We start from the raw sequence: 113,568 nt of genomic DNA, 5'->3' as shown, positions 1-113,568 counted from the left end.
TTAAATCATTTCTTAATATTTCAATCATACCCTTTTTGGTCTACCCCTGCACTTCAAGCCTCATTGGATTACACAAAAAAGCATTGTATCCCAGTCTTATTAATATAATTGATCCATGGGAAAAATATATAAAATAAATTATTTAATGAAATAAAATGAGAATTTATATTTTAAGTAAGATAATGATAAGATATTGAATGAGGTGAAAAGTATTAGTTCAAATACATATTTTTATGTCTCAAAATTAGAGAGGGAGCAAATTCAAAAATAGGGATATCTTAATTAAAGAATAAAAGTTTCACAAATAAGGGGCATTCTACACCATGACTGCTTTTCTTTTCATTTATTTTTGGAATTGCCACGTCAACAAAGAAAACTAAAAAACGTGGTATTGAACCTTTTTTTTTTTGTTTTGAACAGTAAAAAAATAAGTCTGTTCTATTTATGTTGTTTTCAAACCATCAAAAATAATGGTTTTTAAAACAAAAAAAAAACATTACTTAGAAAATATATAATTTTATGGAACAAGATATTAAATTAAATAATCAATTGAAAACATGTATTTTAATATACAACAATAAGATGTTTTATGTGATTTATTTTAGTAACCAATTTATTTTAAAACAAAATAGTTTTGATTTGTTTTTAAAACTGACAAGAGAAAACAATTAAAATGGAAGAACACCCATATGAAATATTTAGACAATTGCCTTTTATAAACGTTAACCTTAATGTTACATTCTATTAAAAAATACTTCACAAAAATCAAGGTAATATTTTTTATTTTGGTAATGGAAAATAAAGGCAAGAATTCACAAGAACATCTCCCGATGGAAGACATAGATGTCCATGATAGGCCGTTGCAAGGGCTATGATGTCCAATTCAATGAGGAAATCCAAACTCGGGCCATACTCCCCATTCATCTCAAATTGAATCATTGAAAAGTGGGGGAGACAGAAGCTTTTCTTTTGAAGGAAATTGAGAGCAGTCTTCTGATTTCCAATGCAAGGCTATAAACATTCTCCCAAATTATTTTTGCTTGATTAGTTAGCAAAGTTAGTTACAGAATCTTGTCATGTCACAATATCCATTCATGAGCCTAAGCCCTTGCCCTTTAATATTGATGCAAGTGTGGGCTAACATTTATCCAATGTTTAAAAACCGACCTAGAAGCCAAACCATTTTCGCCTCTAGGTCACGAGTCATCAATTCGATCGGTCGAGTCGATCAGTTCAGATCATTTTACATCATCATATATATGTATTAAGTTTATTTATTTATATGCATATGTATAATATTTTATCAATAAATAATGTATAAATATGTTTTAGATATGTTATATGTATTTTTATATTTAATCTATATTTTTTAACTTAGTTTTTAATTTTGTATTTATAAAAATATTAAAAATTGTAATTTGAGGCAAAAAAATTGTTTTTTTTTCTTTTGCGAAAATAGCGGGGTAAGGTGCCTACAACACATTGGGACGCATAAATCTTGAAAAGTTACCCAAAATAAAAGATTAACAATAAAAACCACCCCAATCGGACATCAAAGTGCAAAGTTATGGCCTCTGAAAGTTTGCATACATTGAATATGCAACCCACAAACTAGTGATCGGTTGAACGACTAAATGGTTGAACTAGCCAAGTTGAATGGTTATTGACCAATTGAACGGTTTTTGACCGTCTAATGGGTCTTGACTGAACTAGACTCGAAATCTTGTCTAGGTGACAGTTCGACCGACCGGGTCAACGGTGGGTTGAAAACACTGCACTTATAAATATTTTGTTTGAAATCATCCACCTTGTCATCATCATCATCATCCATGCTTTATCCTAATTATATGGGGTCAATTACATAAAGCCCATTTTGTCAATTTGTTACATTTAAAGCCATAGTCATTATCAAATTATTGGTGCTTAAATCATTTTTTACTAATTATATCCATGTCCTTTTTCATATACCCCTATCTTTTCTAGTAGCTCCTTCTACTTACAACAAATCACTTTTAATTAGAGTTGTTGGTGGTTGTCTCTAACACACACACACACACACACACACACACTTTTATCACTTATTAGAGTTATTCCTATATTTTTACTGATGGCTTCATTCTTGAACATATATTTTCTAGTTTTTCTATGGATCCATCTCAGCATTCACATTTCTGCCACACTCACTTCTTGAACAAGTTCAAATCAGCCCCCCACAACGTCCCACAACACATCTTCACCGTATATTGGGAACATCTCCCGATGATAATATCCAAAATGATGATGTCATCATTAGGAGATGTTCCCAATACATGGCGGAGATGTGTTGTGGGTGGCTGATTTGGTCTCTTGAACATATTGTTTATTGATTTCCCACCATTTTGCTCTATACAAAATAGCTCGCCTTACAACTATTTTATAGAATTTTCATTCTTTAACTTAAATGGTATTCGCCTATCATGCAAAAGTTAAAATTAACCCCTTCATTTTGCCTAACTTGCTCTAATTCTTTTAGTGGCATCCTATTCAATCTCTCTCTTACTATAAACTATTAAACCAAGATACCAAAATTGGTCACATTGAATTGTTTTCGGGATATTAAATGTATCTTCGTTACATTCCTATTATTACTAGATTTACATGTCATATACTCTATTTTAATCATACTCATTTTAAAACCTCTTAGGGCATTTGTCCATTAACTTAAATTTGCATTTAACCCTCCAATAGTTTAATCAATTAAGACTATTGTCCACAACAATATTTTGTTGAAAATGATTTTTGAAAATAAACATTGATACATTATAAGAATTACATGCTTATAATTTCAACAAATTATTTTACACTAACGAGGAGCAGCATCGGGATGCATTGATTTGGGCCAAACCCCGATAAACCAATGTCCATCATAAGCGTGGAAATATTGGGGATTGAATGGGCTAAGGCCCCACAATGCTGAATTTAAATACATTATTAACAAACTAATAGGTAGACCTGTTCATGGGCCGGGCCGGGCTTGGGCCAGACTTTTAGTGTTCATTAACAGAAAAATAATAGGCCCGAGCTCGAGCCCGAGCCCGGCCCGACCAACGGGCGTAGAACTTGGGCCCGAGTCCAGCCCTGATAAAAAGCCTGAAGCCCGAGCCCAAACCCGAAGCCCGACCTAATAAAAGAAAATCAAAATTTTCCCTATTTAAATAGACATTATCTATTTTAATTCAGATGTTTTTCCCTTATTTAAATGAATAATGGGCTTACAAGTGAATCAACAATCTTCTTAAATAAAAAAATTTATTCAAATGGACATCACATAGGGTTTTTACTTAGGTTTAACTATAGGTTGGGCCGGGTTTACTTAGGTTTAACTATAGGTCGGGCCGGGCTATTTTGGCAAAGCCCGAGCCCGACTCGAATTTTATGCAGGCCGGGCTTTTTGGCCCGAGGTTAAGCCCGCAGGCCAAAAAGCCTGTTCAAGCCCGTCCGAGGGTCGGGTCAGGCCAGGCCGACCCGTCCGGCCACCCGGCCCATGAATAGGTCTACTAATGGGTAGCTCAGTGCGATCATTGGCACATTGTACCAAATATATGTCATTTGCTGGGACCTTAGACTATTTGATCGAAATATTTTACATAGATCTCACAAAAGAACATAAAAGCTAAAAGACTGTTCAGTAATGTGAACGTCTTGTTTGTAGGCCAACAAACCTTTCATTTAACACGTGGGACCCACATACCATTAGTGGACATGTATGTGGAGTCCACGTACATTTAACAAGATGGGCCCGACATACCATTGGTGGCCATGCATGTGGGGCCCATATACATTTTACTAGGTAGGCCCCACATGCCATTGGCGGGCATGCATGTGAGTCCATACGTGGACATGTATGTGGGTCCCACATATATATTTTAAAGGTGGGCCCCACATACAATTGGCGGACATGTATGTAGGGTCCATGTGTGGACATGTATGTAGGGTCCATGTGTGGACATGTATGTGGGGCTCACATTCATTTTGCAAGGTGGGCCCCACATACCATTGGTGGACATGCATGTAGGGTCTATGTGTGGACATGTATGTGGGCCCCACATACATTTTATAAGGTGGGCACCACATGCCATTGGTTCACATGCATGTGAGTCCATGTGTGGACATGTTGTGGAGCCTACATACATTTATCAAGGTGGCCCCACATACAATTAGTGGGCATGTATATAGGGTCCATGTGTGGACATGTATGTGGGACCCACATTCATTTTGTAGGGTGGATCCAATATACCACTAGTGGACATGCATATAGGGTCTGATGAAGGAAGATTTGGCCCGATCGCACAGTTATGCGACACGTGGCAAAGGCAACAGCTCGGCACAAAAGCAAGCCTAAGGCACAAGCACCAAGGGGAGAAACCAGCGGTCAGAACTCCCTACTGGGGGCCCGAACTCACCCTTGGCCCCAAACCAGAAAAGTAATCCGAACTGGCCTGCATATAACAGTTCAGGACATACTTCGCCGAACTGTCCTGCCTTGTAATAGTTCGAGACATATTTCGCCGAACTGGCCTGCCTTGTAACAGTTCGGGATACCCCTCGCCGAGCTGACCTGCCCTATACATACCTCCGAACTCAAGACTTCGCCTCGCTCACCACTCCACATCGCCCTCAGGGCACCAAAACCAAGTAAACTGCACTATGCCTGACACCGAGGAAGTCCATACCCGAGGGCGCCGCACCTGACTGACTTGGGATCTGACGCTTGACGACCGCACTCTAAACGGCCACCTGCCACCGCCATCTCCAGAGAGACGATTAGGCAGTGACGGTTCTGTCCCAGCAGAAAGGACGACGCTCGAGTTGACAGACGCAAGGGTAATCATACCCGACCTGACAAAGGCCTCGGAGCGAGTGTGCGAAGTGATTATAAAAGCCCCTTGCCCTCAACAAACAAGGTATGTGAACTTTGCGCTATCTGGTCTACACTTTGCCTTTGAGAGATTACTGACTTGAGCTTCAGAGTTATCACACCGAGTTCCCCCCGGAGTTCTCTCATCTTTCCCGTTTCAGGCTCCCCGACGCTCCAGCTCAGAGGCGAATCCGCTGATAACTAAGATCGGTCGGATTGCGCTCCATCAATTGGCGCCGTCTGTGGGAAAGTTTCTAAAAGCCTCCCTCTAAATCTCTTTTACCTACCCTTCTTTCAAAAACTCCAACACCCCTCCAACACCAAAATGACCTCCTCCAACAGTGCTGGACGTGGAACCGAAACAACCACTACCGGAGAACAACACCATGTTCCGGCGGTATGCATTGGGCAGTTCACCATCCCCCTTTCAGTGGATGGGATTCCAAGTCTGAATGTGCCACAGGCGGTGGCACCTTTGAACACTCCCTCGTTGAACATTCCTCTTCCACTCCCCATCGAAACGAACTTCACAGAACCAACTGCTGTCCCACTAGCAGCCCACCAAAATCAGCTAGATGATCTCACACAATGCATGCGGGCAATGCAGGCCCAAATGCAGCAATTCCAACAGCACCAACTCCAGCAACACCAGGTGTTGCACCACCTCTCCCAACAACAGTTCCCTCAGCTACCATTGAACCAACCACTGCTTCCCCCCCGACACCCTGTTTCAAAGTCGGTCAAGGCCTCCCCTCAAGATGGACGACCTCACCAAGGAGAGGCTTCCCAACCACAGAACCCCCTAATAGTCAGGCCTCATCCCCGGGCCGTAAGCAAAGAAAGATCACCCCCGCCTCGCAGCTCGCGGGTGGGTCAGGAACCTCACCCACAAAGTCACCCCGGCGCTCCAAGCCCGAGTTCCCACTCACGGAGAACCGCTTCAGTGCCTTAGCAGCAGGCCAACAATCCGGGCCCATCAAGCTCGGCAACACGGAGGCTAGCAGTGCCAACACCAGGCCCACTCAAAGAAGGCACCGGCGAAGTTGCCGAACTGCTACTCGTGTGCTACCCGAGCTCAGAGGCAAGGAAGAAATGAGCTCGGGCGAGGTAAAAATCGTCCCCATTCTCTCAGTTCCTTCCCCCCTTCAGCAAAACTTTTGGCAGTCCCCTTGCCTAGAGATTTCAAACTCCCTTCTCTGGACAAGTATGATGGGTCCTTTGATCCCAACGACCACATCGACGCGTTCCAATCGCAAATGCACCTCGCTAGGGCAAGCGAGTCATGCATGTGCGTGGCCTTCACCACCACCTTCAGAGGGGTGGTCCGCACCTGGTACCAAAACCTAGCTTCCGGGTCAATAAGAAGCTGGCCCTAGTTCGTGCAGATCTTCACTTCGCACTTTGTTACCAGCAAAAGGTGTCCCAAAACCGAGGAAAGTATCTTCGGGGTAATCCAAAGAGAGGGGGAAACCATCAGGAGCTACATCAACGGTTCAATGAAGCATGTTTGCAGATCCCTCGGTTAGACCCCGCGGTACAGCTCGTTGCGGCCAAAAGAGGGGTGACGCACAAAGAGTTCAAATGGCACATGGTGGCCAGCCAACCAGCAACCGTGGACGACTTCCTCAAGCTCGCGGACAAGTTTATGAGAATAGAGGAAGAGATCAACCAGAGAAACGAAGGCAGGGTTGAAAAAAGAAAAAGAGAAGATGAGCCCTCCAACCCTGGTGACAGAAGAAGCCAGAATCGAGAGGCGAAGCCAATCCAACCGTCCCAAGCTCCCTTAGCAGTTCGGACGCATTACACGCCATTGAACACAAGGCGGACCAAGATCTTGATGACGATTAAGGACGCCCCCTACATAAAGTGGCCACCTCGCCTGAAGAGCAACCCAAACAAGAGAAACAAAGATTTATATTGTAATTTTTATAAAGATCACAGTCATAGCACCGAGCAATGTAATAATCTCCGCGACAAGATATGACTCATCCGTCGCAGGTACTTATGAAATTTTGTACATTATGACAATAGTAATAAAGCAGGTCGGCAAGGGGAACACGGGAAGGATGTCCCCGAGCCGAGCAACAGACCGACTGAAGCCTTGCAACGACCTCCCCCAGAAGAAAGGCCAATCCGGGGAACCATCCACGTGATTGTGGGCGGTTCGATGGTGGCAGGAAGCACTTCGGCGGCAGCAAGGACATCAGTTCGCGAAGCAGCCCGAGAGGAGCAGAACCCTCCCAAGAGGCCAAAGAAGGAAGAACCAATCTTTTTTACAGAAGACGACGCACTGGTAGACACAGGTAGTTCGGCGGACATCCTATTCAAATCGGCATTCGACCAATTGCCGTTGTAGAAAAGCGAATGGAAACCCGCGCACACTCCTGGGACCTTATTAGGAAGATCGTGCAGAAGCTTAAAGCCCGGGCGAGGAGAAAGGTAATACGCCCGTCTTCCCCCAGGAAGAGAACCTGCTTGTCTCTTGAGCATCAAGATGGAGGAGAATATCTCCAAGTCTAAAGGGAAATTCTGCTCGCAAAAAAGGGAGACAGTCCCCACTAGGTTCCGAATAGAGTTCGGATGAAGCTGGCCAATGGTAACATCAAAGTGGTTTATAACTTCGACGAGAAGAGGGTGGAAAGGTAGTCGCAACCCTGCAGCGAGCTGCTCTCGAAAAATCACGATCTCATCAGGACCATGTTCCCAAGGAAAGCTACTCAAAGGAATGAAATATGTATACCCCCCAGGCAGATTGTAAGACATAAGTATAGATTGGAGCCCCTTGGGCGTCATGGTTGAGGGACCAAACCTGTCTAGCATCCGACCTCGGCGAGAGGTAGACGCTAAACTGCCCGAAGCGGCTTGGCCTACGGGTTCATAGTCATCAAATTCCACCTCAGGATCACTAAGTCAGTCGGGGGATACGACACGGTTTGTAGAACCTACATCAGTCCTATCTGAAGAGTCGTCTGAGCTATCGAAGCTAGACATCGAGGAAAAGAGGTGGATTCAAGAAGGTACTCACCAGATAGTTTTGAAGGCTCCAGAGACGGGAACAAGCCAAAAACCCTGAAGGCTAAGTAACCAGCCTAGACGCGAGCTGAAAAACCTGGACGCGAGCTGAAAAGTTGGACGCGAGCTCAAGAGGCAAACCGCATAAGTGACAAATCGACTGGGGTCCCCCACTATTTATAGCTATGGTAACCAAGAACCGATAGTGTAGATCAAAGACAATCCGACGGCCCGCATTCGCGCTGACCGCATGTCCCTTGAGATCGAGATGTGATTGGCTCACTTCTTTCCAAAAAGAGCGAAACTTCAGCGCACGTCTTTTTGAAACCGATGTCGCACCGGCGCACGTCTTTCTGAAACTGACAACACGTCGCACGTCTCCCTGCAACTGACAACCGCTAGTGCACGTCCCTCCAGAACTGTAGTGGCGCCCTTTTTTCAAATTTAAATGACCCGCTGTCACATCCCAGCGGCACAAATTTTTGAAGTTTAAAATAAACGTGCGCTGCCATGTTCGTCAACATTTATGAGCAGTAGGCACGTCTCCCGCCTTCTCGGACCCTCCAGAAAATCGAAGAACCCTGGCAAAAGCAACTCGCACAGTAAAGATTCGAAGAATGGGACAAATCCACCTACCACCTCGCAAAACTCCCCGCACCAGGGCAAGACCCTTGGCGCGGGGAGTAGGGGGCAATTGATGAAGGAAGATTTGGCCCGACCTCACAGTTATGTGACACGTGGCAAAGGCAACAACTTGACACAAAAGCAAGCCTAAGGCGTGAGCACCAAGGGGAGAAACCACCCTTGGCCCCAAACCAGAAAAGTAATCTGAACTGGCGTGCATATAACAGTTCGGGACATACTTCGCCGAACTGGCCTGCCTTGGAACAGTTCGGGACATACTTCGCCGAACTGGCCTGCCATGGAAAAGTTCGGGACATACTTCGCCGAACTGGCCTGCCTTGTAACAGTTCGGGATACCCTCGCCGAGCTGACCTGCCCTATACATACCTCCGAACTCAAGACTTCGCCTCACTCACCACTCCACATTGCCCTCAGGGCACCAAAACCAAGTAAACCGCACTATGCCCGACACCGAGGAAGTCCGTACCCGATTGCGCCGCACCTGACTGACTTGGGATCTGACGCTTGACAACCGCACTCTAATCGGCCACCTGTCACCGCCTCCTGACACCGCAGAAAGGACGACGCCCGAGTTGACAGACGCAAGGATAATCATACCCGACCTGACAAAGGCCTCGGAGAGAGTGCGCGAAGTGATTATAAAAGCCCCCTGCCCCCAACAAACAAGGTATATGAACTTTGCGCTATCTGGTCTACACTTTGCCTTTGAGAGATTACTGACTTGAGCTTCGGAGTTATCACACCGGGTTCCCCCCGGAGTTCTCTCATCTTTCCCGTTTCAGGCTCCCCGATGCTCCAGCTCAGAGTTGAATCCGCTGACAGCTAAGACCGATCGGATTGCACTCCATTAGGATCCATGTGTAAACATGTATGTAGGGCCCATATACATTTTACAAGGTCGAACCCACATGTCATTGGTAGATATGCATATGGGTCCATCTCATATATTAAAAGATGTTCCCGAAAAGAACTACCAAATGGCACCATAATCTAAGTAGGGTAGTTCATTACTTGATCTAATTAGACAATTTTGTTCTTGTTATAATACATAAGTTGTGAATGACCAAACTTCACCTTGCCCACTAATAACTTAATCCAAAAGTAAAGTATACCAATAGCCTTCCGGAATCCTAAACACCTTGAAACCTACGCGAAATGACTTGCTAAACGCGGCTTCTTTATTTGTATATATATATATATATATATATATATATATATATATATATATAAAGCCTAGTATCAAATTCCATTGCCACCAAAGATTGGGGTTATGGGTAGATCTGTTCACGGGCCGGGTAGCCCGATGGCCCAGCCTGACCTGGCCCAAATTTTATTAAATACATAATATGTATTTTATATAGTATATAAAATATATAATATAATATAATATTTATTGATATATATATATATATATATTTAAAATTTAATATATACATTTTTTATTTTTTCTTTATAATTTCTCTCTCTCTCTCTCTCTCTCTCTCTCTCTCTCTCTCCCAGGCCCAGGCTTTGGGCTTTTTATGAGGGTCGGGCTCGGGCCCAAGTTGTAGGCCAGATGGTCAGGCCTTAGAAAAATCTATTAATACAGAGTGAAAGCCCGGCCTGGCCCGGCCATGAACAGGTCTAGTTATGGGTATTGGGGATGGGATACCCCCACCCTAAGAAACTAAAGAAATAAAACACACACACACACACAAAAAAAAAAAAAGAATTTATATATATTAGGCCTTGGGCTAATATTCACCTTTGGCATCTAATGTATATGTAATAGAAAGAGGAGTCTGTGGGGGGCTAAGGGTCTTTCACCACAAACCTCACACTGTGGTCCTCTCTCCACTAACTTCACATGTGTGTGTGCTTATTTTTAAGGGTTAAATACTTAAGGCTGCGTTTGGAAAAGATGCAAATAGAGTGTAAATCCCGGTTCAAGGTAAATTTGTATTATGGTTTACTTTTGTTTGTGTTTGGCAACATTATATTTTTGCATTGAGAAATAACAAACCAATGAATATTTACATTGATAATAAGATGTAAAAGTACATCAATAAAAAAGAAGTAAATTTGCAATCAAGTGGGCTTTAAAAAAAAAAGCATAGCTTTATTGGAATTTGTGTTTGCATACATTACAACTAAATATCTGTTTGGTAAGAAGGTAAATTTGTCAATGCAAAATTAACTCAACTTTGCAATTTATATGAACTATTTTACACTCTACGTATTTGCATTCACACATATTTGTATCGTTTAAAAATGCAGTCTATGGGTTAGTAAATGGACTAAAACTCATTCCTATTATTTGAAAAATAACTCCAAGATCCCTAAATTTTCTAACAATAAAATCATCCCATAATGTTAGTGTGTCTATTACAATCCTTGGCATGTGGTGGCATATGATATATAACTCTTCTTAATTCTAAAATTACCCTTTTACGGTTAATTTGGACCTTCAATGTTCTTTAAATTATCAAAATAAAACCAACAAAATAATTTGCTATCTTGGTGGTCTCCATTGGGTTCTCGTCCAATGGATGATGGCTGCAACTAATGCCATTGCTGGGTAGGTTTCGTCCAGCGGTGGCGCCGGAATCATTCTGCAGTACCATCTTTATGAATAACCATTTCATCACATGATTCCATTTTAAGCAAAGTCATTCAACCAAGGAATTGGCTAACCTATTTCCTCTCTTGATTTTTCCAATATGCTTTTAACAAATGTATATTTGAAAACAAACTCAAATATATAAGTATTATTGTTGATAGTTTAGAGTTCACTTGTTCTATCAACCATTTCAGTTCACTCATAGGATGTCAATTGGGCTGGATTTGGTCCAATCCGATCCAGTCCAATATGAGTCCATTATAAATGAAGAAAATGGAATGCCAAAATTAAAATCAACATAAAAATGAATGATCTCATAGTCAAATAATAATTTTTTTTAAAATAGAAAATACAAAGAATCACAAAAATAAATATTATGCGTAAGATATAATGTTATATATTTATAAAAAACAAAATATTGGATACATATATAATATTATACATTCATTATATTGAACAAAAATAAATATTATACATAAGATATAATTTTATCAATAATGGAAATGTAATACAAAATTTAATGTCAACCTAGAAATCAAACTATTTTTCATTTTGGGCCGTGGGTTAGTGATTTGACTCAAATGGATTAATCGATGATATAATAATTAAATAATAAATATTTAAAAATTAATAAAAAAGTACAAGTAATCACAAGAATATATAAAAAAAGATACGTTAATTATATCAAACAAAATATAAGCGTGATAAGTAAAAATTATGTATATAATTTTTATGTAATTTATAATTTAAGATTGATCCGAAAACAAAGCTATTTTATGATTTAAATGGTGGGTCAATGATCCAACTTTTCAAAAAATTCACGATATCATAATTGAATAATAAATATTTAAAAATAAAGATAGAACACAAAAGACAAAAAAGTATATAGTTTTGTCAAAAACATTTTAGAACATTTCTAATGTTATATAATTATTGATGAATGAAGATTTGGCCCGACCTCGTAATCACTCAACACGTGGCAAAGGCAACAGTTCGACACAACAGCGCGCCCAAGGCGCAAGCACCGAAGGGAGGAACCAGCAGTCCGAATTCCCTACCAGCAGTCCAAACTCCCTACTAGGAGCCCAAACTCCCTACAAGTTGCCCGAACTCTCCCTTAGGCCCCGAGCCTCACACAAGGCAACAATCTGAACTGGCCCGCCCCATGACAGTTCGAGACACTCCCTTATCCAAACTCAAGACTTCACCTCACTCACCACTCCAGCACTTCGCCTCTAGGACACCAAACTGAACAACCGTACCTCGCCTGACACCGAGGAAGTCCGTACCCAGGGGCGGCGCACTTGACTGACTTGGGATTTGACGCTTGACGGTCGCACTCCAACAACCACCTGCCACCGCCACATGCTACCGCCATCTCTAGTTGTAGAGACAGCTCCGACAAAGAGAGCAGTGGCGGTTCTGTCCAAGCAGGGGTGATGACACCCGAACTGGCAGGAGCGCAGAGATAATCATACCCGACCTGATAGAAGCTTAGGAGTGAGTGCGCGAGGTGGTTATAAAAGACTCCCTGCCCCCCAAGAACAAGGTATGTGAACTTTGTGCCATCTGGTTTTATCTTGCCTTCAAGAGAATACTAACTTGAGCTTCAGAGCAATCTCACCGGGTTCCTCCTCAGAGATTCCTCATCTTCTCCATTTTAGGCTCCCTGTTGCTCCAGTCGGAGGCAAGGTCGTTGACAGCTAAGACCAGCTGGATTGCGCACCATCAATTGGTGTCGCTCCCATCCTTGAAGCAGAGCCGAGCTGGATTGACCCACTCGCGAGCTTCTTGCTAGATGGAATCCTCCCTACGGACCGCAATGCATCCAAGAGGGTGTAGCACCAGGCAGCCAAATACGTCATAATAGACGAACGGTTGTACCGACGGTCCTACACGCTCCCCTACATGCGTTGCTTGTGACCTGCTGAAGCCGAACTCGTACTCCGCGGCACTCATGAAGGTCTGTGCGACGGACACCTAGGGGGCAGAGCCCTCGCCCAAAAGGCAATTTGACAAGGATACTATTGGCCATCGATGAATGCAGAAGCTGTCGAGCTCGTCAGAAAATGTGACAAGTGTCAGAAGCATGCCAATATCCATCATCAGCCTGCTGTCGACCTCAAGTACCTCACCAGTCCATGGCTCTTTGCACAATGGGGCATCGACCACCTGGGGCCATTCCCGCTAGCAATAGGTGGGACTAAGTTCCTAGTGGTGGTAGTAGATTACTTCACAAAGTGGATAGAAGTTGAACCTTTGGCAACAGTTACAGCCCGAAACATACAGAACTTCTTTTGGAAGAACATAGTATGTCGCTTCGGGCTACCTCGGGTATGGATTTCCAACAACGGCAAGCAGCTCGAGGATATCAAGTTCCATGAATGGTGCCAAAATATGGGAATTCGTCAGAACTTCACATCGGTCACACACCTGCAGGCAAACAGTCAGACAGAAGTAATGAATAGAGTCATCCTCCGCGGACTGAAAGCACGACTAGACCGAGCTAAAGGGTTGTGGGCGGACGAGCTACCAAGTGTTTTATGAGCTCACCGAACTACGGAAAAAACCGCCACGGGAGAGACCCTCTTTAACCTCACCTACGGCACTGAAGCGGTAATCCCAACAGAAATCGAAATACCTACACTACGACTAGAAGCATCTGACGATCAGACAAATGGAGATGAGTTACGTACCAACCTCGACCTACTAGATGATGTAAGAGACCTCGCGCACATCCGGACAGCGGCCTACCAGCAAAAAATAGCTCGATACTACAATGCCAAAGTAAAGAAGCGGAGCTTCTGCGTCGACGACCTAGTTCTCCGTAAGATCATGGTACCCAAACCTGGCGTGGGCAAACTTGGACCAAATTGGGAAAGGCCCTATAGGGTAAAGAGAGTGCTCAGGGGGGAGGGGGGGGGCATACGAGCTCGAAACCTTAGAGGGCAAACAAGTACCCCGAGTATGGAATATCATCAATTTAAGGCGATACTACCTATAGACCACCAAGCGAAGTGGACAAAATCGCTACCAGAGACTAAGTATTAACAGGGACATCGACATCTCAGAGACTAAGTATTAACACCAAAACAGGTCGTGCGAGTGCAGTAACCTGGGCAAGAAACAAATCGGGCATATGGTCAGTTCGGCAAATACGATCAGTTCGGGAGAAAGAACAACCAACACTTAACCAAAAGAAAAGTCATTCCATTTCAAAATAAGGTAGTGTACATTTCGAACAAAAAAAATTTACATTTCACAGGCCCAGAGCTACTTCTTCATTATCAGAAGACACTTCAACGATACCCGAAAGTCCTGCCTCGCCCTTGGAATCTGGCTCACCATCAGCAGCATTGGCCATCTCCTGAGTTATGTGCGAAGTGGATACGACACTGATATCGAGCTTGGGGTATGTGTTCCGGATCATCCACCGGATCAGTTTAAAACCCCTTCTGTATGAGTCCACCATCAGGTCATCAAAGCGCGACGAGGTGATGTACTCATCGACGACCTTCTTCTTGGCATCTTCAATGCCTTGAGAAAAGATCTTCATCCTCTCCCTAATATCCTCATGAAGGTATTTAACCTAATGCTGTAGATCCAGCCTCAGGTCCGCCATGTGCTTCACTACTACTCCCATGGCCTCGGCATCTCTCTGAGACCTCGCCTGCCTGGTCTGTGCAACGCAAGCAGCCGCCTCAGCAGCGCGAGCAGCCGCCTCAGCAGCTCGGGATGTCATCTCGGCAGCTCACGCCTGCCTTGAGCTCCTTTCCACCTGGGCCGCCAAGGCATGGATAGAAGAGTTCACCTACCAAAAGGAAAGAACAAGTGATTAGAAGAACGACAACAAGAGGGATAAAAGCAAAAGAGCTCGACAAAAAATTTGAATTACCACCATGGCATGAGTGACAACACGACAGGCCACCTGGTTCAAAGGGAGATCGGTCCACACCACAACCTCCTCGGGGTAAATGGCCTCCCTACTCTTCTGAAGAGCGTGGTTTGGTGATAACACACTCCTGAATTCCCCTTGGGCTCCCGAGCCTGAGGGCCCAGTTCGCGTATAAGCAGACCCAGAGTAAGTAGGAGCCCCCGTGTAAGTAGTCTCAGCATAAGGGGCCCCTGCCGCTTCTTGCATTGGAGGAGCCATCTTGGGCTCCCTGGACGGATCCTCTGATGGGTAGTCTAGTACCTCGGGCTCCACGTCCCAAAGCAACTCGGCACGAGTTCATTTGGCGACTCACTTCCTCCTCTTCATACCTTGAAACAAGTGCCCACAACGAGTCCTTTCTGAGTCCATCACACCTACAAAAAGAGTTCAGCATCAGAAAAAACAAAAGAACAGCAAAAACAAAAAACCTCCAAGTAAGGAACCTACCCGAACTCAGGCCAGCTGCAATAAGCTTGGCCTCCGTCAGATATTGATGGCATTTTAGCCCAAGTCGCGCCCATTGCCAGAGGCCCTTCACCGTCTCTTTATCAAGCATAACACGGAGTCAGGGGCGGCCATTCCCCACCCGGTCTGAAACGGCCACCCCAATACACTTTGCACCCCGAAGTAGTCCTGCTTCCACGTCGAGACCTTGTTGGGAAGTTCATGTAAAAGCTTAAAACTCAGGCGAGGAGACAGGTGATACTCCCGCCTACGCCTGGGAAGGGGACCCGCTTGTTTCTTAAGCATCAAAATGGAAGAGAAGATCTCCAAGTTTAAAGGAAAATCCCTATTCACAAAATAGGGAGATTGTCCCCACCAAGTTACGAATGGAGTTCGGGTGAAGCTGGCCGACAGTAATGCCGAAGTGGTTCATGACCTTGACAAGGAGAGGGTGGAAAGGCAGGCGCAACCCCACAGCAAGCTGATCCCGGAATATCATGATCTCATTAGGACCGTGCTCCCAAGGGAAACTGCCCGAAGGTATAGAGTAGGCGTACTCCCCAGGCAGGTTAAACTGGGTAATAAGGGATTGAAGCCCCTCGGGCGTCATGGTCGAGGGCCAAACTTGTCTAACATCCGACCTCAACGAGAGGTGGACGCCAAACTGCCCGAGGTGACTCGGCCTATGGGCTCGAACTCTTCCTCAAGTTCTACCTCAGGTTCGCTAGGACCGTCGGGGGATGCAACTCGGTTCGTAGAACCTGCACCAGACCCCCTTGAAGAATTGTCTGAGCTATCCAAGCTAGACATCGGGAGGATAAGGGTTCCAGGAAAGTACTCACTCGGAAAAAGGCTTGAATGGACTATGAAAACTTGAAACACGTGAGTGCGAACTAAAAGCTCGGACGCGAGTTGAAACTTGGACGCGAGCTCAAGAAGCAAAGCGTAGAAGTGACAAAGCGACTAGGGTCCCCCACTATTTATACCCACAGTAACCAAGAATCAACGGCTCATATCAAAACCAATCCGACGGCCCGCAATCGCGCTGACCGCACGTCTCCTGAGACCGAGACGTGACTGGCCACACGTCTCTCAAAACTGAAGTGCACGTCTCCTCACATTAAAGGCGATAGCAGCATGTTTTCAAATTTGAAAAGACGCCTGTTGTCACATCCCCCAGTGGTGCGCTTTTTGAAATAAAGTGCGCGCTGTCACGTCTCCCAGCGGCACGCTTTTTGAATTTTTGAAATAAGGCGCGCGCTGTCACGTCTGCCAGCATTTGTAGGTAGGTCGACGCGTTTCCCGTCTTTTGGGCGCTCGAGAAACCCAAAGAACCCTGACAACGCACCTCACGCTATCGGTCAACCGAAATTCGAAGTACGAGACAAATCCACCTACTACCTCGCGAACTCCCCGCTCCAGGGCAAGACCCTTAGCACGAGGAGTGGGGGGCAATTGATAAAGGAAGATTGGGCCCGACCTCGTAATCACTCAACATGTGGCAAAGGCAACAGCTCGGCATAACAGCGCGCCCAAGGCACGAGCACCGAAGGGAGGAACCAGCAGTCCGAACTCCCAACCAGCAGTCTGAACTCCCTATAAGGAGCCCGAACTCTCCCTTAGGCTTTGAGCCTCACACAAGGCAACGACCCGAATTGGCCCGCCCCATGACAGTTCGGGACACTCCCCTATCCGAACTCGATACTTCACCTCGCTCACCACTCCAACACTTGCCTCTAGGACACCAAATTGAACAATCGTACCTCGTCTGACACCGAGGAAGTCCGTACCCAGGGGTGACGCACCTGACTGACTTGGGATTTGATGCTTGACAGCCGCACTCCAATGGCCACCTACCACTGCCACCTTCTACCGCCATCTCCAGTTGTAGAGATGGCTCCGACAAAGAGAAAAGTGGCGGTTCTGTCCCAACAGAGGTGATGACACCCGAACTGGTAGGAGTGCAGAGATAATCATACCCGACTTGACATAAACTTAGGAGTGAGTGTGCAAGGTGGTTATAAAAGGCTCCCTGCCCCGCAAGAACAAGGTATGTGAACTTTGCGCCATATGGTTTTATCTTGCCTTCAAGAGAATACTAACTTGAGCTTCGGAGCAATCTCACCAGGTTCCTCCCCGGAGATTCCTCATCTTCTTCGTTTTAGGCTCCCTGTTGCTCCAGTCAGAGGCAAGGTCATTGACAGTTAAGACCAACTGGATTGCGTACCATCAATTGGCACTGTCTGTGAGAAACCACACCATATTCCTTTTAAGTGGTTATGTTTTAAGCATTTTATGTAAATGCTTTGTAACTCTTTATAACTGTTACTTGTTTTATTTAAATAATTCACCCTGTTTAAACATTGTATCATCTTCTTCCTTGTGTCTCTTTGAATTGGTGGTACACATGATTATTGTATAGGTGTTATTTGTCTTTCTATTTTGAACGTTATTTTAAAATGGTTCAACGAGTATGGTAAACTAGTGCATGTCTATCAGAAGATTGTTGGTATATCATCTTGATAACAGATTTGCAAAGATCCTATTATACTATAGGAGTGAATGTGATTTTAAGGAGAAGAATCAAGTGGCAAGATTCATCATTTTACAATACTGTCGCACTTTAGCTTACTAGTTTTGCACCTCAGATGTCAACATTTGCAATGTTTCGCAACTAGAGCTAGATTCGAGTCAAGGTTTACAACTTGTTTACAAAAAAAAACCAGGTCCAAGCATAAGAACCTAGGCCCACGAATAAAGCCTATCTTTGTTATGCAATATCTTACTTCTATATTTTATTTTGTGATATTCCCAATGCACGGAGGGGATGGGCGGTGGGGAGCCTGTGGGCTACGCGCTATGTGGGAAATCAATTCCGTCTCCACTTGTTCCTATCCTTTCACACGCTTTGCACACAAAAAATTATTGCTGCGAACAATACAATTATACACGTAAGTTAAAACAAATAATAATAATAATAATCACCTAATACCTAATACAATATATTAATCTTAATATTGTCAGGCCGTGCTCGAGCATAAACTGGGCTTATTTAAAAAGTCCAAAACTGAAAAATAATATTTGGACTGAAAACGGGTCAGACCGAGCGTGCGCATAAAGCTACCTACCCCATGAAAAAGTATATTTCCAGTTGGTGTGAACTTGTGATTTTTTTAGTATACACCATTAATAATTTTCCCATATAACCCTTTTTTTTTCCCAAAGTACTAGTTGCGGGATTTGATTGGACATCAAAGTGGAATAAATCAATTAACACACGAACGAGTCAGCCATCGGTTGATTGTGTGAATTTGTGATCAATTATCTTTTTCTCCCCCTCCGGTCCTCCACCCACCCAATAAATTAATTGCCCTTAAAATCTCTCCCCCTTTCCTCATGAAATCTCTCTATACTATAGTACCGAATAAATTTATAACCTAGCAACTGCTATTATAAAGGTGGTAATGAATCAGGTCATTTTCATCAAAACTTTGGAGGCATTATGAATAGTTAATGCACTTCTGAATTATACTCTTTTGACTAGGGTCCAACTTGGAAGGGCTTGGTTTGACTTTTGTCAAAATTTAAATGGTCCTCCCTAAGTGTAAAATGTAAATTGGGGCCAACTCAAGTTGGAAAGGTAGGGAAAGAAAGGGAAACAAGGTTTTCCTACATTTCCCTTCCTTTTCCTATTTTTTCCTTCAAACCAAACATAGCCTTATTTCCAACATCATCCCTTAACCCAAAATTAAAACTTTCTTTCTATTAAATATGTTCATCAACATAGCCAACTTCCGACGTCTAGGTTAATTAAATAAAAACATTATTTAAAATTAATGAAATAGTGATTCAAATTTTTAAAATTAAGAGAATTTCAAAATAATAAAATAAGCTATCATATTTAGTTTGCAAAGAAAAGGATTTCTATTTGATCATTTTGGGAAGTAGAAAAATATATTTTCTAATAAATTTCCTCTTGACTCTTTCTTATATATTTGGGGGTTGCAACCTGGGTGGAATTAGAGCAAACGCATGCTCATTATTAAAAATTTAAATTATATTACTCAATATAAAATAAAATTAATAAATTATTTTTAAAATCACATTGTTTTAAAGTTAATTAAATTATTAAAGTAATCAATAATTAATTAATAAAATTGAAAAATATAAATTAATTACTATGAATAAAAACTATAATTAATTGTTATTGATAAAGCTATATTTGATTAAATTAAATTATTAATTTTATATTTTAAAATTAATAAAGATACAATCTAAATTTTGAAAATTGCAATAGTATTTTTAAAACTTAAAAGAAATAAAACTTCAATTTCAATTATAATTTTGAATCGAGTAATAATATTTAAAATTTTAAATAATAAAAATCATCATAGACAAGTATTTGTCCCAAAAATAAAGCATCAATTAGATTTGGCTCATTGTCGTAGGGCTCATAGATAAGCAAAGGGAAAATTAAAGGGAATTACCCTGTACTTTGGGGATAATGACAAACCTAAACTTTCACTTCTAACAATAAGGTACCCTATACTTTCCATTTGACTCAGTTTGGATGGAATGCAAATACAAATATGCAAAGTGCAAAACCTTGCATTTTGTTTTATTTTGTATGTATTTCTACTGTACATATTAGTATTTGCAATCTTTCAAGACTAAGCCTTAGGTTCTAAAGTTAAGTGGCAATAAGATTCATTTAGCTCTATTCCAACAACTAAGATAGGCAGAGAGCAAAAATCCGAACAAACAACCCTTTTTTAACAAATGGAAGAATTTCTCGGATAGCAGTCGAGCAGATAAGTTTGGTGGTGATCTTCTTATATCCTTAATACATATATTTTCAAAATTACTCAGTAGGTTTACACTCAACTCCTTTAAATGTTTACTATTCTAGTCCACCTCTTTTATATCTTATGTATAATATTTATTTTTGTGACTCTTTGTATTTTCTATTTTAGAAATTTTATCATTTGACTATGACATCATTTCATTTTTAGGTTGATTTTAGTTTTGGCATTCCAATTTCATCATTTACAAAAATACTTCTTACATTTCATACTTATCTTTGTTCAATATAATGAATATACAGTATTAATGACATGCCCGATTCATTTTTTTTGTATTATATATTTTATTTTATTTTTATTATTTAATTATGACATTATTTATTAATGGATTTGACCCCAAATGGTTGAATTGCTTACCCACCATCGAGAGGGAAGAAAATAGTTTTGTTTTCAAAATATTTGTTTTTATATTATTAAAATTAATGTTGTGGATTTAATTAGTACAATTTAATGATAAGAAAATTATATCTTAAATATATGATTTACTAAGAGAATATACCTTAGATATGAGATTTAATGAGAGATAATATGATAATAGTTTTATTTCTAGTTGGTTTTAAGTTATACATTTCGTTTCCATCATTAATAAAAATATTTCTTAGTTATCATCAATGTTTTCAACTTCTTGTTGACCTGGTAGATTGATCCGTTCAAATTGTTACTCAACCTTGATTCTAAGTTTAATTCTGTTGAAACTCTCCCTTTTGGTTAAAAATTGTCCAACTTGGGCAATTCAACCATTCCCGTTCGACCCAGTAACCACGTTGCAAGTTCTGTACTTAATTATGTGCAAACTTGTGGAAGCCATAACTTTGAACTCCGATGTCCCGACCAGGGTTATCGATTTATACATCCCAAGGGCATTATGCGCCTTGTCTTTCTATTTTCATAAAAAAAAACCCTATTTTGGCCCTAAATTACAAGTTTCAATATTTTTTATAAATAAAAAATTTAAAACAGAATTGAAAAACTTAAATAAATGTAACATAATATAAATATTATATGAAATATATGTAAAATATAACTATGATATATGTAAAACATAATTATACTATTTATTGATAAAATATGTATTTTTACACATGCACACACACATAGTGTTGACATTGGGCAATTTGACTCGTTTGACATTGACAGTTGAACTGGTGACTTGTTATTTGAAGGCAAAAACGGGTCAGCCTCTAGGTCGGTTTTTTAAAACATTGTTTATCATACTTACTATTGTTTAATATGTCAAATATATGACGTTAAAAACATTCTAATTATTTTTTTAATTCTATATTTTTGCATTTTATATATTTTTGAATTCTATTATTTAATTGTGGCAACATGGATTGGCCTATTTGACCCAAATGGTTTAATTTCTTACTACCCACCTAAATGAAAACACTATTTTTTAGGTAGATTTATTATATATGTATTTAGATTATTAATTATTATTAATCTATTATATTATTGAAATTATTAATTTAATATGTATGTATTTAATTATAGAGTTTAATGATGAGAAGAAACAAAGAATCCTTAAATATATGGTTCAATGAAGATGAATGCAAGTTAAGACCTTAAATATACGATAGGGAGTGGCTCTTTGTCGCCACCCTGTCCCATTGCCATTCCTACTCATTCAACAATCAACATTGAAGAAACCCAAGACTAAGCCAATAGGGATATCTGCACTCTCCAAACAAGAGTGGGGGATTGTTGTTTCAAGTAAAAGTTTGGGCCATTATGTTATCACACATCGGGAATATTTCTCTACTTATATGTTATCATTCATGTGGAGATGTTCCCAATGTGCAGTTTGTGATAAAGTGTTCGTAGGCATGGGCAGGGTTTTTGTGAATAGGAGATTGGGACTGCTTAAATATCACAAGGTTTTTGTGGATAGGAGATTGGGACTGCTTTAATTTCACTGCCTGGAAGTACAAGTTAGAACTTAGAAGGGCAAGTTATGTAAGAGTTAGTCCAAAATTCATTTGAAGCAACCTCTTCTATTTAATGCATCCACATCTTTTTTTAAATATTTTTTCAAATTTGCATCTTCAAACCTTATTCTGAGGATTTCACCGGTTCCTTGCTAATTAAATAAATAAAGTTGTTCATTTAAATCCTTTGGGATTAGGGAGAATGACTGTTCAGGCCTAAAATATTCAAAACCAAGCATTTTGGTTTCATTTGAAGGTGGGTGGTTGAATATTGTGATTTCGTTTTCAAACCCAAGCCTGACTAAGGTTCAATTTGGGATGAGAAACACACCTACCTGTGCACATGAGCTGTTCCGTACCTTTTCTTTTGCCCAGTTTAAGACACCTCACCAGTTTAAGACTCCACCCCCTAAACCAGTCAAAACCACGATACAACCACTGTAGGGGCATATCAGGATGCTCCCAAAACATTAAGTATCGACAATGCACATCAATACTTTGAATCTTGGGTGTGGGACTCCGGACCCGGGGCATTAAGCCCAATATCTAGGCATAGGACCAGGTTAGACCTGCCATTTCCACTTTGCCAGCTGAGCACCAAGTTGAGACTAGCAATGCTTGCAAAGTTCACACGTAACGAATGTGAAGGCTGACGGGATACCATCTAGGAATGGAGGGGAAAACACTGCAAACTCTGAAGGCGGCGGAATCCCGTGGTACGTTGGGAATAATATATCCAAATAACATTCATGGTCTGGGTTCTGTTTCCCGTTATTTGCCTTAGAATCCCAAATCCCAAATCGATATACTACTACGATCAATCTTACAGTCTAACCTCAGTTATGAATAACTGAACAAGTGTATGAGCAGCCCAAGAGTTTATATGAATTACCTGAATTAGTTGCGAAACCGGCCCAGCTTGGCAGGAATGGCTCATGATTTTTTTTTCTATTAAAAAAAATAATGTCTTAATTCCAGAGGCACTAGAATCCTGGTGGCAGAGAGTTTAACTCAAATCTGGCTCCCAACAGTACATCCCAATCGTGTATTGGAAACATCTCCCGGGACAAGTACGGGAGAAGTCCTCAATACACGGTGAGATGTGCATGTAGGTCGGGGGCGGGGCAGAACCCGAGAAAAAGTATGACTTCAAATTTCAATTGATAAAACTCACTGTACCATATCGTCGAGAATAATTAATTATGTATGCAAATTACATCGTTGCAACACTACAGTTATAGAAAAGCACACGTATCCCCTCGCCACCAGCAACAAGCAAACCAGTAATACAGTAAAATTTCACTCGGTACATTAACAATGTTCGATTAACAACTAGTGCATGATTTGTGCGCACGACCGATATCCGAGGCTTTCGGAAAATTCACCACTCAAACTAACTAGGGCCTCAAACTTGAAGAAAAAGAGGAAGTTGATAAACAATAATCAAAGAATATCAATTAAAGCAGAACACTGAAAAGGCATAAGAGAGACCTAATATTCAAGAGATTCTGGTCTCCAACATAAATAACAAATCATGTTTTCATTCTACAAAGTATCCCCTCACCATATTAAAAAGAAAACCAAGCAGAATGGGAGAAAGAACCAATCCAAACTACCTCATTTGGGTTAAATAAGGACACATAAGATACAAAAACCCTACCTGCAACAAAATTTGCAATAACAAATGCCCACCCACACCTATAATGGGCAATATTAATAAAATTCCCCATTGCAAATGTGCAGGACCCATTTAATTCGATAGTCAGATAAGTTCAAAGACACTAAATTAATAAACTAAACCTATAAAAGAGACACATTAAATAGTACTTAGCAAATAGGAAGATCTTACCTTCGATGTAAACCACGGACAAAATCTCATCACAGGAGATCAGCAACATTTGATGGCAGCTCCTCAATAACTACATTATAAAACTTCTGTATGTCAAACAGCATCCTCTCATCATCACGCGTCACAAAGTTAATGGCAACTCCTTTCCTTCCAAACCGTCCACTACGACCAATACGGTGAAGGTAATTCTCAGGCTGTGTAGGAAGGTCATAGTTTATGACAAGGGAAACTTGCTGCACATCAATACCACGAGCAAGCAGATCTGTGGTAATGAGTACACGGGAGGAACCCGACCGGAATTCTCGCATGATGATATCCCTGGTATTCTGGTCCATGTCCCCATGGGTGGCAGAGACTGTGTGGTCACGGTTCCGCATCTTGTCAGTCAGCCAATCAACCTTGCGTCGGGTGTTCACAAAGATGACACTCTGAGTGATGGCAAGGGTCTCGTACAAATCACAAAGTGTCTCAAGTTTCCAATCTTCCTTTTCAACATTGACATAGAACTGCTTGATACCCTCAAGTGTGAGCTCATCACGCTTCACTAAAATCCTCACAGGCCTGTTCATGAACTTCCTTGTAATCTCAAGAGCCTCGGGAGGCATTGTGGCAGAAAAGACTCCAACCTGGACTTTTGATGGCAGGAGCTGGAAAATATCATAAATCTGATGAAAAAGATTATGTCAGAATGTAGACGATGGGACTCTCCCAAAACTCAAAACATCAGATCATCTTAAAAAGGCAACACAGTTATTCAACTAAATAACTAGCATATATTCTAAAATGCAGAACCATGAAACAATAACTTGGCAAGATATACAAGTCGAAATAGCAACATCCAAGAAACTCTTAACGGATTATTTGTCAATTAAAGCAGAAATATCATGAATGCCAAGGGGGATTATACAGTAAGGTGCAATAAAAAATGCATTGCCTCGTTAGTTGGTTGTTATTTCCCAATAATACAACTTGATCAGAGTAGATTCTCAACAATTTCCTTACAATCCATAGATATACAGGGTTAACAAACTATGATGCCATGTAAGGTTCAAAGTATCGATATGATATGCCCCACATGTATCTTTTGGTCTCAATACATCTATTAAGAGGTGTTTCACGACCCCATTTATTTCAATAAAAAAACACTTAAAAATCATCTCCAGAAATAAAATTTTGAAAAAACACTAAAAAAAAGCATTGAGCGGTGAGTTTTTAGTACCGATAAGCCCCTGCCAATACACAGGGGTACATCGATACTTTGAACCTTGATGCCATGTGCCTTGGTCAACAAAATTTACCTATGCCCAAATTAACTCTTTTTCCTTTTTCACAAAGTAAATATCGTTAAAATTAACCATGACTATATTAAAATTCTTTCAACTTTTGCTACCAATCAAATTGCCTTGGATTCAAAACGGAAAAACAAACAATGAGAAAACTAAAAAGGAGCTGCATATGATAATGGTTCACAAAAAGCTAACCTTTAGATTTTGAAATGAAACAATTTTATGGCAGAGCAGCCAAAGTTTCTTTTCCTCCCATGAAAATGACATATAAAACTTTTGCTCTGATAATAGGACTTTTTAATGTATATTGAATTCGCATAAAGACATACCATACAGGACAAGGATAGCACGTAATTGCATGCTTACAACATTGGCTACAAGCATATCACAGAATTAGCATTATAAACTAACAAAGACAGAAGGAATTATTACCTGATCTTTGAAACCTCGTGAAAGCATTTCATCAGCTTCATCCAATACAAACATCTTAATGTAATCAGGGCGAAGTGACTGTCTCCGCAACATGTCAAATACACGACCAGGAGTACCGACAACAACATGAACTCCATTTGAGAGAATACGTTGATCCTCACGGACACTGGTTCCTCCTACACAGGCATGCACTTTAACACCAAGATAGTCACCCAAAGCCCTCATCACCTTCTCAATTTGTTGTGCAAGTTCTCGAGTGGGTGCAAGAACCAAGGCCTGGCATTCAACTAGACTATAATCAAGCTGCTGCAGAATTCCAGAGCAGAAAGTTGCTGTTTTTCCCGTTCCAGATTGCGCCTGCTGAATTACATCAAGCCCTTTGCAGAAGGGCACAATACCCCTTTGCTGTATTGCAGAGGGCTTCTCAAACCCTTAAACAAATGAAGTAGAAGACTTTCAATATTACTACCTATCCTTGGAAAAAGAGTGCCAAACCAACAATGCATCATGTAAAATAAACTTCAGGTGAATAGCTCAGAAAAAAAAGTTCCATAGCATAAATGAAAAACAAACTTTGTGGAGCATTGCAGCACAAAATTTCATGATAGCACCACCAAGGACAACCAAGTAAGAATGTTTAGGTGGGAGTCCAGACCATGTCAGGTTTCACATAAATACACCTCCTAGAAATACAAATCTTCTATTTTTTGAACTGTAGGTCAGATTTATAAGGTTCCACCAATCAGACCTAGTCTGATGCAAGATCTCATAAACTGGCATGTCAAATGCTTCATGGTAAACGTGATATGTGAATACTCAACATGCTGTTTAATTAAAAATTAGCAGAACAGTAAGGACCAACCATATGCATAGATGCCCCTCAGAAGATTCTCTTGCAAGCCCATGGCATCAAAACTTTCATAAACTTCATCATATGATGTAAAAAAATCCTGTCCATCTGATGTGAGTCTGCTCATTAAATCAAAATCATCATTAGGAAGGCTTTAAAATCCTATGTAAATTAATTTACAGATTAAAATTAATTCACAAAAGTAGAGTGGACAAACACAACAACACACAGAGGAGATTCATGCAAAGCCAAATCACCAGAATTTCTCCATATTTTTTCTTGTTCTTTTCCTTTTATTTTTATTTTTCACATTTTATTTTCTCGTTTTTGATGGTGGAGGAGACTTACAGCTCATTCATTTTGGCATCATATTGACGTGCATCAAATTGTGAACCTTCTGGTGCCAATCCCGCCATGATTGCAAATATTAAATCTACATGCACAAATTTCAAACAAATAAGAACCTGAGTAACTTTTTAGATACAATAATGGAAACTTCTATGTCATACAGCTCTTTCCATTTCATTGGCTGTAATGGATAATAAAAACAGTGCTACTAAAACCACAATTGATATATTACGGCCACAGAATGCACCAACAGCTTGTTTAAAATTTCTATAGAAAATAAAAAATTTGAATGGGTAGTTATAAATTAGAATTAAAAAGATAAAGCATGTAGAAATGAGTTGAGGATGGTTAAATAATGCATCCCAGCATTCACCCACAGACAAATCACAAGGTAAATATGAAAATCTATACAATGTCAGGGAAGCAGAAAATTGTATTTTCATAGAAGATGAATGCACCCACAAAAAGCAATGAAAATATTGCAAAATCATGCTTTTTTGGGACGGAAGGGGGGAAGCAGGGATGAAATAATAGCAGAGGAGCACCTTCCTGATACCTGGTGGCACTGTTTCATCTTTTCAACTACCTACACATGTTAGGCTTATTTAGAAGAAGGGAAAAAACTTATGCTGTGGTACAATGTCAGCACAGGGAAAATTTCGACTCGACAAGAATAAATGTTCCATTCAGAAATCATGATCGATATCATCCTGTAATTTATCTCCAGCTCAAAGACGGCATAAAAGTACACGGCTCCAATCATCAGGTAGTGCATCCAATAAGACAAATTTGAAAGAAATAAATACTCAAATTCAAACAGCTGTTCTAATTGCTGAAAATTTTATTACCTTAAACACGCCAATGAAATCCTGAAAAAAAAGAACTTCAACAAAAATCAATAACTGCGTGAGAGATGATGGAAAAAAATAGCATCTCTTTTCACTGGTTCACTTCTACCAATCCAAACAAAGTTTAGCTTCAATACACTTTCCATAAGAAGCAAAATATGTTTCGCTAAATTTGCAAATGTTGCAAGATCGACTACAATAGTAAAAGCTTAAGCTTCCTTGGACCAACTTCCTACACTTAACCCTTAAAAAATGTCCAATAAAACGATCAAACCCTAAATCGAACTAAAATAATACAATTTTGAGAAAAAAAAAAGAGGAATCTATAATCAGGTAGATCCTATCCACGACAGTGAAAAATAAAAAATATATAATCGATAAGCAGGTGGATCGATCTATCTCAAGAACATAAATCTGCACCGAAAGGGGGTGACATAATTCTAATGATGTTTGGACATGGTTAACAGCTTTAGCACTAAACTCAGCACAAAAACTATCCAGAAAACCTTCAAACAATGAGATTTAGATACTAAACACATAGTCGAACAAATATTGAGTGCAGATGAAACATAGAACAAACACAAGCGGATTAGAAGAGGCCACCTGCTAGTGAAGAAGATCGCTGGTGATCACTGGTGATGAAAGATAGACGATGAGAGGCGAGGGCGATAGCGTTAGAGCCTTTTTAGGGTTAGGGTTTCCCAACTCCTCGGATCTCCGCCGTGGAGTTAAGGAACGCTAGTAGAGTTGAAGAGGGATTGCGAAAGGAAAGTGAGTTTTCGATATATAATGCTGTGGTTGGAGCGGGAACATGATTCGGGTAGATCCGAGTCCGAATCAGAGGCAGTTTCCGTTTTGTAGCAGGATCTATTTCAGTACGATGGCTATTATGCTGCTTAAAATGAGTGTAGCCGTCAATCTTGCTTCGAGATTTGGATGGGTCTCATCTACGAAATCGCCTACAATAAAGTTCGCATCTCTTGTTCGCTTTGTATTCGGATTGTTCATGAATCTTACAGAATTCTAAAGTGTAAATCGGGCTGTGCCGTCCGCGACCCGATACGAATTTGGACCGGCCCAGTAGGATGGTCGGGCTATGCCAGGCCCAGTATGATCATGTGAGCTGGTGGGCCTGGGGTTTTAGGTCTACAGGTCGGCACAACATGGCATGATCAAACGGGCCTGCGGGTTGGTATTGCCCATATATATTATTTATATATATAATATTATATAAATTATACTTATATAATAATATTAAGTATACAATATATTAATAAAATATATTTTTTTATTTTATTTTATTATTGTATATATAAGTAATTTTATACACAAATTCATATAAAATTAAAATTTTAACTTTTTTATCATTTTTATAAATAAATAGCTTTGGCCTGATGCATGGCCTGACCTGGCCCAATACAGGCTCACACAGGCCTAGACCGTGGGCCATGCTGGGCCAACCCCCAAAATTTTCACTGAAGAAGATGGCACGGCCCACTTTATACCTCTAAGAAGTCCAGAGTCCATACATAATTCAAAAGTTCGCATCTCCTTTTTTTTTTAATTCTGCAACATATGTCTGTCCCTTTTTTGCTCCTCCAAATTTGTTCCGATGCAAATTATAATAAAAATATTAAAATGAGCTCAAATAATTTAAAGCAAAAGGTTTTAACTATAAATGTATAAATGCAGTGATCAATCTCACACATACATTTTTTCTAGTTGAATTTACACTCATAAGTGGTGTTGTATAATCAATAATGATACCAATACATATTTTTTCAAATAAAACCAATATTTTTCTTAGGGTTCTATATAAGTCATAAGACTCGTAAAAGTTAAATTCAAATATTATATATCATATATAATTAATATTCTTATACATTTTATATATCACATGTTATTATACTTTTATAATTAAAAAATAAAAATAAAATAAAAACTGGTTAATGTTTATATGGTCAAAATCCTTGTCACCATATTATGTGTTTTATGAAACATAACATCATTAACACCTAAGGAAAAATATTTTTGAAAGAATAAATCTAATCATGTCATATTTACTTCAATTTCAATCTAAACAAGTACACAACCAGAACATAAGCATAATACTTTCTGCAGGAACTGGATGGTTGGTAAGGTTGTAGTGAAGACTTATGTTCGAGTCCTCTTGTTGGGGGTTGGGTTACCCTTATTTGTTTAGTTCATGAAGCAAAAATAAATAAATACTTTCAGCATTTTTGTAAATGCTTAATAAAAAAAAAAGATAAATTATTTATACCACCAATGAGATCTCAAAACTTGTTTGTCTTCTTGTTTGCCTTTTTGTTCATTGTATGGACAAACGTGGTTATGCTTATTGATAAATAAGTTTTTTTCACTAATAAAAAGTAAAGCAGACTTAAGGTGGTTGATTGAGATCTAAAAATGATGTGCAACTAATATTAAGGAATACATTATAGTTGAACTCTTGAAATATGCATTGTAAGATGCTTCCATAGAGGGCACAAGTAATTATCAGCCTGTTTTGAGAGAAACACACAATAGTTGGTTAACAAAAATATATATATATATATATATATATATATATATATATATATATATATCAAAATGGCAATATGATATAGAAAAATACATATGGGCAAGGTTCAAAAAATTGTTGTTTATCGGCAGATAAGATACGAATGGTATTGGTGGGTCATTCATATAAGAGTGTTTTGGGGGTTTGACCTATTTCAAGGGATAGGCAGGCCCAAGACATGTCTTAATCTATTTTTGAAAAAGAAAGGTGGGTGCAACTCACAAGGTTCAAGCTTCAAAGTACTAATACACCCCTTGCGTCTTAGCGGGGTATATCAATACTTATAACCTTGCATGTGGGTAGTTTGGGGTTTAAAAATGTATAAACTTAAAATAACTAGGGGTGCAATTTTTGGAGGTTAGGATTGGGGTTTTGTCAAAGGGCTTAACCCAAAGCCTGTGTAAATTGTTAGTTCGGGGCCAACCCAACTTGCACCTTTAATAATAACCTCATGGGGACAGGTTTTTTTTTTTTTTGGTGGGTGGGGTTGTGGAGGGGGCAAAACGCAATTCTTCATTGAAAATGCTCAAACAACAACCTAGGTTGAGCATTAGGAGCAATCGACGTTAACAAGGAAATCGCCAATAAAACAAGTCATTATCCTTCGATAGAAACAACAAAGCCCTTGAAGACTCTCATAACAATGAAGACATAATATAGACACTTGATGAAGGAAGATTTGGCCCGACCTCACAGTTATGTGACACATGGCAAAGGCAACATCTCGGCACAATATAGACGACGCTCTCGTCATAAAGCTAAGGATCAGCGATTTCGAAGTCCGGCGTGTACTGGTAGACTCAGGCAGTTCGGCGGACATCCTATTCAAATTGGCATTCGACCAATTGCAGTTGTAGAAAAGTGAATTGAAACCCGCGCACACCCCTCTGGTGGGCTTCAGTGAGAGGAAGTCAGGCCCCTGGGGAAGATAACAGTACCTGTGGAAGTCGGCACATGGCCATGCGCAGTAAGACTCAACCACGATTTTCTGGTGGTCGCGACCCTCTCCCCATACAACGTCATAATAGGACGACCAATTAGCATATTTTGCGTGTTGTAGTGTCCACCTATTATCTGGCAATGAAGTTCCCAACGGACTTCGGTGTGGGGGTAGCGCGGGGTGACCAACTTGAGTCCCGCAAATGCTATGTTGCCGCCCTAAAGGGAAAAACCAAGGCAGCCGACGACTTCAAACTGGAGCGGCCTGCGGAGCAGGGCGAGGAACGAGCTTCGCCCACTGAGGAAACAGTCGCAGTCCCGACCTCGGCTACAGATCCGGCACGAACACTCCAGATCGGTGCCTCCATCAAGGACCCTTTGCGAACTGAACTGTCAGACCCATTAGACAGAAGAAACGCAACTTAGCCTCGGAGCACCGAGGGCGGTCGATGAAGAAGTCGAAAAGCTCCTCGCAGCGGACTTCATAAGGGAAGTTCATTACCCAAGCTGGGTAGCCAACCCAGTGCTGGTGAAAAAAGCCAACGGCAAGTGGCGCATGTGCGTTGACTACACCGACCTGAACCGAGCTTGCCCAAAAGACTACTTCCCCCTGCCCCGAATTGACTGCCTAGTGGACGCGACCTCGGGACATGAGCTGCTAAGCTTCCTGGACGCCTACTCAGGATACAACCAGATCAAGATGGATCAGTCCAACCAAGAAAAATCCAGCTTCATTACCGAGTTCGGCCTGTACTGTTACAAGGTCATGCCCTTCGGGCTAAAGAATGCTGGTGTGACCTTTCAAAGACTTGTAAATAAACTTTTTCGGCCTTTAATTGACACAAAAATCGAATGTTATGTAGATGACATGGTCGTCAAAACACAGTTTTCGCGAGACTAAACCCGAACAAGTGTGTCTTCGGTGTCACCTCGGGTAAGTTTCTAGGGTACATTGTCAACCGGTGCGGTATTGAGGCCAACCCGGACAAAATAAATGTCATCCTTGATATGAGACCACCTTGGAAAGTAAAAGAAGTTCAAAGGCTAAACGGCCGCATAGCCGCTTCAGGTCCAAGTCGGCAGACCGTTGCCTACCTTTCTTTAAGGCAATCAAAGGCAAAGGGTTCGAATGGACCCGAGATTGCCAGCTCGCGTTCGACGAGCTAAAGACTTACCTCGCCACCGTACCAACCTTAGCCAGACTCGATGAGGGCGAGATCTTAGAACTCTACCTCTCGGTGAGCGACGAGGTGGTCAGTTCGGCATTAGTAAAACAAGAAGACCGGGTCCTGCGTCCCGTCTATTATGTTAGTAAAATTCTGCAGGGAACAGAGACGTGGTACCCACAGATAGAGAAAATAGCCTACGCACTGGTGATATCAGCTCGGAAACTCCGCCCATACTTTCAAGCTCACATAGTCGTCGTCTTAATCGACAAACCCCTAAGGCAAGTCTTGCTGAAGCCTGAGGTCTTCGGTAGGCTGACGAAGTGGGCCATCGAACTCAGCGAGTACGATCTCCAGTACAAACCACGGACCGCAATTAAAGCCCAAGCTTTGGCAGATTTTATCACCGAGTGCACTTTCAGCCACGAAGCCCAACAGGTTGAGTCCGAGGTCCCCAATTTGGGCAAACCCGGAACTCCCGAGCCAATAGAGTCTGAACCCCGTGAAGTAGCAGCCAGTGTGGCATCTCTCCTAGTCAGGCAAAACGCGAACTGGGATGAGGAGCCTTGGATCCTTCACGTAGATGGTTCCTCGAACCAGCAAGGCAGCGGGGCTGGATTAGTCTTATGCGGCCCGGACGGCACAAAATTGGAAAACGCACTACGCTTTGAGTTCACGACATCTAACAACGAGGCAGAATACGAAGCACTAATAGCCGGGCTGAACTTAGCGCAAATGGTAAGAGCAAAACACTTGGTCATCTGCAGCGATTCCCAGCTCGTGGTCAACCAAGTCACGGGCGAGTATGAAGCACGCGAGCTCTCTATGATCGCATACTTGGCGAAAGTAAAAGAGGCCTTGCTCGACTTCCAGTCACACTTTATCAGGCAAATCCCGAGGTCAGAGAACACTGAGGTCGACACTATCCCGGCCAGCACAAGTCACAACAACATGAGAACTGTGTACATAGAGAATTTACCTCGGCCTAGTATTCTCGGGGGGGGGGGGGCAGAGGAGGTCGCTCCCATCCTCGAAACAGAGCCGAGCTGGATCGACCCACTCGCGATCTTCTTGATAGACGGAACCCTCCCTGCAGAATGCAATGCGGCCAAGAGGGTGCAGCTCCAGGCAGCCAAATACGTCATAATTGATGAACGGTTGTATCGACGGTCCTACACGCTCCCCTACTGGCGTTGCCTACGACCTGCCAAAGCCGAGTTCGTACTCCGCGACACTCATGAAGGCCTATGTGGCGGACACCTGGGTGGCAGAGCCTAAAAAGCACTTTGACAAGGATACTACTGGCCAACGATGAAGGCAGAAGCAATAGAGCTCGTCAAAAAATATGACAAATGCCAAAAGCACGCCAATATCCACCATCAGCCTGCTTCCGACCTCAAATACCTCGCCAGCCAGTGTTCTTTTGCACAATGGGGCATCGACCTCCTGGGGCCATTCCCGCCAGCAATAGGAGGGAGAAAATTCCTAGTTGTGGCAGTGGATTACTTCATGAAGTGGATAGAAGCCGAACCTCTAGCAACAGTTACGGCCCGAAACATATAGAACTTCTTTTGGAAGAACATAGTATGTCGTTCTCGGGTTACCTCGGGTACTAATTTCCGACAACGGCAAGCAGTTCGAGGATATCAAGTTCCAAGAGTGGTGCTAGAACATGGGGATTCGACAGAACTTCACATCAGTTGCGCACCCGCAGGCATACGGTCAGACGGAAGTTATGAATAGAGCCATCCTGTGCGGACCGAAAGCACATCTAGATCGAGCTAAGGGATTGTGGGCCGAAGAGCTACCAAGCGTTTTATGGGCCCACCAAACTACGAAAAAAACTGCCACGGGAGAAACCCCCTTCAACCTCACCTACGGCACTGAAGCAATGATCCCGGCGGAAATCGAAGTACCAACATTGCGACTACAAACATACGACGAACGGACAAACGAAGATGAGTTACGGACCAACCTTGACTTACTGGACGAGGTAAGGGACCTCGCGCACATCCGGACAGCGGCCTATTAGCATCAGGTAGCTCGCTACTTCAATGCTAGAGTAAAGCAATGAAGCTTCTGGGTCGGCGACCTGGTCCTTCATAAGATTATGGTGCCCGAACCCGGCGTGGGCAAGCTTGGACCAAATTGGGAAGGGCCCTATAAAGTAAAGAGAGCGCTTGGGGGGGCATACGAGCTCGAAACCTTAGAAGGCAAACAATTACCTCGAGCATGGAACATTGTGAACTTAAGGCGATACTACCTATAAACCGCCAAGCGAAGTGGACGAAATCGCTTCAAAGGCCTAAGGGCCATGATGCAGAGCCAAGAGGAACATCAATGTAAGCAAGCAAAGAAAAGTCGGGCATATTATCAGCTCGGCAAAAAATCAGTTCGCTACAAAATCCTTAGCACCGAAACAGGTCACATAAGCACAATAACCCGGACAAGAAACAATGGCATATTATCAGTTTGACAATGAATCAGTTTGGGAAAAGAAACAGTGTCTTTACATGCCCGGAGCTACTTCTTCGCCATCAGAAGGCACTTCAACAACACCCGAAGTCCCTGCCTCTCCTTTAGAATCCGGCTCGCCATCGGCAGCATTGGCCATCTCCTGAGTTATACTTGAAGTGGAGATGGCACTAACATCGAGGTCGGGGTATGTGTTCCGGATCATCCATCGACTTAGCTTGAACCCCATTCAGTAAGAATCCACCATTAGATCGTCAAAACGCGGAGAGGCAATATAGTCTTCAACGGCCTTCTTCTTGGCGTCTTCAATGCATTGGGAAAAATCTGCGTTTTCTCCCTGATGTCCTCTTGAAGATATTCGACTTGGTGCTACAAATCCAACTTTTTCAAGTCCGCCATGTGCTTGACGACTACCCCCATGGCCTCGACATCACGCCGAGACATCGCCTGCTTGGCCATGGCGGCACGGAAAGCCTCTTCAGCAGCATGGGCGGCAGCCTCAGTAGCTCGCGCCTGTCGCGAACTCCTCTCCACTTGGGCTGCTAAGGCATGAATAGAAGAATTCACCAACCAAAAGAAACAAGTGAGCAACAACAGCAAAAGTGATAGAAAATGAAGGCAGACAAAATCTGACTTACCACCATAGCATGTGTTACAGCGCAGCATGCGACCTAATTCAAAGGAAGATCAGTCCACACTGTGATCTCCTCGGGGAAAGTAGCCTCCCTATTCTTCTGAAGAGCGTAGTTCGGGATCAACATGCTCCTGAACTCCCCTTGAGCTCCCGAGCCCGAGGGCCCAGCTCGCGTATGAGCAGACCCAAAGTGGGCAGGAGCACTGGAGTAAGCAGGAGCACCCGTGTGAGTAGTCTCAGCGTAAGGCACCCCGGCCGCTTCATGCATTGGTGGAGTCACCTCGGGCTCCCTGGGCAGATCCTTCGGCGTGTGGCCTGGAACTTGAGGCTCCTCATCTGGGGGCAGTTCGGTACGAGTTCGCTTGGCGACCTGCTTCCTCCTCTTCATCCCTTGGAACAGGCGCCCACGAGTTCTCTCCGCATCTATCACACCTGCAGAAACAAGTTCGACATCAAAAAAAAATGAAGAAACAAAGCAAACAAGAAACCGCAGAACTAGAAACCTACCCGAACTCAGGTCGGCTGCAATAAGCTTGGCCTCCGTCAAGTACTGATGGCACTTTAAACCTTGTCGTGCCCATTGTCGGAGGCCCTTCACCGTCTCTTTGTCGAGAGTGACACCATAATCAGGAGCGGCCTCATCCCACCCGGTCTGAAAGGGCCATCCTTGTGCACTTCGCACACCAAAGTAGTCCCGCTTCCACGCTGGGACCTTATTAGGAAGATCGTGCAGAAGCTTAAAGCCCGGGCGAGGAGAAAGGTAATACGCCCGTATTCCCCCAGGAAGAGAACCCGCTTGTCTCTTGAGCATCAAGATGGAGGAGAATATCTCTAAGTCTAAAGGGAAATTCTGCTCACAAAAAAGGGAGACAGTCCCCACTAGGTTCCGAATAGAGTTTGGATGAAACTGGCAAATGGTAACACTGAAGTGGTTTATAACTTCGACGAGAAGAGGGTGGAAAGGCAGTCGCAACCCCGCAGTGAGCTGCTCTCGAAAAATCACGATCTCATTAGGACCGTTTTCCCAAGGAAAGCTACCCGAAGGAATGAAATATGTATACCCCCCAGGCAGATTGTAAGACATAAGTATAGATTGGATCCCCTCGGGCGTCATGGTTGAGGGACCAAACTTGTCTAGCATCCGACCTCGGCGAGAGGTAGACACCAAACTGCCCGAAGCGGCTTGGCCTATGGGTTCATAGTCATCAAGTTCCACCTCAAGATCACTAAGGCAATCGGGGGATACGTCACGGTTTGTAGAACCTACATCAGTCCTATATGAAGAGTCGTCTGAGCTATCGAAGCTAGACATCGAGGAAAAGAGGTGGATTCAGGAAGGTACTCACCGGAAAGTTTTGAAGGCTCCGGAGACGGGAACAAGCCAAGAAAACTTGAAGGCCAAGTAACCAGCCTAGACGCGAGCTGAGAAACTTGGATGCGAACTGAAAAGTTGGACGCGGGCTCAAGAAACAAACCGCAGAAGTGACAAATCGATCTGGAAACTTGGATGCGAACTAGAAAGTTGGACCGGCAGTGCAGATCAAAGATGATCCAATGGTCCGCATTCGCGCTGACCGCACGTCCCTTGAGATCGAGACGTGATTGGCGCACGTCTTTCTGAAAAGAGCAAAACGTCAACGCATGTCTTTTTGAAACTGACATCGTGTCGGCGCACGTCTTTCTGAAAAGAGCAAAACGTCAACGCATGTCTTTTTGAAACTGACATCGCGTCGGCGCACGTCTTTCTGAAACTGACAACATGCTGCATGTCTCCCTGCAACTGACAACCGCCAGCACACGTCCCTCCAGAACGGCAGTGGCGCGCTTTTTTCAAATTTAAATGACCCGCTGTCACGTCCCAGCGGTGCGAATTTTTGAAGTTTAAAATAAACGCGCGATGCCATGTCCGTCAACATTTATGAGCAGTAGGCACGTCTCCCGCATTCTCGGGCACTCCAGAAAACTGAAGAACCCTAGCAAAAGCAACTCGCGCAGTAAAGAACGGGACAAATCCACCTACCACCTCGCAAAACTCCCCGCACCAGGGCAAGACCCTTGGCGCGAGGAGTGAGGGGCAATTGATGAAGGAAAATTTGGCCCGACCTCACAGTTATGTGACACGTGGCAAAGGCAATAGTTCGACACAAAAGCAAGCCTAAGGTGCGAGCACCAATGGGAGAAACCAGCGGTCAGAACTCCCTATTGGGGGCCCGAACTCACCCTTGGCCCCAAACCAGCAAAGTAATCCGAACTGGCCTGCATATAACAGTTCGGGACATAATTCGCCGAACTGGCCTGCCTTGTAACAGTTCGGGATACCCCTCGCCGAGTTGACCTGCCCTATACATACCTCCGAACTCAAGACTTCGCCTCGCTCACCACTCCACATTGCCCTCAGGGCACCAAAACCAAGTAAACCGCACTATGCCTGACACCGAGGAAGTCCGTACCCGAGGGCGCCGCACTTGACTGACTTGGGATCTGACGCTTGATGGCCGCACTCTAAACGGCCACCTGCCACCGCCTCCTGACACCGCCATCTCCAGAGAGACGGTTAGGCAGTGACGGTTCTGTCCCAACAGAAAGGACAACGTCCGAATTGACAGACGCAAGGGTAATCATACCCGACCTGACAAAGGCTTCGGAGCGAGTGCACGAAGTGATTATAAAAGCCCCCTGCCCTCAACAAACAAGGTATGTGAACTTTGCGCTATCTGGTCTACACTTTGCCTTTGAGAGATTACTGACTTGAGTTTCGGAGTTATCACACCGAGTTCCCCCCGGAGTTCTCTCATCTTTCCCGTTTCAGGCTCCCCAATGCTCCAGCTCAGAGGCGAATCCGCTGACAGCTAAGACCGGCCGGATTGTGCTCCATCAACACTTAAACACCTACCAACAAACACAAAAGAGAAACGCACACACACACACAAAGACCTAAACACCTAAAAACCTTGAAAAAAACGGTAACATCATGGAATGGGCTTGAGCCCACACCCCGTCCGTTGTAGAGGAACGACTAAGAGTAGGGAATGACCCATCTTTGGATTATAAGAATTGCTTGAAGAGAATGGTCGGAGTAGGCCCATCTTTTCAAGATTTGGCTTAAATGAAGGAGAATGGTCGGAGGGTCCAACATCCCACTCCTTAGCCTTATGTTGCTGTTGCTGAGTTAACCTGACCAATGGGCCCAAAAGAATCTCCAAAAGTGAGAATTTATCCAATGATTGAAGATAATAGATATATTTTGACATTTTCATTGAAAAAAATCCACATTCTCCATTGCACAAATGCCTCGTTTGCTTTTCGGTAAGTCATTTACGTGGGTAAATGCACTTATGCAGGAAATATTTATTTGAATAAGTGCACTTAACCATGTTTTTTTATTTCCCATGTAAATAAGGCAATGCCAATCTTAGCCATCAAAATTCCATTATTAAATGGGGTACTTTTGTTCCATCAAAGTATTGACAAATTTCACGTGATCTCACATAAATATGAAAAATGAACATGAGTTTCTTGACCAATGGGAATCAAAATCCTATTGACCAAATTTTCCCTCTCAAAATCCAAAAAATAGACCCCCTAATAATCTTTTATTGATGCCGATAACACCAATGACAACCCCCTTGTCCTTTTGATCCATAAGTAAAGATAATGAAAAACTTTTCAATTGTTTCAAAATAAGGAAGATTACCGCCAACTCATCGAGATCTACATGCTCCCACAAAAAATCGAAGTCACGAGTGTTAAGGTGTGAAAATAGACTACTAACCTGTCAATCGTAACTACCATAGAAATGGAAGAGCAACGCATTGTTTCACCGGGAAGAGCAAATCCGATGGCTCTGGCAGCGTTCTCAACTTATGCTATATCATCCAACACCGGTGGAAAGAAACAAAAGCCATCTTCAAGGAAACTGTTGAACAAAATTGCACCTTTACTGCTCACCATAAGCCCAAAATACAATCTCAAAGAAGCTCCACCTGGACATCCATCTGAAGAACTGACATCAACATTGATCATCGGTATTTTCGATAGCCAATCTCCTACAACAAACAAAGTTGCACTTGCCATGGATGAGAAGTTGGGACAAATCTGCAACTTAGTGAGTTTGTAGACATAGATAACGACTATCATCCATGGCCGTGTAAAAGCTTCACACCCAAGAGTCAGAACCGATTCATCGTTGTCGCCATAGGAGAGAAAAAGGACCATAATGCTGGAGAGAAGAGAAAAAACAGAAAAAAGAGGGGAAGAATTAGAAGACTCGCACAGAGGTAAGAAGATAACTCACCCATCACAGAGTGGGAGAGAGAGAGTAATATTGCTAGATAGGAGTAGAGGAGAAGGATATCAATCTAACCTTATTTGAGAGAAAGAGAGTAAGATCTGGTATAGTATCTTAGGGTTGTCGATACAGGAAATAATACAAAGTTGGGAGATTTGAATTGTTTTAAATGTTAGTATTCAATGTAATAAGTGGTCTGTCATATATCAAATAAAAAAAAAAACAATTGTTTTGATAAACTAAAATTCTCAATATGTAAAATTTGCATATGAATAGAATCAGCTTTTAAGTTTGAACCATGATGAATGAATGGTAACAACAAGCGGCAACTTGTTGCAAAACAAGTTTAGAAGAGATAAGTGTCATGATCCCCTACTTTGTGTGTATTTAGCACCATTGTTGTTTCTACTTTCTAGTTTCTACCTGAATAATCTTCCTGATATATTTTATGTAGAAAAAAATCTATAGGAAAGACGTGAAACTAGATTGAATCTTGACCAATCAACCTCCCTCGCCATTGGTTAAACCTGTTCATGGGTTAATCTCGAGTTTAGCTTTTGCCAAAATTTGAATGGCCCAAAACTTATGAAATTGTATTGGTAATTTATTTATTTTTTCTATTTTTTAGAAGCAAAATTTCACAAAAAATGTTGTACCAACATTTAAAATCATGTGTTCTATAGAGAATCCAAGAGTTGGATAAAATCTTACAAGCATCTTTAAGAAAAAGATCATTCTTTTAGGGTGTGAAAATTCCTCATGGAAACACAAAAGGTGCACCTATTTATCAGAAAAAAAAAGTTAATGTACAAAGTATTACTTTTCCTTGATCTTTGTTAGGTTTTGATAGAAACTAGGTGGGAAACATAAAAAATGGTAAATATCAGTTATTAATATAGCAAGATTGCAACCTCTTCATCCCTTTTTTAAGGCACGATTATAAACACAAAAAAGGCTTAATTTACAAATTGCAACAAATAAAAGTCTTTCGGACTGTTGGAAAGCATCAAACCAATCTTACTTTTATTTATTTATTTGTATTACAAATTATACATTAAGGGGAATTAAGGAGTGGGGAGAAAACAGAGTGCAAATCCAATGTCCCCACCATGGAGAGCCTATAGTTAGGCGAATTTGATCTTGCGCCTCCACATACATGTAGAGGGACATTGATGTGGGTCATAGACCCATTTGAAGAGCGAACAAGCTCCCAACAAAGCGTACCTCACATCACAATCCATCTGTGCATTGAAAACATCTCTCGTATTGTGCCGTGGGATGCATATGGCGCGCATTTTTTGTGGAGCCACTCCAAACTTAATTGTTTGCTAATTGGCGAACTTCCAAAATGATCAAGAATATTCTATGTCGTAACCTTGTTTTGAGCTCCAAAGTATAAGTAAACTTTCACTCCTTTTGGGCTTTATCTTTAAAAGTGAGTGGAAAAGAAAGCCAATTAATGTCACCTATTATGTATCACAAAAGAGTTTAAGTTACATGGTTGATGTGGCATTTTTCATCGACTATTAAAAGAAGCATTCTCTCATTCTTAAAAGAAGATGAAGTTTGCCCCTCCCCCAAAATAAAACACTCCTCGTCCTTTACCATAAATAAAATTGTAAAATATTTGGTTTACATGATTGGAGGACATACATCTAGGGTGAACGTTTAAAGTTTAGGGTTTAAATGTGAAAATAAAAAGGTGGTTAGGCGATTTGCTCTGACCATGGTAGGAGTAAAGCAATACCCAAGAAAGTTTGGCCCCAAATAAGGGTGTAAACAGATTGAATTTGAATCAGATCAGGCAAATCCGAATTCGAATTCGATTAGAAAATCTGATATCTGAATTCAAATCGATATCCGACGGATATTAAAAATTAATATCCGAATTCAAATATGATTAAATATTCGAATATTCAATTCAATTCAAATTCAATTAATTAGTTATTTTAGATAATTAATAAATATATAAAATAAATATTTTATTGATATAAAGTATATAAATATATAAATTATTTATATGACTTAATTATTGTATATAAAATATATACAAATATTTTATATATTATATATAAGAATTAAATAATTGATCGAATTCGAATATTTAACGAATTGAACCAGGTCATATCCGAATTTAAATCCGATTAACCATTCGGTAAGAATAGGATATCCGAATTCGACCAATTATATATTCAAATTATCCAAATTCGATTTAATTATGTCAAATATCAAATTTGAAATTGGATTTTCGAATACCGTTGACACCCCTTGCCCCAAAGACCTTGCTTTGCATTTAAAAACGAACCATTTTTATAACGACTTTTATCCATACTATGTACAATAGTATGCACACTTTGTTTCCCTCTAGACCATATCCTCTCTTCACTCCTCACACCAACCTTACAACACTTGTGCATATTGGGAACATCTCCCATATTTGTATGTTGTCATTCATGGGGAGATATTCCTAATGCACGGCTCCAACATGTTTTGAGGATGGTGTGAGGAGCAAACCTGAATTCTTTTTTCCTCCATTTTTTCTGTGCACTTGCATTCAATCCATAATAGGCATCCCCTTGCTTGTGTGGGATATCCCTCAATTGAGGATGTCTTCCAACAGCCCCAACAAAGTTGATTACTTAGAGGTGTTCCGCAAGCCTTTTTTTTGTGTGGTCTTTTGGGATTTTCAAAATTTGGAAGACCAAAATTTATTCTTTCTTTGTTTGGCAATAAATGACATGAAGCTAGAAAGGCATGCCCTAAAAAGCTCATGAAAGCCCAAAATGACAAAAAATCTGGATGCTTCTCATCGTTCAAACCTAAAATTTTTTATTCTTAACAACTCCGTAGATCATGATAGAGCAAGATACTTACCAAGCGATCTAGATATTTAGAGATAAGACCCCAAAAACTCATTATATCTTTCGGCCATCTAATATATTAAAAGATCTTGCCGAAAAAGATTACCAAATGGCACCATAATCTAAATAGGGAAGCTCATGACTTGATCTGATTAGACAATTTTGTTCTTGTTATAATACATAAATTGTGGACCAAACTTCACCTTGCCCACGAATAACTTAATCCAAAAGTAAAGTATACGAATACAACTCTATTCCCAGTGGCTTACACAACACGGGGAGCCTGCTTTCTCCTCAGCGGAAGAATTGCCAATTGACCATTTCTCTCTTCGTAATATTTACAACAAGATTATAAAATCACTCTCACCTATAGGTTACCCACTTACCCTCATGAATGACACTTTCTTTCCTTTCCCTTTATTTTATTTTATTTCGGTGATAATAGAATTTAAAGCCTACATAATGTATGTGACCTTCCACCCCATTGAAATATACAATAACTAAAAGCAAAAGCCTGCCTATTTCCTAGCTATCACGCAATTTATTTTTTGACAGAAACAATTAGTGCATTGGAGGACATAGATTTTGTACCCAAACCCATTGAAAAAGAAAAACACAAAAGCAGAACAATGTATGATGTTTAATATACGTATTATACAATAACCTATTCTTGCTTGTGGACAAGAAAAATGAATCATTATCTAAACCGAGAGTAGTCATCTCCATTCATATCTTGTATCGCCCACACTTTTTTTTTCCACCATTCAGGTTCATTTGAAATATCAGAAATTATGAATATGATTCTTCAAAAAAAAAATTTTTCCTTCATTTTACATACAACCAAAAGCAACTGTAAGCCATGTAGTTTTCATGACCATTAGTGGATATTATTTTACAATCAATTACAATTTGGGCACTTTGAGAAACATGCAATTTCAAACTAAGATCAATGGTTTAGAACTGTGGTTTTCCATGTTTTTTTTTTGGGAGTGCAGCGGCACTGGGGTTATACAACCGTGGTAGCCCATTCCTAGACCTATTCATGGGTCGGGCTTGGGTTTGGATTTTGCCAAATTTTAAATGAGGCCCAGCCCAAAACCCAAGCTTAAATAATGTAAGTCAGGCCCAAAGCCTGACCCGTGAACAGGTCTATCCATCCCCTCCCTTGACCCCCCAATCCTAGTGGCAATGAGATTTGATTCTGAGTCTCTATTCCATCAAGTCAGAGATCCTATCAATTGAGCCACCACCAGTTGGTGGGGTAACACAAGTTGAAAAACCTAGAATGCCAAGAAGCCATATTTGATAAAAACCTAGAAATTTGAAAGTAGGCCTAGTATGTGTTTGGTAGAACTTCCATTTATTAATTAAACATTTGTATTTGATTTGTCTTTAAAATCAAGACAATTAATAATATCAACCATTTATGACAAATAGGCGCCACTAGGTGCCATTAGGCACCACATCAGTATAACGGTGAATAACCGCCTAACCTTTGGGAGAAGCACTCAAAATGAAGCTTCCCCAACAGTAAGTGCACACATAAATAAATGCCAACTCTTTTATAAGTATTTATGCACACATATCACTATAATATGCTAAATTTTGATTTGACGATGATATACTGACATTTTAATAACACCTATCACAAAACTCCCACAGAACAAAACACGCCTAATGAGCCAGAAAATCTATTTTTTGATGAAATCATCTCAAAAATCTTTTTCACCGTTTCCCAAATGGCTCAATCAACACATAAACCCTCATATGCAGGCTTTATGTACCGGATACCAGTTGTTGCCTTGTTGGGTGTCGGAGAAAAGAGGAATAGTTTAGCCACTTGCATATTTCACCATCATTATTGAGCTATTGGTTTTAGTGTAGGTAGGATGAACTTGGCACAACAATCGTGAGGCATGTTTTGCAGTTTTGGATAGTTATATGGACCGACTCAAAATGATGGTCCTCAGCAATGTTATAACACACCACTACACCAGTTAGATTGTTCAGCCCATAAGAACAGTCAGAAGAAGGACCCAAAAAGTTTACCCGGTCAGATCAACTATTTAGTTCTATTTGGGTCAATGTCTTCAAATAGTTGATTGGTCTTGGATCGCTCCCCACAAAACTCTTCACACATATTGAAATATTCACATCCATCCATATATTGAGAATATCTATCAAATTCATTAGAGATGTTTTCAATGTGAAGGTGGATGCCATGCTTGCAGAGTTCTGTCAGTGGAGTCTCTTACACTCGAGTTCAAACCAGACCCCCCCTCAAAAAAAAAAAATGATAAATTGACTGCACTGCAGAACTATAACAAATTTGAATAAACACCTCCACCTGTAACATCCATACTCACCCGTAAATTACCATCAATTCTGAACTGTCACCTACCCCAACTGTAACAGTGGAGGTAAGATTTCTGGGAGTAGACTGAACAGTAACCCCACCCCCAACCACAGAAAAAAAAAAAGAGTTGTGCGAATGGACGCCCATACTTTCAGGGGTGCATGTCGAGTTTTTGTAAGAAAGAGAAGATCCCGTATCGGTCAGTTGAACTGAACGGGTAGCCTGGAAAGCTAGTTAATAATAGTCTGATAGTATCACCGGACAAACTTTTAGGTGAACCGTTTAACCAGTGACGGAACAGCTTTCAGTTCAGCATTGGCTCGGTTTTTGAAACAGTGTTAATTTTACTTCTAATGAGATTTTAAGCCAAGCTTTTGGAAACACATTTATCATGGTTTGCCAATGACTATTACAAAACGGCGAAACAAAAATAGCCATGTTTAACACACCCATCATCCCAATTGATCAATCACTTCCTTCCGTAATAACTTTTTCCCCAAGGCTGTGTTTGGTTTGAAGGAAAAGGTAGAGAAACCTATGCTGCTATATAAATCTTGCTCCTGTATGGGTTTCCCCATGGTTTTTAAAAGCGAACTGATGACTGAACCAGTCAGGGGTTTGGTTACCGGTTCAAATGGTTCAGCCATTCAATCCGAATGATTGGCCTGTTCTGACAAAAAATAAAAAAATTAAAAAAATTAGAAAATGGTCAAAACCGTTCGAACGGTTCGAAGGATTAATTGGCTAATTCAACGGTTTACTGATCAAAATCAACAGTTTTAAAGAAAAAAACAATTTTGGAGAAAAACGAAACTGGTCAGATAACTGATTCCTATTTTTTTTGGTCCGACCGTCTGGTCCAGTCCGATTTTGAAAACCATGGATTTCCCTACCTTTTCCTTACTTACATGTAATCACCATATACGTGCTTTGACTTTCTAGTATAAAAAATCATGTTTGATTGGGCAGATATAATTTCAAATATATGCACCACTCTTTACATGAGTGGGGGTGGGAGAAACGTCTTTTGCATTTCAACTTCAGATGTCTTATTTGATGGTTGATGGCAGGTTGGATTTCCTCTTCACAATATTGATTGTCACAGCACTAGCAGTTGTACACCGAGAATATCTCCGCAAGGTTCAAAAAATTATTACATATGGGCCCATATTAGCTGATATGTATCAGGAGCATTACGATACCCCCTACAGAGGGTGTATCGAGGTTTGGCCGGTTCACGGGGTAGAGGAATCTTAAACTGCTCCCCCTGAACCTGATTTGAAAAAAAGTAAAAAAAATAAAAAAACAATACCCATACTGTCCAATACAACTCTACCTCGTATCGGGCATATTAATATTTAGAACCTTACACATCTCAGGTCTCAGCGTGTATTGGGAACATCTCCAAAAGTTGTTAGTGGGAGATATTCACAATACACGATTGGGATATGTTGTGGGGCACAGATATGGATTTCCATAGTGTATGTTTTTACTCATGGGGAGATGTTCTCAATGCATTGCTGCAAGGGCTGTGAAGTGGGTGACTGGGTGTAAGGACCAATTTCGTAATGAGGAAATCCGATTTCACTTGATGGCACCTAAGTGTTTTAAAGTGTTGTATTATGTAAAGCACGTAACTTTCTTGAGGCTTAGTTTGGATGGAATACAAATGCAAATATGTACAGTGCAAATACATACAAAATAATATAAAATATAAAGTTTTATACTCTACATGTTTACATTTGTACTCTTTCCAAAACTAAGCCATTTCCAATGATATAATTCAAATTTCTTGATTTCCAACAATATGATTCAAATACAAATGCTAGGACTTAAACCCTACAAAAAGATTTGAATAGAAAAAGAGTTCGACTAGATATTAGAAAAAAAAATGATCTGGTTACAACACTTCCTGTATCATAGCTTTCCAGCATAATAGATTTACCCATAAGGAAAATTTATTCAGCAAAGGCAACGGAATAAGTCATTCAATTCAACCATTTCAGCTGTGAAATGTATTGTTAGAGTAAAAATCTCAAATGTTTTGCTAAAACCTTGATCTAAGAAATTCATGTTTTAATTCTTTTAATATAAACACATACAAAAGATTCATGTATTTAGCATTCTTTCTTAAAAAAATCTTATAAAAATGAGGTCAAATGCATAAATTTAATATATAAAAAGTTGTTATTCTTTTAAGGGATAAGGCTTTTCATATGATAAACAATTTTTTTAGCCTCTTCTGATGTAAATGACGGGGATGCATTCATCAATGAAGTTGTAGACAATGCAACCATTCGAATTTCATTTCATGTATTCACTTTTTTTTCCCTCTAATGAGGTTTTCTTTCTTTTATAAGAAGTCTTCTAATAAGGAAATGGCTGCATGTTCCGTCAACCACATTCATGATAATGACGGGTCCCATGAAATCTGAAATCTGTTGTGAGTATTGTCTCTTATTATTTCTTATTATGGAGCTCCACCTTGTCTTTTGTGCATTCACGTGTAGCTCAGTGGCCGGCTGGTACTGTAATTTCTAAAATTTTTCAGTTGTAAATATACACTTGACCGTGATTCTAAGCTCATCCAAAAATTTGCACTCATCCAGATCCAACTGAATAAGCTTACCAATTAATATATAGCTTTCTAGCTGTAGCCAAGCAACGATCGGAGGACAGGAGTTGTCAACTTGATTCTGAGTCTTCGACGTCTTCATTCATGGACTGAATCAGACGGATCAGAAATGAGACAGGCAAAAAGACCTTAGAAAAAAAAAAAAAGCATATCATTACACAAAGGACCTTATGAAAACAGAAAAAGTGAATATATCTTCAGGGTTATTCAATTAGGCCTTGTTACCATAAAAAAGGCCTTGACAAAATATTGGACAAGGCACATTGGAATTCCCTCAATTCAGACATCAGACTAAAGATGAAACCTAATAGAAGCAACAAAGTTATTGAGATGAAGAAGCCAGCCAGGAAACGTGATGAAGATCAGTTTTGACACATCTGTCAGCAATTGAGAGAAATAAGCACATCAGTGAAGGTAGCTGAAGCCTAGCTCGCAACAGGATCCATCCAAACGGTGAACTCATAGTTGACTGCATTAACAGAAACGTTGAAGGTTGCCATTCCATGGAACATAAGCTTGATCACCCAAGAATCTGGACATTTGTTTAAGCCCACAACATGTAGGTTAGAGAAGAGGAAACCAAGTAGCTGATTCTAGAGGATTTGTTGGGTTGCACTGTAGAGACAGTGAAATCTAGCCATAGGGTTATTTTTGTATTTTTACTTTTCTTTTCTATATATATATCTCTTTGTATTATATCTCAAATGTATATTAAGGGCAGATCTGCCCTTTTACAACTTAATATAAATATTTCTTTCAGGGTGTCGACTAACACAAGTTGTCACACCCACCATTCGCCTATGTTGTCTCTCTCTTTCTCAGTTTTTCGATCTGACTCTGACATGGTATCAAAGTAGGTCACGATCTGATCTACAAGTGACTACTTCCTCATCTCTTTCTTATCTGTTATCTAGAGTACTTCCTAACAGTATTTGGGAGGCTCTTGAGTGTTCTTAAACCCGATTTCTGAAGTTGCTTTTAATCAGAACTCGACAGACTTTATTCCTGGACTGCTACGCCACCAAATTTCTCTTTCAGATTGGATCTCCCTCTAGAAGCATCGGGTCGGGCTAAAACTTTAGATCTAGTGTCACCCAGGGCAGATCTACTGTTTCCAATTGGTTTGGTTTGAATCGGATTTGATCTAGAAGGGTTTTGAGCCACTTCAGAGTTCAGCAAACCCTTACAGTTTCCTTTTTTGGACATTAACTGAAAGGTACTTCATTATTCTACTGTTTTGAACACTTCTCTCTGTGGTTTTTCTTGCTCTTGTGATTCAATGGTATCAGAAATAATGGAAGTTCTCTCCATCTAGTTTAACGGTACGAACTATGCACTTTGGAAATTCAATTTCCAGTTTCATGTGGAGGCGAAAGGTCTGTAGAGATATTTGGATGGATTAGTAGTTAAACCTGATGATTCGGACATCAAAGGTCTTAATTAGTGAAGAATTGATAATGCAAAAATTGCATCTTGGATCTTAGGATCCATTGAAACTGACATTGCAATTCCTATGAGAGGATACAAGACTGCTTGTGAGATGTATGAGTATTTCGAAAGTATATCAGCAATCAAACACCTCAAGAAAATACCAAATAGAGGTCGACATCTTCTCCTATTATCAAGGAGAAAGAAAGGTCCAATGGTACTATGCCAGGTTTATTAACCTTTGGACTGAATATGAGCTTGTTCACATGGGGAACGATCCTTCAGAATGTTGTATAAAGTATATGAAAGAACATTTCAATAGAAGAAAGATTATGCATTTCCTAATGCATCTCATACCTGAATTCGAAGTTGTTAGATATAATATCCTGAGTCGATGAACACTTCTTGACTTGGATACTATTCTCGGTAAAATTCTGAGGGCTGAACCCATATTTACCACACAGACTACTCTGGATGGAAGGAAGGAGTCTAACATTGATACAGTCTTTCTAGTAATAAAACCGAAAGGGAAGAATGACTTCTCTAAAATACAGTGCTATGAATGTAAGGAGTTCGGACATGTTGTTTCTCACTGTAAGAAAAAGAATACATGCACCTACTGTAAGCAGGTTGGCTATATTATCACTGAATGCCCCACTTGGCCTCAAAAAAGCAGTGGATAAAATTAGAAGATAGGAAGCTATAAGGCTTACTAGACAGGTGTAAATGGATCAGATGCAACATCCTTCATTACTTCTGTGACTGGGCAGAATGACACCTCAGGTAGCATGTCTGAAGAACGAATTCAATAGCCCATGTCCTTTGTTATCTCTTCAGCCTTCTCTACTATGGGCCTGTCTGGTAAATCTCCTACCTACTATCCTTCATCGAACCATCTATGGTACATTGACTCAGGAGCCTCTAACCATATGACAAGGGCCACTCTTGGTCAGTGTCCTAAATCCCATCTTCCCAATAAACACATTGTTACTGCTAATGGTGAGAAATTAGATATACTTGGATGTGATGATTTATATTTATTTACTTCTAAATCATCTCCATTTCATTTGTCCAAAACCCTATTTGTACCTAAGCTTACCACCAATTTAATTTTTGTTGGCCAACTTGTAAAGGAAGGTAACAATGTTTCATTCACTTCTGATGGTTGTTTGATACAGGACCGAAAAATTGGGGAGGTGAAGGGGAAGGGGCGTAGATTGGGAAGACTCTTTGTTCTAGAATTTGAGAAGAATAAAATTGTGTCTGCTTCTACCTCATGTTTAATTTCTACTATTTCTAGTTTTGAATCTGTTAATTGTAATAAAGATTGGTAGTTGTGGCATAAACGACTAGGCCATCCTTTTTCTAAGAAACTTGATCATTTGTTTTCCTCTAGCAGTTTACCTGTTTCTAATGTTTTTCTTAAAAATGTGAATAAAGACTACATTACTTGTAGCTTATGTAAGAGTCATATTTTGCCTTTTCCTTCTCATTCTGAACATGCAACAGTCCCTTTTTATTTAATAATACATAGTGATGTTTGGTCGTCTCTAGTTGTCTCACGGATGGGTTTTAAATATTTTGTAACATTTATTAATGATTGCACTCGTTTCACTTGGGCCTATTTTCTTCGAAAGAAATCTGAAGTGTACTCCGTATTTCAACACTTTCACACCTATGTTGCCACTTAGTTTGATGCCCGAATTTGTATGCTATGATCGGATTCAGGGGGAGAGTATATTGATGGAGATTTCCAAAACTACTTAAAACAACATGGAATTCAAACCCAAAAGTCTTGTCTAGGCACCCCACAATAAAACAGGGTTGCAAAAAGGAAAAATGGGCATATCTTGAGTGTAGTCAGAACCCTTTTACAGGATTCCCACGTACCCTCTTAGTTTTGGGTGGAGGTGGCCAGCACTGTTTTGTATCTCATAAATCATCTTCCGTCATCAGTTTTGAACAACTCCTCTCCTTTTCAATCCCTCTTCCACAAATCCCCAGACCTATCCATGCTCAGAGTATTTGGATGTGCTTGTTTTGTCCACCTTCCACCCCATGAAGGCACAAGGTTAACTACACAAGCAGCTTTGTGCGCCTTTATGGGGTATAGCTCTAAACATAAAGGGTATCTTTGCTATGAACCTTTGGTTTGTCGTCTTTGAATTTCTCGTAATATAGTTTTTCTTGAAAGTGTGTCATTTTTTGAACATATTGTGAAGTTCCCAACTCCTATTTCCTTGCTACATAGTTTTGATTCTACAGGTATATCGGATACTCCATTGTCACCTCCACAACAACTTCAGACCTACTTCAGGAAGCAACGACCTTCTTCAGTCTCCATCCCCCCTCTACTCCGCCTCCAGTTGTTGATCCGGTCACTCCAACTGCCTCAGTAAGTGTTCAAGACCTTCCCTCTGAACCTATTGCTCCTACTTTACGCCATTCCTCTAGAATTTCTCGTCCACCTAACCGTTATGGTTATTCACCAGACCATAGCTCATTTTTTGCCATTTTATCTACCACAGACATTCCCTGATCTTATCAGCAGGCTGTAGCAGAACCACACTGGAAAGATACAATGGATTTTGAGATTCAAGCTCTTCTGGAGAATGATACCTGAGACCTAATCAAAGCACCACCTGAGACAATTCTCATAGGAAGCCGATGGGTCTATTCTATGAAACTAAAATCTAATAGAAGCCTAGGTAGATGCAAAGATAGGCTTGTTGCATAGGGTTGCAAACAGGAATATGGGATAGACTATGATGGGACTTTTGCTCTTGTAGCTAAAATGACCACTGTACAACTTTTAATGGCTGTGCCTGTAGTCAAACAATGGACAATTCATCAAATGGATGTCAAGAATGCTTTTCTCCATGGGGAATTGAAAGAGACAGTTTACATGAAGCCTCCTCCGGGATATTGTGCAGATCCGCAACTTGTTTGTCATCTGAATAAGTCACTTTATGGCCTGAAGCAAGCTCCTAGGGCTTTTGAGAAGTCCAAATCTGTCATCACTGATGCTGGCTTTATTCAGAGTTCTTTTTATTACTCCTTGTTCACCCTAAGGTGGAAGCAAAGAGTAATGATATTATTCCTTTATGTTGATGATATACTCATTATAAGGGATGACATAGAAGGAATTTCTAGGCTACAACATTTACTTAGTAAATCCTTCAAGATGAATGACATATTTCTTGGGCCTTGAGGTGAACAGAAATTCTCGAGGCTACTTTGTTAAATAGAAGTATGCAGCTGATCTAGTTAAACTGACAAATCTTAGTGATTCTAAGATTGTGGACACTTCACTAGAACTGAATCTGAAACTCAGTAAAGATGATGGGTCTCCCCTTGAAGATCCTACCCTTTATCGTCAACTAGTGGGCATTTTAATCTATCTCACCATGACTCAGCTGGACATATCTTATGCAGTTCAGATAGTAAGTCAGTTTGTGTCTTCTCCGAGACAACCACATTTATCTGCATTCCACCGGATTATAAGATATGTACGGGGCACACAGTCACATGGGATATTCTTCTCCTCATCATCTCTCATTCATCTTATGGCCTATACAGATGCTGATTGGGCTGGATGCCTCGACACCCGACGGTCCACAATTGTTGAAAATGATTTTCAGGTACTGATAGCAGTTATTTCTTCCCCTTCTTTAGTAGGGACTTTCATATTGTTGGCTGATGTCTTATTCGTGCTAGATTTAATGCAGACTTGTGCTTTCTAACCTATAAAAAAAAAGGTTTAACATGTATCTGTTTTCCACAATGATGAATCATCATCTAGAAGGCAAGGAGTTTCATAAATTAATTCACTAACAATAATCTGTATTTTGTTGTACACATAAGCTGACATGTACAGTCACAATGTTGTATGCTGTGTATACAACCTATACATTGTATACATCACAGTTACCATGTACAATAGTGTTTGCTGACTGCTGCAAAAGAGCTTTATTCATGCGAAATTTGTATTTGCAGTCAAAACACACAATTTTTGTGCAATGAATAATTCTATGGACTAAAGCAATTGACAAATGCTACCATGCAGGGAAAGGAAAGAAACATAACAGGGAATTGCATGCAAAATGAGAAGTAAAAAACAATAATACAATGCTCTGATGTACAGTTTTAATTTTTAATATTTGAAAATACATAAAAAGTTGGGCTCTTATTGGGTTGGCTTCCTGTAAGACCTAAATCGGAGATCAACACAGTTGAACTGATTGATCGTCTTTGAACCCTAACAAAATCTGAGGCATGAAAAATTCAATCCAAGTACCTAACCTGTGCTAGAATTGGGTCACGTTGGTTGAGTTTGAGTTGAGCTTCAACCTTCACTAAGGAATGATTATTGATTATTGGATCCAGATTAATTAGCTGTGGAAGGGCAGACCAGGTAATCAGGGTAACCATTAATGCTCCTTCTCATAATGCATATGCATCCATCCCTGGTGCTGCTGCACACTCAACTCATAGTGTTGATTTGTTACTGAAGGAGATCCGAGGTATCAATGTGTCATTATGGCACTTCATACAATGAGTTCAACTATCAAACAACAAAAATGGAGCTAGTGGTGTCATCCATTTACCCGACAGTACAACTTTGAGGTTCAACAGATATTGCACCAGTACCACATGATGAACAGAACATTAATACAGGTCCCATATCCATTCAGTATGCGGAGTGGGGCACAATTTCCTGTTTCTGGCTTTATCTATCATTTCTTCTAACAAGAAAATGACACACAAGATGCAGGCAGAAGCATGTAGCAATAAGTTTGTATGATGTATGAAGTAGAACAACCATATGTCAGTAATAGCAAAACAGTTTTGTTGTTATGTATAAAATTTAGGTACAATGGAAGGTTCCATTTGGCTCAGTTGGTAAGGCCTCTAGCTGGTTCTAGTGGAGACTTGGGATTGAGTCCCACCTTCTCCAGGGTTTGGGGGATGGGCTCCCCCTGTCCTCCTGCCCCCAGTTGTGTAGTCCCATTAATAAAAGAAAAAAAATAAGTACGTTGATTAAGTGCCATGCACCCCTTTGTTATTCCTGATCCATGCAAATAATTACCTCTCAATCTACTATTTGTAGTTGAGAGTTTTGGTCAGCCTTAGACCATGTAGCACTGTCCATAATTCTGCCCTAATTGAGTCACCTTCCCATATAAGACCTCAAAAGAGTGCTAGAATGTTTCAATCTCATATCCGGGGGGGGGGGGGGTGCACCATGGGCCGCCAATATCAATTTTTGAGTATGCCATTTATGGTGAACTGCTTGAAAGCCTCCAAAGTTTTTATCCAATTACTAACCTTTACCATTATGCTTTCTAATACTGCATCTTCGTTCTTACTCTTGCCTCTGAAGATTCTTGGGTTTCTTTTTTCCCAAATACATCAAAGAGTACCTGCTCCTGTGCATCTCCACATAATTTTGCCTTTTCTTTTGGCTGGAGAGAAGGGAGAGCTGAATAGGCTTTGTAGATTCAATGGAGGGCCCACCTACAACCAAATAAAGAGAAAAGAAACTCCCAAATTTTGGAAGAAAAATGGTAGGAGATTAATAGATGGAACATATTTTCTCACTTGCCAAACACAAAGGGCAAACATGAGAAGACAAATGCTAGTAAGGTTTTTCCCTTGAAGATTCTTGAAGAGTTAATTTTGTCATGATCAACCTCCCACTAGAGAGCTCTAATTTTTGGTGGAATAGGTCCTTTCCAAATTGAATTGATTGGACACACTAGATGATGAGAAGGACTAATTGAGGACAGGAAAAAATATCCTTTAATATTCAATATCCAGACAGACTCCCTTCAATGACTCAAGTAAGGAGCTAAGAAATGTTATCTCATGGTCTCTTAGTCATCTCTTGAGACCCAACTCCCAAACTAACCCATGTGAACAGAAAGAGACACAAAGAGAGAAGACTTTGTTAAGTAAGATGGATTACAAATCTTGGAATTTATCTTTTAAAAGCACGTCTCCCCGACATCTTCCCAAAGTCTGACTCTAGTACACGAAAGAGCATGATAATGGATAAAGTGGAGGAAAGCGGGAAAAAAATAGGGGAAATTACTTTTCAAGGGGAAGAGAGTTTCTCTCGCATTTACTCTTGCATCCTAACTAGGGGAATCTCCAATGCCATTTTCTTAAAGGAGAGGAATTTCTCAAACACACTCTTCCATACCTAACTAGGGTGGCAATTCAGGCCGGGTTAAGGTCAACCCTAGCCCAACCTGAGGTTCTGAACCCCCAACCCTAACCCAACCTAAAATCCCTCAAACCTAACCCAACCAAAACTTTCTATCATCCTGTTAAAATCTCATAAAATCTCTCAAATTCTCTTATTCTTTGACTAAGAGACCTAAACTTTATGACCATATTTTGTATTGGTGTTTCCTTATTTGATGTTTTTATTGGTTCTTTACGTAAAGGTGAAAAAGATGTTTCAAATGATTAAAGTCTATTATGATCTATGATAGGGTTAGAGGCTTAAAAATTAAGACAAATGCATTATTATAGTATGCAGAAGTACATATGTACACAAGTAATAGTAGAATCGGGTTCAGGTTGGGTCAGGTTGCCCAAGGGGTGAACCTTAGCCAAACCTAAAGTGAAGTCAGGTTGGCAAAAATCAACCCTAACCCTAACTCAACCCAACCTTGTTCTAATACAGCAGACCGTGGAGAGGTGTGAGCTGCAGCCTCTCTCAACTGATTACAAAGAAACTTAAAAGGAAAAGGAAAAGATGAACATTACAGCTGAGCCCAAAACAAAACTTCCCTATTTGTCCCTTTCTTAGCTAAGCCATCAGCCAAAGCATTTGCTGATCTCCCCACCCATTGTGTACTAACAGACATATTCCTTGTCAGCCACTTAAATTTTTTGACTTCATTTCTGTAGCACCATATAGTTTCCTCAGGGTTCTGCAACCACCCCACCACCACCTTGGAGTCCCCTTCTATAACAAGCTGTCCTACTCCTAACTGATTTGTGAGTTACACTCCTTGTATGGCTGCTAATAGTTCTGCTCTGACTGAATCCTCAAATCCCAAAGGACCTGAATAAAGCAGTATAATCCTCTTCTTTACTTTTGAACATTTTTGGCCAAATAGTCAAGTGGTCTTTCTTACAGTCCCAGGTTCCAAAAGAAAGTCTCTCATCTTCTAAATCCTCTTTGCTATCAACATTGGAATTTTGAATACAGACAAATAATAGATGGGGAGAATGGCAAAGGTCGAGTTGATCAATATAATCATGTAGAACAACCATAATATATCATGTATAATCCATTATCTGGTCACTGTTATTTCTTTTTTTGTTGAAGATCATTAAAAGTGTATTTGGCAAAAGGCTAAGGATCTTAGTACCATCTCTTCAGATTAATTCAAGGATAAATAAACAAGCTAGAGAAGAATGTTACTATTCAACTGAAATAGGGTAAAAACCAGTTAGAGTTATATTTCACGGATCACTCGATTACTTTACTTAGAGTTGTTCTCATGTCCCTGTTTTCCACTAAGTTAATCATCATCATTATCATCTAAGCCTTTTCCACTAAGCTACTATGAATTGCACAAATTTCTTATGTGCTCTCATATTATTGAAGCTATCTCTTGTTTCCTTCCATATTTTCTCCAATTAAAGAAGCAATAAACTGAGGTATGCGTCTTCATCTTTAGGTGCACTTCAGATGTTATAGAGAATTAATTGATAGATGGCTCTTCCTCTACAATGAATTGTATTGATTTATTGATATAAATCCAGCACAGACTAGTATGTTACCAATTGTGCACCTGTTCTATAATACTCTGCTAATGCAAATAAAATCAAATAAAGGTTGATTTAGAAACAACAGAACCTGATGGACATATATCAGCTAAGCCCCACTGGCTGACAAATTCATGGAATGTACTTCACCAAGAGCATTATTAACATCTGTGCTTGTTGGTCCTTTGACAACATATGAGGTAAGATTTTCTTCAAAACAAATCATCTGTGTAATCCATCTCATGGAGACAAAGGAGAAGCAAATCAAAATCAAGTTTCTTTGGTAAAAGTTTGTTGAGAGAAGACAGATTTTGCGGAAATGAACTTAAAGGGGTGCATGGATGAGTAATGCAGATATGGCAGATTGTTGCAGGAATGTCAAACAGAAGACAGCAAAATCCTAGTTGGTTGACAACCTAACTGTTTGACAGGCCACTGCGGTCTAGATTTCAAAATATTGATCTAATCAAAATTGGTCCTAACAGGCACCATTGTTCTCAGTTACATGGCAATGTTATTTAGGAGCAGAAGTCCTGCTCTGAATGGTCCTTGACAGGTTAAAGAGCTGTAATTATAACCTTTTCAAGCAAAGCAGAAGTTACAATGCAACTGTTATCATGGTTTAAATGATAGCAGTAACATAACAAAAAAGGAAGGAAGGCACGAAAAACAAGCAACGATAACCAACAAATTACGTGCGTTATCATGGAGTCCACGGTTTATCACAAAACAACGCATAGTAGGATTCCAAGAGAAGGATGTGAATTCGTAAAGGTTGGAACCTTGCAGAGTTGCAGGTTCGGTATCAGCACCGAAAAGTCTAATTCACGATTATGTGATTCCAGCAGTATAGTAACCGAGTATAAACATAACTAGAATGAACGCAGATGAGGCAATGAAATTCAATGACTCACAAATGAAGAGATGCACGAAGATATCGACTATGAGCAACAGATCCGTTATTTGAGGCGACTACGATGATATCTGGATTAGGGTTCTGAGATGGAGCACATTTGGTGCTGAAAACTTTACGTGACAAAGGGGGCTCTCTCAAGCAAAATGCTGTTTCTGTAACCATTTCTCGTCCCAATCCCCATCAACTTGCTTCTGCCTTCAGCTTGACCTTGACGTTCTGCTTACACAGTAGAGTGTAGATTGTGTAGTCTGGTTGAGTTGCCACGTGTGAACGCCAGGTCTGTTGTTCTCTGGCTAATAGACGATAAATTCCATCTATAATTCCTGAGCTATCAATCACGCCCAGCAGGTTTATTCATGAAGCTCACTAAAAATAAATGCTTTGCACATGGACCCGACGGCTTTCTGTTGCGGTCTCTCGAAGCCTAGCATAGAAACCCTAGATTCCCAAAACAAAGCCCTATTGCTTGATTGCTTGTGGAGGACGAAGGAACCTAGAAACCAAAGAACGATTCGCATTTGATAAAACTTAAACGTGAAAGAAAAAGGAAAGAAACAGAAATAAATACTTCTCTCTGGTTTCTACAGATTTGAACTTCGGTTTGCACTTGCGGGAAGCTATAGGGTCAAGGTGCAAAAATCAAAGCCTATTCAAAATCTTGTAAGTTGCTTTTTACGGAGTTAATTGTGCCTCTGTTTTATTAGTCTCTGCAGATCTTTTCTACAGCTGTTGTTTTGTTCTCTGCTTTTTTTATTTTTTCTCTTTTTTTTTTCTTGTTTTTTTTTTGAAATGGTCGCGTTTAAAAGAATTCGGAAATTTAGGACTTTATTTAATCTTCATTGCTTTGATCGGTGAAAAGGATATACATTTTTTTACTGTCCTCTGAATTCCTTTATTCCAAAGTTGTTATCTTAGATCCTATTGGGACAAAGTAGGATTTCATTGTTAGTCTGCCTGTTTACAGATTACAGTTTTGTCGATAGATCATTGCAATGGTTGATAGCAATAAATCATCCGGGCCTCCCAGCAAAAACTCGAAGTCTAATCCTGATGCAAATTCAGCTCCTGAGAACGAAAACTCGATTGAAACCCTAGCCCGAAAGGTTCAGGAATCGCTTTCTTTGGGGAAGAGACATAAGTTCTGGGAAACTCAACCTGTTGGGCAATTTAAAGATCTTGGAGATACAAGCTTACCTGAAGGTCCTATTGAACCTCCAACGCCCTTGTCTGAAGTCAAGCAAGAACCTTACAACCTTCCAGGTCCCTATGAATGGACCACTTGCGACATCGACAATGACGAGACCTGTACTGAGGTATACAATCTTCTTACCAACAATTATGTTGAAGATGATGAGAACATGTTCAGATTCAATTACTCCAAGGAGTTCCTGCGCTGGGCTCTTCGCCCTCCTGGCTACTACAAAAGCTGGCACATTGGTGTTCGTGTCAAGGTCTCAAAGAAGCTTGTAGCCTTCATTACTGGTGTTCCTGCAAAGATCAGGGCCCGTGATGATGTTGTTAACATGGCTGAAATTAATTTTTTGTGTGTTCATAAGAAGCTTAGATCAAAGAGGCTCGCACCCGTCATGATTAAGGAGGTTACCAGGAGGGTTCATTTGGAGAATATTTGGCAGGCAGCTTATACAGCCGGGGTAGTTCTTCCTACACCAATATCGACCTGCCAATATTGGCACAGGTCATTAAATCCTAAGAAACTTATTGATGTTGGTTTCTCTAGGCTTGGTGCAAGGATGACAATAAGTCGAACTATAAAGCTTTACAAGTTACCAGATTCAACTGTTACTCCTGGTTTCAGAAAAATGGAGCTGCGTGATGTCCCTGCAGTTACCCGTCTGCTTAGGAACTACTTGAAGCAGTTTATTGTTGCACCAGATTTTGATGAGAATGATGTTGAACATTGGCTTCTACCAAATGAGAATGTTGTGGACAGCTATGTGGTTGAGAGCCCCGAGACCCACGAGATTACTGACTTCTGCAGTTTCTACACCCTTCCATCATCCATCCTTGGTAACCAGAACTATTCAACTTTGAAGGCTGCTTATTCATATTACAATGTTGCTACACAGACGCCATTACTTCAGTTGATGAATGATGCACTTATTGTGGCAAAGCAGAGGGATTATGATGTCTTCAATGCATTAGATGTCATGCAGAATGAATCTTTTCTGAAGGAATTGAAATTTGGACCTGGTGATGGCCAACTTCACTACTATCTTTACAACTATCGGATAAGACACAGCCTGAAACCATCGGAACTTGGGCTTGTACTCTTGTAGTTCAGCTCCATTGAACCTTAGTTCATTTATTGCATGGACTAGTGGAAGTATTTCTGGCTGTTTTTGTTGAACCATTGTGGATTGCATTCATAGCCGTGCTTCTTTTTCTCCATGATTTAGGAAAAAGATGTTACTGAGCATGTGAGACAACAGGGTTTTGTGACTTTTTATAGCCTGTGCGTAGGTGAGTTTGGAATGTTGAGCAAATGTGTAGCTACAACTGAAATAAGATTGAAATATGAAAAACTTTTTCCTTTTTCTCATTTTCACTTTTCATTGGGGTGCTTGGTCTCTTACTTCATTCTGCAGTCTATACATGCATGCTTGCCAGAGGTGGAATTGTATGTTTGGAGGCCTTTTGTGTCTTTTATGGTAGTAGTTGATTCTTGCATAATATTTAGGCTAGCATTTCTAGCTTAGCTTAATTTTGATAATGCCTTAAAGTGGGTTTGTTTCTATTAGTATGTTGCCTTTGTTTCAATTTGTATTTTGCTTATGTGTTCCTGATCATCTAAACAATTGATGAGAAAGTCATTCTTGTTAGTCATAAACAATTTATTATCCCCCCCTTCCAATATTCTATTTAATTACTTAACTAAAGCCGAATTACCATCATTTATATCTTGTCGTACTTCATAAACAGTGGCAAGATCTTGAGAGACAATACTTTCTAATCAATATTGAGTAATTAAGTTCTATTAGCCCACTAGCTTTAGTTTAGTATTGAGCAAATCTCTTTTTCCCTATTGGAGGTTTCTAAACACTCGCAACATGTTATGCGGATTGCCATGTTAACCATTCTCAACTTGAATTTGCTCTTCTTTTTTATGCAAGTAACGCCATCGGTGATAATTGCCATGTTAGTCAGGCATTTGAGCATTATTCAAACTTTGCAGGGCTGTGTCATCGATGTATAGCTCGTACAAATTGGAATCCGAGGTTAAAATCCATTTTCGAGTTTCATTTTAATGATGTTATTATCATTTGATCATTGACCACATCGAGGGGGTTCAATGCTTCATTATGCCTTCATTGTTATATGGTTACCACACTGCACTGCCTTATTTGGTGGGGCATTAATTCTGTCATTATATCCAATGAGAGGCCTTGGTATTCCATCTTAACACGTCCATGTCTGGAGGTGGAGGTGACGGATATCTTCAATTACTTTGCCATTGGTTTCAGCAGTAATTTGGCAGTTAAGTTGCATTTTAGGTTAGTGAATGTCATTTAGTAGTTAATGTGAAGACGACGTTTTGCATTTGGCATCCTAAATTCCTGATTAGTGGTTCATGAATTTAAAATCCTAATCAGGGATTTTTTCCAGATCCAATTATATCTGCGTCTGCATCTAATTATTATGTCAGATTTTGGATCGAATTCAAATTTAATCCATAATTATTTTATTGTGTTTAAAATGATCAAAAAATTTAAATGTTTTTAAAAACCTTTTATATGTATAATAATTTTAGTGTATTTATATAATTATATATATAAAATAATAAAAATTTATTGGACTAAGATTTTAATCAAACTGAACGGGGTTCCACATCAAATTAGATTCATATTTCCTAAAGCCAAGTATGGATAGAGTATAAATATAAATATGTACAATGCAAATACATACAAAATATAAGATTTTGCACTCTACATTTTGTATTTGCAGTTTTGCACTCCTTCAAAACTAAGCCTAATGCTCAGTTTGGAAGGAGTACAAATACAAATATATAGTGCAAAAGCAAACTGAGCCTAATACAAATATATAGAGTGCAAATCTTGTATTTTGTATTATTTTGCATATATTTATATTGTACATATTTGTATTTGTACTCTTTCTCAACTGACCCTAAAGGCTCATTTTGGGAAGAGTGCAAATTTAAATATCAGATGGGCTTAGTTTGGAAGAAGTACAAATATAATATATATAATACAAAACCTTGTATTTTGTATTATATATATATATATATATATATATATATATATATATATATATATATATTTACACTACATATTTATATTTATAGTCCTTCCAAACAGCCATAAGAAAGAATGCAAATACAAACATATACAGTGCAAAACCTTTTCTTATTTACATTATACATATTCACCTTCTCATACCGAGTCTAATGGATTAATGAATCGCATATAGAGATAAAGTCGACGAACTGTGGACTGGAGATATTGACAGCACGTTTTGTTAATGCCCAACTCTTCTGGTAGATTAACAAGAATATATTCGTTGACGATAAACTGCTTCTTTATTTGTTCTCTTCCATCAATTTATGTACGTTTCAAAGTCACTGATAAAGCATAAAGAACAAAAACAATTGATAAATAAATAAAAAGCCTATAAAGCTTTAAGGAGTTTGAGTAAAATACGCTAGGGGAAAGGAACTCATATGAATCCCACAAATGCATCAAACACACCAATACTCGATATCTTATGTGAAGTGTGAATTAGGCCATGTTTGAAAGTGCTTAAAAATAAGTATTTATTCGAAATAAGTGCTTATTTGGACCATTAAGCACTTATTGGTATTTGGGAAATAAATCTGAAATAGATGCTTATTTTAAAAATAAGGGCTTATTTTTTAAGCCCAAATTTTCAGATTTTTTCAAGTGCTTATACAATAAGCACTTTTTTTCTTTCAAAATTATCCCTAATTGAATTTTAAAATACCACTTTTAAAATTATGCCTGGTTGAATTTTATAAAAGTACTTCCACAAGTGTTTCTATAAAAATAATTTAATAAAAGTACTTTCATAGGGGTATATTTTGAAAATTTGAAAGAAGATGAAAAACAAAATAGTCACAAACGCTTCTTTAAGTGCTTACTAGAGAAAAAGACTACCAAACGTGCCAAATGCAAATAAGTATTTATTCGAATAAGCACTTATTTTTAACTTAAGCAGTCCCAAACATGACCTCACTGCAATAAGCTTCAGAAATGTTCAAAAATGCTACAAGAATAAAAACGTTCATATTTCACTAAACCTCTTTAAACTTAAAAAATACTAATGTTAATGATTAATTAATTATTTGTTTATATAGTTTTCTATTTTGTTTTACTTTTTCAGTTCATATAGAATGAGTATTAGTCCATATCCACTGATGCTTTCTAAATCCCAGTGAAGGAGGGAGGAGGGATTCGATTCCAAGCCCCCGGCTGCAAGCTGCAAGCAGGTAGAGACCTTACTAGGTTTCCTTCTCTTTAGTTGCAACTCTTGTTAATAACAGCTGAGGTGTGATAGCAGTACCATTCTTGATGCTTTTATGGCAATAATACTACAATTCCAAGTAGAAAAATTTCAAATATTTCAAAATTTAAATCTACCAAAGAGGTCAAGGGTTAATTCATAAACAGAACACCGCCTAAGCATTTTGGCTTGGGATATTGAGATAGTAGGTTTTATGATGATCTCGAACTTCTCACTTTTCTGCTGAGGAGAAAGAGGTTGTGTTGTTGTCATTGTTGACTCTGAAGGATGGAACAGCCACATTAGTGAAGCCTTCACTAACATGTCCATCATGGAAAACACACAAGGAGAAAGAGAAAAGTATTTTCTGATTCAACTCAACTTAATTGAATTTTGAGGGCAAACAGTTTAACAACTCATCTTCTGTAAATAAACTAGTTGGTCAATTCATCTAGGAAAAAAATTAGCCTGCACTCAATGTGCCATCAATTTTCATATCTTAACTACTTTATAAATTTGAGAATTTGCTCCTGCAATAAATTTCCAACATCATAATTATAATTACTATTTCTTGACTAAGTTGACTAACAAGCCATCAAGTAGATTTGACTAAATCGACCTTGGAATCAAGTTGAATTCTTGGGCTCTAAACATGGTTTATGCTAATGGGTTTCTAGGGCTTTGACATATAACTTTTTGTCCTTTTGGCGGCTTGTGGAATGCAACAAAGCTTCATGTTTGAACACAACACACCCCATAAGAAAAAAAAAAAAAAAGTAACACAAAAATCATCTGCAAAAGATAACTATGAAGAATAAGTACAAGAGATACTACTTTAATCATGCCTTAAACCAATGCTTATGCCATGAGCACAATCTCACCCCGTGAACCTGTATCAAGAAGAAAATGATGGATCATCATCCAAGGAAAAAATGGAAGAAATTATGGAAAACAGCAGAAATGAAGTGCCAGCAATACATTGTTCATATATCTCTTTTGCTAGCTGTAGCAATGAATCAGTCTCCTCGGCCATCTTTGAAACCCTCTCGGCCTCCTTAACTGCTTCAGCTGCCACAAATGACTTGTTTTCAGCATCAGCAATCTTGTAGGCAGCAGCAAGTGCAGCTTCCTCTATGGTGTCAGCAGATGTGATGAATCCAGGGTTTTGCAATTGCCTTGGTCGGTTGTCTTTTTGTTTTAGAGTTGGTGTCCTTGTTCCGAATGAAGTATCCTTTTTTATCTTGTAGCAGTTCTGAACCTACATTTCAATTAAACTTTAGAAGATAAGATAAAGAAACAGTTAACACAGATATTGTCAACATCCCTTTCCACTACTCTGTAAAGCATTCTACCGACAACCTTGCTTTTCTTCATAACTCCCTACTTGTGGTTGCATTTACTTTCAACCTCCAAAAGGGGAAAAATGTTGGGCTTCCACTGAGGAATGGAGCAACCTGAGTGGTAAAGGTGGGTGGACTAGTGGTTTGACACTTTGAATATGCGAGATGGGAATTATTGCTTAAATGTTGATCAAACAGTACACTTTGTGTCATCTGCACCCTAGTAAATGAATCCTCAAATCACATATTCCTGCACTGTGATTATTCAAGAGTGATATGGGAATTGGTCTTGGCAACTTTTGGATGGAAAGGATACTTTCCAGATTTGATGTTGAAGCTGTTACAGGAATTGCAATTAGCAGGAATCAGTGGGAAAGGGGAAGTGGTTTGGAGCATCACTCCATTGGTTGTCTTATAGTAGATATTTATCAAGACATCTTGTACTTGTAAAGAAATGTATGCCCATTACCTATCTTGTATGCTCATTATATAGCTCCTTCGTGTACAAGGGTCTTGACCATTTAATGGACTAATATATATACTGTGGAGGAAGTATAGCATTATGATTCCAGATTTCCAGAAACTATGCCATACTGGGCTGGGTTTATGTAAATTAGACTGCAGAATTGTAATTATGTTCAGTTTGAGGAGTTTTATATAAATTAGTGGGATCTCAGGTTGAGACCCACGATTGGAATGCTCTTTCTCTTCATTCTCTTCCTCTGTTCTTCTTCCCTCTCTACATTACTGCAACTTCTTCCTGACTTCTGCACTTGTTATTTGATTTTTTTTCCTTTGAAATATATGTTGTGTCTTTGTCCTTTAGTAATAGGTATTTAAGGAGGTTTGAGCTCCTTAGTTGCTGAAGCTGAAGTTTGATAGATTACTATACCCTTCAATGTTCTACTATTTGATTTTATTCACTAAAAGACAAAGCAAAAAGTCAACCTTTAGTATTTGAGACATCTATAACTGCTCAACCTTTCAATAATAACAAGACTTACATGTGAAACTAAACCAGAAAAGTACATCCAGAGCCCAGACAATTTCCTACAGATTCCTGATGGAATATCTAAGCATCTAAACAAGACCTAGAGCTACCAGGCAGATGTGCAAGGATCATTAATTTTGTAGAACTTGCTACTAACACCAAAAAATGCAAGGTCTGCAGTGTAGCTAAAGTATTTAGTTACCAGAGAGAATTGAGCATTCAATGAACTTTAAATCAGTTTTACATGGACTCTCCTAAATGGATGATGTGTTCATGTCAGACATGCAACAAGGTCCAACACTCCATAGATTCTTGAGGATACTTCTATTTAACATTCCTTTGATCTCTTGGCTTATTTGACATAAATGAGCGGGTAACGTACAAGATGAATATGCCATTTTCCATATCAAACATTACATAGTAAGAAAGGCAACATTGTTTGCAGGTATATAATGATAGGATTCAAAAAGTGTAAACTATTTTAATGGTATATATTTTTCCGTATAAATGTCCATGTTTCTCATCTTTCCAAGTCAGTCTCTTGGACATGCATCAGGTTTCATCTCCTGTGTCAGTATTCATGCAACACCGTTTGCAAAGCACTGCTGTACAATCTAGAGAACTGGATTACAAGGGTCTAAACAATATATGATGGAACAAGACACAACCAAGAACAAGTCACACATGTAATGGCAAGGTGGAGTGCATAGTAAGAGGAAAGCACATCATGGTCTGAAAGTAAATAAAATGTTGCAGTGAGAGACAGAGAAAACCATCACCTTTTCAAGCTTCTCCTGTGCAACAAGCCTTCTCAACTTTGAACTTAACAACCTTCTAAAATTTTGAGGCACCTCATGCTTTTGCTGCATAAATATTAACAAAGCATGAAATATACAAATCATCTTTTCAACCTCACAAATGATGAGTAATTAAATAACAACATTTAGTTCAGTGATTGATTATAAATCTGCATAAGAGGCTAATGATAAATGGATCCATGATGCCCTAGTGTTCCATCCAAAGTGTGCTCCTAATCCTGGAAAACATAATGCATGGAAAGTGGTTGCTGGTTGCTGATTTGAACCACCTCTACATTAATGTACAAAAGCTGGATTGGTAGCATCCGTGAATTTTCACTGGTTAAAGAAACTTTTTCCTTATTTTGGTGAATACCAGAAATAAAATGGTATCAAGTAAAAGAGAATGAACTTTTTAATGCAGTAATTTTAACCATCAGAGGAGTGGATTTCATCAAGGGACGTTTGCTTCTTAGAATGGTGAAATCTCGGGCTGACAAACATGGGAATGTAGTTTGAGTCTGAAAGCAGTTACTCCAAGGTTAGTTCTATATTCAATCCAGGATCAGCACTGGGTAATGAATGACCTTTAGGATTGGAGTACTGGACTTCATTGAGGATGATGGCTGCATTCATGAAATTGCAGTTGTGGGCCTTGTCACATGTAAATATAGCATTTGTTCAGAATCAAATACAAAAAGATGGTGTGCCTCTTAGACTAGAACATGCTTGAAGTCCACATCTCTTGAGAAAACATAAGCAGCTAATGAGTGAATTTCTCAAACAATAATTTTGGATCTCCCTCCAAAAAGCTTTTTGACTGTCACTAACTTTGTCATTAGGATTGTCTCAAAAGACACTAAACAATGGACAATTCAAGGGGCACCATAACATGCAAGCAACCCAGATAACTAGCAAAAGATTGAGCCACAGCATCTAAGTCAATGTTCTAAAAATCAAAAGATCAAATGATATGATGTAGATATTTCGACATGTATCTATTTAAAAAGGTTGGATACATCTCCCTTTGACAAACCAAAGTATAGCTGTTATGGAGTTTCAACTAGGGCTACGCGAGCTTCTCCTTGGAAATCAATTCATGCCATACTTCCTTCTTTTCTTCCTCTAATCAGGTATCATATGTGCTCCGGTAACCGCGTGAAATTTTGGGATCATGTTTGGGTGGGAAGCGCTCCGCTAAAAGAGCTTTTCCCTTCCTTGTAATCTTTATCACAGTTTAAAAATAAGCCAGTCTCCACTGTTTTGACCGCCTCTAGTTCAACCATTGATTGGAATTTGGGTTTTAGAAGGGCCCTTGGAGAACCGGAACTGAACCTCATTGCTGACCTGCTAAATATCCTTGAGGGGGTGGTTATTGACCCCCTTAGGAGGGATAGTAATTTGATTAGTGTTTTTTGTTGGTGTTTATCCCCACACTGGTGCATCCTTTGTAATAAGAATGGTGAGACTTGCTATCACTTATTGGTTTCTTGCGCATTTGTTTCAGAAATCTGGTGTTGGTTTTTCTTTCTTTTTGGTGGCAGGTGGACCCCTCCCCCAAATGTACAAAGCCTATTTCATTCTACTACTATTAGGGGGCTGAAGAAGAGAGGGAAATTTCAGTGGAGGTATGTAAGAGCAGCTGTATGTTGGACAGTCTGGGAGGAAAGGAATCAACAGACCTTTCATGGGAAAGAAAGAAATAAGGGTGTACTCATTAAACTGATTTCTATAAGGGTGATCCATTGGGTTAAAACTTTGCAAAGTATTGAAAATTACTCAGAAGGAGACATCATCAGGAAGTGGAAAAAAGTGGCTTGGTCAGCTCCAAGAAAGTATGTATCCCAACCAATTTGGTCCCCTCCAGTTTCAGGTTTCACTAAACTAAACTTTGATGGTAGTAGTGAAGGAAATCCAGCTCTGTCAGGTATAGGGGGAGCCTTTAGGGATGATGAAGGTCGAATTACTGCATTGTATTCTGGTTCTATTGGATGGGGGGACTCTCTTAGCTGAAATATTGGCTGTCTTGGAAGGATTAAATAGAGCATAAGAGTTAAATATCAGAAAATTGATAGTGGAAGGTGACTCTAAGTTGGCTATAAATTGGTTGATGAAGGATACTTCTAGTCTGGAAGTTTTTGAATGAAAAAAAGAAAGTTAGACATCTCACCCAAAATTTGGAAGTCAAGTTTCTATGGATAAAGAGGTGTGCCAACTCCTTGGCAGATTCATTGGCCAAACAAGGGGTGGGAAGAGTTAATTTCTTTTGGGCAACATTGTAATTTGAATTGCTTTCCTGGGAGGGTTAAGAATTTGTACCCCTCCTTTTGTACCTTTTCTATTATTATCTTTTAATAAAAGTCTCTGTTATTTATCAAAAAAAAAAAAAAGGTCAAATAGTGGTTGTTTAAATAGGGAAAACATCTCTGTTAATTAACTTCAGTGGTTACAAAAACAAGAGCTCTCTTTACTCAGGGGATGTACTAGTTTATCAAAAATAGGGTGTGTCCAAACCAGTACTCTATGAAATTCATTTCTTTTTTAGAATGATAGCCTGGGTCAACATAATGCTAAAGATTTCTGCCTTACCTCAATAAAGCCAATAATAGCACTAATATCTGCTCCCTTGGGATCCTTGATGGCTGAAAGTGCTTCAAAAATCATTGCATTGTACCTTGTGACCAAAGAAATAACATCAAGCATCTCATGAAAATGTGCTCATACACATACAATAGCAAACATAAAACACCCAAAAGAGGGGCAGAAAACTGTATTAAACAAAATAGTCATTTGGGTTGTGTTTGGTAAGAATGCAAACACTGAACTGGAGTGAATTTGCACTCCAGTTCAGTTATGCAGGCATTTGGTAGGAGTTCGTTTTTGTACTGAAAATGGCAGTAAATTTGTTCTTATTCACATGTTTGCATTCAAAATCAGAGCAAAATTAGCTTCCTAAAAATGGAAGCTAACTGCACTATAAGTTGGTCAATATAAAAAAGATAGATTCCAGTTTTGGAGTTCATATTTGTACTTCCAATCTTGGAGTTCGTATTTGTACCCATCACAACCAAACTCGTTTGGTAAGAATACAAAATTTATTAATGCAAAACCAAACCAAATTTGCATTTTCATGAACACTACATATTTGCATTTGCACTCTTACAAAATGCAGCCTTGGTATTTGACATCCTGTAAAGCTAAAGGGGCACACAAAATAACAAGGCAGAGAAAAAAAATAGTTAATTGACCTATTGGTAATTGTACAACAACAGTAGTCGGAAGAAAAAAAGAACAGTATAATATGGTATAGTGAGCCCTTTGTATGTCCTGTGATGACAAATGTTAGAAGTAAACCAAGGTGAGCAATTATGCATTTCACACTCCCCTCAATGTAAACAATCAACCATCATCCTACTTAAATTATCCTAATGTGTTATGAAGTATTGATATGTAATTACGTATCAAGGAAGCAAAATATGCTCAAGATTTCACACCCTAGATTTCATAAGTAGCATGATCAAATTGCATTGTTAGGATAAAACGAGATGGTACAAGTTTAAGATAATTCTGGATCTTTTTCTATAATTGTCTTTAATTATGTAGATTGCTTTTTGACAATTATATCCCTCTCCTGGTCAATGAGACTCCAATAAAGTACTGGGTCGAGGTAGTGAGACTCCGGCATATCGCTACTTTTCTTCTTTCTCTTTCACATTTATTTCATCTTCATAAAGATATCATTAAAGCCTCTTCTGGCTTAGAAATCGTGCAGTATCCTAATCCTGTATTGTAGTTTAAATCAAGAATGCAGCATTATTTTCTATAAAAATAAGCCCATTGCTCATTTTGTTTCTTGGAGCCCTATTGGAATTTTATGGAATTTTGGTCTAAGAAGGGATTTTAGGGATGATGACTTTGGTCCTTTTGAATAGCGTTGGACAGGATAAAATAATTTTATATGTTGAATTCCATGGCCTCCATTTCTGTTCTTTTTCTCATGTTCTCTGCCAATCTACCCTTTGATTTTTTTTCTCCACTAACTTTTCCTGTTGAAGAAATTTGGCTGTTGCCCACTCCTAAAACTAGAGTGTTTTGTCGGGAGGTAATACAAAAGAGAAGCAATATCTAGATATGATTCGGCAATGGTGTCTTTGGTCCTTATCCCCATATGTGCTTTCACAGGGGTAGCAATGAGACCAGCCATTCTCCCCATGCTAATCTCATCTCCCCTGGACTATATGGGAGGAAAGAAACCTAAGAATTTTCTCTGAAAAAAGTAAATCAAAGGAAGAAGTGATTGAAGCCATAAAAATCAGAACTGCACATTGAGTGAAAACCATGGAGCTATTCAAAAATTTCTCCACAAATGAGATTTTAAGAAGTTGGGCTGAAGTAGCACTAACAGATGCACCCAAAGTAATTGTGAGTGAGGAATGGAAGCCACCGGCACTGAACAAACTAAAACTAAATTTTGATGGGAGTTCTTTTGGTAACCCAGGAAAGGCAGGCATAGGGGGCGTGATTAGAAATCATCAGGGTGTGGTGGTGGCACTCTTCTCAGGACCAATAGGTATTGGTGGTGTAGTTATTGTTCCATGGAATGGAATTCCCCACTTCAAGGAATGATCAACTGATCAAGCTCAACTTTGGTTGTTACTCCTTAGGGAATCCCTGGCCCTTAAAGTATTGGTGGTGTAGTTATTGACTTAAGAGTTGTGTTGCAGTGTTATCCAGGCCTTACACATTATGGGGAATCCCTGGCCCTTCAAGTATTGGTGGCGTAGTTATTGACTCAGTTCTCTAGCCATTTTTAGCCTTCCTCAAATCATGTCTGTGTTGCCATGTGCCTTGTGTCTCCTTTAATGAGTCTATTGCCTTCCCAGGAATCTCCTTCAACCATAATGCCGACCAGACTCATCCTTGTATAAAATCTGTAGGCCTTGAAGTAAGGCTTTCAACTCTGCTGCTGTAGAATCTGCAACTCCTATTGGTCCCAAGAATATAAAATGAAATCCCCATTTATCATTTACATTTCTTACACCCCCCCCCCTCCTACAGGTCCTGGACTTCCAATGCCACAACCATCAAAAATCAGCTTCCAATGGTATATGGCTGCTGGAGATCATTCCCTTAAAATGGGTGATTTATTGAAGAATCTGCCACCTGCTGCCAGCCGGCCCAGCCCTTTAGAAAATCATCGTTGAAAAACAGCTCAAAGATTTTCAGTGCTTTTACCCAATTTACTACCCTCCACTTGATGGTTTCTACGAATTCTTCAGGTCTTCTCTTATCATTAAAAATCCAGTTATTCCTCTCCTTCCAAATGGACCATGTAGCGGTAGCCTAGAATAACATATAAAATGTCACATGACAAATAATATGTTATCCTAGAAGTTAAAGACTTTCCTCCCTATATCACAAGAGGAAAAAAATTGGGGTTTTTCCAAATTCCACCTTCATGATACTCATGGCAATGTTACAAGGATCCTTAAAAATTTAAAGGTCTAGCCATGCCAACACTTGATACTTGGCATGGCAATTCTTTAGCATATCAATGATGCTATAAGCTTTAGTCAGCAAAATAAATAAGTAAACAAACAAAAAATAATAATTTTTTGATAAGAAATAAAACTTATTAATAGGAATGAAAAGTACATCCATGAGGTGATTAGGAATCACCATACAGAACATAAAACAAAATATACAAAGAAGTCAGCTCACAGATTCTAACTCTAAGGAAGACCAAAATTTACAATCAAAATTTTCATCAAACTCTGGTAAAATCAGGACCCAATCATTAAATCTCTTTCCACTTGAGAAAACAATTTGATCCCTGTGCTTTCATAGGCCTTCAAAGATTCTTATATTTCTCTCTTCAAAATTTCCCAGCAAATAGCAAAAGGATATAGCTCCAAACTATCTTTTCCTTCCTATTTCCCCTCAATGTAGACCAGCAACCAAAGATATCTTTTGGGGTTCTTGGGTTCAATATATCAAGAGTAGAGAGACTGAAGTAGTATCCTCATAAATACTTCAGGAAACATTAGCCAAAAAATAGGTGCATCACACTCTCTTCTTTAGCTAAGCAAAGATAGCATCTTCCTGCCAATTGAGCCCCTCTATTTGTAAAATGAACTTGGGCTAGAGTGCTGCCCAAAGCCACTATCCAAGCAAAAGCCTCCACCCTTGGGGGAGGGGGGAGGGGATTGGTGCCCCCCATATCCCCTTGACATCCGACTTCTCCACCTGATCTCTTGCTAAGACTTTATAAAGAGATTTTATAGAAAAACACCATTAGTACTTTCCTTCCACCTTCTCACATCACTTTTTGCTTGAATTTCCACCAACTATAATTTTGCCAAAAGCTCCGCGCTCTCCTCATCCTCCCAATCAAGGAGAGGCCTTCTAAAATTTAGGCTTCACATTTCTCTTCCTTGGTTCAGCTCATAGCAATCAGCAATAGAGACATTCCCTTGACTCAGCCTGTAAAGTCTTGGACATAACTCGAAAAACCTGCCAAGACCCAACCAATCCTCCTCCCAAAATCCTTTTGCTTTTTGAAAAATAACAAAGAAATGAAGTAAACGAGGAAGGTGATAAGATATCACCCAAGAGAAGAAAACTAAGACATTTCAAACACAACTTTACTCATCTGATCCCTACAACAACCTGAAAAGATTAACAGAAACACCAACTACATAACCCACTTAAGATCTACAGAAGATTGGAAAGATCATGAGACCCACCCCTTACACAATCCTCCCCTTCAAACACTCCATCCTGTCCATCACCACCCTCATTCCAGCTCTCTCTGCCTTCCCCTATTATGACCGTCTTCATCCTTTCCTCCACTTTTCAAACTCCTCAAAAGCTTTTCTAGCAAACGTCTCCCCCCCACCCCCCCAAAAAAAAACAGCCCAAGCCCCTTACCAACCTCTACAGCTCTGTTAATTATTTCCTCAAGTAGCAAACTTCCTTGCCTCTTCATCTTTCCTTCTAGACAAGCATCCTGAACTTCCCATCAAAGTTTTAGATCCCTCCTCTATACTCTTCTTTTCTAAAGAAAGACCACCAACTGAGTCTCTGGCTCGGTGTGGATTTGAGACTTCCCATCAATCACCTCTGCCATCTGAGTTCTTGTCTTCACTCTCCTTCTCTTGAAAACTCCTTTGTATTTATATGTAGGACCCGCCCCACGAGCCCATCTTTCAAATGCAAGAAAACTTTGGTTATGTAACCTATATGGGAGTTGTTTGATCTGCAATATTTCTTAGCAGTCATTTGCAGCATTAACGGCAAACTCCTTTTTCTCTTCCACCTTCCTTCTACAACCCAAGTCAACCCCTATCTTACCAACCAACACTTCCACAACATCGAAGTGACCAACCCCAGAAATATCGTCCTGAGAAAGTCAGCCAGCTTCCAAGTTGAATACACAGCCACAACAAGGCTTCTCTCTTGAAACGTCCTAACATCAGGCTTCAGTTAAACAGCCACAGCAGCTGTCAATCCAGATTCGTTGCTTTCTTGGACACAAGAAACAGGGGAACAATCAGCATCGTCACTGCCTTGATCAATATTAAGCCCAACCTCTGTCTTCCCACCCCTCACATCAGCATCCTTAAGTCTGGAATTTTCATATTTGTAAGTTACCCAGATCCATTCTTTAGCAGCACCTCTTCTCCTTTCGGTCACATCTTTTCTGGTCAAAGCCCCCACCCCTTTTAAATTCTAGGGACATTTGAATTTAAAGCCTCTTCTACTTAAAACCCCTAACTTGTCCATACAGTTACCAGTCAAAGTGTTATTAGCCTTAGCCTTAGAAATCAAGACATGGACCCACTCAAGCCACCACTATGCCCCAAAAACCAACAAACCTCTTTAATAGGTTTAATTGAAGAGCCACCATTACCCTTATCAACTCCCAACTAGACCGGTGCTGTTCATGGTCTGGGTAGCCCGATGGCCCAGCCCGTTATTTTTCGGGCTTGGACAAAATTTCAGGCTTGTGGTCTCGGGCCCAAGCTTTAAATAACAGGCCTGGTCATTTTTCGATACTATTACATATAATAAAAAAAACATTTGTGTTATATGTAATAAAAATATAATATATATTTGTTTATTAAATTATTAATAAATATTAATTTACTATTAGAAAATACAAATTAATTAATTTATTTATTACTAGATTAATATAATATTAGTATATAAAAGTACACTGAAAATAAGACATTTTGTGTACAGATGGGGCTTCGGGATCGATCTCGGGCTTTATATAAGAGCTAGGCTCAAGCTCAAGATCTAGGCCCAATGGTCAGACCTGCACATTTTCTATTGATAAAGAGGCAAAGCCCAGCCTGGCCCATGAACAAGTCTACTCCCAACCTCTTCTCCCTTAGACCTCCCACGTGTCCTTCAATTAAAACCTCCTATTGAGTCCTACTTTCCACATGCCTCTTCATCTACTTATCGGCACAATATTCAGCCAAGTCCTTTGAAACTCCCCCACTTCCAATTTCTTATCCTCTATTTCCCAAAATACCCTCATCTTCAACCTCAGCCCCTCCCTCTATTGGTTGACCATTCAACTTCCAACTGCTCAAGCCAAAGGAATGAAAAACCGCGTCATTCTCTTTTGTTCGCAAGTCCATGTTATCAAGCCATTTAAATAGGTGACCCTTCAACAACTAATCTCAGTTTATAGTATTCTTCACCAAAACAAAAGCATCAAAGACAATGGTGCCAAATGTGCACTTCCTTCACCTCTACTAAGATGCATGTAGAGACAAGATTCCACCACGAGCTTGTCCTTAGATCAACAAACCTAAAGCTCCCACACGCATCCCCTACTACTCTAGATGTTTGGAAACACCAAGCATGCAGAGGGATACCAAAGATATTGATCCACACCAAACTTGAAGGTCCCAGATTCCAAGCCCCAACTAAAGGATTACATCTTCCCAACCTAAGCTTTGAGAGTCAGAGCTGGCCTTGCTCCTAATTAAGAATATAAAGTGTTTCGTCCTCGTTACCAAACGAAAAAAGAAAGAAGTCCTCATTAAGTTTCCTCACATGAAAAGTGTTACTTGGATGCTAATGAGGGCGGATTTGGCCCTCCAGTAAAATTATGACACTGGGCACCTCATGCCAACTAAGTGCAGCCTCTTGACAACTAGACAACTCGAACTAGCTAGGGGCAGCTCGACACTTACAGGCAACTCGGCATAGGTAGCTCGCCACTTAGGGGCAGCTCGGCAGCTCTCCAAGGAGCTCGCCACCAAGGAGCTAGGTAGCTCTCCAAGGAGCTCGCCACCAAGGAGCTAGGCAGCTCTCCAAGGAGATCGCCACCAAGGAGCTAGGCAGCTCTCCAAGGAGCTCACCACCAAGGAGCTAGGCAGCTCACCACCAGGCAGCCCGGAGCTCATCACCAAGGAGCTCGCCACCAAGCAGCTCGGAGCTCATCACCAAGGAGCTCGTCTGGGGCCTCACGAGAAGCATTTTGTCTGACAGCCATTCCAAAAGATTGTACCCACGCCTCTCACCTGACGGCACCATACCTGCCAGCTCTGGTGGCTGCTTACTGCCTGACAGGACCGTACCCTGCAACTGTGCCCACCATCTCAGCCCTGGCAAATAACGACTGCAGCAAAGAATCAGAGGCGGTTACATGTCAAATCACCAGTATATAAAGACCTCACCCCCCCAGGGAAAGGGGGATGAAAAATGGAGGTAACCCCTGCTCTTTAGCTCTCTCATTTCTCTAATATCATCTTCAAGCACTCTACTATCAGAGTGCTAACTTAGCCATCGGAGTGGCCCCACCAGGTAAACGGGTCCTCTGATTCAGTTCCCGTAGGTCCCTCAATTCCCGCCGTCCACAAAGATGAGCAGATCATCTCTCGCAGGGAGGATGGAACCTTCAGCTCCCGCTGTCCGCAAAGAGGAGCAGATCATCTCATGCAGAGGGCAGTCGGGTTCACTACACTAGGAGGCTCGCCACCAAGGCAGCGCACCCTGCAGCTCATCAAGGTGGCTCACTACCAGGGAGCTCGTCACCAGGTAGCTCACCACCAGGGAGCTCGTCACCAGGTAACTCACCACCAGGGAGCTCGTCACCAGGTAACTCACCACCAGGGAGCTCGTCACCAGGGAGCTCGTCACCAAGTAGCTCGTCACCAGGGAGCTCGTCACCAGGTAGCTCACCACCAGGGAGCTCGTCACCAGGTAGCTCACCACCAGGGAGCTCGTCACCAGGTAGCTCACCACCAGGGAGCTCGTCACCGGGTAGCTCACCACTAGGGAGCTCGTCACTAGGTAGCTCTCCACCAGGGAGCTTGTTACCAAGTAGCGCACCACCAGGGAGCTCGTCATCAGGGAGCTCTCCACCAGGGAGTTTGCCACCAAGTAGCTCATCACCAGGTAGTTCGCCACCAGGGAGTTCGCCACCAAGTAGCTCATCACCAGGAGTTCGCCACCAAGTAGCTCATCACCAGGAGTTCGCCACCAAGTAGCTCATCACCAGGCAGTTCGCCACCAGGGAGCTCCATCATCCTCTGAGTCACAGGCCACCTGGGAGCAGGTCAAATGACAAGGTACTTAGCTAAAAAATTGGTACATCACAAAAAAAAAAAAAAAAAAAAATTGGTACATGACCAGAAACGGTCGCATCAGATGCCATTCCACTTCCACCAACACCCAATTTCGTACATCTCCCACGTATGGATCAAAATTAACAAATCATCCAACCAAACATCTATCCATCCCCCTTCCTTTTTACTTTGGTAACTAATGTGTTAAGTGAATTGATCATAAGGGCAGATGCCAACAATATGTTTAGAGGCTGGAGAGTTGGAAGGGATGAAGTGGTGGTTACACACCTACAATTTGCAAATGATATTATTCTGTTTTGTGAAGGGAAAACAATAGAACTTATGAACCTAAAAAGGATAGTCCATAAATTTGAAAGGATCCCCAACCTTAAGATTAATCGGGGCAAGAGTTGTGTGGCAGGAGTAAATTTAGGGAGTGAAGAGGTGATTCAGCTAGCTAGACTATTGAGGTGTGAAGTGGGGGATTGGCCATTACAATATTTGAGACTACCACTGAGAGGAAATCCTAATATAGATGGTTTCTGGTATCCAGTGATTGAGAGATTTACAAAGAGACTTGTGAATTGGAAAAGAAACTACATTTCTTTGGGAGGTAGGATAACCCTAATAAAGTCAACTTTGGCTAACTTACCAGTGTACTTCCTATCTACCTTTAGGATACCAGTGAAAGTGGCAAACCAGCTAGAGAAGATTATGATAAACTTCCTTTGGGAACCAGGAGACACCAAAAAAGACCACCTAGTGAAGTGGGAGGTGGTTTCTAAAAGTAGAGATGAAGGGGACCTAGGAATAGGAAATATTAAGCTAAGAGCCTAAGAAATACAGCAATATTAGGGAAATGGTTATGGAGATTGTCGTTGGAACAGGATAGGTTTTGGCATTGAGTGATTATTAGCATTCATGGATTGGCAGACAAAGGTTAGGATGCAAGAGTCGACCCTAGGGCTTCCCGATGCTCTCCCTGGAAAGCTATTCATGGTATTTTACCTTCCATCGTTCCTTACATCAAATTTGATGCTTGTGCAAGAAATAAAGTGTTAATTTTGGGAAGATGTTTGGGTTGGAGACATTCCCCTTAATGAAAGATTCCCTTCTATTTATTCACTATCAGAATATAAAAGAAAAGTGATCTCTTCGGTTTTTATTGATAATTCTTGGGACCTAGGTCTGAAGAGAGGTCTAAGGGAGTCAAAAAAGGCAATGATGGATTAATTAATTAACCTTTTAGGGTCAACCAACCTGGATCAATCTTGTTTGGACAGTAGAATTTGGAAATTGTTCTCTTACAATAAAAGAGGAAAAAGAGAGAGAGAAGAGAGGAGAAGAGAAGAGGAAGAAAAATTATGTGAGAGTCAAAAGAATTGTGCTGGAGGCGCCCAGCTTCTATTTTATCTTAATGTGATATAACAAATAAAATATAAAGAAATTACAAGTAGATCACTGGCGGCACACCCTAAAAATAAAAATAAAAAAAGAACATGCTGACAGCATTCTAACAGTAGAAGTAAAAACTTAAATCTAGCAACTCCACCTCAAGTTGGGTTGAATCAAGGTTCAAAATATCGCAACGTATCGGGTCGTATCGGGTTGTTTCATTTGTTTCGTTTCTTTTCATACGTATCGGGCTGTTTTGGATCTATATCGGCCGATACAGGCCCAAAACAGTCCGATACAATTCGATACATTTGATTCGGTTCATCATTAATTTCGTTAATCCATATTTAATACCGAATCCTCATTAATGTCGTTTATTTAAGTCTAATTTCTCTTTCATTAATTAGTCAATTACTCCAAGGCAAATTTAATTTTAAATTTGAATTTTAGCGCCTAATTCAAATTCTCTCATTAATTCCTTTAATTAATGATCTCCTCTCATTAATTTCGTTTGTTAGTGTAAAAACTTCAAATTTTAGGTATAGCAAGATTTGAACCTTGGTCACTTTGTTTTAACAAACACAAGTTCGCCAATGAGCCACACATATTTGTTTGCTATGATTATATGTATTTTTAATTTAAATAAATTTTCACTTTTCTTAATGAGTGACAAGTATTTATTAATAAATGACAGAATTAATTATTAAAATTTATATACTAATAAATATTAAGATTAATTATATTGGTTTTTGAAAATTGTCATTCACATTTTAGCTTTTTTAGTTTTTTTTACATTTTAGTTATTCCATCCTTTTTCAGTGGTTACTAATTGTGTCCCGATATGTCACACTTTATATAAACCATTAAATTATGGTTTTTTACATTTAAATGACTTATTTACAATCATATAAAATTTGTAAATATAATTAGTAATATATTGTTTAGCATCTATTTGAATTTTCTACCATATTTATGTGTATCTTGATTTTTCGTCCGCATCCATACTATCCCGATACACCTTGCATTTTCGATACTTTGAACCTTGCGTTGAATATATCTATCATCCCAACTTGTCACAAAGCTCATTATGTCGTAAGTGTGGAAGTCCTTTTGTGAGAATATCAGCAAGTTGCTCCTTGGATTTGACATAAGGAGTACAAATTTCTCCCTTTTCCATTTTTTCTCTTATGAAGTGCTTGGTCCTATCATGTAGGATTGGATTACTAGCATTGTTAATGGCTGCCTTATTGTCACAATAAAGGGACATAGGATTGTGGACAATAACCCCAAGTTCCCCTAAAAGGTTCTTCAGCCAAAGAAATTCAGCCACCCCATGTGCCATAACTCTATACTCCGCTTCAGCACTTGACCTTGCCACTACACTTTGTTTCTTACTTCTCCATGTCACTAGATTTCCTCTTACAAAAGTATAGTACCCACTTGTGGACTTTCTATCATCCACAACACCTGCCCAATCAGCATCTGTCTAGACTTCCGCATTCAGATGATTATGTTTGTTGAATAGCAACCTTGTTCCTGAATACTTCTTCAAATACCTAAGAATCCTCTCTACTGCCTCCAAGTGTGGTCTCTTAGGGGAATGCATGAATTGGCTTAGGACCCCAACTGAGTAAGCAATGTCAGGGCATTTCATGGACAAATAAAGCAACCTTCCCACTAATCTTTGAAACTGTTTCACATCTTTTAGTGGTTCACCATCATAATTTCCCAGTTTATGGTCAACATCCATAGGGGTATCTGTCGGTTTTGCACCTAACTTGCATGTATCTTGTAACAGATCTAGGATATACTTCATCTGAGAGATGAAGATGCCCATTTTTGAGTGGGCAACCTCAATTCCAAGAAAGTACTTTAGGGGACCCAAATCTTTCACTTCAAATTGAGAGGCTAGGAATTCCTTCAACTTTTGTATTTCTGAGCTCCAGTTTCCTATAATGAAGATATCATCTACGTACACTATCAACACAGCCACTTGTTCTTGACACCACTTCACAAAGAGTGTGTGATCAGACTTCACATTGCTTGAACCCTATTTGTTGAACCGCTATATGAAATTTAATGAACCACGCTCTAGGAGACTTTTCTAGACCATAGAGGGACTTTCCTAGTTTACGCACCTTATTTTCACTTCCTTTGGCACAGAAACCTAGGGATTGAACCATGTACACCTCCTCCTCCAAATCATCATTTAAAAAGGCATTCTTTATGTAGATAATCAAAACTGCTATTCAGTCTTGATCACTAAGAGATTTCAGGTTCAACGAGAAAAGAATATGAAGAAGATGTAAAGGGAAGAGTGGGAGAAGAGCAATAGAACATAGAATTTTAGGAGAAGAACAGAATCTCAATCATTCTGCCGCCGCCACTTTAAGATAGTATATATAGGTTATCTCGAGTTACATGAAAGGACATATCTGCCCTTGGTGTTTACATCATAACTGCTAACAAATAACAAACAATATAAAAATGAAACTGAAACTGAAACTAGAAATAACAGAACTGAAAAAAATAACAACCATAGCTGTGACTACCCTACGGACAGAGTGGAACCACAGCTGTGGGGTCCACGTCACTGTTCTCTACACTCCCCCTCAAGTTGGGAGTATATGTTCATCATTCCCAAATTGGATAGATCCGCCTCTAGCTTCTTTCTAGATACGGCTTTAGTAAGAATGTCTGCTAGTTGCATACTGGATGTGATGTAAGGGAGGCATACTTCTTGAGATGAGACCCTCGCACAAAATGACGGTCAACTTCAATGTGTTTGGTTCTGTCATGTTGTACTGGATTATGTGCTATATTAATGGCGGCTTGATTATCACAGTACAGCATAAGAGGCTTCTCATACTCAATACCCAACTCCTCAAGTAGAGATCTTAGCCATAGAATTTCAGCCATTCCATTGGCCATGGACCTGTATTCTGCTTCAGCACTTGACCGGTAGACAACACTTTGTTTCTTACTTCTCCAGGAGACAAGGTTTCCTCCCACAAGGGCACAATATCCCGAGGTAGACCTTCTATCATCAACACTCCCAGTCCAATCTGCATCAATATAAACCTCCAACTCCATGTGATTGTTGTTCTTGAAAAGTATGCCCCTACCTGGGCATCTCTTCAAGTAAGCTAAGATTCTTTCTGCCGCAAGAAGATGTGTGATTCTAGGAGAATGCATGTATTGCCTGACAATACTAACAGCATAGGTAATATCTGGCCGAGTGAGGCAGAGATATAGGAGCTTTCCCACCAGTTGCTGGAACATAACTTTGTCTTCCAGAGGCTCCCCACTCTCGGCACTAATCCTGTGATTCTGTTCAATTGGTGTATCTGCAGGCTTGACACCTAACTTTCCAGTTTCTGCCAACAGGTCTAGAACATATTTCCTCTGAGATATGAAGATCCCCTGTTTAGATCTAGCAACCTCAATACCCAAAAAATACCGAAGTACACCAAGGTCCTTCACCTCAAATTCTTGTTGAAGAAGCTGTTTAAGAGACTCAATCTCATGGCTATCATTCCCTGTGACCACAATATCATCAACATATACTGCCAATAAAGTCAAAGAGGACTCCACCCTCTTGATGAATAGGGTATGATCTGACTGGGCCTGTACATATCCAAACTTCACAAGTGCTAGTCTGAATCTATCGAACCAAGCCCTAGGTGACTGTTTCAAACCATACAAAGCCTTGTTGAGCCGGCAGACCTTCTTACCTACTTCTACATCATAGAATCTAGGAGGCAAACGCATGTAAACTTCTTCCTGCAGATCTCCATTCAGAAAGGCATTTTTCACGTCCATTTGGTATAAAGGCCAGGTGTGACTTGCTGCAAGAGACGAGAACTCGAATAGTAGTCATCTTGGCTACTGGTGCAAATGTCTCCAAGTAATCTATGCCATAAGTCTGTGTAAACCCTCTTGCAACTAACCGAGCTTTGTACCTCTCAATAGATCCATCTGCATTATGCTTCACCGTAAATACCCATCTGCATCCGACTGGTTTCTTTCCTTTTGGCAAATCAACTACCTCCCAGGTGTTGTTCTTCAACAGAGCATCCATCTCAACTTGCATTGCATCTTTCCATTCAGGGACGGATAGGGCTTCTTGCACTGTAGGTAGGAGATAGACGATCATAGGATAAAAAATGGGAAATACAGTGAGCTGTGGATGTGGTACAATGTTGTTTCCCTTTACGAACTGCAATTGGAAGGTCAAGATCATCTGTAGGGGAAGTCTCAGTGGGCTCTGTGACTGAAGTATCTGGACCTGGAGTTGCAGATAAGATTGGAGCTGATCTGGACTGCTGATGATCAGGATCAACCTGCCTGCACCGCCTGTGATAAACCCTCAACTCCTGATCCCGCTGACCACCTTCACCATTGCATCTTTCCCTCAACTCCTGATCCCTCTGACCACCCTCACCATTGCGGTTCTCATCACCCAATGGAATAGGTAAAGGAACTGCCCCACTCTCACTGCTCTCCCCCTGAAGACAAGAATTCAAACCCCTTCTCACTACTCTCCCCCTGAGGGGCAACCCGAGGATAATAGGGTGTCCCCTCAAAGAAAGTGACATCCATGGAGACAAATTTCCTCCCGGAGACAGGATCATAACAGCAATAACCCTTTTGAGTTTGTGCATAACCAAGGAAGATGCATTTGGAGGCTTTGGGTTCGAACTTGGAGGGATGGGGTCCAAGAAGTTGAACAAAACAAGTGCAACCGAATGTCTTAAGGGGAATAGAAAACAAGTCCTCACGTGGGTGTAGAAGCGAAAAAGGAGACCGAATATCAAGGACCCTGGAAGGGACCCGATTAATAAGGTATACCGCCGTGAGGATAGCATCCCCCAAGAAGCGAATAGGGACATTGGAAGTAAACATGAGGCTTCGAGCCACTTCCAAAATGTGCCTATTCTTCCTCTCGGCAACTCCATTCTGCTGAGGTGTATGAGGGCAAGAGCTCTGGTGGAGAACCCCATGATGATGAAGATAAGATGTCAATGATTTGGCAAAGTATTCCTTTGCGTTATCAGATCGAAGAACTTTGATCTTGGCATCAAATTAAGTTAGAATCATTTGGTGAAAATTTTGGGTCAGGGAAGGTACCTCATCTCGTGAACGCATGAGATAAACCCAAGAGAACCGGGTATGGTCATCAACAAATAACAAAAAATATCTGTACCCACCCATGGAAGGGATATGATAAGGCCCCCAAACATCAGTATGCACAATATTAAAAGAATTATCACTCATTTTATTACTCAATAAATAAGGCTTTCTACAATGCTTAGCAAACTCACAACTTTCACACTGTAATTGAGACAACTCAATAGACTCAAATAAAGTAGGAAACAGACTCTGTAAAGATCGAAAAGACAAATGACCTAATCGGTTATGCTTTGGCATAACCGGACTCGCTCTGAGAAACAAAAGATAACTTCTCTACTGACTCTCCCTGACGAAACCGCTCCCCGAGCAGATAGATCCCATTCGTCTCACGGCCAGTCCCAATCACCTTCTGCGTCTCCAAGTCCTGAAAAACACATCGGTCAGGGAAGGTTACTGAGCAGTTCATATGCTTGGTAATACTACTGACTGAAAGAAGGTTAGTATCAAGTTTAGGCACATGCAAAACAGATGATAGGGACATAGTATCTGAAAGCTTGATGTCACCCTTCCCAGAAATCGGAACCAGGGAGCCATCAGCAATAGATACCTTATCTCTACCAGAAGACAAATGGTAAGTAGTAAACAGTGAAGGCAAGCTAGTCATGTGATCAAATGCACCTGAGTCTATTACCCAACAAGGCTCAGTAGTACCTGGAGCTGAGGCATGATAGGCTCAAGCTCGAGTACCTGAATGGGCGAAGGCAGATGTGGCAGGGGCTGATGGAGGTTGTGATGGCTGAGCTGAATTTCCTACCTCCTTTTCTAGTTGTATTAAGGCAGCCCGAACTGCAGCTAAGGTCTCCAAAGATGTTCATTTTGTGCCAGATGAGGATGCTGAATCAGTGTTCATGGCTACATGAGCAGTGCCCTTCTTGTTTCTTAATTTCGCAAGAACCAAGTGAGGATGCAGTTTCCAACATGTCTCTTTTGTATGTTTGGGTTTCTTACAATGTTCACATACTACATCCTTCTTGTCTGCCTTCCTCCTGTCCTTCTCTGAATCACCCCCTGATTTAGGTGTAGCCGCTACAAAGGCTGATACGGGTTGCATCATAACCTTCCTTCTGGTTTCTTCATTGTGTACAAATGAGTAGGCCTGAGAGAGAGTCACACTATCTCTAGTCAAAATCTGCTGCCTCACAATATCATATTCTGGGTTCAGTCCCGCCAAGAATTCAAACACTCTGTTTGTCTCAATGTGCTTTCTATGGGTCTGAGCATCTTTGGGACTCTCCCACTCAAGAGTCTCTAAGTGATCAATCTCATGCCACAAGGACTTCAAGGTAGAGAAGTAGACTGATACCAGTTTCTCTCCTTGTTTAAGGGTATTCACTTCACATTTCAATTCATATGCTCTAGCAACATTAAGGGGTTGGGAGTAAGTTTCTTTCATAACATCCCATATCTCCTTAGCTGTCTTTGCCCACAAATAGTTCCAGCTAATATGAGGTTGCATAGAATTACATAGCCATGTCATAACCAAGTAGTTTTCTTGCATCCACTTGGTGTATGTCGGGTCTCCCTTGGAAGGTTGTACCCTAATTTACCTCTTCCACCAATAGCCATCATGGCTGATTGGGCCCATTCCAAATAGTTTGATCCATCAAACCTTACGGTCGTAATCTGACCACCCATCTCAGAAACACCACCATAACTGATGTTCCCAAGACTACCTTCTCCCTGAATCTTAGGCTCCATTTCTGTTAAGTCTCAAAAACAGTATTTGAGTCACCAATCACACTCAAAACAGTATAGGCCCGATCTGTATTGGCAGTGTATGCACACAAAAACAAAGTGATTCTGATCTGAAACCAACTAGCCAACACAGCAGTATCTGTCCGTAGGTCTCTAACCCCCTTAGAACTATGAGAACAGCTTTAAAACAAAACTGATATGCTAGGGAAAGTCAGGGTTTTAATCAGTCCTAAAAGGGAGCAATTCAGTCGCACAGTCCAAACTGTATAGATGAGCTTGCAGTAATAAAAAAACTTAGAATCTGATCTGACCTACCAATCAACTTAAGAGTAGCTCTAGGTAGATCACAGGGTTCAGTCAACCACTAGGACTTGTCGCAGATCACTTTCAAATCCTAGAGTAGAGAGGACACAGTTCGGTTCAGGGTTTGCTGTAAAACCCTAGGAAACCGAAGAGAGAAGGAGCTAAAATGGTTCGGCCTTCCCCTCCAGATAGGTCCAACCTATCTTCTCTGAAATAACCTTTTAAAAAAGTAATAACTTACAAGGAGAAATAGTTCACTGCCTTCTAGGGTTACCTAAACCCTAGTTTTCTCTGATCCTTCCTGACCACCAACACTCTGCAACCCTAGCAAGTTTCCAACAGCTGCTAGTACCTTTGGCGATCTCCAAGAATCAGTCTACGAACTCCTCTTCTTCAACTTTCAGTCCTAGGAGATTCTCATGTGGTCGGCTGGTATTAGACCCACATGAAAAACCCTAACTTGGCTCTGATACCATGTAGATAATCAAGACTGCTATTCAGTCTTGATCACTAAGAGATTTCAGGTTCGATGAGAAGAGAATATGAAGAAGATGTAAAGGGAAGAGTGGGAGAAGAGCAATAGAACACAGAATTTTAGGAGAAGAACAGAATCTCAATCATTCTGCCGCCGCCACTTTAAGATAGTATATATAGGTTATCTCGAGTTACATGAAAGGACATATCTGCCCTTGGTGTTTACATCATAACTGCTAACAAATAACAAACAATATAAAACTGAAACTGAAACTGAAACTAGAAATAACAGAACTGAAAAAAATAACAACCACAGCTGTGACTACCCTACGGACAGAGTGGAACCACAACTGTGGGGCCCACATCGCTGTTCTCTACACTTTATAACCAGTTGATGCAATTTCCAGTCAAATTTTGCAGCCAATGATAAAAGAACCCGTATTGAATTCATCTTAACTACTGGAGCAAATGTCTCATCATAGTCAACACCATAAACTTGGGTGTACCCTTTAGCTACCAACCTTGCTTTGTACCTTTCAACTGTCCCATCTACTTTGTACCCTTTAGCTACCCGTATTGAATTCACTGTAAACACCCATTTACACCCCACTAGGTCTTTCCCTGTTGGAAGATCCACCAACTCCCATGTTTGATTCTTATGGAGGGCATTGATCTCCTCCTTCATAGCATCTGTCCATTCAAGATATATTAAAACCTCTGCCACGTTTCTGAGTATGGGAATACTATCAACTGCAGAAAGGAAGACACGATGAGAGGGGAAAATGTGGTCATAGGACACATACTGGGTAATGGGGTGTTTGGTAGTACATGACCCGACACCCTTTCTATGAGCAATAGGAATGTCAAGGTCATCCACAACCGAAACGGGAGCTAGGGATCAACAGGTGTTGGACTTACCTCCTGGGAATCAGACAGTGTTGGTTGCTCAATGTTTGGTGGCTCTACATCTTTGTCACATTGCTGATCTCTACAACGTTCACGTTGAAAGACACGAAAAGGAGCGAGATCCGAAATAGAAGGAAGGGAGACTTGACGAACCAGGACCTGCTTCTCCCCTTCCACATAACTCTCCCCCTAAGGAGAAGCTGGGAAGAACAGTTCAGACTCAAAAAAAGAGACATCCATGGAGACAAAGAACTTATGGCCCACGGGATCAAAGCATCGGTAACCCATTTGCGAGGAGGGATACCTCAAAAAGACACATGGAATAGACCAAGGATCCAACTTACCACAGGATGGGGATAAGTCATGGACAAAAGCACAACAACCAAACACCCTCGTGGGAATGAAAAATAAAGGAGACTGAGGAAACAATAGCTGATGAAGGGCCTTGTAGTTTAACACTCTAAAGGGCATGCGGTTTATGACATAAGCGGCAGCAAGTACAACATCAACCCAAAATCATTTGGGAACATTCATATGTAACACCATCCCTCGAGCTACCTCAAGGAGGTGTATGTTCTTTCTTTCTGCAACACCGTTTTGTTGTGATGTTCTTGCACATGAGCTCTTATGAATGGATCCATGGGAAGCAAAGAACTCATTTAGCTCACCATGGAAATATTCCTTCGCATTATCGGATTGAAAAAATCTGAATTTCAACATGAAAGTGTGTAAACACCATCCTTTGGAAATCCCTTACGATCTTTGGGACTTTGCCTTTGGTATGCAAGAAAAATACCCATGTATAGTAGGAGAAATCATCAATCAATGTGATAAAGTACTTATACCCGCCCTCTGAAATTATGGTAGTAGGCCCCCACACATCAGAATACACAATATGGAAAGGGAAACTTGTGATCTTTTATTACTTGAAGGAAATATTGTTCTACATTGCTTGCTCAACTTACACGTTTGACAATGGAAATATGACACTGAACAGGACTTAAATAAAAAAGGAAACAAAGACTTTATTATTTCAAAAGACACATAACCTAACCGACTATGCCAAAAAAAAATTACCCTTATTTGACCGACTATGCGACTTTGAGGATGACACCAAGAAACCAACCTTGTTGTCGAGAGTGTAGAGACCATCCACTAAGCTTCTTCTACCAACCATCCTCCCAGAAGTTAGATCCTGAAAAATACATGAATCAGGAAAAAAAGGTTACACTGCAATTTAATGAATTTGTGATACTACTAATAGAAAAAAGGTTGATGGGTAGCTGAGGGACATGCAAAACATTATTCAAGTTAAGTCCTTGAGAAAGAATATTGATCATTGGCTTGCAATGGAGGAAAATGAACCATCTACAAGTCTCACCTTATCCCTTCCTGACAAAAGGTTATAAGACTTTAATAGGTTTGGCTTACCGGTCATGTGATTAGAAGCACCTAAGTCAATGAACCAGGGGGAATCAGTGGCAGTGGAGACATGGAAGGTAGAAGTTGCATTACCTGATGTAGACGCAAATGAAGTAGAAGGGTTACCAATAGCTGATCTGTCCATTTGGCACAAGGCCCTACCATATGATTCCAAGTGACTACGGAAGGAGTTCATAATGTCTTCCTTGGGGTCAGAACCAAAGAAGTGCTCTCGAGTAGTATCAGTTGGCACCCCAACAGATTGAGTTTCTTGGGTTCCCACATTTGATGCATTGTGTGTTGTATTAGACTTCCCCTGACACTATATCTTACCCTATTCTTGGTTCTTTACAGCCCACTTTGGTCTCCCTTGGAGCTCCCAACATGTGTCACGTGTATGTCTTGAACGACGGCAATGGGTGCAGAACAACTTATCCTTATCATCATCTTTCCTGGAGTCATTTTTCTCTCATATTATTTCCACCCATTGCAACTAACATGTTGCTCTCCCTCAATTGTAACCATCACATTCCGCCTACTTTCCACAGACTGAACAAGGGCATACACCTCTTGAACTGAAGGTAACTCTTTACTTCCTAAAATCTGAACTCTAAGGGGTTCATATATGGGGTTTAATCCCAACAATAAGGCAAAAACCCGCTGCTGATAAACCAGCTTCTTATAGGCTCTAGCGTCACCATCATGTTTCCATTCTATAGCCTAATAGTGGTCCAATTCCTTCCATACTGAGGTAAGGGCTGAATAATAGGCTGATAAGCTATGGTTTCCTTGTTTACAAGCTGATGATTCAGCTTGTAACTGGTAGATCTTAGCATAGTGCCTTTGCTCAGAACAAGTGGCTCTGGCATGTTCCCATATCTCATTTGTAGTGTTTTCCCACATAAAGTTCTTCTTCACACCAGATTTCATGGCTGCAAGAAGTTAGGGCATCATCATACGGTTTTCTTGGTCCCCACCGATCATGTTCAATAGTCCCACTCTTGGGTTCTTTCACCCTTCCATTTATGTAACCAGATTTTCCCCCTGCTGTTACATAAAGTTTTACACCTTTGGCCCACTCCAGGTAGTTCAGACCATTTAAAGGAATAATTGGCATAGGGAATATCATACTTTCAGTCCCCATACCTGTTGTACCATGGGTTGATGTAACCCCAGATGAGGCAGAATCATCATTCGCCATTTTCAAAGGCAGGTCTACAAGTCAAAAACAAAACTGCAGGTGCACAAGACCAATCCTCACACCGTACTACTTCTAACAGTCACAATTAGGGCACAAAACTCCACACACTACTTCTGAAAACATGTACACAATACTGAAGGGCTATTGGCAGCAACTAAACAGTCCAGAAAATAAGGAGTATACTGCTGTAATCTCCACACTACACACACCAATTTAAACATAGTACATACCTGTGACAAAGGGGATCACACACCCTTGTACAGAACCTGTACGAAGGTGCAAAAACACGACTAAGCCTTCACAGCATCAGCCAAAGAAAAAAAAAAGGAAGCTCACAGCATCGGCCTCCTCCAACTAGGGTTTCCTTGGTGCTACGACCAAAGAAGAACCCAAAAGAAGCGACAAAAAATATTTCTGACCAATCCGATTAGGTTTTTTGTCTTCACAGTCCAAGAAATCTGATGCCTGGGTTGAATGGATACTATTCAGCGGAAAAAACAACTGCTATTGCCCAGTGTTGTGCTCTGATACCATGTTCTCTTACAAGAAAAGAGGAAGAAGAGAGAGGAGAGAAGAGAGGAGAGAAGAGAGAAGAGAAGAGGAAGAAAAATTATGTGAGTCAAAAGAATTGTGCTGGCGCCTAGCGACACCCAGCTTCTATTTTATCTTAATGTGATATAACACATAAAATATAAAGAAATTACAAGTAGGTCCCTGGCGGCACACCCTAAAAATAAAAAGAACATGCTGACAGCATTCTAATAGCAGAAGTAAAAACTTAAATCTAGGAACATACGGTTGTACCTATTGGCCCTGAATATAATGCAATTACTTTTCCTTCTTCATTTCTGAATACACCTCCAATGCCTGAAGGACCGGGATTACCTTCACTCGTCACTACTTCCATTGAAATTCAGCTTAATGAAACCTTCTATTGGTGGGGACCAAAGAGCTTGACCTAATGACTGGTGATCATGCATGTGCAATATCAAATAGCATGTGATAATGCAAGATGCAGAAACGCCTTAAATTACCCCATGCCAGTGGTTGATGCAGAAATCCCTTAAATTTTCCAGACTCAAAATCTTATGCTTGCACCATCTCCCACATTAATTTGGTTTGAAAGAAAAGGTAGGGAAAGGAAGGGAAAGGTAGTGAAACGTGTCCCTACCTTTGCCTACCTTCTCTTTCAAACCAAACACAGCCTAAAGGAAATATGGTTCAAGAAAGTTGATTGGAAGCTCATGATACCTTTCCGCGCACACACACATCATAAGATGATTTCACCTCCTTTGAGTCCCACCCACAACCTGTAACACCATACTTACAAGCCACCACCTTCCCCCACAAAAAAAAAAAAAAAACTTCCACTCCAATGTCACTTCCCCAAGAGTGCCTTTAAAAATACAAATAAAAATAAAAAGTTGGCACTTAGAGAAACAATGTGTCAAGAGGAAAGAGACATCCAATAAAAGTGTTGCAGAGGGATTATCTTTACCATATAATGTCAGACAAGGGGACCCGCTATCACCCTTCCTCTTTACTCTAATAGCAAAGGTGCTCAGTAGAATGATCTCAAAGGCTGACAGGGAAGAAATGATTAAAGGGTGGAGGATAGGTAGGGATGGTATTTCGGTCACCTATCTCCAATTTGCAAATGATATTTTGATTTTCTGTGAAGGGGACGATATTGAGAAAGTGAGAAATCTCAAGGATCTGGTTAGGAATTTTGAGAGGGTGTCAAATCTGAGTGTCAACTTTGGGAAGAGTTGTGTAGTTGGGGTTAACTTGGAGGACAGTCAGGCGGAGGCTATAGCAAGAAGCTTAGGGTGTTCTATTTCGTCATGGCCTATGACCTACTTGGTGCTTCCGTTAGGGGCAAACCCTAGGGAATGTAGTTTTTGGTGTCCAATGGTGGAGAGGTTTCAAAAGAAATCGACTTCTTGGAGGAAAAACTATATTTCTTTGGGGGGAAGAATCACGTTGATAAGAGCCGCATTAGCTAACCTACAAACTATTTCCTATCTGTGTTTAGGATACCACCTAGGGAAGCTAGGAAGCTAGAGAAGGTGATGAGAGATTTCCTCTAGGAGCCCGGAGAAGGTAAAAAGGATCACTTGATAAAATGGGAGATTGTATGCCGGAATAAAGAGGAGGGGGGATGTTAGGGAATTTGATTAAAAAGAATAAAGCACTGCTGGGGAAGTGGATGTGGAGGTGGCCAGTGGAGAGAGAGAGAGGCTTTGGCATGAGGTGGTGGGTAGTGTTCATGGTCGCTCTGATAACGGGTGGGATGCTAGAGTTTCACAGCAGGCAACCTTGGCAACTCCTTGGAAAGCTATTCATGGCATCCTTCCTCAGTTTCTCAGTTTTGTCAGGTATGATGTTTGTAATGGTAACTCTATTCTTTTTTGGGAGGACATATGGGTCGAGGAGGCTCCATTGAAGGACCTCTTCCCTTCTTTGTTCTCTGTCTCAAGGTACAAAAAGGAGGCTGTCTCAAAGTTTTGCTCCTTTATGAATAATCCATCAACACCAAATTGGGATTTTGGGTTTCGTAGAGGCCTAAGGGAAGAGGAAATTGTGTCCCTAACAAATCTGCTAAGCCTACTTGATACAGTGTGTTTGGACCCTTCTAAACCCGATAAACAGATCTGGACCCAAGCCAAATGGATCCTTCTGTTGTGCTTCTTTCTTTAAATCCATTACTCAATCTAACCCCACTCGGCTTTTCCCTTTTAAGGAAATCTGGTGTAGGCCTATTCCCCCTAAGGTTATGGCTCTTTGTTGGGAAGTGCATTATGGGAAAATAAACAACTTAGACATTCTACAAAAGAGGAGAACTTATCTTTGTCTTTCACCTTCTTGGCGTATCCTTTGGAAGTCACATGGTGAGGACTGTAACCATCTACTAATTTCCTGTTCATTTACTGCAGAGTTATGGGAGTGGCTCTTCTCATTGTATGGGTGCAGGTTGGTTAGGCCAGTGGATGTAAGCTTGATTTTTTATCCTGCTTTCCTCCCATGGCAGCACAGAAGAGGAAGAATTATGTGGAGGTGTGCAAGAGCAGCGCTGCTTTGGTCCGTGTGGGAAGAAAGGAATACCAGAACTTTCCAAGAGAAGGAGAGAAACTTAGAAGAGATGAAGGACTGCATTCTAAATAGGGTGATCATATGGCTAAAATCACTGGACTTATTTCATCTTTTCTCATTTAGTGATATTTGGAGGAATTGGTTAGCAGTGGCTAATTGTTCATCTAGAAAGACTAAAGTGAGTCTGACTTGGAAACCCCCTCCTGAGAATTTTTTGAAGCTGAACTTCGATGGAAGTAGTCTGGTAATCCAGGTCCGTCAGGGGTGGGAGGGGTACTGAGGAATGAGGCTGGGAATGTGGTTCTTATCTACTCGGGGCCAATAGGAGCTGGAAACTCCATTAGGGCGGAACTTGCAGCCGCTATCCAAGGAGTACAGCTAGCTGTGCAGATAGGTGTGGAACATCTGAAAATAGAAAGGGACTCCAAGGTGGTAGTGGGATGGCTACAAAACCCGGACTCTATAGTTTGGTGTTTTAAGAATGAAACTAAAAAATTCAACTGCCTGACAAGGAGCTTGACAGTGAGAATACAATGGGTGGGGAGATCTACAAACTCTATGGCTGATGGCCTTGCAAAGCAAGGGATAAACAGGGAAAGTTTATATTGGACTCAATTGTAGATTGAATCTGCTTCCTGTTTTCTGTTCTGTTTTCTGTTATCTGTTTCCCTTTGTCTTTCTTCCTGCTATTAGGAGAGGACGCAGCTCGTGCCTCTCCATGGGAAGCTTGTAATTGCATTAATTCTCTATTAATGAATCTTTTCCCTTTACTCATAAAAAAAAAAAAAAAAACAGATTTAACCATGAGTTTTACCAAAAAAAAATATTGAACCATGATATGGTGTGTCATTAGGGGGTTGATAAAATTTGACATGTTATGATGACATGAAGGCAATCAGACAGATTCAACCATGGTTAAACCACTTTTGACAAAATTATCCTCCAAAAAAGTTTGATGCCAGTCTGGAATTTAAAACGTTACTACAACATGTACAATCAAAAGGAACACGGATGTATACCGAGGAACATTTTTTCCTTCTTGTGAGGTGATTGGGTCCATGACTGTATCTGCTGGTGCATCCTGTGCAACTGGAGTAGAGGAGGCAGCACTCTGAACGGTGGATATTGGAACAGCTGGAATGGGAGGAAGCGCCTTTAACTTTGGTGCCCTTGATTTTTCCCTAGAGCCTTGCCCACTAGCACTAACACTCATATTCCGCCATTTGTCCTGGAGCAGGCAAAATAGAATTACTGATTCTTGTATAACATACACAACAAGATAACAAAAAACTAATTCAAACAGCAAGCAAACCAAATTATTATACACAAAATGATAAACCAACTTGTAGTTCAAACAGCATGAAAAAGTGGAGGGGTGCATCTGGAGTGTTGTGTGGCTAACACATACCAGTGAGACTAAAAGGAAAATCTAATATATTTATAAGACCAGATATGTTATAGGGAACAAAATGCTAAACAATCAAGAAACGATGTGTCGAAAAGGTGAGTGGCTGAAATAAGGATGTGGAGATGAATGAGTAGCAAGAGCAGAGAAGACAAATAGAAACAAATGCATCCAAGAAGACTTAGGAGTAGCTCCAATGACAAACAAAATGAGGGAAGTTGAGTGAGATGGTTTAGCCATGCGCATAGACAAAAGTGACTGCACAGGTAATAAGAGTGACTTGGTGCAACTAGAAGGCTCTAAAAGAGCAAGGGGGCACTGAAGAAAACATGGTTTTTTATAGAGCATAATGGAGTGACAGGATTCATATGCCTGACCTCAAATAGCTACGTTAAGGTTTAGTTTCGCTAAGTTGCTACTACCTACCTTTAAGATACGTCGGAGGACCTTGAGTACCCAAAATGCCATGTGATTAATTGAATGGAAAGGGTAAAAGTACAAAGATGAGGTAGAGTTGCATGATATACTGCAATCTTAGATTAAGTGCTCCTAAATGGGCTTAAGCTTCTATATAACATAGTTGATGCTGTTAACATTTGTATCTTATCTCTTCTTGTATTTATCTTATGTATCAATCTTGTTATCAATTCACTGTTCTTCTAATCTATATTTTATAAGAATCAACTTCCAAGTTTTTACCTTTATTTTATATTTATATAACTATATTATATTATTACATTTTATGCAAAACAAAGGGATCATTTTGCTTGGTGCAATGGTAAAATCTTGGGCTGACAAGTTTGAGATCACAGGTTCTGAGAAAGTGAGAATAGCCACTGTGCAAAAAATGTCTAAGGTTGGGTCCATGTCCAGTCCACCCCTCCCAAAACCCCAGATAGTCAGGACAACATTGGGTAATTGCCCCTTATATTTGTTTCAAATATATAAAAATAAATTGTAAATTGAATACAAGTAAAATGAATATAAAAATCAATTTAACATAACATTTAAAAAACTATAACAAAAACAACTAATTACTATATATAGTATATAATAAATAATATTATATAAGCACCCTCTTCAAGGGGGAAGTGATTTATCTTTAATGGTTTGCAGCAATAAAAAAGGGTTGATTCTAAAACCCATAAAATCATTATTTGTTTGAAAATTGAAACCATGATTTTGTTTCAACATTTCCAAATTTGCCAATATAAAAATTCTTAAGTTGCAATCAATTACATTGCTAATTTAGGGATTATAAACAAAGTGAAACTTTCCATACAGACAAAATACAGTGTAGTAGCATTTACTTTTTTGGGGGGGGGAGGGGGGGCATCTGTAACGAGTTCAAAGAGAAAGGGATGGGAAGGGAAGCATCTTTGAAGAATATTCGGTTTTCCAGGTGTTTGTTTTGAAGGAAAAGCTGGGATTGGAAGAGAAAGAGGTGGGACACGGGTTCCCAAAACTCGATACACAGGGTCATACCAAAATGGTGAGACCCCACTGAGAAAAGAAAACAAAAACCATTCTTGAGAAAAATATTATCGAGAGCACCATCCCAGACAGTTGTGTTCTTCCTACACACCGTCCAATGGTCATCTCTCCGATGCCATCTCCTGTGATTTCTTCCAAAGGTACGATCAGATATAGCATCCTCTCACGATTTCCGTTCATTTTTTGTCTTCTTTCGTTGAATGAGTTCCCCCTTCAAATCTCACCGTCATCTCCCTCCATCCCTGGTCATCCAGACCAATTTCCATTGCCAGAAAATGGTTGATTTACTGTTCAAGGCGCCATTCTTCCATATTGACAGCCATTTGCGTTCATTTTAACGTCAGAGCTCCAGATCTGGCTTCCAGCATCTGTCTGTTCCAGATCTGGTGTTTCTCTCAGCACCAGACATTAAAATGAACTCGGACAAGGAAGTGGGTGATTTGTTCTATTTTTTATTTGTTTCAGTTCTGGCGTTTTTATTGTGTTGATAATATTGTTAATGTTGATCTCAGATCGGCCGTTTTTTGTGTTGCTTTTATTTTTTATTTGTTTCAGGTCATCTCAGACAAGGAAGCAGGGGATTTTTAGCCTGAGGTAACACATACCCTGTACATGTTGATCTTATAATCTCTCTTTCATTGTTTCCTATCTGTTGATTGATGGAAGTCTACTTTCTTGTTTCATTTCTACATTCATATGATAAAATCTGTCTCTGGATCAGAACAAAAGTTGAATGAATATCACTCACCATCGTTTGCTGTGTTCATTTTTTTGTTTTCTTTTTTTTTTTTTTTTTGAAGTTGTCATACCAGAAAAAAAACCACCTTCTTCGAATGTATTTTTTTACATTGAAATTGTAAGCTACAATGATTGGACAAACAAATCAACAAAACAGTAGTTTTTTTACTACAAAGCCTACAAATTAATAATATATATACAGTTTCTGATGCTGTAGATGATCTCATCCTTTCACAATCACCCCAACAGCTACGGAAGCAGACCTTTGACTCTCCCCATGTTAGTTTATAGCTTATTAAATCCTTTTTGGCCAAAGTTTTCATTTGTCACCATCCAAGAAGTTATAGATAAGCATTGAGGGGAATTGTCTTTATCCTCTGTATCAGTATTCAAGTAGCTAGTGTAGTTCATATTCATGAGTTCATGTCTCAAGAATAGGGATATTAATCCTTCTTTGCACATAATCAATCAAGAATAATGACATAGTTGAAAACAGCCCGCTTGAAGTATAGAACTGCTTGAGGTTAGATGCAAAACCAGAAAACAAACAAGAGAAGATTAAGAAGACGAGAGAGAGCTAGTGGCAATGAGAGTTAGAGAGTGAGAGGTTCGAATTAAACTTCCCTCTAACAATCTAAAACATTTTATTAAGTTAATCTTTGAATTATTACAAAGAGGCCCTTGGGTGGGCAAGAAATTACAAAAATAGAGTATATAAGAGTATGGGCCCAGAATAAGGCCCATTACAGAGGAAAACATAAACATAACATAGAATGACAGCCTATGGGCCATTCGGCCCATCTCCTCTACACTCCCCCTCAAGCTGAGCATAGATGTTAATCATGCCCAGCTTGCCAGTGTCATGTTGAAGCCTTGCCTTGGAAATACCCTTGGTAAGGAAATATGTCAATTGTCCTTTAGAAGTAATGAATGGAAGACACACTTCACCGGAAGAGACTCTTTCTCGAATAAAGTGTCTATCAACCTCAATATGTTTGGTTCTATCATGTTGTATTGGGTTGTGAGCAATGTTGATGGCAGCTTAATTATCACAGTACAACATCATGGGTTTGTCATGATCAATCCCAAGTTCTTCCATTAAGGACCTTAGCCACAACAATTCAGAGACTCCATGTGCCATGGCTCTATACTCTGCTTCTGCGGAGGATCGGGCCACAACTGATTGTTTCTTACTCCTCCAAGAAACAACATTACCAGCCACCAGACTGCAATACCCTGAAGTATATCTTCTATCATCAATATTTCCAGCCCAATTTGCATCAGTATAGGCTTCAAGTTTCAGATGACCATGCTTGGTAAATAGAATTCCTTTTCCTGGAGAGCCTTTCAGATAGCACAAATTTGTCCTGCTACTGCCATATGAGTATCTCTAGGAGCATGCATGAACTGGCTAATACAACTGACAGCATACGCAATATCTAGCCGAGTCATGCACAGGTACAGGAACTTCCCAAGAAGTCTTTGAAAAACCCCTTTGTCTTCCAACAATGTTCCATCCGAAGCTGAAAATTTGTGACTCATATCAATGGGAGTTGCAATTGGTCTAGCACCCATTTTTCCAGTTTCAGACAGCAAATCAAGGACATATTTCCTCTGGGAAATAAGTATCTCATCCTTGGATCTAGCAACTTCTATGCCAAGGAAGTATCTCAACTCCCTCAGATCCTTAATCTCAAATTTTGTACGGAGGAAAGACATAAGGGCCCGAATGCCTGAGGCATGATCACTAGTCACTATAATGTCATCAACATACACAATGAGATACACTGCTAGAGATCCACTTTTCTTCACAAAGAGAGTATGATCTGACCGTGTCTAAACATAGCCGAATTTAACAAGTGCAACTCTAAATTTCTCAAACCAAGCTCTAGGAGACTATTTGAGGCCATAAAGTGATTTCTTCAATTTGCTTACATTTCCTTGCATATCTTTCCCATACATTCCTGGAGGGAGACACATGTAGACCTCCTCATGTAAGTCACCATTCAGAAATGCATTCTTTACATCCAACTGATAAAGAGGTCAATCAAAGTGAGCTGCCAGAGATAAGAGAACCCTCACAGGTGTCATCATGGCAACAGGGGCAAAGGTCTCCAAGTAGTCAATCCCATATGTTTGTGTGTATCCTTTTGCAACAAGTCTGGCCTTGTACCTTTCAATAATCCCATCAGCCCTGTATTTAATGGTAAGGACCCACTTGCACCCAACTGGATCCTTCCCTTCAGGCAAATCCACCACCTCCCAAGTATCATTTTTGTGTAGAGCATCCATTTCAGACCTCATGGCTTCTCTCCATTCTGGAATCCCAAGAGCTTCTGACACAGGCCTAGGAATGGGGTTAGAAGCAACTGAAGAGAGGTAGGCAAAGTAAGAAGGAGAAAGTAGATCATAAGAAAGGTGTTTGGAAATGCGGTGTGCAGTGCACTTCCGCTTTCCTTTCCTAACAGCAATAGGGACATCAAGATCTGGGAAAGATGGTTCTAAAGAGGTTGAAACAGTACTTGTTATCTCATCTGTGATTGGGAATGTATGAGCCTCATCTGTTGTAAGGGAAACAACTTGCTCATTCCTGGATCTCTGCCTTTGATATACTTTGGGATTATGGGTAGGACGATGAGGTAAAGAAATAGGGGCACTAGGGCAAGAGGAATGAAGTGGTTGATACTCCTTTGATTCATTTGGTGAGGATACAGGCTTGTTAAGTGACTCAACTGGGACAGGAAAAGGAAGAGCAAATACTTGTGACAGACTCTCCCCCTGTTGACAATATCCTTCCTGAGAGGAACCATAAAAAGGAGAAAGCTCATCAAAGGTAACATCCATAGAGACATGTCGAGTGTTGGTCTTTGGATCAAAACAACAATAACCCTTTTGTGTGGGGGAGTAACCAAGAAATATGCATTTGTGGGCTTTTGGTTCAAACTTATGTCTCTGGGCACTTGGAATGTGAACATAATAGGTACAACCAAATGCACGAAGAGGAATCGAAAAGATATCCTTGTCTGGATGAAGAAGACTGAAAGGGGATTTAAACCCTAAAACCCTGAATGGCATACGATTTATGAGATAGGTAGTAGTAAGAACAGCATCACCCCAAAATCTTGTGGGAACATGTGAGACAAACAAAAGGCTCCTTGCAACTTCAACAATATGTCTATTTTTCCTTTCAACAACTCCATTTTGTTCAGGGGTTCTAACACAGAAGCTTTGATGAATAACCCCCATGTCAGAGAGATACAAGAATAAACTCTTCTCAAAATACTCTTTTGCATTGTCAAAACTGAAAACCTTAATTCTGGTATCAATTTGAGTTAAAAAAAGCTCATGAAATTGCCTCACAAGTCTTGGGACTTCATCACGGGATTTCATTAGGTATATCCAAGTGAATCTAGAAAAGTCATCAATAAACAGAATAAAATATCTGTAGCCCCCCATAGAAGATAAGTGGTAAGGCCCCCACACATCAGAGTGCACAATATGAAAAGGAAAAGAAGATCTTTTATTGCCCACAGGGTAATTGTTTCTACAATGCTTTAACAACTGACATGACTCACAATTGAGACTGGACACACTGACTCCCTTAAACAATTCAGGAAGTAAATGACTTAAAGCAAAAGAAGGTAAATGACCCAACCGACAATGACTCAACATAATTCGACTGACAGACTCTGAAGAAGTAGAACCAAAGGCAGCATTCTTGGGATGATCAAAGCAATGGCCAGGAGTGTCGAGCAAGTATATTCCATTCGCTTCATGGTCACTCTCAATCACCTTCCGAGACTCCATGTCCTGAAATACACAGTAAGAAGGGAAAAAGGTTACACAAGAATTCAATGACTTGGTCAAGCTACTTACAGATAATAAATTGGTATTTAATTTAGGTACATGAAGAGTGGAACATAAGAGTAAGGAGTCCGTAGCCTTGACAGTTCCCTTGCCAAAAATAGATTTCAGGGTTGAGAAGTATGCCACAAGGGATTTATCCTCCTGTCTTAGATTCTTCACATCACTCCTCGGTTTATAGGCTCTGGCAACATTCAATTTCTGGGAGTAGGTTTCTGCAACACTATCCTAGATTTCCTTAGCCGAGTTCATCATAAGATAGTGTTGACTATTCTGTGGCTGCATTAAATTCACAAGCCACCCAATCACTGTGTAGTTCTCTTGCATCCATCTCTCATAAGGTGGATCATCCTCTGGGGGAGATTTCTTGCTCCAGAAACAAACCCCCAATTTCCTCTACTACAATTATGGATTTTCACTGATTGTGACCATGCCAAATAGTTGGTTCCATCAAGTTTAACTGTAATTACAGCCAACATAGAATCGGCTGGGGTTCCCAAAGTTTGTCCATATTCAGCAACACTCTTGCTTTCAAGGTCTAAGAAGTCCATCATGAAAAGGTCCCAATTAGGGTTTTAATAAGTTTCTCAAAGTGCATGGATTCTTGATGAACTTGGTTTGAGTTGAATCGGCAACACTAAACAACTCACAAAATCAGTTCAGTCTTGACAATCGTGACAGCCAAGCTCAGTAGCAGCTCTTTCTAGAAGAATAAATACTATTTCAGCCTTCAAGGGGCAACCAGCAGACCTCCAAACACAAAGTATTCCAGGTCCCCAACAACCGTTGTCCCGAAGAGAAGAAATAACAGTCCACAGTTCTTAAGAGGCCACTTAACAAACACTCTGTAGTTAACATCCTACTGATAACTAGTAGAAACCACTTCAATAGTATTTCGTATAGGTCCAAGAAAAGGTTGGGCTGAATTAGAGACTAATACCACTGAGTCCAAACCAGTTTCAGCAACTTGACAGTCCAACAACAACCAAACTGCTCCCCAAAATAACCCAGAAATCTTTGAGTTGAATCAGTCCAGCAATAGTCGAACAGTAGGGCAGAATGGAGAGGGGTTTCGAGTACTTTAACAGCCCTCCCAAGCAAAGAAAATAACCCAGCAATAACGGTGGTAACTTACAATATGTGAATTTCTTATTTGAGCTTCAAATCAGGCCAAACACCTTTCTCTCTGATTATTCCTGGTCACTGAACTATTCTCCAAGTGGGTAGAGACTTGGGCACCCTCCAATGACCTCCAAGAACCAGGCGAATGACTTTAAACTTCCAGCCCTAGAACATCCTCATGTAGTCAACTGGACTAGAACTACATGAGGGTCACGCCAAGCTCTGACCTGCTCTAATACCAAGTTGAAAACAGCCCTCTTGAAGTATAGAATTGCTTGAGATTAGATGCAAAACCAGAAAACAAAGAAGAGAAGATTAAGAATATGAGAGAGAGAGAGAGAGAGAGAGAGTTGGCAGCAATGAGAGTTAGAAAGTGAGAGGTTCGAACTAAACTTCCCTCTAACACTCTAAAACATTTTATTAAGTTAATCTTTGAATTATTACAGAGATGCCCTTGGGTGGGCAAGAAATTACAAAAACAGAGTATATAAGAGTATGGGCCCAGAATAAGGCCCATTACAGAAGAAAATAAATAAAATACAATAACAGCCCAGAGTATGGGCCCAAAATAATGGCATATGGGCCATTCGGCCCATCTCCTCTACAGACATAAATAAATAAATTTATAGGGGCTTGGGTCTGGGTCCAGAATTTTTGGCCAGTTATGGATGTTCATTGGGTTATAATGAACATTGTGGTCAATGAAATGCTTTGAACTGGTAATAGGAAACAAAATGGCTCCTTCATGGTTTGATTTTTTAGGTCTAGTAGGAAAAAACAAAATTTATTGGTTGTGGAGAGTAATTAATTTTGAGTATATATGGACAACCTAGATGTGACCTACTGCTAAATGTCTTAATCTAAGAAAAGAAATTCAAAACAAGCTTTTAGGAATCTTGTTGGATAAAGATTGTATTTTATTTGTCTGTAGATCTATGGGGTTGTTTTTTTATTAAGGTTGGAAACCAATAAAGGGGTTCCTTTTACAAAGCTAATAAAGGGTTCTTTTTTGACATTGAGCTAGAGCCTGAAAAGCCACTAGTTGAAGGTTAGCTTACCTACTAACATATAAATAAATAACAAGAGTGAAAGAGTCAAAATCACTGAGTTGACTTAAGAGTACAGACTAGCTAGAGCATCCTGCAAAATTTTCTCAGCAACCAAACACTGGGAAGCAGATTTGGTAGGATAACTGGTCTCAGCAACCAAACACAGGCGACAGGATTGAGAAAATAAATTTTCCCTTCTCATCTCATCCTTTCTCAGCAACCAAACGGACCATAAGATCATGGTTTTGAATATAACTAATTTCTATTTACCCCTTACTTTGTAAGAGCATCTGCCATGGAATTAGATGATTTTTGGCCCATTTTAATGAGATTTCAGGTCTTGGACCAGTATACAAAAGCTTCATGAAAGTCACAGAAAACAGTCTTTGTTTGAAAGCATGAATAACATCCTCGCCGAAGACTTATAAGATAGGTAAAAGATTTAAAGACCTAAACCACAAGAGGTGCTCTTTAAGACTCCACAGAAGTCAGAAGAGATCCTTCTTGTCTATTTTGGTCTAATTGGACAGATACTCAGATGAGATTGTAGGTGGAGATGGATTTGCAGGTGATTATTGCTTAAACAAGAGGTGAAAAAACCCTTATCTACTTTAGCATTGTGTCAAAAAGGATAGATGTTTAGCAGTCAGGTGATTACTGCTCAGAAAGTGGAAAAAGATATTTTACTGGAATTTGACTTACCAGGGTAGTCAACAAAGATTTTTCTTTTTTTCTCTTTGCTTTTTAGTCAACCTTCAATTTGGCTGTATTTTCTATCTTATTGGCCCTTCCTCTTACACCTAAAGATGGAAGGTTTTTTGTACTTATGACTTTCCTATCATAATATAATACTTTGATCTTGATCTTTTTTTATTAGGAGTTATTTCGTTTTCCTAGCAGAGTTCAGATTGTTCATGGTAGAGAGCAAGTTAGAGGCAGAAACTAATTGTGCTAACCTTGTAATGATGATTAACAGAGAGGTTATAAGTCCCTGAGCATTTAGGCATCTGTCGAGTAGACTGTGGTCTATTATGCAAGCATTTGAGTCCATTGGGAATTCTGTCTTTTGTTCTTTGAAGGGAAGCTAATCGTGGAGCATATGTTTCACCTTCTAATAGTTTAGGAGTCAGGAATTTTCAATTCATTCTTCCAATTTTTCTGCCTGACTTGTCTTTAGTTGGAAATAGTGACTTTTTTGTTCAAAGATTGATCAAGCCTGTATTTGGTTTGAAATGCTGAGGTGATGTTCTTAAGGTTTCACTTTTTTTTTTATAATTGGGGAATTTCACAAAATTTACCAGGAACTTTCCTTCAACTTTCTCTTTCTCTCTTATTTTCTGTAAAACCAAACATAACTAAGTTTAAGCTGTTTAAGATCCCTCATTATCCTTTTAGGTTGAGCTATTAAGGCTTTCTACTGAAAGAAAGCGAGAATCAATCAATATATATTAACTAATAGCTGAGTGCAGCTTCCTGCATCAAAGCGTGAGTGAAATTAACCAACACGAACAAGACGAAGGATGACAGGTTTTTCAAGGCTCGTCTACAAGAGTGAGTGTAGGAAACAATCAAGGGAAAGAAAAAGGAAGAACAATATGAGATGCAAAAAACGATGTTTTCAAAAGGATAAGCATTTAGAATAAGGAAAAACAATATGAGAAGAAGAAGAAACCTTTAAATCGATGTTGGAACGGGCGGCTAGGCAGTGACCAAATTCGGGATCTCTCTGTATATTTTTCCATTTTCCGACGCCGTGCTTGTCGACACCCGCTCGCAGAGCTTCTTCCTCTTCTGACGTCCACTTCTGCTTCGGATTTCCCATCTATCCCTCTTCAACTTGCAGACCACTGAGTCTGAATGAAATCTCTCCTTCTGCTACGTGGGAAGAACTACAACCGAAAAGTTTTGCGGGGTGGGCTTCTCCCCTTTCGAGTCCGATCGGCACCTCCCCTCCGAATTCCGGTTCAGTACGCAACGTAACGTCGACAAATAGGGATATTTTTGTCACTATGGAAACTTCACTCCTGTGTGCTCACACCCTTTTCACAGGTTCAGCTCTACGTTAGGAATCTTCCATCGAGACAAGTATAATGATGTTCCATTGTTCCCGATGCACGGTTGAAAATGGCCATCAGAACAGTGTGACCACAATTTTGTGAGGAGTGAATCTGCCTTCCCAATTCCAATTTCCTCTGTAAAGTGTAAACAAACCAATTTCCTCTTTTTATGAAGGGTCGAAACGGCCATGCTTGTGCACGAAGAACGGAAGAAAATAAATCGGTTTTGGTCCTCACGAGACCGTACTCCCACCTTTCACGCAGCCTTTCCATTGGGAATATCTCTTGAAAATAAAAATAAGGAAATTTTCCGATTAATAACATGTAATTTGGGCCTAGTACACTTCGGCCCCGAATTCAAAATACAATAATCAATATCCAAATTTTCAAAACGTACCAATTTAATATTTACCGTTAATTATTTATTAATTAATCAATTATTAAGTAGTATTTAAAAATATACAAATGTTATTAGAGTTTCATCTAATTTTTTTATTTATCATCCAAACATTAACAAAAAATAATCAATCCTATATCATTTTATTTTTTATTCAAAAAAGTTGGGGGTTATATCTTAGTGGGCATTCTATTGACCTCAACTTTCTTCAATATAAAAGGTAAGAATTTGGGATTGTTCATTATTTGTCAGTAGCATTTGAATGGTTTGATAAAAAAAATTATATGCCACTCAAAGGGCATTTGTGTCTTTTCAAATGCCACTTAGATTAGTTGACAATTAATGGTATTTACTAAAATTGGTACATTTTGAAAGTTTGAATACTAAATTGTCACATTTTAAAGTTCTGGGACCAAAGTGGCACTAGGCCTAAAGTATAGAATACTAATCAGGAAATTTCCTAAAATGCTGTAAAAATCTACAAAATCTACATGCATAACTTGTATTTTATTATTGTTTATATCGCATGCAAATGCATGCGCTTTTTCATTATCAAACTATCAAAAACAAGATGGAGTATAAATACAACCTAAAACATCATCAAAACAATTATTATTATCATTATTATGTTTTATGTTGTTGTTGTTGTGCTTCAAAAAAAATATTATTATAATATTAAAACCTTTTTCATGTATTTTGTTCATGATCCATTGTCATTGTCTATGGGTATTTCCCTATAAAATCGGCCCAATCTTATTAAAGGACGAGATCTATGCATAATTTCTAAATTCACATTCAATTCAATGATAAATTAATAAAATATCTCTAGGTTTATTATTAATTTTAAAATGTCCTTGAGTCTCTCCTAACTTTCCAAAACTTTAATCCCATTTTTAAATACCCACTAAGTTTAATGTGCTTTTTAAATGGTTGACTATGATCACGAATTCCCCCTCCTTATGGGTAGAGGCATAAACCAGGTCGTGCTGCCCGCGGCTTGGCACAACGGTCCATAGGCCATGCTAGGCCCGGCACAAATCGTGTGGGTCATGCTGAGCCTGGGGTTTTAGGTCCATGGGCCAAGCCGACATGGCATGACCAAGTGGGTCATGTTGCCCGTGGCATGGCCCATATATATATTATAAATTATAATTATATGACAATATATAATATATAATATATTAACAAAATTAATAAATGTTTTTTATTTTATTATACTAAATTATTTAATTAGTGTATATATAAGCAATTGCATACATCAAAATTCATATAAAATTAAAATTTTATGTTTTTTTTTTGTTAAATAAATAGCTTTGGCCTGGTCTACGGTCCGACTTGGCCCAAGGCTTGGCCTATGACACAGCATGGGCCCACACATGTTTGGGTCGTGGGCCGTGTCGGGCCAACCCCCAAATTATCCCATAGGAGGGTGGCATGTAGACCTGGCAAAAAGACCCAACTCGTAAACCCGACCCAACCCAACCCAAAAAAAAGGGTTAGGATCTCATATTTAGCTACCTAAATGTGAGAATGATCCAACCCAACCCAACCCGGAAAAATCTGGGTTGGGTCAACCCACTGACCCAACTGTCAAGTCTAGTTGGAACTATCTATGCATTATTTGAAGTTTTCACTTTTTAATTTTTTCTATTTAGTCTTTAAATTGTTAAATCAAGTTTTTTTTAATTTTATATTTAGAATTTTAAGATTAATTCCTTTAATTTTGGCATTTTTCATATAGCTTTTTTTTTTAATTTCAACTATTTTTTGGAATGACCCGAATTGACCCATGAATCAACCCTTACTCGAACATTTGGGGTTAGAGTCTAGCATTTGATAACCTAACTCGAAATCCAACCGACCCAAAATCAACCCTAAGTGTATTGAACCAACCCGGACCCGACCCCCAACCCGATTGCCAGATCTAGCGGCACGGCTCACACCTCTACTTATGGGGACGGGCATGAATTGAATTCTTGCCTCGTAACCAGGGACAGATGGGTGTTAGGGAATTTTGGTTTCGGGACGAAGAAAGAGGGTGTAAAGAAAGGTTTTAAAAAACGGACAGAATTGGTTTGGCTACTAGTTACTCGGTAAAATGATCCGCAAATGGATGGTTTGCTTTCATTTAAAAAAATAACAAAAGAATTATTAAAATAAAACGAGCCCGGCTTCAGTCGAGGCAGCGTCAATCAGGGCACAGCATGAGAACGCGCCATGCGTCCTTGAAACATGCAAAGTGGATCTCCTCGTTACTTCTCTCTCTGTTTGTTTTTCTATCTCTCGCCACTTTTCTCTTTCTCCGTTCCTGGCTTCGAGTAAAGTTCTCTCTCCCTCACATGGTTCATCGTCGGGATGCCACTCTGTTACGGTCTGACACAAGCTTAGCCTCGCCTACGCTTGGCAAGCTTACCCATTTTTGCTTGTAAGATTTTTGGGAGAATTGATGTTATCTTCAGACAGACCACAAAAAGTTTAACGTATTATTTGAAGAGGGGTAGTTGACCTCCTTAGGTGCCTAACCTTGGCACTGTTAACGGTTAGCAAGGCTACCAGGGTTCTTCATGGGCACATACATGCTCATGAGGACAGTGTTGGACTGGCACTGCGCTACTGACACTCAAGGGAGGCTTGGCATGCGGGCCTGGTTCAAGCATGACCCTTCACCTCGCCAGTCCCTTGCCCAAGCTGATTGATCTATCCCATTGCCCCTAGTGCATGGGTGTATTCCGGCCCAAGCGGTTGCCTATCATCATGGCACACAGGTGTCTATCATTATCGGCATACAAGAGACCATTCACATCGGTGCCAAGTCACCTCTTCGACGCACAGTCTCTTTGCACGTAAGCAATGTCTCCCATGGACCGGTCTGAGCCAGTAAAATGCCCTAACCATTGGACTTGAGGTCATGATCCAATGCTACTGATTTTGGTGGAACCATCCCATCAAGCAACTCCTGGCCTCTAAGCACATTAAGACTTATATTGAACGCCGCACGGGTTTTTTCCGCTATAGAACTGCCCCGTGACAATTCTGCATAGAAGGCCGAACCACCTTCACGAGCCGCCCATGCAAGCCATCTAATACAAACAAAATCATGTGCATCTCTCGCCGAAGACGCCTCCCAGCATTGTTATCCGATTCTTGTTTCCTTTTCTTTTTCTTCTCGTTACTGCTCTTGGGTCGTCCAAGCAAGCGCTCTTAGATTTCATCTCCCTAACCCCTCAGGCGAATCGTCCTCAATGGAACTCCTCCGCCTCTGCCTGCTCTTGGGTTGGAGTCGAATGCGAATGCGACACCAACCAGTCGCATGTCGTCGTCCTCCGTCTTCCCGGTGTCGATCTTGTGGGCCCGATCCCACCCAACACTCTCGGCCGTCTCTCCCAACTACGTGTTCATAGTCTCCAGTCCAACCGTCTCTCAGGTGAGATCCCTGCTGATTTCTCTCAGCTGAAGCTTTGCACAATCTTTTCTCCGGTGAGTTTCATCAGGTTTGACTTAGCTGACTCGGCTGACACGTTTGGACCTCTCGTTCAATAACTTCATCGAGAAGATACTGTTTTGTATCAACAATATTACGCGTTTGACTGGACTGTTCCTCGAGAACAACAACTTCTCCGGTAGTCTCCGCAGCATCAATCTCGCCGGTTTAGTCAACTTCAATGTGTCTAATAACAATATCAATGGTTCCATCCCCGATACCCTAACAAAATTCCAGCCGGATTCGTTCTCCGGCAATCCAAACCTATGTGACAGACCGTTGAGCCCCTACAACCCATTCTTCGTCTCCCCGGTTCCGTCGCCGACATCAAATGTCCCAGTAGTAGGAAAGCGGTCTAAGAAGCTCTCTACAGGGCCAATTATCGCGATTGCTGTTGGGGCGGGCATAATTCTCCTACTTTTGCTTCTGCTTCTTTTACTCTATTTGTGGAAGCGGCAACGGAAAGAAAACACTGCAAAGCCTCCAAAGGCGGCACCTCGATTGGTGGTTACAGAAGCGGGCACTTTGTCATCGAAGGACGACATCGCCGGTGGGCCAGCTGAAGCCGAGAGGAACAAGTTGGTGTTTTTCGAGGGTGGGACTTACAATTTCGACTTGGAGGATCTGTCGAGAGCTTCAGCCGAGGTTTTGGGGAAAGGTAGCTTCGGTACTTCGTACAAGGCGATACTGGAAGAAGGGACGACAGTGGTGGTGAAGAGGCTGAAAGATGTAACAGTGGCCTGGGTTCACTGCTTGCTGCTGTTGTGATTCATCTTGAACAGGGGAGTGTTCCAGATCTCGGCAGTGACGAAACAGAGAACGGAAGAAGAGGATAAGGGAGTGGAAGACAAAAGAGAGAGAAAGAAAGAGAGGATGAGAGGCTAGAGGGGAACGACTCCGTATCACTTGTAATGCAACATAAGCTGGGTATTTTGGTTATCTAGAGTTTTTTCTTGTCGCCGGTGGCTGTTGGTCGCCGCCGGTTGGAGAGGGAGAGTGAGAATGAAGACGGTGGATTCGGTTGTGTGGCGAGAGAGTGAGTAAGAGGAACCTGAGAGAGAGGAGCGGAAGGATTTCACTTTGCACGTTTTAAGCACGCGCACGTTTCAAGGACTCGTGGCGCGTTCTCATGCTGCACGAACGGTGCCCTGAAGCCGGACTCAAATAAAACGGCCAAAACTGTTGATTGTATCTACGAATCAACGGTTTAACCACCCATATTAATAAACTGTTGACCAAATCAATGGTCTTTGGCCCAAAAAATAGTTTTAGGATGAAATACAACCGGTTCCCTAATCAGTTTCTGAGTCAATCAGTCCCACCATCCGGTTCACGGGTCCAATTTTCAACATAATGTTGTAAAATGAATATTTCTTAGAAAAACAACATAATGTCGCTGCCACATTGACGCCATGTCGTCCAACTGTTACCGCTTAGCAGGATATTTCACAGAGACTCAGTTTTCTCAAATTCCAAGGCAAAGTATGAAAAAACGCTGAACTGGTACCCATGTGAAACTTTTTTTTTTTCTTAAAAAATATAATACCAAACATCCCCAATATCTTTCCAATAAAATGTCCATAAATTTGGGTTGTCTTTGGTGGAAATTTATTCCATGAATATATAGTGAAAATTGTAAAAGGAGTCCGTGTCTCCTATATTTTGTTTTAGTAAATTACAACGACTGGTGACATTTTCCTTAAACTTTGTTTCCGATAAAGACTCCCCAGACTTCTAGATTCCAGCTCTTGCCCTTGACCTGCTAGCAGGGTTGCCGGTGAAAGTAATAAAAATAAAAATAAAAATAAAAGAAAAACTAAAACTAATTTGCATATTTGACAATTTACGGGTGGAGAAATCTATCATGTTTAAAAAGATATGGTATAGAAAGAGTTTTGATCAATCAAAATCCACCTATGAATTTTGATAAATAACACTCAACTTGTTATCACATTTATGATTCTAGTTGATTAATTTTGATAAATAACACTCAAATTGCTATCACATTTATGATTTTGGTTGATTGTTTAGAATTTTTAGGATATCATATCTTTTTCATATAATAGTGGAACTTTTACGGGTTCATCAATAAATAATAAAACCATGGAAGTAGGGTGTCAATCGGCCAGTTTTGGTTTTGACCCAATCCTATCCAAACCTTATCAAATTGGATTTGGATGGTCCATTATAATTATTGGATTGGGCCAATCCAAAATAAATTTGGGATCATATTCTTATTGGTTTGAATTATACCTAAACCAAATTTTCCATAATCCAATCATGAAGCCAAACCCTTGTCTAATTTGAAATCAATCAAAATTGAAGACAGCATAAAATCACTTTTATGAAAATACTTTTATTAGAACACTTTTAGTACTTTTATGAAAAGTATTTTTACGAAAGCATTTTTATGAAAATACTTTTACAAAAATACTTTTATGAAAGCACTTTTACAAAAGCATTTCTACAAAAGTGCTTTTATAAGTCTATGGAAGTACTTTTCGAAAAGTGCTTTTACAAATGTGCTTTTATATAAATTACTCTCACAAAAGTACTTTTAATAAAGTGCTTTTGTAAAAGCATTTTTATGAAAATATTTTTATCAAAGTACTTTTACAAAAGTGTTTTTTCAATGCTAAAAGTGCTTTTATATAATTTTTGATATTTCATTCGGTTTGGATTGAATCCAATCCAATCCATTTACATTTTAATGAATTGGATTAGATTTGGTTTGTATTGGATGTGAACTTAATTGGGTCCAATCCATTTATAAGTGGACGCACATTGGATTGGATCAGGTTGGGCCAAATCCGTCCAATTGACACCTCTACATGGAAGTAACCATTAAAAAGAACAAATCATTCTTGATGTATTTAGAAAATTGTTTAAATGAATATTTCATGAAATAAGTTGAGGGAATGTTGACGGTAGGTAGGCAAAGTGATGGAATCCAGAAGAGCGACTTTGCATGTGTTTGGAAGCGTGGGTGTTTTTTCAGTAAACACTACCATATAGGCACCACTTCAGCATTCCCCCCCCCCTCGTGCTCTTCCATATGCATCAAGAATAACAAAAGCAAAATGCGACTTTAGTTTATATGCATGTCTACCATTTGGGGAAGTTATTTTTTAAAGCTTCTCCCAACGGTTAGGTGTTTTTTCATTGTTATGTTGATGTGATTTTTAGTGGCGCCTAGTTGTCATAAACAGTTGCGATTATTACATTTCTTGGTTTTACAAGCAAATAAAGTACAAATGTTGAATAAAAAAACGCCCGCAGTTCCAAACACATACTTTGTCGCAAAACATAGTTGGAGCATTAAGTGTGACTACCTAGTGGTAGTTTTGTAATTTAACCTTTTTTTTTATTTTTTTGTATCCCGTGCCTACCAATCGGTGTGGAATTGGTTAACAATTATTTCATCTTATAATTGAACATCTATAACACATCATTGTGGTAAGGAGTGTAAAATGGATCGAATTCAAATTGAATAAGGCAATATCCGAATTTGAATTCGATTAGAAAATTATATATCCAAATTTGGTTCGATATTTGATAGATATTGAAAATTAATATTAAAATTCGAGTTTGATTAAATATTCGATTCGAATTCAACCAATTATATATTTTAGGTAATTAATAAATGTATAAAATAAATATTTTATTTATATAAAGTATAAAAGTATATAAATTGTTTATATGATTTAATTTGTTATATATAAATTTTATAAAACATTTAAGTCTTTTATATGTTATATATAAGAATTAAATCACCGGTCGAATTCGGATATTTAACGAATCAAATTAGGTCATCTCAATTCAAAACCGATTAGCTATTCGACATTAATAGGATATCGAATTTGGCCGATTAGATATTTGAATTGTCCGAATTTGATTCAATTATGTCAAATTTCAAATTCGAAATCGAATTTTTGAATACCATTGACACCCTTGGGAAGTGCAAGAGATTTGTAGTCAAAAAACAATATGTCCTTTTGAATCCCTTTTATTGTCTTAATTAGGGGTGCTTACGATTCAGTGAACTGGGGTTACTAGTTTTTGGAAAACCGGTAACCGAAACTGAATTAAAGTCAATCGGTTAATTGGTTGACCAGTTCGATTTGTCAGTTTTTATTATTTGTAATATATTATAAAAATATATAAACATATAATACAACACTATATATATTATTATATTTTAAATATTAAATAATATGCTATATATTATAAATATATAATGCATATTTATTAATTTAGAATGTATAGAAAATATAATATACATAAAAAATATATAAATATATCTATACTCGTCGGTTTGGTTAACTGAATTTTCAACTTGGTTTTGATTGGTTTTTCGATTGATTCGGTTTTTCAGTTTTTCTTGCTCACCCCTAGTCTTAATTGTGAAAAAAATCAGTAGTTCGGGTTTTAAATTACCTTTTGTTTATTTGTTTAAATATTTTGTGATATTTTATGTTTATTTTACAAATTAACTACTAAGGATGGTAAGGGACATGTTTTAAATTACCTTTTGTTTGTTTGTTTAAATATTTATTAGATTTTATGTTTATTTTACAAATTAACTACTAGGGGTGGTAAGGGGGAGGTTTGGGGATGGTTTTGTGAATTCTATACCTTACCTGATTCCCAATTCCACTATATAGGGTAAAAAGTGCCATCCCTAAAGTGATATAGCCGGCCTTGCTTCATGAAAAAACAAAATAACTACATGCTCAAAATGGGTGGAAAGTAAAAGTAAATTAGACTTGATAAAGGAGGTAGTGAAACTATATTGGAGCATCAATATCAATCTATTGATTGAATAATTATTGTAGTGAATCAACATGTGCAAGGATGGAGGCAGACCTGTTCACACGTTGGGTCTGAGCTCGAGTCTGAGTCTAATCCAACCACTAGGCCCAGATCATAAGCCCAGCCCGACTCTTATATAAAGCCCAAAGCCTGATTTGGATTCTTTATATATTAATTTGGCAAAAAAATTAATAAATTAACACATATTACACATTATTAATATATATTTGTATCATATGTAATATTATCAAAT

The 113,568-nt window shown here is 39.9% G+C and overlaps 2 protein-coding genes, 1 long non-coding RNA gene and 2 pseudogenes across 5 annotated transcripts; 2 read left to right on the top strand and 3 right to left on the bottom strand.

The window, feature by feature from the left end:
• Positions 1-23,792: 23,792 nt before the first annotated feature.
• Positions 23,793-28,689, bottom strand: LOC148846903 (eukaryotic initiation factor 4A-11). Its single transcript, XM_088951875.1, has 5 exons — positions 28,538-28,689; positions 27,087-27,171; positions 26,751-26,857; positions 25,889-26,319; positions 23,793-24,835 (listed from the first exon to the last, which is right to left on the bottom strand). The coding sequence occupies exons 2-5, from the start codon at positions 27,152-27,154 to the stop codon at positions 24,200-24,202; spliced, it is 1,242 nt and encodes a 413-aa protein (XP_088808001.1). The 5' UTR covers positions 27,155-27,171; positions 28,538-28,689; the 3' UTR covers positions 23,793-24,199.
• An 18,754-nt stretch (positions 28,690-47,443) lies between these two features.
• On the bottom strand, positions 47,444-58,517 carry LOC148846902 (uncharacterized). 2 transcript variants are annotated; one of them, XR_016100985.1, is made up of 3 exons: positions 58,000-58,131; positions 48,095-48,401; positions 47,444-47,997 (listed from the first exon to the last, which is right to left on the bottom strand). It is a non-coding gene; the product is annotated as an uncharacterized LOC148846902 (long non-coding RNA). The 2 variants fall into 2 exon arrangements; XR_016100984.1 differs by lacking the exon at positions 48,095-48,401 and having other exon boundaries at positions 47,444-47,958; positions 58,000-58,517.
• Positions 58,518-58,993: 476 nt separating this feature from the next.
• Positions 58,994-60,561, top strand: LOC148846901 (glycylpeptide N-tetradecanoyltransferase 1 pseudogene; annotated as a pseudogene). The gene has a single exon (XR_016100983.1). The product of XR_016100983.1 is annotated as a glycylpeptide N-tetradecanoyltransferase 1 pseudogene (transcript).
• Positions 60,562-63,977: 3,416 nt separating this feature from the next.
• LOC148846900 (Homeodomain-like/winged-helix DNA-binding family protein) lies at positions 63,978-104,868 on the bottom strand. The gene is made up of 6 exons (XM_088949157.1): positions 104,241-104,868; positions 93,916-94,124; positions 69,215-69,299; positions 66,608-66,691; positions 64,476-64,755; positions 63,978-64,387 (listed from the first exon to the last, which is right to left on the bottom strand). The coding sequence occupies exons 1-6, from the start codon at positions 104,388-104,390 to the stop codon at positions 64,356-64,358; spliced, it is 840 nt and encodes a 279-aa protein (XP_088805283.1). The 5' UTR covers positions 104,391-104,868; the 3' UTR covers positions 63,978-64,355.
• Positions 104,869-108,118: 3,250 nt separating this feature from the next.
• On the top strand, positions 108,119-109,442 carry LOC148846899 (putative inactive receptor kinase At2g26730 pseudogene; annotated as a pseudogene).
• Positions 109,443-113,568: the final 4,126 nt, after the last annotated feature.

Source organism: Nelumbo lutea, chromosome 6 (assembly GCF_056320005.1).
Source record: "Nelumbo lutea isolate HS-2025 chromosome 6, American lotus-T2T, whole genome shotgun sequence".
Lineage (NCBI taxonomy): Eukaryota > Viridiplantae > Streptophyta > Magnoliopsida > Proteales > Nelumbonaceae > Nelumbo > Nelumbo lutea.
The sequence above is the reverse complement of the archived record's forward strand: the minus strand, read 5'-3'. Positions and strand labels throughout refer to the sequence as shown.

Bases quoted from the DNA above. Each gene is read 5' to 3' on its own strand.
- LOC148846903 (XM_088951875.1), bottom strand. From the start codon at position 27,154: ATGGCGGGATTGGCACCAGAAGGTTCACAATTTGATGCACGTCAATAT. The intron at 26,858-27,086 runs GTAAGTCTCCTC...TTTAATGAGCAG, and splicing joins GATGCCAAAATGAATGAGCT to ACTCACATCAGATGGACAGG. The intron at 24,836-25,888 runs GTAATAATTCCT...CTTTTTCATCAG, and splicing joins CACGAGGTTTCAAAGATCAG to ATTTATGATATTTTCCAGCT.
- LOC148846900 (XM_088949157.1), bottom strand. From the start codon at position 104,390: ATGGGAAATCCGAAGCAGAAGTGGACGTCAGAAGAGGAAGAAGCTCTG. The intron at 66,692-69,214 runs GTAAGGCAGAAA...ATATTTATGCAG, and splicing joins CTATTATTGGCTTTATTGAG to CAAAAGCATGAGGTGCCTCA. The intron at 64,388-64,475 runs GTATTGCTGGCA...TTCTTGATACAG, and splicing joins AAAAGAGATATATGAACAAT to GTTCACGGGGTGAGATTGTG.